This window comes from Camelus bactrianus, chromosome 32, assembly GCF_048773025.1.
Source record: "Camelus bactrianus isolate YW-2024 breed Bactrian camel chromosome 32, ASM4877302v1, whole genome shotgun sequence".
NCBI lineage: Eukaryota > Metazoa > Chordata > Mammalia > Artiodactyla > Camelidae > Camelus > Camelus bactrianus.
In genome coordinates, this window is record NC_133570.1 from 15,531,888 (window position 1) to 15,673,590 (window position 141,703).

At 47.9% G+C, this 141,703-nt stretch overlaps 3 protein-coding genes and 2 long non-coding RNA genes across 7 annotated transcripts; 1 reads left to right on the top strand and 4 right to left on the bottom strand.

The window, feature by feature from the left end:
- Window positions 1-12,254: 12,254 nt before the first annotated feature.
- On the bottom strand, window positions 12,255-18,811 carry ISCU (iron-sulfur cluster assembly enzyme). The gene is made up of 5 exons (XM_010963542.3): window positions 18,653-18,811; window positions 16,821-16,934; window positions 15,845-15,955; window positions 14,307-14,385; window positions 12,255-12,759 (listed from the first exon to the last, which is right to left on the bottom strand). The coding sequence occupies exons 1-5, from the start codon at window positions 18,764-18,766 to the stop codon at window positions 12,674-12,676; spliced, it is 504 nt and encodes a 167-aa protein (XP_010961844.2). The 5' UTR covers window positions 18,767-18,811; the 3' UTR covers window positions 12,255-12,673.
- A 1,344-nt stretch (window positions 18,812-20,155) lies between these two features.
- SART3 (spliceosome associated factor 3, U4/U6 recycling protein) lies at window positions 20,156-51,516 on the top strand. 3 transcript variants are annotated; one of them, XM_010963543.3, is made up of 19 exons: window positions 20,156-20,502; window positions 28,139-28,265; window positions 29,363-29,467; window positions 31,953-32,137; window positions 33,275-33,380; window positions 34,599-34,723; window positions 38,276-38,431; window positions 39,144-39,282; window positions 39,764-39,871; window positions 40,567-40,644; window positions 40,768-40,826; window positions 41,757-41,866; window positions 44,392-44,504; window positions 45,575-45,651; window positions 46,192-46,360; window positions 47,840-48,282; window positions 48,796-48,948; window positions 49,765-49,955; window positions 50,576-51,516. In XM_010963543.3, the coding sequence occupies exons 1-19, from the start codon at window positions 20,188-20,190 to the stop codon at window positions 50,748-50,750; spliced, it is 2,934 nt and encodes a 977-aa protein (XP_010961845.2). In that variant the 5' UTR covers window positions 20,156-20,187; the 3' UTR covers window positions 50,751-51,516. The 3 variants fall into 3 exon arrangements, with proteins under 3 accessions (XP_010961845.2, XP_010961846.2, XP_045379010.2); XM_010963544.3 differs by having other exon boundaries at window positions 33,329-33,380; XM_045523054.2 differs by lacking the exon at window positions 40,567-40,644.
- Window positions 21,841-35,925, bottom strand: LOC123619311 (uncharacterized). Its single transcript, XR_006727867.2, has 4 exons — window positions 35,638-35,925; window positions 29,028-29,113; window positions 23,328-23,568; window positions 21,841-23,078 (listed from the first exon to the last, which is right to left on the bottom strand). It is a non-coding gene; the product is annotated as an uncharacterized LOC123619311 (long non-coding RNA).
- Window positions 51,517-52,253: 737 nt separating the features above from the next.
- Window positions 52,254-58,389, bottom strand: FICD (FIC domain protein adenylyltransferase). Its single transcript, XM_074356630.1, has 3 exons — window positions 58,254-58,389; window positions 56,444-56,803; window positions 52,254-55,641 (listed from the first exon to the last, which is right to left on the bottom strand). Exons 2-3 carry the CDS (start codon window positions 56,742-56,744, stop codon window positions 54,566-54,568), a joined length of 1,377 nt encoding a protein of 458 aa, XP_074212731.1. The 5' UTR covers window positions 56,745-56,803; window positions 58,254-58,389; the 3' UTR covers window positions 52,254-54,565.
- A 19,056-nt stretch (window positions 58,390-77,445) lies between these two features.
- LOC141575796 (uncharacterized) lies at window positions 77,446-129,135 on the bottom strand. The gene is made up of 4 exons (XR_012503642.1): window positions 128,760-129,135; window positions 82,464-82,671; window positions 81,595-81,654; window positions 77,446-80,645 (listed from the first exon to the last, which is right to left on the bottom strand). It is a non-coding gene; the product is annotated as an uncharacterized LOC141575796 (long non-coding RNA).
- Between the last annotated feature and the right edge of the window lie 12,568 nt (window positions 129,136-141,703).

Here is a 141,703-nt window from a genome sequence, read left to right on the forward strand (position 1 = left end):
TTCACCTGTGAAATCACAGGTCCTGCCCTGCTGTGAGGCTCCCATGAGAAAATGCTCGAGCACGTGGCCCACATGGGAAACCCCCTGAGCTCCCAAATCTCTCACCTCCGCCCTTCCTCCAGGTTTAATCCCACCAGGAGGGTCTGTTTCTATCACTTCTTCAGTCCCCTCTATGTGGCAAGCCCGGCACAAGCACTTTCTGGACATTGCGTCCTTACAAAGTCAGGGAGGCACGGATGTCAGCCGCCTTCTACAGAGGGAGGCCTGGAAGCTCAGAGAGGTAAAGTGACTTGCCCAAGGTCACACAGCCAGAAAGAGCATGAGCTGGGCTTGGAGTCTCCTGGGCTTGTTGGATCTCATAGCCAGGGCTCTAACTGCAGTGCCACGCTGCCTGCAAGCCTATTCATGAAAGAAAGAAAGAATGAATGAATGAATGCAGGATAACAGGGTTGGGGGAGGGGGCCCGAGGCCAATGTGTCCAAACTGCCACGTGGTCCCACAGCTCAGTGGGCGGCAGGGGCATCACTACAGCTGCGGGGTGCTGCATCCTTGTGGTTTGCGTGGGGTCAGGCCCCGCCCACTCACAAACTGCGCCTGCGCTCACCTTGCGCGGGGCGGGGAGGGAACTCCGCTGGGGGAGCGAGCATCCTGGCCCCTCGCGCCGCCACTGAGCAGGCGGCCAGGCTCCCTGGGGGTACAGAGCGCGCTCAGGGGGCCTGCGAGGTCTCCTGGCCCGTGAATGACCAAGCCCGTCTGTTGGACCCCAACGCTTCGCTCCTGCCCCAGATGCTTCATGGGGACGCCACGGCCGAAAGTCAAGCCCACAGCCCTGGGCTCTCTGGAGGCGAGAACTTGGAGGTGGCTCTGAGCCTGCAGTCCCCTCCCTGGCTGTGCCACCTGAGGAAAGTCGCTCACCCTCTCTGGGCCTCAGCCGCCTCTCCCACAAAAAAGGAGGGAGGCTTGCTCTGGATTCCAGCCAAGTGATAGGCCTCAGTCTCCGTGCCTGGGTGAGCAGCTGGGGAAAAGGGTGGCAGGGAGCCATTTTTCCTGAAGTAAAAAGAATCACTCAAGTCTTGGACAAAATGTCTTGAAAGAGCCTGGCTTCTTTTACCCCCTCGAATCCATCCCAGAGAATCACCTCCCGCCACATTGAAAGACCCCGGGAAGAATTCTCCCAGCTCCTTTGATTGTCTCTCCTGCATCTGAACCCACCCTCACTATTGGGAAGTCCTTCCTCCTGTCAAAGGTAAGTGGCCAGCCTGGGCCCAAGGGCCAATGTCCCCGCAGCCTGGCCTGCAGCACAGCTCTGGCTGGAAGGACTGGGCCAGCCTTTGGGGAGCCAGTTAGAACCAGTTTTGAATTTTTCCCATGACCTCTCCCAAGATAAGAACATTTTGTCTTTGTCTGGATCTGGTCCTCACACTGTCCGATTTTGAGCAGAACTGCAGTGAAGGAGGGAGGGCCCTTCTGGAGGGTGATAGGGCGGCATCTACCAAAGTTGTCCATGTCTTTGTCCTTTGTCCCAAAAATTCTTTTCTGGAACCTGCCCACCGAAAGACCTGTGTGTGGTCCCTGAGATGGGCCGGCAGGATGACTGTCCATGCCAGTGTTGTTTAAAATAAGTGAAAAAAAAAAGGAAATTTCTTACACACCCATCAGTGCGGGAGGTGGTTAAGGAGGCGATGGTTCTGTTAAGTGAGAGGATAATTCAGAGAGCTTTCGCTCTGGGGGAAGGGTCTGGGCAGAAATACTATCATCACTATTTCCCAATTTGCTTTTCGCATAAATGATTTCGTGTGAAAAATCAGTACGAAGTTGGTTCGATCCACTTCACTGAGCCGAGGAGGAAACCATCCCTGCTCAGTGAATTGTTGATGGATGCGGTCCCACAGATGCAAGGTGACTTGTCGCACAGCTGTTGAGTGGGACAGAAGGCTCAGGTCCTAGGTCTGGCCTGGCAGCTCAACCTCCCTGTGGTCTGTGGTCTGTGGTCTACCTGCCGTGGGGGGAAAGAGCTCTGAGCTCCGAGGGCAGCCCTGGCATGGTGGACTCACACCTGGGCGTCACCTGTTTGAGGTGTGAGCCCAGATGTCTGCTCACCCGGGCTTCAGGCGTCTCCAGAATGGAGCCGGTTCAGGGCTCCTCTGGGTCAGGTGTGGGGCCAAGTGGGCCCCGGGTGAGCTCAGGAATGGGGATCACAGGCGGCAGAGCTGGAGTGTCCTGGTGTCATCACATGTTTCCTAGGACAGCCTGCATTTATATGTCGTTGCAGACACATGGTGCGCTCCTGCCAGCCAGGTCCTCCCAGGGAGATTGCCACTGGCCAAGGGGACAAGCATAGCGTTTTCAGAGGTGCTGCCAAGTGACTTTTCCAAAATGCATCACCAATTTCCATTCCCATCTTGGTCTAAGAGTGGTTCCGTTTCCCCACATCCTTGACAGCATCACTACTTGTCAATCGAGTACATAAGTGGTGTTCCATTGTTGTTTTAATTGTGGATCTCTGATTACTGGTGAGAGGGGGGCTTTTAACCTTCTGGAGTTCCTCTCTGATGAACTGCTGGTTTCTATCCTTAGTTTACACATGTATTGGTTGGGGATCCACTGATGTCCAACTTTTTTCAGCCACAGCATCCTTGGTTCGAATAAACTCTTCCTAAGGATGTTAACATAAGTTGAAGGAAAGTAGAGCTTATCCTGGGAGGGGGGCTGGGATATCCAGAGGGTACCTGTTTGCCCCTCTTTCCTGACTTCAGGGGCCCCTTGGGCTCAGTGGAGTGTAGTTTGCAAATAATTGGTATAATCCTGCCCCTCCAGCTACAAATGGGGAAACTGAGACCCAAAGTCACCCAGAAAGGTAATGACTGAGGGAGGTCTCCATCCCAGGTCACCTGAATCTCAGTGCTCATTCAGGAAGGATCTCTAGGTAGAGATTTGAAGCATCCATAAGTGACTTGTTTTTCGGTGTGTCTTATTGCAGTGGCTGAGAATTCTAATTCAATATTCCTTTTTAGTGAAGTAGAGTTGATTTAGTTTCTGGTGTACAGCATAGTGATTCAGTGATACATATTTGTCAGTTATATATACTTTTTCATATTCTTTTTCATTATAGGTTATTACAATATATTGAATGCGTTCCCTGTATAGGACCTTGTTGTTTACTTTATATAGAGTAGTTCATATCTGCTAATTCCAAACTCCTAATTTATCTGCCCCCCTTCCCCTTTGGTAACCGTAAGTTTGTTTTCTGTGTCTGTGAGTCTGTTTCTGTTTTGTAAATAAGTTCGTTTGTCTCATTTTTTTTTTCAGATTGCACATGTAAGGGGTATCATATGATATTTGTCTTTCTCTGACTTCACTGAGTATGATCATCTCTTGTTCCATCCATGTTGCTGCAAATGGCATTATTTCATTCTTTTTTATGGCCAAGTAGTATTCCATTGTATAAATACATACATACATACATACCACATCTTCTTTATGTAGTCATCTGTTGATGAACACTTAGGTTATTTCCATATCTTGGCTATTGTAAATGAACATTGCGATGCATGTATATTTTCCATCAAATTCAATGTTGATTGGTAGAGGTGGTGGTGGTGGAGGTGCTGATGATAGAGGCAGTAATGATGGTGGAGGCAGAACTGGGGTGATGATGGTGGTGACAAGGTGGTCATGATGCTGGTGGTGGTGGAGGTGATGGTGGAGGTGGTGATGGTGGAAGTGATGGTGGAGGTGATGATGGAGGTGGTGGTAATGTTGGACATCCTTGCCTTTTTTCTGATCTTCGTGGGAGTGTTTCCAGCATTTTCCCGTGGGCATGAAGTTTGCTCTTGTTTTCTGGTAAGTGTCCTTTTTTTAGTTAAGGAAATTCCTTTCCGTTCTTAGATTGCCAAGATTTTGTGTCACAAATGAGTACTGAAGTTTATTAAATGCTTTCCAGTATCTACTAAGATGAGACAGTTCTTTTCCTCCCTGTGGGGCACTGGATGAAGACATCCCTTGGACAATCCAAATGAGAACTGATTTCTGTCTCAGACGTGGAACCTCTTTCTCTCTCTTGTCTACTTTCCCTGTCCCTACTTCCTCTCTCCCTAAAGTACAGACACTTTTCCAGGCCTGAGGAGCTGGACACTAGAGGCGGGTGAGGCATCAGAACAGAAATGATCTCTCCGTGCTGGGTCAGCGCCTTCTGCTTGCCTGACTTCTGCTGCTGTTTCCTGTACTAATCCCCGGAGGGGACCGGCTCCCCCCATCTCGTTCCAGACATAGCCCGAGACATTCTGAGGTTACGTGAAAATGCTGGTGGCAGACAGACGGGGGAGGATCTTGAAGCCTTGCATTCCTCTCTGGGATTCCGGGTGGTGTTGGGGTTTGGGGGAGAGGCTGGGTGGGTGTGTGGTGGGGGAGGAATTTTTCTTGGGGGTGGGGGGAGTTGGTCCGGGGTGTGGGGAGAAGGGCTGGTTGCTAGGTAAAATCGGCAGAGATGAGTCATGTTCTGGCATGAGCTGGTTATGGGCTAAAATGAGAAGTTATCCAAGGATGTGGAATCTTTTTGTTTGAGCTGGAAGGGAATAAGGATTCATCGAGTCCAGTCCCCTCGTTTTTGCAGACAGAAAAACTGCAAATACAGAGAGGAAGGAAGGTTTGCCCAGAGAGTAAGGAACGGGTCTCTTGCCTCCCAGCTTTTTTCCAGGGACTGTGGCCAGAACGAGCCTTTGGCACTATGTCCTGTATTGTACACAGTTACTGTTGTAGGCATCCGAGATTTCATGGTGAATCCTCAGACCCGCTCTCCCCGAAAAAGCTGCATCCGGAGGGTTATGTTCTGTGGAAAATATGAACAGCATGATGCCAGGGTGGATGGGGGAGGCCTGTCTGGGGAGATGGCATTTGAAGTGAGACCCGGATGCAGGAGGAAGCTCTGGGAAGCTCTGGGAAGAGGGCTGTAGGCAGAGGGGCCAGCAAGTGCAAAGGTCCTGTGGGAGGAGTGAGTTTCATGAGTTTGAGGGACGGCAGGGTAGCCAGTGGGCCTGGAGTGGGCTGAGTGAGGCAGAAGAGGGACAGGCAGGGCCTTGGAGGCCAGAGAGAGTTTTAATGGGAAGCTGTTGTTTGGCATTAATCAGAGGCCTGACCCCCCACCCCAACCCTCATGACTCTGTCTCCTGCTCTGTGGTGCCTGCTCAGGGCCTGTCCTGTGGACGAACGAGCATTTAGTAAGCGCCTGCTGTGTGCCCAGCTGTCCTGGGCACCTTGTCCACATGATCTCATTTCATGCTGCAACCATCGGAGGAGAACAAACGGGAGAGGTCCACGCTTGCCTGTGGCCGCTCCTTGCATGCGTCCCGAACCCAGGCTTTGTCCCTTGAGGCCCTCAGCTGGGTTAGCTTGACTAGAAAATGACTCGCCCGCACGAGCAGATTGTCCTTTGCTTGTGCTCCTTTGGAAAAAGAGTGGGAAAGGTTGAGAGGGGACGCAGATCCCTGCGGCCGCCCAAGAAGGCTTGCCGGGAAGCAGGGTCACACTGGTCCAAACCTTTGGGGTTGGGATGGATGAGCATCCACTCGAAAGGAGATGGTCCCCTGGGGCGCTGCTGTGGTGGGAAAGCAAAGGAGAATCTGGGGCCGAAGGGCAAACGGGACAGTGTGAGAAGCTCCCACAAACCTCCTTTGCCCCCGATAGTGAGCCCAGCAGATGCCTGGAATTCCACCACTGATGATTCACTCCTGGGTGGTAAACATTGCTCTTGGCTCCTCCTCTTGTAAAACGCAAATCTCCCTTGGGAAAAGAGTGAGACAATCAAGTCTCAGACCCACTATTATGATGCGTGTTAGAGACTGTAAGTGACTGGGGCTTGGAGGCTGGCCAGCTTTGAGGGGCCATCAGATGTAGAGCTCCCCACGGGGTCAGTGGAGATGTCTGTTGGGGCTACCCTGTGGCCCATCTTCTCCCTCTGCCCAGTCCTGCTTTCTTATGCAGTTTTCCACAGGTGTCGATCCCAGCAACACTCCTGAATGAACACCCTGCAGGCTAACTTCCATCTCAGAGTTGGCTTTCTGGGGAGTCTGACCCAGAACAGTGGAGGTGATGATGCTGATGATGGTGATGATGGTGGTGTTGATGATGGTGATGATAATGTAGATAGTGATGATGGTGATGATGGTGATAGTGATGATGCTGATGATGGTGGTGGTGGTGGTGTTGGATGTAGCAGTCTGCTCAGGCCATAACAAATACCACAGACTCCATGACTTAAACAACAGACATTTCTTTTCTCACAGTTCTAGAGGCTGGAAAGTCCAAGATCAAGATACCGACAGGGCTCAGTTTCCAGTGAGCCTCTCCTCCTGACTCGTATATGGCCGCTTTGTCCTCACATGGCCTTTCCTCTGAGCATGTGTGGGGAGACCTCTGCTTGTAAGGTTCCACCCATATGACTTCACTTAACTTTAATTACCTATCTTGAAAAATAGGAGACCCTGTCTTCAAATAGAGTCACACTGAGGGTTAGGGTTTCAGTATATGAATTTGGGGAGGGTAGTCCATAGCAATGACGATGGTCACAATGATGATGGCAGTGACTATGATGGTGACAGTATTGCTGCTGCTGATGTTGGTGATGATGATGTTGCTAATGATGGTGGTGGTGTGATAATGACAATGACAACCAAGATAGTATTGAGGATGATGGTGGTGATGGTGATGGAGGTGATGGTCATAATGACAGTGATGAGGGAGGTGATGATGATGATGATGATGATGATGGAGGTGATGGTGATAATGATGGTGATGATGGAGGTGATGATAATGATGATGGAGGTGATGATGATGATGATGATGGAGGTGATGGTGATAATGATGGTGATGATGGAGGTGATGATAATGATGATGGAGGTGATGATGATGATGATGATGGAGGTGATGGTGATAATGATGGTGATGATGGAAGTGATGATGGTGGTGATGGTAATAATGATGGGGATGACGATGGTGGTGATGATAGCTAACATTTATTGAGTGCTTATTATATGCCTGGCACCTTTTTTTTTTTTTTACTTTATGTGTGATAATTCTTTTAATCCTTACAACAAACCTATGACTTAGGAGCTAGTATTCTACTGGTTTTTCAGAAAGGGAAGCAAAGCTCAAAGAAGTTAAGTACGTGCTTAAAATCACATAGAGAGATCATGGCAGAGCTGGGATTAGAACCCAAGTCCCTAAGTCCCCATCTAAGGTTGTTCCCTCATATCCCGTGGGGCTGCTCAAAGGGGCTGTGTGGTGGGGAGGCATTTGGGGAGAGGGTGGTCCAGCCCAATTTCCCCACTGGGGCTTCATTTGATCCATCAGCCTGAGGCTTCAGGGGGCAGGATGGAGGCCCCTGAAATATCTTTTGCATTAACTTCTCCCGGGCAATAAGAGTTGTCCTCACCCGGGGGTACTTCTGGAGTTATTCTGGGAGCTGGGCTTCTCTGTTGTGAGGCCAGGGACTGGACTGTCTAACATGACAGTTCCAAAGATAGCTGGGTGGGGAGGGCAGCAGTGGCATTTGAGGCTGGGCTTGGGGAATAGCTGTGCCCTGTGGTTGACCAAGCACTGGGGAGTGAGCTTGCCCGTCAAGCCACGTGTGCCAGAAGTCACGTCTGTGTGTCCCCTGCACAGGCACAGCCAGACCACGGCTTTGTGTAATTTTGGAGGCCTTGCTGTGAAGACTCATCCCAAGGCAAAGACACCATTGGTTGGAAGCCTGGAGGTTTATGGTATTTTAAAAATAGTAATAGGAGGAGTAGTAGTAACAATAGTAGTAATAGTAACAGTTACTACGAGTCTTCGTAATAAGAAGCCCAGTGTTAATAGTAATAATGATCATAGTAGAGAGAACGAAGGAGAGGGGTAACAAGCTGAGAGCGTGGGCTGGAATCCTGCCTCGGCCACTCTCTGGCTGTGTGATCTTGGACACATCTCTTTACCTTTTAGTTCTTCATCTGGAAAATGGGATAATCCTAGAATTTTAGGATTTCTGCGTAGAGTAAATGAACTAGTCTGTATATGAAACACCCAGCAGCTGCGCATGGTATGGAGCCAGGGCTGAAGAGTCACACGGGATCCTAACAGTCACCGTAGCAATAATGAACATTTTTATGTGCCACGTGCTTTATTTACTACATGCTGCATTTAATTGTCATTTAAGGGTCACATCAACCCAACCAGATATGTACTGTTATCCCCATTTTGCAGATGAGTAAACAGAGACTTGTGATGTTTGAAGTCTCTTGTTCAGGGTCACAGGGTGGGAGCCAGTGTTTGAACCCACCCTGTCTGACTCCAGCCCTCGGAGCTCACTCTGCTCTGCCCTGTGGCTACCTGCCTGTGCAGAGATGGTCTCTGCGGAGGTGGCGGTTTGAGGGGTTGACTGATGTCATCTCGAGGAGAGGAGGAAGCAAACGGACAGGTCACAAAGAGCCACCTGTGAGAAGTGTGCTCCACATCCATCTTCTGGCTGGGGCTGGAGCTCATTGCAAGGTCCCCCTAACTCTCCCAAGATCAGTGGGAAGTCTTCTGTCCCATCACAAGGATGGACACAGAGTCTGCCCTCTTGTCTCAAGTTCAAGGAGCTGTCATCATCAACAGGCAGCCCTCATTTGCTTTTTAAGAAGATGCCAAGATCGAGACAGTTCATTGACAGGACCATGCTTAATGGGAAATTGTAGAAGTGTGCATTTTGATGTGGTCCCAAGTTGCCAGAATCCAGGAATAACATCTAGGAAAGGTTAAATTAGAGATGTGTTCATAGCCCTGGTGGGGTGCTTTGAAGGGGGTGGGAGGTGGGCAGGGGACCTCAGCTAGAGCTCTTCTTCACTGTGTCATCTGAGGCAAGTTGTTTCACCTCTCTGAGCCTGTGTTTCTCCGTCCATCCATCTACTCACCTACCCACTCATCCACTCACACACCCCTCCCTCCCTCCCTCCACCCATCCACCCACCCACCCAACCACCCACTCATCCACTTACACATCCATCCGTCTACCCCTTCACCCCTCCACCTCTCTATCCACCCATCCATCCATCCACCCACCCACTCACACACTCCTCCGTCCAGCCGTTCACCCTTCTACCCATCCACCCAGCCATCCATCCACCCAGCCATCTGACCATCCATCCATCCATCCACTCACCCACTCAATAAGCATTCATGGAGCCCCTAGTAAGTCAAGAGCTGTACCAGATACTGGGTCTCATAACTGACATTGCCGTCAAAACAACCTACATGGTCATCACTAGAAGAGTCAATTACAGACCATCGTGCATGGAATGCTGGGTAGCTGTTAATAAGAATGAGGCAGGTCTATAGGAATTGATGTGGAAAAGTATGGTAAAGAGGAAAATAAAAAGATACAGAAGTATGTGTAGTATGCTACCATTTGTGAAAAAAAAAAAGAAAAAAACACTCTATTTAAACACATATAGACTTGGATATGCCTAGAAAATTTCTGTGGCAAGGAACCTTATATATTAGTTTGTTCCTTTTCAGGCTGTTTGAATTAAAATTTTTTTTTATTGAAGTATAGTTGATTTACAGTGTTTTGTTAGTTTCAGGCATACAGCACAGTGATTCAGTTTTATATATATATTCTTTTTCAGATTCTTTTCCATTACAGGTTGTTACAAGATATTGAATATAGTCCCCTGTGCTATACAGTAGTGGGTCCTTGTTGTTTATTTTATATAGAGGAGTGTATACATATTAGTCCCAAACTCCTAATTTATCCCTCCCTGCTGTTTGAGGTTTTAAAAATAGTGTATTACTTGTTTAGAATTGAAAAAAATTATTAAAAAAAAACTCAGTCTCTGAGTAATGATACATACAGAAAGACAAGAAAAAATTACAAAACCATCCGTGATACGTATGTGATTAGGGAGGTACAGGGGACTGTGGGAGCCGAGCAGGGCACCTAGCTCAGCCTGGGGGAATCAAGGGAGGCTTCTCAGGGGAGGTGATGCCTGAGGTGAGGCTCCCAGGCTGAGTGGAGGTTAAATGGAGAAGCCTGGCAAGGGCTTTCCCGGCGGCAGGGAGCAGCATAGGGCCTGAAGGTAAGGTTCAGTGGGGCAGAGCAAAGAGATAGATCAGTGTGGTAGGGAAGGAGGAGTGTCAGGGTCAGAGTGGGGAATGGATCCCAATAGTGAGTCTGGAGGCAGGGAGGCCAGTGGGGAGGCCAGGAGAGAGATGATGGAGGCCTAGACTAGGGCAGATGCAGGGGGTGGGAGGGGCAGAGAGGGAGGCTGGAGATGGGAAGTGACACCTTCTCACAGGACCGTGAGCCTCCACGGAAGTAATTTTAGCAAACCGCTTTGCAAAGGGGAGAGAACCTCAGAGTGGTTCTCACTCCTGGCTGCACACTGGGAACCCCTCGGGGCTTTGAAAAACACTAGTGCCCGGGCCCCACCCACATGGCGTCTGATGTCATTGGGCATTGCGGTTAAATTGGGCCCCTGATGAGTAACAGGCATAGCCAGGGCCAGGGCCGTGGGGCTTGGTGGCGAGTTGGCCAATGAATGGACTGGGGCTCATCCTGTGTTGGGGTTCACCTTCCCGCTGGTGCTCAGGGCACGAGTGAGGCCCCGCCGTGTGGTAAGACTTCTTGGTGTCGAGTTCTGCCAGAGGGAAAGGAGGCAGGGAAGCGTGGGCCTTGGAGTCACCCATCCCAAGTCCAGGCTAGTGGCTTGGGAGTCAGCTGACCCCCACGCTGGTTTCCTTGTTTGAAATAATGCCCACCTCAGAGGGCTGCCCTGGGAACGAAGGGTATCACAGATGTCGGAGCCTGGCACGGGGCGCGGGTGCGCGATAGGCTGTTTTTAACTCGCGCATCTCCATCTCCTGGGGAAAAGCCCACGCAGGGATGCTGAGATCCGCCAGATACGAAGAGCTCACCAAAAGGTACACGGTGCCCTCATGTGGTTCAAACTGGTCGTATCTGGGAGAAGGAGAGTCTAGGGGACGTTAAAGTGAAATATTCTTTTCTTTTAGCTGCAAGACCATGTCTTTTGAGGTCTGGGCTATTCTGGGAACACTGCCGTGCTGTTTATGAGCAGTTTCTGATGTGTGGAATTTAGCCTCAGCTCTCAGAGGATGTCACTGGGACACAAATGTCTCATTTTCAAAACTCCCAAAGAAGAGTGGTGGTGTGGCCACGTATAAGAAAGGAAAAGGACACGCACAGCCAGAGAGACTGTGGATTAAACAGTAGAACATGCCCCCGGGGCCAGGGTGACATGGTTCCACTCGGCGACTCTAATTTGAGACTCTGATGAAGGCCTGCTCTGTGGCCTGCCCTGCAGGCTGCAGAGGGATGGCCTTTGAAGTTCTGTGCCCTTCCCCAGAACCCAGAGGAGTTTTTGTTTTGATTTTTTTTCTTTAAAACAAAGGAGGTATATTAAAGAGAAGAGGCAGCCAGCCTATGCCTGAGCATCAGGAAAAACAAAAGCATCTTCCTTTTGACGCTGGAGATTTGAGGCTCCTAGCTGGCATTTCGAGATCACATTTTCATTAGAAAATTGGGCCTCCTCTAGTGGGGCTTTTAGCTGGTGCCCAACCAAGGGCCGCTCTGCATGGGACACCCTGCCCGCCTCCCCGTCAGCCCTGGGGGCAGGTCGGGGGAGGGGGGACAGAGATTAGAGCGTCTGTTACCAGACGTGGATGTTTTTAAACTTTAGGTCACTGCTCGTGCACAGACAGTTCAGAAGACTACTTAAGTGTCACACTCCTGCAAGACAGCAAGTGGGCAAAGGAAGTTTCTCCCCGATGGCTGGGCTCAGCTGCCAGCGCACAAAACCTCCCCAGAGGCTCTCCGAAGTCAGGTATTGGAACTGCGGGCTCAGACCTACAGCAAGCAGGGTCCTGGGTCTAGAAATCAACATTTTAAACTCACCCCCCAGACCTCTTTGTGTGTTTGATCCACAGTTTTAGGGGAGCGTCCAAGGCAGCGTTCCTCAGATCTCAGGATTTCACAAACCAGTGAAATTACAAAAAGAAATTGCCTGGACTCATTTGCAACCTCTCCTTTCACCTTCCCTCCTGTTTCATAAAACATTACCGACATTCGGCTCTGTAAAAATCTCCGTGTGTGGTGTTTACTGCCCAGTTTGCTGGGAAAGGTGCAGGCATAGTCGTGGTCCAGAGTCTGCAAAACCCAAGGGGCTGTGGGCAGCACCTTCAGGTGAGTGAGGGACCCAAGAGACAAGGCTTACCAGAGAAAAACATCGTCTTCCATTCTTTTATTTATTATATATGCAAATCTATTTTATGTACAATACTTGGTTCTAGCAAATAATCTTACCAAGGCATTCTATCGGTAATCTTCCCCAAAATAGATTCAGGTAAAATCAGACATTTGTGCACTTCGTGCCTCCCCGAATGCGAGACTTCACCATCGATTTCAGTTTGGAGGCCACACACACAATTCAAACAGACATGAACTGGGTTAAGGCGATAAAAGCGAACTGAAAGAAACCACAGGATTCAGAACAATTCGACTGTATTTTGCTTGCATTGGAGTCACAACGTGAAGAGCAAATGTGCGGATCTCGTAGCTCTTTAATTGTAGTGCGAGGGCTTCTGCGTGACTGCACGGCGGGTGGGCAAGAAGCAGGTGTGACCTGTGGGCGGCTTCGCCGACGGCTCATTTCTTCTCGGCCTCTTCTTTCTTGGGTTCTTGTTTCAGTTTGTAATCAGCCAGGGCAGCCTTGATGGCATCCTCGGCCAGCACTGGAAGTAAGAGAAGGAAAGTGAGCCTAAGTGTCCAGAATCTGCAGAGATGGTCTTAGGCAGAGAATCTTTAAGAGTTGGAGGCAGTGGTGCTGGGACAGGCTTAAGAGAGTCCCCTGCCAGGGTGCTGGGGGTGAGGAACAAGCTCTCGGCCAGCCGACAGCTGCTTTCTGAGCAGGATTACTCCCGCAGGGTGGCTCTGAGGACAGACTTGGGGTCAGACACCCAGGATTTTAGGTGGGTTCCTTAGCCTCTTGGAATCTACACTCTCTTCTGTAAAACTGGGACAGTCATGCTTTTCCTGCTGGGATGGTGTCCTCGAGGACTTTATACACAGGAGGGACACAACGACCGTGAGTTCTCAGCTGCCCACACAGGAGTCAGGACAAATGCGGGGGATGCTGGTGACTGTGGCTGCTGTAACGTGGGTCATGCCAGTCTGTTGACGGCATGGTGTTTGCTGTCACTCTTCAGTGACCCTAAGTTTGAAACTTTTATTTTGGAGTTGATGTTAAAAGGGAAGCAATGGGGAAAATAAAAATGGAGAGAGCTGGGATGACAGCAGAGAGCACTGGCTAGAGGTTTCAGTACCCAGGACAGCCTAGTGAAAAGGCTGGGGTTTCTCTGAAACCATGTGAAAATGCTTACAAGCCAGGGCCTTTATTCACGGGTATCTGAAATTCCAGCTCAAGTGGAAAGAACTCGGGTCTTAGCAGACTTCCTGAAGACAGCGTTAGCTGGTCCCTGCCCTGGCGCTCACTTCTCCTGTGAGTCTTACCCTGGCAAGAGGCCTGCCTCTCTGCTGATTTTTAATGAATTTGGTCAGTAAATGTCTACCAGTAACTTAAGGCTGTTGTTTCCCATTCCCCCTTCCCCAGAAGCTTGAGAGAAGATGGAAAAGCTTTAGGTTTAAGACAGAGTCTGAACTGGAAAGCCAAGTGTAAATCTTAAGGCATCTGGGCTTTCTCTTAGGACAGTGAAGAGGGGGATATTGCACAACCCGGCTTAGTCATCCATATACGCAGATGCAGACCCCGGCAGTGGGCGCACCTGGAAAGGAAGTGATACAGCGCACAGCAAACAGGATTACGGTGAGCGCTGCGCTTTCTCCCTAAGTGACCTCACTTCACCACAGAGGGGTGGGAATGACACGGACTCTGGGATCAGTGACTGGGTTTGGATGCTGGCTCTCCTGCTCAGGGGCTGTGTGACGGGTGCTTTCAGCTGAGTCCTCGTTCCCTCATCCGTGCCGGGGGGAGGCAGTGACGCCTTCTGTGGACCAGAGGACGTTTCTGAGGTTCAGAAGTGAGGCCATGATGTGCTCAGCACAATGCCTGGCTCACCGCCCGCCTCCTGGAAGACCCTCCTGGAGAGGGTGGTGAGACCCTGGGCACTAACCTGGAGGTTACAAGCAGACCCCACGAGCTCCAACCCTCAGAGGGTTGTCAAGGTGGACTCCGGGACCAAAAAGGACTCGCCACTACTCTGTCACAAAAGTGATGCCCCGCTGTCCGGGCCCGCTGGCACTCTGGGGAGGGGAGACTCACTGGAGCAGTGCAGTTTCACAGGCGGCAGGCAGAGCTCCTTGGCGATGTCTGTGTTTTTGATGGTCAAGGCTTCCTCCACCTGGGAGGCAGACGGGAAAGACGGGCAGTTTTAGTGATGCTCTACGCAGTGGGACGGAAAATAAAAGGGGCCGAAGAGGCCCTTGCGACAGGGTGGTGGGGGATGGTTTCCACATAGTAACCTCAAACAAAGGACCCCCACTTCCAAGTCCAGGCTGCAGCTGGGATTCTCAGGGTGAAGTATACACCCCAGCACTGGATGGTTGGGGTGGGCAAGGCTGCCAGACACTGCTGCGAGTCAGGAGCAGAACCTGTAAGAAGTCTCTTAGGGATCTGCTTGAGGCCAGCAACTCAAGTCTTACCCAGTGTTCAGGATAAATCCCTTCAACTCTTAATGCTACGTGGCATCATGGAAGCGGGGGGTGAGGTGGCGCACAGACAGCTCTTGGGCTGAGAGCTCTTTGGGCTCGTCCCCTGCCTATGAGAGAATCTTTCTCCTCTAGATGGACTGGAAAGGACGCCTGGGGTTTGGTCGAGAGCCCGAGGGCATAATGTGTGGCAGCCCTATGTGGAAGAGAGCCCCGCTGCCTTTAGGAAAGCCAGATTTCCCCACCTGCCCCCCGATTTCCCAATCTCACTCAGTTACGGTTCAAATTCTGTTCCTGATCTAATGGGAGGATCTCAAGGTCAGAGAAAGCCCTCCCCACCCCCCTTTCTGGTCACACTCACAGCACCTACAGGGCCGGGTCCTGGGAGCACAGGTGCCCTGTCTCCTCACTTCCTTTCCCTGAGGATAGTTCTGGACAAATCACTCCAGAGCCACCTTCAGCCAGAACCGGTTAGGTCTCTAGTTCTGTGGCTCAGAGAGGCTTGCGAGCCAGAAGGCCCTGAGCTGCAGGAAGCAGCAGCACGGGGCCTGGCGGAGGGCTCTGCTCCAGGGCTTCCCAGCTCCCCCAGCACACGCCGCCAGCACTCAGCTCCCTGAACTCGGCCCCTTGGGGCTGCAAAGACACACACCTGCAGTTTGGCTTTTCTGAGAGGTTTTAATGACAGCAGGATTTTAGAAAGGCTAGTTTGTTATTTCACAAATCCTCATAAGCCACCTGCAGTCCTTCCTGAAACACGATGGGAGGAAATAAACTAAACAAACTGCTACCCGACAACAGCCGGAGCAGACTCAGACGTCTAAGAAATGATAACATCACCAGTGACCTTGGAGAAAGCCAAGGAGTTCTTTTCACTTCTTTTTTCTTCGAGGGGGAGGTGAGGATCTATTTTCTATATAATAAAAACCAAAATACCTCCAAAACCTCCAAACAAAAATGATCAACAACCCCCCGGCTTCAAACTAAAAAACACTTCACAGAATTATCCACAATTCCCAATGTGAAGAAGAATTTATTTAGGAAAAAAAAAATCATAGTTACTTTTTTTTTTTTCAATATAACTGGACCCTTCCCTTAACTGAGAGCCAGGTTTGTGGGGAATGATTCGATTTTGTCCAGTTGGCAGAAACGTACCGTCTTCCCTTTTACCCATTCCGTGGCCAACGAGCTGGAGGCAATTGCAGAACCACAGCCAAACGTTTTAAACCTGGCATCCACGATCTTGCCCTTTTCATCCACTTGAATCTAGAAAAGAGGCAGGAGTCAGCAGCGACTCTGGTGCCGCCCTGTAGAACCTGGCACTCACGGAGGGCCCCTGGGGCACTCCGAGAGCTCTGGTCCTGTTCTCCACGCTTAAGGTTTTGGCATTAGTTACAGAGTTGCCTTTGTTTCAAAGAGCTGGGTGATGAAAGGTGAATAGTAGGAACATCCCACACCGAATTATACAGGCCTAGCTGGTAAGATCAGCTGAAAAAAATACGCCTCCTCCTGTTTTCTTTCCCCCGAACCCTAGCCTGAGTTTTGGATGTGAACTTCTACTCCCAGCTGCTGGGTGGACCTGCATTTTTAAACACTGAGGGAGCCTGCAATAAATGCCTCTGGTGAATGCTTTTTTTCCTTCGGCACCAAATTGCATTTAGTGGTTCCCTCCTGCCTTGTTTCTGTTTCCCAAGATAGGCATGAAGCCACCTGGCGAGCTGCCCACCCACCATGATGAAGTAGATGTGGAGAGAGCTCCGGTTTACCCGAAAGTGCCAGGCAGCGCGCTGTCTCCCACTTGCGGGAGGTTTGATTTATTGCTAACTGAATGGCTGTGGTTTTCCTTTGATCGGTGAAAGTCACAACAGCTTTTACTTAGCTGAAGTTGGAATTTAAGCTGATACAGTAAGTACAAAAGTGAGGTCAGTTTACTGTGTCAGGAAGGGTCGGTGTAGTGGATAAGTAGGACCAGGATTCAGCCCTGGCTTGAATCACTTATAATGATGACGCATCCCGTGTCACAGGAATCAAGATGGGGACCAAAAGCATTGTGCTGTGCTCCATCAACTACGAAGCACTGTACAACAAAGGGATCACCATTACCACCAGGAAAGATGGAGACCAGAGCTACCTGTAATTTCATCACATCGCCACATGCTGGAGCCCCCACCAGTCCGGTTCCAACATTTTTAGATGTCTTGTCAAGGGACCCCACATTTCGAGGATTTTCATAATGATCAACAACCTGCAAAGAGACAGTTAAGAGAAATCACAATCACTCTTTTTTGGGGTATTGCTCTCCCTGACTTTGATGGCAAGCTCCGGGAAGTTAGCAACCCGAACCTGGCAGGCAATCACTCAGGACCAAATTTAACTCCGGGAGGAAGGCTTACGTTCATGTCAGTGAGAACCACTTGTGACCCAAAGTCTTTTTGTATCTCCTCTCTAGCCACCTTCAGAGATGCAAGATAGTGGAGAAAAATCAGCAAAATCATGTCTTAATTCCATAGGGTTTTGAGCCACAAATAATTACTTGACCTTTAACCATCCGTCACCAGATTTGGGCTCAAACATCATCTTTGTAATTTCCAAATAAAATACATTGTCAAAGGATAATGATTACTACTCAGAAATCTAAAAATAAGTAGAGTCCAGAAATGGAAGGATTTCCCAGAAGCCTCAAGGAGATTCTTACAGGAAGAACAATGCTGTGGCGTCTGTCCATTTGTGTGCGATTAATAAATGACAACGGTCCCGTTTCTGTGTTTCAGGGCCCTGAAATCTCGCTGGTGCAGCAGAGCACCCTGGTGGCTGAAAGGCTGCTTAGCGCCAAATTAATTCCGCGTGTACTGTCAACAACACACACCCCTGGATGGAGGAGGAGTGAAGTCCTTGGGCAAACGCACTGAAGCCAGAACAGATAAGCATTTATTTAAACTGGCACACTGAGAGCTTTAAAAGTCTTGAGGTTTGTTTACCAGTCAGCCCTTAAGTTTCCCAAACTTCCAGTCCCCTACCCCACCACCTATCAGACCACGGAATTTGACTTGTAAGCCCAGGACCTACAAAGTAATGTCCAATGTGGATTTTCTTTTTCTTTCTTTCTTTTTTAAATGGAAGTATTGAGGATTGAATCCAGGACCACTGAGCATACCTGTGCCCCCAGTATGGACTTTCTGCCCTGTGTTGACTGACTGCATTCTTTAGTTAACCATTTCCCAAGTGAGAGAATCTCGTTTAGGGACTTCACGCCCCAGGAAGGTCAGGGCTGCAAACTAGGCACCTATTTGTACTCGTAGCTGCCCCTCCCCCCGAGAAGAAACAAAAATAAAAACGTTATGACCGTTGGTTACGTGTCTGGCTCCACTTGAAGGCTCTGAGCTCCTACGACAATGACAGCAGCAGCACCCTAAGTGGCCTCCGTGTGTCAGGCACCGGGCCGAGGACCCCAAAGGCATGGTCTCAGGGAGGGGGACTGCTAAGACCCCACTAGACAAGTGGGGAAACAGGTTAAGCGCGGGGCAGTGACTTGCCCAAGGTCACTTGGCCAGGGCAGTGGCCTTGGCTGAAGCCGGAGCCCGCGCTGCTGTGTGTGTCTGTCCTTGGAGTCTGGCTGGCAGGTCAGAGCAGGACCCTCCTTCCTGGGCAGTTGGGAAGTTTAAAGGCTGGATGCGCGAGATCGCAGCCAGCGGCGGGGCCCACGGGCAATGGCCGCTAGAGGGGCTTGAGCTGTCATTCTTAGTGCCCCTGAACAGCGAGAAGAAAGTCAGTCGAGGAGGACTCGTGCGAGGGGCGGCCCCTCCATCCACGGCCGCGGACGGCCCTACCTGGGCAGCGCAGAGCCCGGCGGCCACTCCTCTTTGGGCCCGGCCTCCGCTAGGACGCCCAAGTCCTCTGAGCGGTCCTCGCACTCCTGCCCCCCTGCCCAGGACAGGCCCCGCGCACGCCCTCGCCCGCCCCTACCTTCTTGTGATAGAGCCGAGCCGGAGCTGACAGCTCCCGGGCGGGCAGACGGGGGGCCGGGAGCAGCAGAACCGACGCCGCCCGCCTCAGACGGCCAACTCCAGCCGCCGCCATCTTGCGGACTTGCGCCTGCGCAGCCGAGTGTGAGGCCGAGGGGCGGGGCGCGTGCGCCCTCTAACGTCCCGGCGACTTGGCGCCTGCGCCTTTCCGCTCCGTGCACGTGTCTGCGCTCTGGCCCCGATTTGACCACGCCCCTCCGCGGCGGGCGGGGCGCGGATCCCAGAGGTCTGAAGTCGCAGGAGAGTTTGTCCAGCGTGCTGGGTTCTGGATCTGGGGAACCTCAGGCTGAAGTGTGGGACCCAAGTGTACCTTGACAGGGCTCACAGCCAGAATGCGACGCAGAGGATCAACCAGTCTATCTTTCTTAGCCCCACTTTGCAGCTTAGGAAGTTGAGGATCAGAGCGGCTTAGTAACTTGTCCGAGGTTGCCCAGAGAGTTAGACGCAGTTGGGACTGATTAAAACTTGGAAAATCCTGAGTTAGAATTCCAGTTCTGCTCGTAATTGGCTGTGTGATCCTAGTTGAACCACATCGTCTTTCTAAACCTCGATCTTCTCTTTTATACTCATTCAAGGACAATTCTTTCATCCTTTGACCAAATATGTGTTGAGGTTTTGTCAGGGTGCTCCAACGGAAAGGAAAACAGACATAATTTCTGACATAATTAAGCTTGTTAATGAGGTAGAAAGGCAATAAATAAACAGACCAAGACTTTCCTTCCTCAGAAAATGGGAAGCTTAAAGAAGCGAATACTTCTCCCTGATTTTAAAAAATGTATGTTTAATGTCTCGATCTCTATTTTTAAAAGAGCAAATTGTCACAATTTATGTGGCAATGCCGGGCAATGAAGAGCTTCTAAGTAAACGTTTAGTAGTGTAATTTATTAACATTGGTTTGTAGAATATGATCCTATAAAACCAGAAAACTCACATGTGTATTTAACTACTAGGCACCAGGCATTACGTAAAGGGGAGGAATCTCTTTGGAAAACGACTTTTTCTCATGAATGGTGCAGTCGATTCTTCTTCGAGGACTTGGGCTTTTCTCTGCTTGTGAGGCTTAGTTGCTGGGGAGACTGAACCAAGCGCCAGGTCAGACTAGTAAGTAATACATTTATTGCAAGAATCATTACGACCTTCTCAAGATGGCGCCAAACCCTTAACGACAATCATCACGCTTACTCTATGACTTCCTCTATGGCTTCCACTTCCGGTCTAAGGACCCAACTTCTGTCCAAACTTGTGATGGAATACATGCCCTGTTAGTGAGCTTTTTTCTCCGACGAGAACTATTAAAAGTACATGAAGTAACATGAATTTCGTGTACTGCGAGATTTCTTCGCCATCTGAGGCTCGTAGTTTTTCCTTAGATGGCAAGAGAGCGGGGTTTTTGATCAGGCGCGTGCCGCGGGCAGCTCCTATTTCAGCGGGTCTTCGGCGGCCGACTGAGGACCCAAGAGTCGCTGGAAGCTTAAGATGGCGACGGCGGCCGCAGCATCGGCTTCAGAAGCGGAGGCTGAGTCCAAGGCCGGGCCCCAGGCCGAGGGAGAGGAAGATGAGGCTAAGGCGGCTAGGACCAGGAGGAAAGTATTATCGCGGGCTGTGGCCGCTGCAACGTACAAGACCATGGGGCCAGGGTGGGACCAGCAGGAGGAAGGCGTGAGTGAGAGCGATGGAGATGAGGAGTACGCCATGGCTTCCTCGGCGGAGAGCTCCCCCGGGGAGTACGAATGGGAGTACGACGAAGAGGAGGAGAAGAACCAGCTGGAGATAGAGCGGCTGGAGGAGCAGGTGGGTCCCGGGCGGGCAGCGGGATCCTTCCCTCAGGTTCCCAGGCCCCGGCCCGCCTCCCCGGGCCTCGGCGGCTTTATTACCGCCGAGGCCCGGTGCTTTTGTAACCATTATCCTATTGATAACGGTCCCTTGAATCCTCGCAAGGACCCAGTAAAGGAAAGAGTGTATTTCCCGCTTTAGGGGAGGAAACAGGCTCCCGGTGGAGGAAATACTCTTGCTCACGATTTACACTTCCTGCGAGTAGCGAGTCAGGCCTGGAACTTTGAACCGACTCCAGGCCTCCCGCTCTTAGCCACGCCATTGAACTGTGCCCAGCACTAGAAATTAAATTCTATTGGTAAGAGTTACTTGCCTGTAGGAATGACGGCGATGACGAGAAATGGAGTGGTTGGAAAAATACTGTATGATAATAGAAATACAGAGGTCAAGATTTCAGCGTCTGGAGGCTAAGTCCTCAGTTTTAGCTTTTCCACACCTGCTTGTGCTTGGGCGAGTTTCTTAACTTCTCTGAGCCTCGGCTTCCTCACCTGTAGATTGAGAAAAACAGTTCCCGCACGTGGAATTATCATAACGGTGATTAGAGCCTAGTGCCTGGCACTAATATTGTGATTTCTAATCTATAACCTTATGAGATACAGGTGGTGGTATCTCCCGTGTCATCAAGGATCCCAGCAGGAAATTTAGACACGTTTAAATTAGGCTAGTTTGAGAAAACGTAAGTAAAGGGACTACTGTGTCCAGGGCAGGGATAGCAGGAGTGAAGGTTCAGTATTCCAGGGCCAGTAACAGCAGGGTCTTGTGTCCACCTTTAGGCTTGAAGAGCTGAGAGGAGTGACCCGTTTTCTGAATAGTTTTTGTGGAGAGGGCATCTGAGAGGAGTGGAGAGCTTGGGTCAAGGGTGCAGCCCCAGGTTCCCATCAGGGATTGGGGTTGGGGAAGAAATACGCTCACCTACCTCTCTTCCTCCCTCCAAGCATCCTCTGGTGCCTTCTGTTGGGCAAACTACCGGAAGCAAGAGAACCAGAGACCCCATCCATGTGGTCCACACAGTGGGGCACAGGACAGCGGGGAGAGAGGGTGGAGTGGATTTAGAGGGGCAAACAGAAAACTTGAACATATTCTCATTTTACAGATGAGGAAACCGAGGCTCAGAATGAATGATGAAATGATTTGCTCCAAGTCACTCATAAGGAGTTAGGCACTTTTCCAGGTTTTGTCTGCGGACCAAACGCCACAGTGGATGTGAAGTCACTTAGTGATGTGAAGTTGTTAGCTGGGGGTTCTCACTTAACTTGCTGGGTGTGAGGTTCCTTGTAACGTCCTCTGCGGTGGGGATATTTTTACGTTGTGCAACAGTGATACCATCGATTGGTGTACCTGTCCCACCTGTCATCCCATCTGAGTGTCAGGGGAACCAGTTGGGGGTACAGAGGTGGTTAGATTTCTGCTTTTTATGAATAAGCGTGCTGAAGTTCAATCAGCAAATGCAGTGTAATTTGAGGTGCCAGGCTGACAGTGTCCCTGTCCTGAGGGAAATCTGTTCTTCAGACTTCTGGCCATGAACTTACTCTGTAGAGGAAATAGGATTACCTGTTTTTGTGGTAGAGGATGCTCGGAAGCAGAGAGGTCAAGTCCTTGATGAGGGTACCCAGCTTGCTAGAGAGGAGGGTGGGTCAGGGCAGAGGTCGGCTGGCTGTTCCCTGCCTCAGGCCATCGAAGGTGGGACCACATAGGATGGGGTGTGGCGAGTGGTGGTGAATTGAAGAGTGCCTGGCTTTATCCTCTTTGTCTTAGGGTCCAGAAATGGACTTTTCCAATTTCTCCAAAACTTCCTCCCACCTCATCCGAATCCCACAGCCTCTGGTCCCTGCTGTAACTTGTCTTACGGTGGAGCATGAGGATGGATAGCTTCCAGGTAGGCCTGTGCAAAGCTCGGCCTCATGGTGTTTTTGAGTTCCAGTTCTCACCCCTGAGTGTATTTTATGAAAGCTCGCAATTAGTTGTGGTATCTGCACGTGTACCAAAAGCAGAGATTTCCCACTATTTTGTATGTGTGGCCTGAAACCGAATGTGCCTTCCAGGTTATGTCCACGCTCTGAGCCTGGTGTCCCAGGTGGTAAAAGGAGGGTTGTGACAGTGCTTCCCTCCCAGGGCTGTTGTGGAGCTTAAGTGACACGATGTGTGTAAAGCTCTGGGCACAGTTCAGCGCATAGTAGGTCCTCTGTCAGGACCTGCTCCCTCCTCCCTCCCCCTCTTTCCCGTGATTGCAGCCCTGTGTCTTTTCCCCCAGGCCTCTCTACTGCTTTTCCACCCCCAGGCCAGGGCCACGTTGTGCTGTTACAGAGTTAGGAAATCAGTTCCCAGATCACTTTGCACACTGGCTGAGCTGCCTCTTTCTTGAAAACATTCTTTGTCGTTAACAATGCTCTGAGACCAGAATAGACCAGCGCGTGTTCTCATCTGTCAGCCCTGATCGACCTCTCTGGGAAGGTCCCTTAAGCACATCTCAGTGTGCATTCAGTGTCCATACTCTTGGAGCATCTCTCCATCTGTAATATCTTCATTATTTGGGCCTAAAAATCAGAAATTTAGACCAAAAACCATCTTAGAGACAGTTCCTGTACTCTGGTGACCTTCATACATATGGTGTTCACATGAAGGGCACTTGCACAGACATCACTCATGCTGGCTTGGAGGGACTCCCCCCACCCTCTTTGTGCTCAGAAAACACATTCGGACCCAGGTGAGTTGTGAGTGGTGGGGAGACGGGGGACCGAGCCTGTTCCTTCATGAGAAGAGGACACCTTACCGTCTTCACTTACCTCACTGTTGTTACTTGTGTGATGCACTTGATAGTCGATTTTGAGACATCAGTGCGTCACGGCAGGCCACTTGGGGTCCAGAGGAGAACTCCAGCGCCGGGTACAGACGGGGAAACAGAACCAGTGGACGTTGGAACACGCGTGTCCCGACCTGGTCCCGTCCTCTTCAGCCCATCATATAATCATGGTGGGCTCTGCCTTCATGTTTATAAATCATGAGCAGGACAACATTGCTGAAGGTCTTAAAATTAAAAAAAAAATTAACAGATCGTGGGCTTATCTGTTATCTCTTTGCATGTAATTTGACACATACAGAGCAGCTCACATCTGTCAGTTGTAAAGGCTGGTGATGAAAGGAACACCCCTTACTCTTCCGGCCGGTCCGAGAGTGAGAGCTGCATCACCTCTGTCGCTGTGCCCACGGCCTCTCCCCTGTTGCATGGCCCTGCCTTGACCCTCCCCCTGCCCCGACCCTCCCCCTGCCCCTCTCCTACAGCCCAGGTGACTGCTCCCTTGAATCGTGTGTGCTTCCTTCTGGATAACTGTATCACCTAAGTTTGCATCCCTCAGCACTATATTGTCCACTTTTTTTGGAGTGGGTAATTAGGTTTATTCATCTATTATTTTTTTTAATGAAGGCACTGGGTATTGAACCCAGGACCTCGTGCATGCTTTGCAGGCGCTCTACCACTAAGCTCTACCTACTCCCCGCCTTGAGCTTTTTTTTAAATTTAAATTTTATTTTTTATTGAAGTGTAATTGAATTATACTGTTAGTTTCAGGTGTACAGCAGAGCGATTCAGTTGTACATATACATACATATGTTTACATATATTTTCAGATTGTTTTCCGTTGTAGCTTATAAGAAATTGAATGTGGTTCGCTGTGCAATGCAGTAGGTCCTTGTTTACCTATTTCACATTTCTGAACCTTTTAAAAAAGCGTATCGTACGATATGTCATTTGCTGGTTCTGCTCACTCAGCAGTGTTTCCCCAAGATCCAGCCATGTCGCGTGCTGAATATTTGGAACCCCAGCGTGTGAGGAGCCCAGAGTCTGTCAGTTGTTCCAGGGTTTGAATTGTGTACAGTTTTTTTCCCTATTACAAACAAGCTACAAGGAACATTGTTCCTATTAAACTGCTGCCCTTGAACCTGTATGAGAGTTTCCCTCAGTCAGTGTTTTTCAAACTGGGGTCATGAATTCGATTCAGTGGATGTAACCGGCGCCACCTCTGTATTTGGTGGATGTATGTGTGCCCGCGCTGTATTTTCTGTGTGCAGGGGTCTGTTTCCGGGCACTCTGCATCGTTCTTGTGGTCCGTTTGTCTGTCCTGTGTCAGTTCCATGGTCTAACTCATTGCTGAGACTTGCGACCTGCAAAGATAAATCCTCCTGTGTGTGCTTCAGTGCGGCAGCTAGTGTCTAGAATACTGAGGGTCTGTTGTCAGGCGGCGGAGTGTTAATTGAGTGACGTACAGGCTCTCTGTCATCTCTGGAGAGGGAAATACTGCTGAAATGCCATGGCAGATGTTAGAAGAGTGGATACTGGTCTGATCTTGGTGTATAGACTTAATGTAACCTCCATACCCCCGTTTTTTTTTTTGAAAGTTTAAAAAAAAAGTTTCATTTTGAGATAATTGTAGATTTCCCTGCAGTTGTAAGAAATAATATAGACAGATCCTGTGTACCCTTTACCCAGTGTCCTCCAAAGGTAACCTTTTGTAAAACTGTAGTAGGTATTACAAACCACATGTTGATGTTAATATAGCCAACACAGATCAGTTCTGTCATCACAAGGGATCGTCCTCAAGTCCTTTCACAGTTCCTGACCTCTAGCAACCCCTAGTCTGTTCTCCACTTCCATGATTTTATCATTTCAAAAATGTTACGTAAATGGAATCATATGGCATGTAACCGTTTGGGATCAGCCTTCCTCATTCAGCATAATTCCCTCAAGATTCATCTGAGTCGTGTGCTTATTCAATGTTCCTTATCAGGGCTGAGGAGTATCTGTGGTGTGGGTGTCCCACGGTTAGTCCAACCATTCAGCCACGGAAGGAAGTCTGGTTAGTTACCAGGTTTGGCTGTCAGGAGCAGCTATTGCGCCCATTCCTGTAGAGGGGTTTGTGTGAACATAGGTTTTATTTCTCTGGAAAAATGCCCAAGGGTGCACTTGCTGGGTGACACGATGGTTGTGTGTTGAATTTTACAAGAAACTGCCAAACTGTCTTCCGGAGCTGCTGTACCATTTTGCGTTCTCATCAGCAATGTAGGAGCGATCCAGGTTTTCAGTATCATCTTCTCTGGCATTTGGTGGTGTCACTGTTTTTCATTTTGGCCACTCTGCGAGGTGTGTAATGATAACTCGTGGTCTTAGCTGGTATTTCCCTTGGAGCTACAGATGCAGAACGCTGTTCCTGTGCACTGAGCTTGCCGTCGGTGTCCTCTTTGAATGTACATGTTGGTTCTTGTCTTTTGCCTGCTTTTTAATTGGTTTGTTTTTTACTGTTGAGTTTGGAGTTACATCGTTTAGATATTAGTCCTTGGTCAGATATGTAGTTTGTCTTTGCAGCCTCTTGGCAGAATCTTTTACGGAGCAAAAAGTTGTAATTTTGGTAAAGTCCTAATTTGCTGAGAGTTTTACTGTGAATGGTCGTTGGATTTTGTCAGATGCACTTTATCTATCAATTGACAGCATGGTTTTTGTGCTTTAGTCTGTGATGCAGTGGAATATGGTGACTGATTTTCAGAGACTGAACTAGCCTTGCAGACCTGTAGGCGTGGGGTATCGTTCTTTCTGTGCATGAATTTCGTTCTGTAAGTTTTCCTCTCCACCCTGTGCTAGCTGCAGTCCACTTATTTTGATTTGCTGTATTTTCATTTTCATTCAGCTGTATGGATTTAAAATTGTCTTTGAGACTCTCTCTTTGACCCATACATTACTTACAAGTGTATTATTTAATTTCCAAGTGTTTCGAGATTTTCCTACTGTTACTGATTTCTGGGTTGATTCTCTTGTTATCAGAAAACATGCTCTGTGTGATTTAATTTCTTCTAAGTTTGTTGAGATTAGTTTTAGGGCTGAGGATATGGTCTCAGTGAGTGTTCTTTGGACACTCGAGAAAAATGTGTATTTTGTTACTGTCGGGTGGAGTTGTCTATGTACATCAATTAGACAATGCAGGTTAATGGTGTTGAATTCTTCTGTGTCCTGGATGATTATCTGGTAGTTCCTTTAGTTGCTGAAATGGGGGATGCCGTAATCCCCAGTATTATTGTGGATGAGTCTGTTTCTTCTTTTAGCTCCATCAGTTTTTGTTGCATCTATTTTGAGATTCTCTTGGCTGGTGCATACACAGTTAGGGTTGTTTTGTCTTCCTGGTGGGTTGATCCTTTTATCATTATGTCCTGTCCTGTCCCACCTTATCTCTGATAATTTTCTTTGCTGTGAAGTCTGCTTTATGTGATACTGATATAGGCACTAATGCTTCTTTGTGATGAATGTTTGCATGCTGTATCTTTCCTTATCCTTTCACTTTGAATCTGCGTACACCCTTGAATTTGAGTTTCTTGTAATCGGCATACAGCTGGGTTGTGTTTTTATGCACTCTGCCATTCTCTGCCTTTTAATTAGTATATTTAGACTGTATACTTTTAAGGTGATTATTATGTTAGGTCTAAAGCCTGACATTTTATTATTTTCTGTTTTCTGTATTTCTTGTTCTTCTGCTTCTCTTTTCCTTCCTTTCTATGGGTTACTTGAACATTCTTTAGGATTCCATCTTGATTTATTTATAGTGATTTTGAAGCGTTGCTTTATATAGTCGCTCAGTGGTCGCTTTGAGTGTTGCAGTATATTTGACTCACATGGTATCTATTTCTTACTGCTGAGTGAAGTGTGGAAATCTTTTCCCCATGGAGGCCCCTTTACCACTCCTCCTTTTAAATGCCCTTGTTTTGGGTATCAGATAGTCTCAGGACTTTTATTTCAGTTATCGCACACAATTTAGAAAACTCATGAAGGGAAGGATCATCTCCTGTACTTAACACATCTCTGCTCTCCCTTCTTTCCTTCCTGGTGCTCTAAGATTTCTGTTCTGTTTGAAGAAATTCCTCTAGCTGGTCTTTAAGAGTAAGTCTGCTAGTGACAGATTCTTTTAGTTTTCCTTTGTCTCAGATGTATGATAGCTTTTGAAGCAATTATCTTAGTTTATTAACTTTCAGTTTGAAAAATTTGCAATATAAAATTAAGCCTTTATGTAGCGATCTCAGCTTCGTCAGGTACCAGTCTGTTGCCATTCTTGTTTCTCCCAATAGGGATTTCCATTTTTTTGTTTGTTTAATAAAAGAAAAGTGCTCTCGTGTACCTGGCAGGTGCTAATGCGTGTTACTAAATTGACTTTCAAAATCTCTCAAGAGAACCTATGAGCTAGATGCTAGTAGTGTATCCCATTTTACAGATGAGGAAATGGAGGCTTAGAAAAGTTAATAACTTGCCTCAGGTCACACTTTGTGTTTATTTATGTTTCATTCGAACTGTCTCCTGTATCTCAGAGAGAGCCCAAGTGTGTTCTGACAGGAGCTGTAGCAGATTTGAGGGACCTTTATGTTTATGATAAGAAGCCTCTTTCATTGACTTTCCTCCCTCTTCCTGAGGGTACACGTTACACATTGCTGCTTTTGTGGCTCCCCCAGGCAGCACATGTTTTGTGTTGGTGGCAGACACGTGTGTCGTCACCAGCGGTGAAAAAAGCTGAATTATTTTGTTGATGGCGTTTTCCACGTCAGCTTCTGTTCCTTGTCCTTTTAGCTGTCCATCAACGTCTACGACTACAACTGCCACGTGGACCTGATCCGGCTGCTCCGGCTGGAGGGGGAGCTTGCCAAGGTGCGGACGGCCCGCCAGAAGATGAGCGAGATCTTCCCCCTGACCGAAGGTAACGTCCCGCGCGCGCGGCTGTCACGCATACGCAGAATCGAAGGGAGTACGTTTTGTTCAGTGCTGAGAGTGGGGCGCGCTCCTTCTAGAAAATGTGGAGCATATGAGTCTAGTGGAAGGAAGAAAATTCATCACCCAGAGTCAGCGATTCTTAGCTTATCATCTTGCAGTTTTTGGCAAAACATAGTTGCGATTGTGCAGTACTCTGAGCCCTGATGTCTTTAACCCAACCTTTTATGATAAAGTGTCCCTGTGTGATTAAACTCCCCCTGTTCCCTTTCTGTTTCCCATTCTGGTACTTATGTATTTAATCCATTCTCTCAGGAACAGATCATTGTAAATGTGTTATAACTAAACTTTGATAGACAGCTTTTAAGTGTTTTCTACCTTATTTGTTCCACAGTAGTTGGACATTGAGGTTACGCCTACTTACTTGCTTATTTGAAACACAGTTACACTGGGCATCTTTGTGGCTGACTCTCCGTGAATGTCCCTGATTGATCTTCTGGGAACAAGTTGGGAAGCACAGGTCCTAGGTTCAGCTCTGGCCCTGCTCCTTCTCATGAGGACTCCAGAATGTAACTCTGAATGTAGAAGTGGAAATCTGATTGCCTCGCTCTATGTCTTTCTAGCTGTGTGATAGAAAGCAAATTATATAAACATGCTAAGGCTCAGTTTTCCTAGCAGTAAAGTGGGGCTAACAGTAGTTTCTGCCTCGTAGCACATGGGTTGGACGAGGCTTCCTGTGTGCAACACTTACCACGCACTTGGCATGTTGTAAATTCTTTGATTGATGCCACTGTTACTGATGTTACTGTCACCCACCACGCAGGATCTAGACAAAGACTGAAAGAGAAAATATATCTATAAGTACTTTGCAAAATAGAAGATGCCCAGCAGGTATAGACTATTATGACTTTAGAGATTTGATCTTACTTGGAAGCATAAACCTCCTGTGTGCTGGGTGTGGGTTTTAGGGATGGGATTCCTGTGGACTGTGCCCGGCTGTGTAAGTGGATGGAGCGTCTGCGTGAGGAGGCCTCCCAGTCCGCCCTCTGGCACGGGGCGCTCACGCCGGGGCCCGTTGTCTTGCAGAGCTCTGGCTGGAGTGGCTGCAGGACGAGGTCAGCATGGCCCTGGACGGCCTGGACAGGGAGCGCGTGTACGACCTCTTCGAGCGAGCGGTGCAGGACTACATCTGTGAGTCCCCATGGGCTTCTCTGGGGGAGTCTGGGGGCATCACTGGGCCACCCTTCTCTGCTGTCGTGGGCATCTCTGTGTTGTGAGATGTTGCCACCCAGAAAAGAGCCTCCGTCCAGCGGTGAGAAAGATGTGGACTTGGTTCTTATTATCCCTGTCTGTGGTTTTCAGTTGAGGGTATTTGGTTTTAAAATACAAGTAGAAGACACACTTGGAGGAAGTGGGTAAGTATAGCTGCCCCTGGCATTTATCTGGCCAGGAACGCTTACATGGTATTTCCAGGTGGCTAAGGGTTCCCTTTTACACATTGAGTGGATTTTTAGAAGTTATGGACAGAATGCTTTTTTCCCCCCAATGTTAAAAAACTTTAAACTTTATAGTTTGAAATAATTGTAGATTTACAGGTACCTGCAGACATAGTACAGAGAAGTCCTGTATATTTACTTCATTCAGTTTCCTCCAGTATCTTATAACTATAGTACAAAACCAGCACCAGGAAGGGGACCCTGGTGCCGTGTGTGTGGTTCTGTGACGTTTTATCCCACTGCTGCATCGAGGCACGGAGTCTGCATCACCACGGAGATCCCCTTGGCCGCTGGCCTTGGTATTTAACCAGGGCGAGTGAAGTGTGGACGACTTACTCCGTTAAATCCCGTCACCCTCTCCTGTTGATGGTATAAGTCTCTAAATAGTTTCTCCACATTACATTGCAGACTACATCAGACAGTGCTATGGGTGAAATGTTTTTAAGAATATTAAAAAAATTTCCCTTCTTTAAGTCTCTTTCCCTGACTTTCCTCACTCCCGCTGTGGGCATGTCCCTTGGGAGAAGCAGCGACAGGGTCTCTGACAGAGTTCTGAGTGCTGTTCTCGGGTTTCTGATGATCCCGTCACCCCTTCCTGATGTCACAGAGCCATCGTTAACAGCACCAGTTCTCTGTGTCCAAGGACCTTTTGTCCCTCCCTGGACAGCGATGTTTCTCCATCCTTAATGGTCCTGCAGTCACCTCTGCTGATCAGGCCTCCGCTGTCACTTAGTGTTACTGTCAGTGTCCCATCACCTTCCCCTAGGGCCTCGGGGCTGCTTGGGCCAGGAAGCCAGATAACCCCGCCTCTTAGATCGTGTAGTTGTGGATGGGGGCCTGAGGGGTGGTGGTGTTACTGTTGGAACTTTAGTGTATGGGAGTGGTGTCACTTGTTTTGCTTGCTTCTGTCTTTAACTATGTTCTGCACGTGTGAAGATGCCAAGTATAGACCTCCTTTATTCCTCAGCGCGCACTCAGTGATTTCAGGCCACCTGGGGGGCGAAAAATACACCATTGATAAGTTCTGGTTGTGGCCCTTTGGCTCTTTAAAGATTTTGAAAGTCAGGTTCCTTCGTCTCTGGGGCAGCCTCGTGCAGGGGCTTCGTGCCAGTTCTGGAACCTGGGACCTGGTGACACATTCTGTTGTTTACCTCTCAAAGTCATTGTGGACTCTGCACCCTTGGGTTTTCTGAATTATAATACTGTTCATAGTATTTGCCCCTCTGTAGATAATTTAAATATAGGGAGGAGCCATGATGTAATCTGTCAGGAGGAGCTGTTTCACAGACCCTCCGTGAACTTGGCTAACCCTCACCAAGGGCTTCAAGCTAGTTCATTTCCATTTTTATTTTGCAGCCCATACGGCAGTTTTTAGACTGCTGAGCGAAAACAAAGTAGCTAACTTTAGTTTCGTTCTTTGAAAGAGAATTATTTTATTGAAAAACAAGCCTCAGGAAAACAGTAATTCTCACATTGGTTTTGTCTTTTTAGTATTTTTATTTGAGCAAGGTTAGTGTATGGGCATCTGAAATTATTTTCAGGTCTCTGAAAAGTGACTTAGGCAAAATATGTACAGTAAGCATAATCGATGCATTCACAGAGAGTTTAGTTCACTAGTCTGATCTAAAGCCGCGGGAGTGAGTATGTAAAAAGTTTGAAAAGAAAGTGAAAAAAACAAGGCAACCAGGTCTTTGTTGTTGTTGAAGTTTTAAAATACAGATTTCTAGTAACAGGATTGGTGCTTTAAATTTTGTTGTTTCATTTTGGCCAGAAGACTTAGAAATGAATCAAGATTCAAAAGTTGAAAAATCCTAGGCTTTAAAATCTTTCTGGAGGTTGACTCAGATTCATAACTAGTTTCATTGAACTCTGTCACTGATTTCCTTCAATTTTAATGAATAAGCTTTGTAATCACAGCCATATTACATACTACCGCCTGGCATGTACTGTCTGTGCAGTCACATCTCACCGATGATCCCTGGTAGGGATGCGGGTTAAGACAGACGTTCTCTCCAGGCTGCGGTGTGGGTGCAGGTAAACTGGGCTGCTCGTTGGTCGTGCTCTTCCCTTTCTGCACGAATGAGTGTTTTCTCGATGGGCTTGTTTCTTTTGTTATGCATCAGATGTTTTGCTGTTGGGGTGTCTCATACCCTGAACTAATAGAACACCTCTCATTTAAGGTCCTAACATTTGGCTGGAGTACGGCCAGTACTCAGTTGGCGGGATCGGTCAGAAAGGCGGCCTTGAGAAAGTCCGCTCTGTGTTTGAAAGGGCTCTCTCGTCCGTCGGATTGCACATGACCAAAGGGCTCGCCATCTGGGAGGCTTACCGGGAGTTCGAAAGCGCCATCGTGGAAGCCGCCCGGGTGAGTGCCCGTCTCTGTGGCCCGTGCTCACCTTTGTCTGGTCGGGGCTGTCTGTAAGTGGCCTCGGAAGAACGTGGTTAACAAAGAGGTCTTTGCCGGTCCCTTCGTGGGTGGGCGGTAACGTCGGTCAAACCATGTGTCTTTGTGGAGTGGCAGGAAAGACCTCTTTGACTAAAAAGCAGATGACCGTACAGTTTTTTCCTGATACTTAAAAATACTCCTGTTGTTGGTTACTGGTTCCAGGTGAGGATAACCAAGTCACTAAGAGAGAAAATCTTACTTGTGTATGTACATGTGTATATGTGTGTATGTATATCTATGTGTGTGTATATATGTACAGATACCATGTCCCTTAGTAACTGTGAGAGATTTGACCCTGCTATAATTGCATTTTTTACACTAGACTATGATTTGTAGAATTTTACAGTCCCCTCCCCAGTGTCCCTCCTCCTCTGCGCGTGACCGCACAGTTGTTGGTATGAGGCGGGCCCTCTGCTGGTGAGGTCATTGTTATTAACGTAGCCCAGTCCCTTCTTGACTGTGTCCCTGTTGGACAGTGGGTGGCAGTGCCCTCCCCGCACCCTGACGGAGGCATCGGGCTGAGCCAGGGCCGACATGCGAGGCGCTCTCTGTCAGGCGTGGACCCCCGTGTCCTCTGCCCCCGAGCTCCGCTCAGCATTCTTGCACTTCCTGCCGCTGCGCTTTTACTCATGCTGTTCCTCCGACCCGGAGTTCCTTCTCTCACTAGCCGGGGAGCCTGCAGGTGCATCCCAGATGCCAGCTCCTCCAGGAGTGTTTTCTGAGTCCCTCCTTCCGTAATGGTAACTGAGCCCTTAGAACCCACCCACGCAAGCCACGATACTTCAATACTTGGAATGCTTTGCTTTCCTGATGCTCTGGTTCTACCTGGTGCTAGTCTTTTGGCTATGTTTCTTAGACTGTGTCTTGCTTTCCCCTCTTCATCAACAGTTAGTAGAGTGATGAAATTTACTTTTGAACCCCTTGCGGCATTTGGCACAACATCTTATGCATAAGAGGTCCTTTGAGTTTTTTTATTGTGAACTAAATATTTGTTGAAATGTTTTTTGAAGTAGGAAGAACCAAAGTTTGTCATTTACTCCGAATTTGCTTCTTTAGCCCATAGCTGGCTTCCTTTCCCCTTTTGACCGGGAACAAACCTTTGATTCACAGCTGGAGAAAGTGCACAGTCTTTTCCGGCGACAGCTGGCGATCCCACTCTACGGTAAGAGACGCTGACCCGGCACCAGCCCCTCGTGGCTCCCACACGCGCTGGGGCACGTCAGGGGCTGGGCTTTCCCCTGCATCTCAGGAGGCCGATGGGGCTGCTTTCCTTGTCCTCGCTGGGCAGTGCCACCCTGGACAAGGCGTATCTTGAATTGTTAACGCTCCGGAGGGTTGTGAGGGTCAGAGGCAGGACTGGAAGCCGACTCCCTGACTTCCAGTTTCCTGTGTTAAGATGTTGTGGGGGAGGCAGAGATGAGGTCTTGGGAAGCAAACTGACCCCTGTATTTTCTGGGGAAACGTGATTGAACAAGAGTTCCATTAGGAGCATCTTCTCTCACGGAGAGTGACCTCCCTAGTAGAGTGGGGGTTTTACGTGGGCTCTCGCCAGTCGTCCGTGGGTGATTTGGTTCAGGAGCCTGGGCGATCGGAGTATTCCTGTCTGAGTTTCTTGAGCTTGGGGAGGGATTCTCCTTTGGGGTGAACATATTTTGGCAAGCCCAGCCTTTGAGCGTCAGCATAAGCAGCGCCAGGAGGGTTTTCTGGGCCCAGGAGGAGGTGGGTGCCGCTGTCTGGCTTGGTCCCCGGGCAGGGTCATGCATCACATGCCCTCTGAACCTCTGGGCAACTTTACCTGAGCCCAGGTATTATTTCTCTTTTTACTTTATGGTTTACTTGGATTTGATGCAGTCAGTTATAAAGTGGCTCTCCAGTTGCATCCTTGGGTGACACACGAAACAGGCTAGAACTGAGCTGGCCTGTAGCTCTCACCTCACACAGCAGTGTGAGGCGCTACCGCATGGTGAGTGGAGCGTGAACTCGAGCAGACTGCCTGGGTTCAAAGCCTTGCTCTGCCGTTAATTGTGGATGCTGCTGTGTTTCCTCAACTGTAAAACCTCCGTCATAGAGTTGTTAGGAGCGAATGAGTTAATGGACGTGAAGTGTTAGAACATAGGAAACAGTAGGTGAGTTTGTTAGTGCGTGGCTGTTAGTTTCACTTACTCTGATTGATTGATCAGTTGCAAGGTGGCCTGGGACGGTGCTTTGAGGCAGTCTAAGGCAAGTCAGGCTCAGCAGAGAGCTCAGGGTGCGGTTAGTAAGAGCTCTGCAGTCACAGATGTGGGAGGGGCCAGCAGCACCTGCGTCTCAGGGTTTATCTGTGTTTGGGGGGATAAAACCCAGGGGCAAGACCCACGGGGCTGAATCCGTCTTTCAATAGATATGGAGGCAACGTTTGCAGAGTATGAAGAATGGTCGGAAGACCCAATACCAGAGTCAGTAATTCAGAGCTATAACAAAGCACTGCAGCAGCTGGAGAAATACAAGCCCTACGAGGAAGCGCTGGTAAGTGTTGGCCTCTCCTACCGTAAACGTCTCTGCGAGCTTTTCCCTGATCGATAGTTGCAAGTAAAACCACGTCTTTAACATTTGCTGTATTTTGAAATCTGTAGCGTGTGTAAATGTGTGCATCCAGTTTACATGCTAATAATAAAGTGAGCGTCTGTGAACCCACCACGCAGGTGAAGGAACAGAGGTTGCCGGTACTTAGTCTCCTGCGTGCCCCTCTCCCATTGCCTCCCCTTCCCTCTCCCAAGAGGGAATCGCTTTCCTGACACTGAGATGAACGTATCCTTAATTGACGTACCATTTAGTTTAGCTGGGTTTTGAACTTTCCTGTAATGGAATTGCGCTGCATGTCTCCCTTCATGCAGCGTGTTTGTGGGCTTTCCTCGTGCTGATAAGTGTAGTTCCAGTCCGCTTGTTTTCCCTGCTGTGAGGTTGCCTGTGTGGAAACAGCTCGTGTGGCCGTGTTCTCGGACAGCTGGGTTGTTCCCAGCGTTTTGCTGGGAGGGCTGGTGTCGCTCCGACCGTTCTCATCCGAACCCCTCGGTGCACGTGAAAGGGAGTTTGTGTAGGTGCACCCCTGGGAGTGGAATTCTGGCTCACAGGGCGGTGCCGAACTGCCTTCCAGCTTATCACGTGCCCCTTACCACGTGCCCCTCCTGCCAACGCTGCCTGAGAGTTCTCTTAGCTCTTGCCAACCTGGGATGTTGACGTACTTACGTTTTAGCCAGTCTGATGGATCTGAAATTGTAGTTTCAGTTTGCATTTCCCTGATTACTAATGAAATTGAGCATCTTTTCACATCTATTGGCCATTCAGATCCCCCCACCCCTTTTTTTTAAGTGCCTATTAAGTCTTAGACTCATTTTTCTTTTGGTTTGTCTTTTTTCTAACTGATTTGTGGGAATCCTTACCTTTGGTTGTGTGTATTGCAGACTTTTCCTCCCAAGCTTGTGGTGTTTCAGTTTTTTCAGTCGTATCTTTTGATGGCCAGTTCTTGATTTTAATCTAATTGGATTTATCACATTCTTTCCCTTACAGTTTATGCTTAAGAAATCTCTCCATACTCCAAGGTCACTAACATACTTGGCTCTATTTTTCTTCTGAAAGTTGATGTTTTGTAGTTCCTCCTTAGGTTTTCATCTGGAATTGATCTTTGGGTCTGGGCTGAGGCAGGGTCCAGTTTCCTTTCTGCACATGGAGAAGCAGTTGCTCCAGCACTGGTTTTGACAGTTCCCTCCTCCCCGCACTTGTGTGCTGTCCCACACCTGTCATGGATTAGCTGTCCCATTTCTGTGTGGGACTGTTTCTGGGCTCTCTGTCCTGCCCCACTGGTTTATATCACACTGTCGTAACGATGGTGGTTGTATAATTAAGTTTTGATCTTTCCTCTTCAAGAGGGTCCTGGCTTTCTTTAGCTCTTAATATTGCCATGACATTTAGAATCAGCTTTTCAGATTCTACTGAAATTGTTGAATTTTTGATTAGAATTGCATTGAATCTGTAGATCAGTTTGGGGAAGAATTTACGTCTTTGAAATATTGAATCTTCCAACCCATGAACATGGTATAGACCTCTGCTATTTAGGTCTTATTTTTCTGTAAAGTTTTATAAATTTATAACTTTATCCAGTGTTTTCAACACATTTTTAGATGTATTTTTAAGTATTTTGGTGCTGTTGTAAGTGATATATTTTTAAAGATTTTCTTTTCTAGTTTGTTTCTGGTATACAAAATGCAATTTTTAAATAATTTTTAAATCAAACTTGCTAAATCCTTATTACTATTAGTACTTTTTATTAATAACAGATTTGGGGGATTTTGTGTTGACAATAATGTACACACACACACACACACACACAATGTTATTTGTAAATGGCATTTATTTCCCTCTTTTGGTCTTAGAATACTTTTCACTTACTACTCCTCAGACTTAAGCTTTTGTTTTCTCCCCATCCCCACCAGGTGTCACTGTGGGTGCTGCATTCTCCTGTCCCACTCTGGTAACATTTACTGCGTCTATTTCTCTCTTTTCTTTCCTGTCCTTCTTTCTCACATCCTAGATCTTTCTTCTGGAATTCACTTTTCTTTTGCTCACAGTTCACCCTTTAGGGTCTCCTGCACTGGATATTTGCTGGTAACAGATTTTCTCAGCTTTTGTTTGTTTGAAAAGGTCTTTATTTTGCTCTCCTTCTTGAGAGTTAATTTCTCAGGATATGGAGCTCTAGACTTGACAGTTCTGTTCTCTTAGAGGTTAAATGTGTCTTTCTGTCTTGCGGCTTCTGTTGTTGCTGCTGAGGAGTTAGCTGTCTGTCTAATGGTTGCTTCTTTGAAGGTAATCCTTGTTTTTTCTCTGGTCAGTTTTAAGATCTCGTTGGTTTGGTTTGATGACCTGCAGTTTCATTCCAGTAAGTCCAGTTGTGGACATCTTTGTATTTATCCTACTCGAGGTTTGTTTGGCTTCTCGGCTCTGTTTTTGGTATCTTTCACGGCATTGTGAGTGAGAACACAGACTTTGAGAGCCAGGCTGCCTCAAGTCTGAATTTTAGCCCTGGGCTAGCGCTTAGCCTCCTTGTGACTCAGTTATCTCGAATGAAAGATGGGGATAAAAATGACATCTGCCTCCTAGGATTGTTGTGAAGATTGAATTCTTAATATCTCTTAAGCCAGTAAAAGCTTAACCTTCCCTTAACTTAGCTACCTCCACTTAGATTTTGTCTGAAGTGTTTATTTGCCGGTTGTTGATTTGCAAGAAGATTTTTAAAAAAATTTAATTTAGCAGTTTTAGTTGTTTTCAGTGGCACAGTGTGTCTGGGTACCTGATTTGTCATTATCACTAGAAGCAGCCTCTGCGGCATCATCATTGAGTTCAGAGCACTGTCTTGCTGGCCTGTGTGTGCTCACGCTCCTTTCACGTGTGAATGATTGGTATTTCGTTTTACTTCACAAAGCCTTATTAGTGAACTCCTCAGTCAGTTGAATTTTGTTTTGGCCATCGGCAGAGTGGCTGAGGAGGATACCAGTTGAATAACAGGATTTTGTCTAAAGAGAGTTTTGATTGTCTTTGGATCGGTAAACATTCAGTCTAGCCTCTTCCATCCCCTCCATGTACCTGTACTCGGGCAGGAGCTGATACTTGGAATGACAAACCCGAAATGGCACAAGGCACTGAGTTGCTCCCGTGTGGTTGTGGCCCACTCAGTAGGTCAAGAAAGTGACATCTGTTTTGGACGGATGGTAATGGTGGTCATTGGCAAAGATGTTTCTCCTTCATTCAGGTTCCTGATTGATGGGAGATTTAAATTCCCTGTGGACTAGGGATGGATTTAGAAAAGGGTTTATGGAGCCTTTGTAACTATTGCCATGAAGACGCACTTTGGATTCTCATTCTGCCCCTCAAATTCATAGAGCTGGTGTGCAGAGGTCTGAGAGTGGGGATGGGCAATTCTCACCTGGGTGTATCCATTCTCGCCAGCATTTAATGTGAAGGTGTGTGCTTTCCGCAGTGTCACATAGCTCATTTCAACTTCTTTGCGATTCTCCTCTGCCCCAGCTGCAAGCAGAAGCGCCCAGGCTGGCCGAGTATCAAGCATACATCGACTTTGAGATGAAAGTAGGCGATCCCGCCCGTATTCAGCTCATCTTCGAGCGCGCGCTGGTGGAGAACTGCCTCGTCCCAGACTTGTGGACCCGCTACAGTCAGTACCTAGTAAGATCACCTGCCTGTTCTGATCTCATTTTATTTTTACCAATTTAGGTTCTTATTAAGGAAAAAATCAGGAGTGCCAGGAGTTAGCTGCATGCTGCTCCTCTGCTTGACTCACTTAGGAAGTCTCCTAGTGTTTTAACTTATTTTAAACTGATAACCAACTGTTAAAAAAAAAAAAAGGGCACAATCTTACTATTGATGGCTTTATAACAGATTAATTTTTTCTTGTAACTTTTTATTACAGAAAAATGTAAACACATAAATGTAGACAGGTTTGTGAAATGAAACGATACGTAATTAATCACCCAGCTTCAAGTGACGAATGGCACTAGTCTAGTTTCATCTATATCTTACTAGTTTCATCTGTTTCCTTACCTAGTCCCCTCCTTCCATGTTATTGTGAAGCAAATCCAGAGATCCCATTTCGATGGTAAATATTTCAGTACATATGTATAAAAGATTTGAATTGGGATCTGAACAAGATCTGGACTTCAGGATTGGCTGATAGCTCTTCGATCTGTAGGTCCCCTCTCCTTCTCTCTTCCTCTTCTCCCCCCAGGCTCCCTTGCGATTTCTTTGTTGAAGAAACCAGTCACAGGAGACATCATTAAGGACATCTCTTTCATCAGTTGGCTGTGCTGGAAATGTCTTGTAGATGGTGAAGTCTTAACAATAAAATTTTATCTCCTGACCCTGGCATTCTCTATCATAGGATCGGCAGCTGAAAGTGAAGGATTTGGTTTTATCTGTGCACAGTCGCGCTGTTAGAAACTGCCCCTGGACAGTTGCCCTGTGGAGTCGGTACCTGTTGGCCATGGAAAGACACGGAGTTGATCATCGAGTGATTTCAGGTGCGAATGTTTTTGTGGGAACACATCTAAACTTTCTGTCCGAGTCAGAAACACTGAGCTGTGACAGTCATTAAATCAGTGTCCCCAGGGGCTACTCTGGAATATTGAATATTAGTGACGGAAGGGGCTGTAAGTGGGAGGTAAACCGGTGGTCCTTTTGGCTTCTTAGGAATTTTTGTGTCTTAATATGCATTGTGATAATCCAGGAAGTCCCGGTCTTTTCTCCAGCTAACTCGACTTGGAGCAGTCGAATGCAGGACACCTCGTGGGCTGTGCCCTTTCTAGAACCCAGTTTGTGCCCCACTGTAGCAGCCTTTCTTTTGAACATTTTTCTCTGGCTCGTTTCACTTTGTTGCATCCTGTTGTTATTAACACCATACGGTATTTTATAGTCAGTAGTGGTTTCTGCAGTAATCTTGGTAACTTTGTATTAGCTTCTTTTTGAATTGGCAACATATCCTGGCTTCTTCTCTAACTCCAGTGACCTTCGAGAAAGCTCTGAGTGCTGGCTTCATTCAAGCCACTGATTATGTGGAGATCTGGCAGGCGTACCTTGATTACCTGAGGAGAAGGGTTGATTTCAAACAAGGTATTGAAATTCATGTGAAATTTCATGTCAGAACTGAGCTTTTTCTTAACGTGTCTTTCGGTGGGATGTCCCAGTTGCCCAAATACCACCTGATGGGGCAAATGATGGAGACCAGCCATGGGTAACTTGTTTTCTCAGAATCTGTAGCGATTTAAGTCTAACAGGTAGATTGTAAAGGAAGAGAGTGGTCCTTACATTCTACACGGGCTCTTGCCAGCCTCCATAGTCTCATTTCTCTCTTCTCTCCCTTCTGTATGTCATAAATAGTTCCGAACATAGGAGTGCTGTGTTCTTTTACATCTTTGAGCCTCCATAGGATCCCCTGCCTGCCTCCCTCAAAAAAAGAAAAAAAAAAAACCCCAGAACAGCCAAAATCCCTAGTCAGGTATTTGCCCACTCGTGCAGGTGGCCGTCAGCCATTCTGCTGGCTTGAGGGGCCCCCTCTGCAGCGGTCCCACCCTCGGCGCCCTTGCCACCTTGTCCTTACATTACCATGTGCTCTGGGTCTTCTTCCCCTGCTGTGTGATGAGGGCGGGGTAGGGGTGGGGGAGACTGGCAGTTTTCTTTCTGTGTCCCCAGCATGGTGCCAGGTGCATCTCAGGCTCCTGGGAGTTTCAGTGTAGGGTAAAAAAAAAAAAAAACAAAGGACATAGCATATGGTTTCACCGAGCTCTGCCTCCTGCATCTTCTCGCAGACTCCAGTAAAGAGCTGGAAGAGCTGCGGGCCGCGTTCGCCCGCGCTCTGGAGTACCTGAAACAGGAGGTGGACGAGCGTAAGTGCGGCCCCCCGCCTTGTCCAGTCGTGTTGCCTCTTTGCCTCTTTGCTGTGCCTTTTCAGCCCAGGGCTGTTCATCTCTTGAGGTACCTTCTGATTTTGTCTCCTCCTGTTCTTTAAGGTTTCAACGAGAGCGGGGATCCAAGCTGCCTGATTATGCAGAACTGGGCTCGGATTGAGGTGCGTGTTTCTGACATATCTGTCAGTTTTATGCACCTTTGAAGGACCTTTGTCCAAGGTGATGGTCTATGCTCTGCACGGACTCATGTTATTTCCCTAGCTTGAGGCACACTCGTCTGTGTCTGAGGGAGGACACTGGCTCCCAGTTTGAAGTTGTGCAGCAGGTGTCTGAACGCCAGGCACACCCTCTATTCGTCCCCTCCTGCTCAGAGCCTCACTGATGAGCGCGTACCCGGGAGAGCTGTTTGTCAGACGATCCGCTGTGTGCTGGGGACGTGAGATAGACCCTGTCCCTGTGCCGGTGAGGCTTTAGTGTAGTCTAGAAGACAGATGATTAGGGGATATAATGAGTTCAGGGTTATTCCCGGACCAAGGACCTCACGGTGAGTAAGACATGGACACTGCCCTTGATCAGCTCATAGGATTGTCAGATTCTAGTATTTTCTTCTTGAGACAAAGTTGGGTCACGGAGACACATACCAGGTAGTTTGGGGATGGGATGTTTGTGAGCTCAGAGAGGATGAGAGCTGGCGTCTGCTCCTGGATCAGTCTGTCTTTCTCTGCCTTGCCCTTCAGATTAAACCCTCATTGTTAAGCATGATGGAAAAAACAAAACAAAAAACGCCTAAACAAAAACAAAAACAAACGCCTGGCCAGTACTGTCATAAGTGCCTGTGGGCTCCTGTGCTCGTGTCTCGGGGCGAATGTGGGCAGCCAGCTTGAGGCTTGTCGCTGCAGGAAGGGTCACGTGCTTGGGCTGGGCCTGTCACCACACGGGGCGGCCTGGGAGCGTCAGAGAGCTGTCTGACGCTGATAGTTTTTGGGTGGGAGGGTTTTAGCCGTGATCGTTGCAGGCGTCTTTGGTCATGGGCGTGACGTCTGGGGGTCTGTCTGAGCTCTGTCCCGACTCCGCCTGCTGCTGCCTTGTAGGCTCGACTGTGCAACAACATGCAGAAAGCCCGGGAGCTCTGGGACAGCATCATGACCAAAGGGAACGCCAAGTACGCCAACATGTGGCTCGAGTACTACAACCTGGAAAGGTGAGCGGCGGGGGCCACTGTGGGCAGGCTTCTGTCCTGACTGCGGGCCTGGGCATGCTCGTCACAGCACGCCGCTTCCCTGCACCTCCCGCCGCTCCGCTGGTGGCTGGGGCTTTACCGGGCGGGGCCGCAGAGAGCCAGAGGTGCTCTGCCTGGGCTCTTCTTACACCCTTGCTTTACTTTAATTTATGACTCTGGTTGGTTTTGGTTTTTGGACACGAATGTTTTATTTGACTTTTGGGGGAAGCTGTTTATTTTTTATATTTGCTCTGTCAGTAAAAGTAGAAAACACTAAAAAGCAGAGGAAGAAAACCCCAACTTATCTGCAGCAGCAAACCTACTTAAAACCACCACCGTTAATGGCTTGGGTATATTCTTGGAGACTTTCCTGCTTCACGTAAAGGGGAAATGGCAGTGCGGTATCACAGTGCACACGTTACAAAGGCGTGTTTTCAATAGTGTTTATGACGTGGGGAAGGTACAAAGAATATGACCAGCTTTTTAATTCAGTGTATCTTGGACATTGCATGTCAATAAATACATTTCTTTTTCTGTTTTGAATATTTCCCCCCGATTTAAAAAATAATGTGTACTCGACTTAAAATAGCTGGAAGATTTACAAAAATGTGAGATAGAAAATGAAAGTTTCTTTAAAACTCCCACTCCCAGAGCTGACCGCCATCAAAGCTCGTTGACTATTCCTCTGGATCGGCAGTTCTCAAACGTTTTGGTCTCAGGCCCTCTTTATACTCGTAAAATTTGAGGACCCCTCAAAAGCTTTGTTTGTGTGAAGTGTACCTATTAAGATTTACCATATTAGAAAATAAACCTGATTAAGAAATTATTCACTTAAAATTCACAACAGTAGATCCATTACACTGAACACAAATAACATTTTTATGAAAAATGACTGCTTTCCAAACCCCAAAATAATGAAGTGAGGAAGCGGCATGACTTTATACTTCGGCAAGTGTCTTTAGCCTGGCTTAGTAGCAGACTTCTGGATTCTCACGTCTGCTTCTGTATTCCTACTGTTGTGATGTTTTCACTGAAGAAAATGAAGGAAAATTCAGCCTCACACATAGAGGAGGTTAGAAGAGAGAAGAGGGTATTTTTCAGATAATTGTGGATATTCTTTCATGGTACAGCAGAATTCAGCGCGTTGTAGTCGGTTGCACTGTGAAATCTGAAACCACATCAGTGAACTTTTCAGTCTGTTACGTTAATATCCATTGGTCTGTTTTGCTCTCTGTGACATGCACGTGTGTGTGGGACATGCGGACATTCAGTCCCGCAGCGCTTCCAAATATTATCCGGTATAAAGACACGGCATTTGTTCCTGTCTGTACTGATCTTAGCAGAAGAGTCTTCCAAGTAGGAAGCTCTCAGACTCACAGCAGCAGATTCAAGTTTTCCAAAGTTCTCATTTTCACTTGAAAGCTCCACTTTTATCACTAGCAACAAAACACGTCGGTGGTCTTCTTTAAAGTGACAGCCTTACGTCATTAATTTCTGAAAACGTCTGCGATACACCCAGATCTGCATAACCATAGTTTTTATCACATAGCTGTTCTCTCAAGTGAAAATGATCTTCCATGAAGAAAGGAAGTAGTGCAGCTTGCAGCTCAGACAGGAAGGGATTATTTCTTTGCCCCAGCCCTCGTACTTAGGTGCGTGTGAGGAGCTGCTTTGTGTGCGTCCCGTTTGTCACGCGGAACAGTAACAAGATGTGCACTGTCTTGATTTGCGCTGAGAGCCGCTGTAGCTTTTGCACCGCATCAGTGCAAGTGTCAACACGGTGAAAAAGTCAAGTAAATGTTTCGGTGTCGTTGTGAAAGCACTTTTGACCTTGCAGACCTCCTGCAAGGGTCTTGGAGACCCTCTGGGGTCTGCGGATCACGCTTGGGGAACCACCGCTCTTTCACATTTTTCTTACTGTCCTAGTACATATTTACAGTGTTCGAGTATATTTATAGAATTTCTTAAAAACAGAAACGAGAAAGTAGTGTTTCATAACTGTTGCGATTAAAAGAATTTTTTTTATAACTATTGTGATAAGCAGTGTATCTTTCCGTGTTGGAGCAGATAGATGTGGCTCAAAATGTGACAGTCCCCTGTAACAGTGAGACTAGAATTTCTCTAGGGGCTTTATCAAGTTACCTCCAGCTCTTGGCACCCCCGACACGTGCTGCACACGTGACTGCAGTGAGGGCAGAACAGCTGCTCGCTGACCACTGTCCCAGGTGCCTTTTCCACTGGCACCTGCTTGCTAAGGGCAGGAGTAGTTTAGGAGAAAGCCTTCATTTTTGAGTAGGGGCCTCTCTGGAAAAAAGGAGGAAACACTGAAAGTGGTAACGTGAATAGCCGTGGCTGTTTCTGAGAGCTCGCATCTTGTCGGGAGCTAGGGGGTGGTGGGGCCGAGCTCCGGGCCGTGGCGTTCATGGTGAGAAGACTGCCCCCCCCCCACCTCCGCGTGCCTTCCACCTGGTATCCTGGTGGCCCCATCTGTGTGTTTTCTGCCCTAGGGCCCACGGTGACACCCAGCACTGCAGGAAGGCTCTGCACAGGGCCGTCCAGTGCACCAGTGACTACCCAGAGCACGTCTGTGAGGTGTTGCTCACCATGGAGAGGACAGAAGGTGGGGACCCTCAGCTCTCTGCCCCTGGCTTGGGGTCTGTCCTGGGGGCCATTTGGTCTCAAGACTCTAGGCTTAAGGACAGTCTGTGTTCATGGCTCCGCCCCCCAAGTGGTGCTCCCAGTGGAGGGGTCGTCCTGCAGCTTTTGTCCACGTGCGAGGATGCTCTGTGGCGATGCTCCAGCACAGACCCCTCGTGACGCTGGTGGGGCCATCATGCGCCTTGTGGGGCCTTTAGCCGCATCCCTGGCCTCCCTCTCCCCGCTGGGTATCAGTAGCACTCCTTGTCCCCGGTCCTGACAGCTGGAACCGTCTCTGGACATTGCTGGAGGGTCCCTGGAGGTCAGGAGAACCCGTGTGCTCACCCAGCATCATGCACACCGAAGCAGTGCCTAGAGGCAAACGGTGAAACGTGGTCTTTGGCCATGTGTACTTCCCTTTTGAATTTCAGAGCCTCAGTGTTGGTTTCCCAAGGAAATAGTAAGTTTATCCATGGCGTTAGTCTGGATTTTGGGTATGAACCCTTCAGAACTGGAAACAAACACCCAGACAGCAACTACAAGTAAGAAAGAAAAACACCTCAACATTTATCATTTGAAGCCGGGAGGGTATAGCTCAAGTGGTAGAGCGCATGCTTAGCATACACAAGGTTCTGGGTTCAATCCCTAGTACCTCCTCTAAAGTAAGTGAGTAAACCCAATTACCACCCTCCTCCCCTCAAAAAACTATCATTTGAGGAGTCCTTGAAATCTTTCGGTCTTAGTCCAGGTGTCTTGTACGTTTAGCTTTAGAATGTTCTCATAATCTTTGCCATAGAGAGCCCATAATAGATTGTATTCTGGTTTCCAGATCTCTCTTCTGAAAGAGAAGGGGTGTTCTCGGCGCACCTGGGAGGACTGTTTAAGTTCTGAAACTTGAAACCTGCACTAACGAAATCTTCTGAAAGTGGGGAGCTGATTCTGTAGTTCTGTTTGTTGGGACAGATCTCTTCTGGAGGTGCGGGGAAATTAAGAGCATTTTATCTTATATCCTTTGAAATCCTAAAAAGTGAAAGTGTTTCTCTTTCTCTGAAGGTACGTTAGAAGACTGGGACGTAGCTGTTCAGAAAACGGAAACTCGGTTAGCTCGTGTTAATGAGCAGAGACTTAAGGTAATGGTGCTCTTGATTTCAAGTATCTGGAGCCTCTGGCAGCTGTTTTGACTGGCATGACTGATGCTTGTCAGAGCCTTTGAGGTCTTCCTTAGAAGTGTCTTTTACCCACAGTATTACTTATGAGATGTTGGAATCCATATTTAAGCCCATCATCTTTCCAGATTGTCTTAAAATTTAAGCCCCAACAGTAAATACTTTACGTAGTGAGGGAATTTTGGCTCTAAAGTCTATTAAAATAGATGAAAAAGATTTAAAAAAAAAAAAAGAGCCTTGTTTAGCCTAGTGATTGCGACACGAACATGCCTGAATGAGTCAGGGCCCCGGTTTTATAGGTTTTTCCTTTTGGTAATTCCCGGGGATCTTGTGAGACTCCTTGCAGACTTGAGATGCAGCTCCTGGGAAGCCTGAGGAGCCCTGACCAGGGGAGGGCAGGCCCCCTCCTCGCCGTCCTCCTGGTCCCCTCCCTCCTCCCCTCATCACCAGCCAGACTTCACCTCTTCGCTGCATCCACTGAGGTGTCACATCCCGGTTTTCCAGGCTGCGGAGAAGGAAGCAGCCCTCCTCCAGCAAGAAGAAGAAAAGGCTGAACAGCGGAAGAGGGCTCGGGCCGAGAAGAAATCTCTGAGAAAGAAGAAAAAGACCAGAGGCGCGGACAAGCATGAAGTGGACGAGGATGACGAGAAAGAGTGGGGAGACGATGAGGAAGGTAAAGTCGGGGGGACTCTGCCTGGGGACGCCCCAGCCCTGCAGACAATGCAGAGCAGCGCGGGGAGCGTTCTGCTCGAGCCATTGGAGAAAAAGTTGCTTGCGAGGTGCCACCGGCCTCCCCATCCCTGCCTACCCTCTATGTGGGTGCCCGGCGCCTCCCCGCACAGACACCCCCGCCCAGGGCCACTCGCGCTCCACTCCCAGCAGTGTGCGGGACACCGCCACCCTCCTCCTGTGGGTGCCCCTTCCCCACCTCCAGCCCCCACACCCACCCTGTCCCATCACTGCCCGTGCGTGGACACCCCTCATCCACCACTGCGGCAGCCTACCTGCCCCATCCACTGGTTTTGACTTGTAGAATTTTCTAGCCAGTGTTTCTGTCACCATTGCCATTTCAGGTGTGGGCAGGTGTGGGTCAGATTTATTTCAGCAAAGTCAGTCAAGGTAAAAAATTGTGTAGATGCTGAAGGATGTGAAACATCTAGTACAAAGTTGTCAGCCAGAGGGAAGTAGTAACATCATCCAGTTGACCTTTCTTGCACATCTTTTTGGGGCCTTCAGGAGTGCTGGTGGGTAGCTCACTGCCCTTTAGGGCTCCCGGGGGAGCAGCGTAAGGCAGACGGGACCTGTGACCGCAGTGGTGCATAATCGGGCCTGGGGGAGACGTAGGTGCGTACAGTGGAGGAGGCCAAGGAAGGCACTAGGGGTCCGCTGCCTGCGGGAGACTTGGTGCGGGAGTAACATGTGCACCTTGGGGACTGTCAAATGGAAAAGAAGGGAAGGGACTGGCTGCTTGGCCAGCGTCAGCCAAGCACAGGGCACAGAATAGTCTGGCATTTTCTCTGAGCAGCAAAGAACTGAGTTTGGGCCCTGATGCGCAACAGAGGGCCAGGTGCCGGGGTCAGTGAGGCTGGAGCAGCAGGTGGCCCGGCCGCCCCATCAGGGACACCAGCAGTGGTTGACTCTGCCAGGAGAGTGGTAGGGAATTGATGGAAAAGTCTGGAAGCAGAGGGCCCAAAACCAGTTGGGTGTCAGTACTGTCCCCCTGGAGGCAGTGGGGAGAATGGGGTGGAGTGAAATGTTGTTAAACTCTGTTGAAGGACACAGACAAGACTGGATGTTTTTAGGAACCATAGCACTTCGACTTTCCCAACGTGTGGCCAGGGAGTGCGACTCCAGCGTCACCTGGGGTGCTGGTCTCCATGCTCCAGCCCTGCACTTGGAATTTGCCAGCCCGACTTGAGACCCTCTGACCTTTCCTATAATTAAGAGTGGACGATGAGAACTTGTCTTACCGCTTCCACCTGAGTTAGTCCGCTTACACCCTGGGATCTGGGACCCAGGAAGGAGCAGGATTATCGGGTGGGCCGGGAGGGCGGGGTGTGTGCGCGGGTGTGTCCCGGCCAGCCCTTAGTGCTGGGAGGGGCTGACCCTGGACAGCTCCTCAGCCGCTGCCGCTGTCCTCCCGACACTGCAGAGCAGCCTTCCAAGCGCAGGAGGGTGGAGAACAGCGTCCCTCCTGCCGCCGGGAAAGTCGGACTTGACCTGGAAGAAGACACGGGCCCTGTGGACGTGGAGCCCCCCTCCAAGCAGAAGGCGCGGGCGGCCGCCCCGAAGAGGGACATGCCCAAGGTGCTTCACGACAGCAGCAAGGACGGGGTCACCGTCTTCGTCAGCAACCTGCCCTACAGCCTGGGGGCGCCAGAAGCTGCGCTCCGGCCGCTCTTCGAGGCCTGCGGGGACGTGGTCGAGATCCGCCCCATCTTCAGCAACCGCGGCGATTTCCGGGGCTACTGCTACGTGGAGTTCAAAGAAGAGGCGGCGGCCCTGCGGGCACTGGAGCTGGACCGCAAGAGTGTGGAGGGGAGGCCGATGTTTGTCTCCCCCTGCGTGGACAAGAGCAAGCACCCCGACTTCAAGGTTTGTCGTGGGGGAGGCAGTGCCTCTACGCGGGGTCGCTGTAGCACGGACGGCGGTGGGGATGCGGAGCAAATGTGGACCGTCCGTCTTCTGTTTAGAGCGAAACTTCCGGGGTCCGTTCTGAGCTGGTAACTGAGGTCTCACTTAGGCCTGGGGTACTTTGAGCTTGCACTGTTCACAAATGACAGTAAAATTAGGAACTGTATGCTGGGTACTTGCTGCTGAATGGTTAGGAGTGCCCGGGGGCTGCACGAAGTGTCACATATTACCTCAGTGGACCCTCATCCAAACTCTTAAGAATAGCGACTTTCATGCTGGCCATTTTATAGAGGAGGAAGTGGAGGCTTCGAGAATTTGAGTGACTTGAGCAGGGTAACTGGATTAACAATTCCAGCACCTGGGGCCGACCCTGGGCTCTGGCGGGGTGAGCGAGCCCCGTGGACGAGGCCATGGCCTACAGCATGGGGAGCTGGGTTGGGCCCGAGTCACGGTTCCCTCTCCCTCCTCCCACAGGTGTTCAGGTACAGCACCGCCCTGGAGAAGCACAAGCTGTTTGTCTCGGGCCTGCCGTTCTCCTGCACGAAAGAGGAGCTCGAGGAGATCTGTAAGGCTCACGGCACTGTGAAGGACATCCGGCTGGTGACCAACCGGGCCGGCAAGCCCAAGGTCAGCGTCTCTGCGGACGGCGTGCATCTCCTGGCGCCCAGGAGCCCCATTCTCCATCTTCAAAGATGGTTTGGTTCCATAGCGGGTTCTGGTTTGTCTGCTAAGGAGCAGATGAGAAGTTCACGCGAGGCTAGGTGCGCTAGGCTCTACTTACATTCAGAGTCGGGTTCACCCATTTGTGACTCATTGTACTAAAAAGAATAAGGCGTTTGAAGAAAAACTCCCACGAATTAGCAGGGGCTCCAGTGTGGCCCCCAGGCTGTGGGCCTTGGGGTGAGGCGCCCCCTCTGTGGTCTCCTCTCTCCTGCCCAAACCCCTCTAGTCACGAGTCTCCCGCTGCTGGTGTTCCCCTCATCTGGCCCCCTGTGGTCCCCTCAACCTCTCGTGAAAGCTTTGACCACATTTTGAGTAGCTGTTTAAGAGCTTGGTTGACCTCTCACCCCAGCTCCCGTGTATCCAGGCTAATCGGGAGTTGAGGACTATGAAGTAAGGGCGGCCCGAGGGGACAGAGACATCGGGGCTCGTTTGTGTTCCGGCCACCTTGTCCATGTGCTAGGTTTATGCTGGCCTCTCTCCTTTTTTTTTCACTGGAGCCAGCATAAGATGCACTGACCTTAAAAAGTTCTGTGGATTACAGTCAGTTGCAGAAAAAGGGAGGAAGACTAGGGCAGGGGCACGAACCTACAGACAAGGGTGCCGGTGGTGGGGGCGGGAACCCGAGGGTGGGGTGTCTGCCCCGACAGCCTGCGGACGGGAGGGAGGAAGCCGTGTCCTGGCTCTGCAGCACCGACCGGGCTCGGGCTCATGCACTTCCAGGGCCTGGCCTACGTGGAGTACGAAAACGAATCCCAGGCGTCGCAGGCCGTCATGAAGATGGACGGCATGACCATCAAAGAGAACATCATCAAAGTGGCCATCAGCAATCCTCCTCAGAGGAGAGTTCCGGAGAAGCCAGAGGCTAGGAAAGCCCCAGGGGGCCCCCTGGTGCCGCGGCAGATATACGGAGCGTAAGTGTGGCGAGCGCGCGGGCGCAGGCTGGGTCCCGGCCGGTGCCCCGGTGAACGCGGTTCCCGTTAGTGCCGCGACTTCAGGCACAAGGCCAGGGCCTGCCGTTCCTGGCGGTGCTCACAGTCGTTCCCCGGGGGACCGGGGTCTGCAGCCAGTCTACACCGAGTGCCAGCCTGGAAGTGGGGCCCTCCCTGGTGTTTGCCACTGTATGCTGGTGACTTATTTAAGGTCAGGTTTTTCTAAGACAGTGATTAAAGCCCCTTTAGCGAGAACCCATCTGTGTGGGCCGATCCACAGCCCCAGCTGTGATGTGGACAGAAGGTATGTCCTCACCTGACAGAGCTGAGGCAGCAAAACTGCGTTCATTTGGTGAGGTCTGTAAGGTCACAGCCATTTTTATCCACCACACGTGACTGCGTTGCAAAGGCGTTGGCCCTTGCCAAAACTGTGGAAAAGGCAGCTTGTTACAGTGATTTTTACCTACAAGCCAAAGTCAGGGAGACAGGGCTTGTCTCATCCTTCTCGATGTTTTGTGTTTCACCTTTTATTTGGGGGTAATTTAAGACTGTCCTGGCTTATTTTCATGAACGGAAGGTACATTCAGTGTTTGCTCTTCCAGGCGGGGGAAGGGGAGGACCCAGCTCTCTCTGCTGCCTCGTGCCCTGCAACTCCCCAGCGCCGCGGGGACCCAGGCCGAGAATGGCCCCGCCCCGCCGCCAGCTGGTGTCACCCCAGCGGCTGAGGCACCCAAGATGTCGAATGCCGATTTCGCCAAGTTGCTCCTGAGAAAGTGAGTGGACTGAGAGGAGGGAAATGCCTTACTTCATGCTGGCCAGGAGGACGCCCGGCTGTGCCCTGGGTGTGCGGGGCCCAGTGCTGCCCACTCCCACACCCTTCCTCTGGTTTAGGTGGGATGGGAGAGGGTGTCCAAGGAGAGAGGCTTTAGTGCTCCCTCACATTGAGGGCTAGAGGACGTAGCGGTCACCCACAGGCTGGGCACAGGGTCTAGTCTGCCGAGATCTTTTTGTGTTTCAAGAGTGAGAAGCAGAAGTGAAACTCGAACACACAGTTTTGAGACCCACTTGTCCAAATATTTTCGGCCAACTCTGGTCCCTTTTTATAAGACACTCTCTTACACCTGGCACAGCACATGTGCCCATCACTCTTTTAATTTTTAGAAGACAAAATGGCAGATGCTAGTAACTCACCAGAATGGCCTATTTTAGTAAAGGGGTGGGGAGAGGGGACGTCACATGAAGAACATCTGATGGATTTTTGTTCCAGGGGGCTGTGCGTTTTTCTATTACATATTTGTAAACGACACGTCAACCCCATTGTTTTGTTTCCTAAAAGCCGAATATTTGTGACATTTGTTTTGTGTAGGAGTTCTGTGCGCCGTCCGCTACGGACCACTTTCTTTGCCTAGTGATTAGTGACCTGTGTTCTTTGTCTAAGTATTGAGTTTCAGCCCTTTGGTTTTGTTTAAATACCATGTCAAGTGCAAACTTAAATTCTCCCCATTTAGCTTTGTTTATTAAACTGAAGTTCTCTTAAAAACTCGCCGGATGGTACTCAGATGTGGATTCAAATATGTATTTTGAAATGAGTGTCCCTTGCTTTACCTACTAGGTGTGTAAATAGAACTTTTGTAAGTCAAATCCGATTGTCACTTTGAAATCCTTTCAGCTGTGGTATCTTTAGTTTTCAGCCTCAGTTTACAGCAATTTGACGCTTAACAGCTTCTGACCTGTCTGCCCCTTATCTTTCATCAAATATTTACTGCTTTGAGGGTGACATTTCCAGGAGGGTCAGTAGGGAAGCTGACTTTGTAAAGGCACTCTGGGGGAAAAAAAATCGGGATTCTTTCCTGTGATGGGAATCAGCTCATTTATCTGTTTCTTATACATCAATCAGGCTTTACTATTTTTTTAAACCTTAAAAATTATTTATTTTTAGTTGGAGGCAGTGGGGATTGAACCCAGGACCTTGTGCATGCTAAGCATGCACTCTACCACTGAGCTATACCCTCCACCTAATTTTTTTTTTTTTTTAACATTTTTAATGGAAAACGTGAAACAAGTAAGTAGAAGAGTCAACCAAACACCCACGTGCCTGGCCTTGAGCTTTTGTGTTTGTCCGCTTGTAGCCCACCTCCTTCCCCTCTGAGGTCCCCTGTAAGGAGGGCCATCCCAGACGACACAGCGTTCACCCGATGGTACTGTAGCACGTGTCTCTAAGGACTTGAGACCGTGGCCTTGATCATTATTTCTACAAACATTAGCAGTAATACCTTAATGTCATCAACTATCCAGGCAAACTTCCAGTTTCCTGGGTAAGTCTTTTAATCTGTAGGTTCCTTCTACCTCGTCTTTCTCTCTTGCACAGAACACTTTTTTGTTAGGTGTTACTTTTGAATTCAAGCAGCAGCTGTGACTCAGTCATAGGAACCTGTGCTCACTGCAGTGGCCATCCACTTCCCTGTCCCGGGGGTGTGGGTCAGTCGGGGACCCAAGAGCCGCAGGCATCTCCTTACTGGTCCAGGTCGCTGTGGCGCTGGGCCGCGCCGCGCCGTGTCCAGGTGAGCCATTTTGTCCTCTTGCTGTTTGTTGCCAGTCCTCCAACCTCACGTCATCTGCTCAGATGTCCACAGGGGCTCATTAACAGCAGTGGACCTTTCGGACTTGAGTGGGACCTGATTTAGGTTCAGGGAGTTGACTGTTCTAGAAATGGATTTTTGGGGACATAGAAGTGGGTCTGTTTCCCCGTAAACAGATACATGAAGAGCCATTTCAGTTGCCTGCTCCTTAGTGCAAGACCACTAATTCATCCCTGTCAACCTCGGCAGACAGCTTATCCAGCCAGCTCTGTCTCGTTTTCTTGTTGAATTACATCACCTTGCACCTGTTTTTCTCCTAGAACAATTTAAATAGGGCAAAAGGTTCTGAAAGCATCCCTCCTTAGGATAAATAGGAACAGCTCCTGAACAAGACAGCAGAGTCTCAGGCACTTATGTAACAAAATACTTTATTATCAGTAATCTGTTAAAATAATATCTTTCACGTTTGCTAATAAAGTGCAAATCTCTCCCCATGGTACAGAGCAAACACGTCTGTCAGGCTTCCGCAGTGCACTTACAAAAGCAAGATGAGAGGAGTTAAGGTTTAAGAAATACCTCGCGGCAGCACACACATACAAAAGTACTTTTTATAAAGGTTTGAGTACCATTTGGGGCCATCTCATCCATCGTCTCACTTAACCTTTCAGAACTACTCTGTGCTTAGTATACTGTCAGCTGACCACTTGCTACGTCAGAACAGTGACCTCATCCCTGTGAGGCTGTGACTTCTCAAGTCAGACGGCCCTTGGTGGACAGTCACCATCATTCAGACGCAAAGTGCGCACAGCGTCAGACAGCACTGGCTTGGTGCCCGCATAAGGGGCCCCTCGTTTCCAGCCCTGCAGACTCTGGATAGCAGCAGTCGTGTTGGCACTTGGGCCACGTGTGATTGGACAGTCTCCTTCCATGATGACAATTTGGGACCTTGGCTGTGTGACACGTAATGTTTCCTCTTTTTACAAGTTGCTAGGGAAGTAAGGCCACTCCTCTGAGGCACTCTAGTCTGCCTCCCCGAGGGGATGCCGGGCCGTACACTGGCCGTGGGGCAGGTGAGTAAGTGGATTAAAGCGGACACGTCGGGGCTGTGGTCAGCTTTTTCTTAGTTCCTAAGAACAGGCACACTTATCACAGACGCTTGTTTGGCACTGACATGGCATCTGTCTTCTAATACTTGATTTGCAGCAGGATTTAATTGTTGGGTGACAAACCCAGAGAACTTCTAGACTCAAACATCTGATCTGAGTTGCTGCCAGCATGAGAAACACTGATTGATAGAAAGAAACCAGGTGAGCCCCGTCCCTGTTCTTAAATAGAAAAACAGTCTTGATGTGGAAAAATGCCAGCCTCTGGGCCTGGAGTTTGCCAACCATGGCTCAAAAGAATCCTCGAAACAAGGTACCAGACCAGCAGTATCGTCAGCATTCCTGTCTTACCTCGCACTTGCTCTAGCAGCGAGGGCTGGCCACAGCACTCACCGCTGGGTGGGGGAGCCGACACCTGAAAGGATGGCAATCAGGTTCTCCTCAGACGAGCCGACTTTCCAGGGAGTCCCAGACCCTCAGCCAGTTTCAGAAAGGCTGGGAGTTCTTCCTCTGGCTCTGTACCTCATCCCACAGCTTCCCCACCTCTCCTCCCCTTAGTGCAAATTCTGCTCCAGAACCTGTGTTCTGGTCACACCATGGACACTGTTGCCCCCCAAGCCTGCTGGCACCCTCCCCCTACCAGACTGGGGGCCACCAGCACAGACAGCTGATACCACACAGTTACCAGCTCCAAAGGAAATAAATAACTTGGCTGAATTATAAGTTATCTTAGGGACAAGGCTTAATAATTTAGTTTTCTTCTATAAAGAAACATCTGGAGGTCAAGAATGTTTTAAGTTCCTTATCCATCTCCTTTTGCTCAAGGAGATGAGGAGGTTTCTAAGAATGCTAAATTTGATTTTTATCCCCTCTGGGGACATCCTTTGTCATCAGGGGGGTACTGACAGCATTAGGGCTTCACGGGCAGCGTCTCCTTGAACCCAGAGTGGTTGGGTGTGGCCTCTGGCAGTGCCACCGGGTACTCTGTGGTGGCGAAGAGCAGGGTGTCTAGGGTGGTCTCTGTGCACTTGGCAATGAAGCGGATGAACGGCCTCACGTCGCCCTCGTTGGCGACCTCCAGGACGTGGTAGTACTCGGACCTCTGCTCCTTGCGGACGGTGATGGGCGGGTAGCCCGCCTGCATCAGGATGAGGTTCATCAGCAGGCGCGAGGTCCTGCCATTGCCGTCGATGAAGGGGTGGATGTACACGAGTTTGTAGTGCGCCAGGGCCGCGAACTCCACCGGGTGCAGGCTCATGGCGTCCTCGGAGTTGAGCCACTGAGTGAACTCCTGCATCTGCTTCTCCACATCCTGAGGGTGGGGCGGGACGTGGTGGCCCACGAGGACCTGTGTTGTGCGGAAGCGGCCGGCTTCCACCGGGTCCACGTAGCCCAGCACCCGCCGGTGGATCTCAAGCACGTCGCTGATGCTGACGGAGCCGAGGCGGGAGACCAGCGTGGCGTTGACGTACTTCATGGCCGCGTGCATGCCGATGACCTCATTCTGCTCCTCCAGGCTCTTCCCCGGCACGGCGTAGCGGGTCTCCAGGATGTGCCGGATCTCCGAGAGCGTGAGGGTGTTGCCCTCAATGGCGACCGTGTGGTAGATGTGGTGGTAGTATGTTTCCTCCATGACCCTGCGCAGTGCTGAGTTGCCCTTGGGGATGGACATGACCTTCTTCACTTTGCTGTCAATGATGCTGAAATACCTCTGATCGATCTCCTCCACCAGTGGCAGCGTCCGGTCCCGGTTGACCAGCGCCTTCTTGTGGTGGGGCGCGATGGTCAGCGCTCTGGTGTACAGGTAGTCTGCCTGGATGATGTCCTTGTCCTCCTCCGAGAAGATGCCCAGCTCATTGAGTGCGTCCACGAAGCCCGGGTCCATCATGAGCGCGTGCAGGAAGAGCCGGTGGGCCTTCTCCCGCTTGCCCTGGCGTTTCATCTCCAGGGCTTGGTTCAGAGCGGCTTTGGCTTCCAACTTACCGGCTAGAGAAGAGCCCAAGAAGCACGGTCAGGGAGGGCACGGAGGGGCAGAGGATGGCCGGGGGGCTGCTGGGTTTTGCCAGGGCCTCAGGGGCTCGATCCAGCCCACTGTACATGTGGGTGCATCATTCCCGCAGCCCAGTGGGGCTGGGTGCTGTGCACTGTCCATCTGGCCCAGGGCCGTTCTCTGTACTGTGGGGACGATACCTGGGCCCCCCGGCCCCCTCCTCTGACCAGCCATCCTCAGTGGCTGTTCCTCTGCAGCTCCCTCACCCCACCCCCTGCATCTTTTCCAGCTCCCAGCCATTGTCAGTTTCTGGAGGTGCTCGTTCCTGCCTCTGCCCCTTTAAGGCCCAGGCTGTGAAGGGCTCCTCCTATCCCTGGGCCTTTTAAAAAATTCCTAAACCTAGTGGGCTCCAGCTAGACCACCCTGCTCTACAGCTGGCCTTTTCCCACTGGCCGTCCCACCCCCAGTGCCGGCCACACCTGCCTTTTAGTTCCTTAAGTGCCCAGGGCTCTGTTAATTACCTTCTGGCCTCAGCCTGGAACACTTTCCACTCATGCTTTGTCCCTTGGGTCACCTCTCCTTGCACTCACATCTCAGCCCAGGTATCCCCTCCTCCAGAGAGCCTTCCTGGCGTGCTCCTATGGCTCCCTCTGCTTCCCCATCACCACACTGATGGCGCCGCATCTCAGCCACCTCTCACCTTGTCTGGCTGGGAGCTCAGAGCTGACCCTGCGCCCTGCACACAGGCCACAGTAATACCCACGGGGTGAATGAGCATTGAGAGACGGCCACTCTTACCTGGAGAGGCCTTGGTCTTGCTCACCAGCAGCGCTGCATCCCGGGAGGTGACACTGAGCTCCGTGGAGGGGCTGGTGCACTTGGTGCTGGCATGCTGCCCCCTGTCCAGCTTGGTCCTGAGCAGGTAGAAGCCTTTGAGCACAGCCAGACACTGCTCCTCCACGGCCCCCAGCGGCAGCAGCAGGGCCAGCAGGGACCCCAGCACCATGCTCAGCAGCGCCACCCACAGGAAGCGGCTCCAGACTGACACCCATTTGGGTTCAGTCACCGCCATCACTGAAGCCATCGGCGTGAGTGTCATCTGGACTCAGGGGGGACCCCCCCTGCACATATCCACAGTTACTCAGAGAGAAGCAGGATCTGCATGGAGACAGGAGTTGTAGGCGATAAAGCAGGGGAGCCAACACCTTCAGGATATGTTTCTGGCTACAGCTGAGGCTTGGAGACCTACGTGCCTCTGAAGTTACTATGATGAGAGGGTGGGGACAAGACAAGGAGGAGTAATAGGATGGGGGGGTCAACCTGGGAGGATTGGTGCTTCCTCCAAGGTGGTGTGGCTCTGCAGAAAGTAATGCCACAGCCCAGTATTTATTAAGCACTTAATGTAGGCCAGGCCCTTTGCTAAATCCTAAGGACCTCAAGTATACTGTATCCTACCATCTTCATCATCACCTCACTCTACAGCTGGGACAGGCTCAGAGAGGTCATGTCCCTTCGCCAGTGAGTGAGTGATGGCCTTAGGACTTGAGTTCAGAAACCCACAGCTCTTAAAGTCTCCCCCTTAACCACAAATCTGTAGCCTTGGACCCCAAGCACTGGGGGTCCTGGACACCACACACACATCTCGATTGGCTAAGGCAGTGCTGAGGCCCATTTGTTGATGAGCACAACCGTTTGGAGGCCTGATTTATTGCCACCCAGGTGTCCGATACCAACTCAATGCTGTTTCCCCCTCCGGCCTTTCTTTCCTGGTCTGTTCAGCTGGGATCCCACCTAGAGTTTGGGCAGTCTGAGCATCTCAGAAAAAAAAAAAAAAAAAAAAAAAAAATTCAGGCTGTGGGCCAGACTGGGTGACTGCTTGCCTTCTGGGACAAGGAGCAGGTGCTTGGGGCTGGCAGGGGCAGTGGTGAGGTCAGGGATGCAAGCACCATCATGCAAACAATAAGCATTTATTAGGCAACTGTGGTGTGCTGGGCATTGATCTGAGTGCTGGCCATGCTTTATCTCACTTAATCCTCACTACCCCACAAAGGAAAGCCGTAGGCTCCACTTTACTAATGAGGAAACTAAGGCCCAGAGTAAGTCAATTCCCAGAGGGCCCACATGTAAACAGAGGAATGGGGAAGGACTCGCCAGTGCATCTGGGGACAGAGGGCCCAGATCTTCACCTCACTCTACCTTATTCATAACCAGGGCCCAAGCACCTGCTCTTGGTTCTGGACCAAGACTCAGAAATGACTGATAAGGGTTCCGAACGCTCAAGGTTACAGTCTAATGAGGGTGCTGGCTCGTTGATAACAGAACATCTCAGGAGGCTTGGTACGCGCTCTAACGGGGGTACAGAAGAGGGTGTGGGTCACTGCTTCCTCCAAGTGGTGGGGACGGGCTCCTCGGCGGGGCTGACGTTGGCCAGGGAGGATCTGTGTTCCCTGAGGCTCGAATCTCACCCATTACTAGCTAGGAAGGGGGAAATTGAGGCCAGGAGAGGCGAGGAGCCTGGACTAAGGTCATTCTGAGGAGCCACCCCTTCCCGAACCCCACCCAAGGCTTGCTGCCCCGCCGCACCCTCCCGGGCTGGCTTCCTCCTCACCGCGCGCCGCTGCCGGACCCCGCCGCGGTCTGACCGGCGCTGGAAGTCTCCCTGGTCGCGGGCTCCCGGGGCCCACCTCCACTGCCGGCCCGTGACCCCGCCCTCGGCGACTCGCCATTGGCCAGCCCACCATCCTCGCCGCTGCAGATTGGCTTTCTCAATTTGTCTATCGCTCGCATTTCCGGGTTCCCGCGCCCACCTCCCCTTTCCCGGGAAAGACGCGCCGTGGGCCACTCCCATTGGTTCCTTTCTGTGTTGGTCTCGTGCCCGCAGGAGCCAATAAGCAGCGGGAGGGGCGGGGCCTGGGCGTCAAGCGGGAGCAGCCGGTGCTAAAAACTCCCAGAGATGTTTTGGGGCGCGCTGAGTGCGGGCCTGGAATTGGAGGTTCCACTCCCCTTTCCCTTAGATTTCCTTGTCCACGTGGCCCCTCTCCTGGCCTTAGTTTCCTTAAGTTTAAAATGTGGATGCTGATGGTTTACCCCTCTCCACCACGTTAGTCTGACTTCACAGCCTCTGCTGTCAGCCGCGGCTCTGTGCGACCAGTGTCGCCCTGTTTCCCGTCACTCACCTCTTTCACTCTTCGTAATCTGCACCCTCTCGACAAGGGCCAGGCTGGTTCTCTTGCTTCCAAGTGTGGATAAAGAATGTTAACCTGCCATTCCCGTAAACAAATAATGGCCTGCCCTCAGCCATGCCAGCAGCATAGTTGGTGTGCCCTTAGGGGAATTCAGGATGGGGCTAAAGCCCTAGATAAGATGCATATCAAAAGGAATACTTTCAATAAGGCTAGATTCTTGCATCTTCTCATACATAGAAAAGCACTTAAAAATCGTTAACCTGAGATGTCTGTTTTTGGGATTAGTGGGAATCCTTGTTTATTTTTCCCCACCAGCAAAAACTCATATCCTGGCTCCTCTCTTACCTCTTTGGAACAATTCTTCAGAGCTGAGAGACTGGATCCCAGGCTACATAGTCCTCCGTAATTTGTAATGTCCCTGAATAAGACCGTTCTCAACTTTAAGACTGTGCATTTTCCCTCCCAGTTGGCAAAAGTTTTTTCCTTCAAGCAGAGAGCTGAAGCTTTCATCTTAATCCACAAATATTGAAAGTGCCCCAGGGTGCTGACATTAAGATGTTAGCAGTACAGACTCTGGAGTCAGGGAGACCTTGGCTTAAATTCAAACTTTGTCACCTTCACTCTGTGTGACCTGGGCAAAATCTCAGTTTCCCCATCTGTAAAATGGGGGCAAACAGCCTACCTCACTTTTGCCCTCAAGATTGGGATTTGCAGAAGGCCTGACTCCAAGTCAAGTTTCTCTTACCTGATACACAGCAAGCCAAAAAGCTGAGAAACTGAGGTTTTCAACACAGAGGATTTATTCGCAAGGCAGCCAAGCCAGGAAATGGGAGAACAAATCTCAAATCCACCTCCCTGAAGGCAAAGGGCTTGGGCTATTTGTGGAATGAAGGATAAAGCTGCAGGGCGTCCTATATGGGGACATCCCGTCCTATGTGTGTCTCATCTGAAGTGAAGATGAGACAGGAGGGAAGGGGTCAGAGCACAACCATTCAAAGAATGACACAGCAATTAACACCAAAATGATGGAGGATTCAACTCCCAGTTGGCTTTCAGGCTCAAGGTGGCGGGAGATTTGACTTCTAGTAGACCTTGAGCTTCATTATACGCTCATTGTAATATTAACATGGTAAATGACACTCCCACAGGTGCCATGAAAGCTTCCAGACTGACCATAGAAGGTCAAAGTGGGCGGTGGCCCAGTTCCTGGGAAACCCAGCCCCTTCCCCAGGGTAGTTGGAATGGTTCTCCACTTGTTGGCATGTGAAGCTACTGAGCCCATAAAAACTGGCAACACCATGCCTCGTGGCCTCTCTCATGCCCTCGAGATGGCCCGTACTCTGTCTATGGAGTGTGTACCTACTTTCACTTTAACCTGAGCACTCAACTCCCAACCTCATGGCCTTTCTCTCACCTGAAACAGCCTATACGCTATGTAGTATGTATCTCTCTAAATAAATCTATCTTTGCTCAACTGTGGCTCACTCTTGAATTCTTTACTGAGCGAAGCCAAGGACCCACACTTGGTGGGGCACGTCCCAGGAACCAGCCGAGAACTGGGACATGGCCCTCCTCTCACCCTACATTCGTTTTTCCTGTATCAAGGAGGGTGTCTAGTAAGCTTGGAACATCTGCCCAGGCTGGGTTGTGGGTTGCAAAGATTGATAGAAAAATCCTCTCCATTCTCCCTGGGTCATCTCTGTAAGTTGGCATATGGTCCTGATATAGGAAAAGGGCAGGGCACGAGAGGATGTCCATGTCCCAAGTCCCAGGTGAGTCCCTGGGATGCGCCCCCGCCAAGTGAGGGTCCTTGGCTTTGTGCAGGAAAGAATTCAACAGTGAGCCATAGTTGAGTAAAAGTGGTTTATTCAGAGAAAAGCACACTCCACAGATGGAGTGAAGGCCATCTCAAAAGGCAAGAGAAAAGGCCAGGAGGAGCAGGGTTTCTAGTTTTTATGGGCCTGGTAACTTTCATATGCTGACAAATGGGAGGATTATTCCAACTACTTTGGGAAAGGGGCTGGGATTCCTAGAAATTGGGCTATCCCCCACTTTTTGACCTTTTACGGTCAGCCTTCAAAGTGTCATGGCGCCTGTGGGTGTCATTTAGCTGCTAATGGGTTACAATGAGCCTGTGATGAAGCTCAAGTTCTCCTGGGATCTGAGTCTGCCGCTATCTTGGTGCTAATTGCTGTATCTTTCTTTTAATGGTTGTGCTCTGCCCTCTTCCCTCCTCTCCTGTCTCAGTAGGAAAATGAGCCTCCTAGACCTTCCTTGATTTCCAAAGGGCGGATTCAAGCAATTACTAATTAGAGGAGTGAGGGGAGGCAGAAACAAAGGAGGAACAGTCAAGAAAACAATAGTGAAGCCACTAACGGAGTCCTAGTTCTGGAAAAAGAGCAGGACCCTGTGGGTCCCTCCCTGGTACAAGTCCCTTCTGTGATCCCCATTTCTTTTATTGTAAGGAAATAGGCTTCATTCAGCCTCCTTGACCTTCCCTGAGTTCCAAAGGGCAGATTCAAACAGGGAAGGGAAGGGGGGCAGAGACAAGGGAATGCAGCCTTGGGACAGGGTCCTGGTTCCTTCTTAAGGAGAAGACATAACAGTGTTTTGAGTTCTTCTGCCAGAACTAAGGCCCCCACCCAGGTGGAGGATAGTAATTTCAGGCTGAGCACAGATTCCTGGAGCCCCTCCCCATTCCCTCAGTCCCCACCCCATCCATCAGAAGAAAATCATACACCCTGCAACCCTCACCCCAAATTTTGCCTTTAAGAACTTCTTCCCCAAAACCCTCCGGGAGTTCGAGTCACTGGTTCTCCTCGCCTGGCCCTGCAATGCACCTTTCCGATATATATGAGTTTTCCTATGGGAACTAAGGTGAAACCCCCCCACCCCACCAGGTGGAGGAGGGGGGACTTCAGACTGAGCCCAAGATTCGTGGAACACTCACCCTCCCCCGTTACCTTACCATCCACCCATCAGAAGGAAGTCGTGCACCCTGCAGCCCTCACCCCAAAAGTTACCTTTAAAACTTAAAAAACAAAACAACAAAAACCTCTTGCCTGAAAACCCTCGAGGAGTCCTGGTCTTTCGAGGTTGCCTGTTTCCCTGGCACAGCCCCGCAATAAAATTTTCTCTGCTCCAAATTTCGACGTCTCTGTTTGGCCTCACCTTGTATCAGGCACACGAACTTGGGTTCCACAACATCTTGCAAGGCAGCCGAGCAAGGAGACTGGAGAACAAATCTTAAGGTCTCCTCTCCAAAGGCCCAGGGTGTTTGTGGGATGAAGAACAAAGCAGTGGGGCAATAGGAGGCAGGGAGAGGGTGGGGACGGTGATTGGGAAAAGGTGTGAGAATTTAGCACAGATGTAAATGAACCATAGCCCTCTGCACCTTCCAAAAGGGCGCCCAGGGGTCCTTGCGCATGTCCAGTTTAAGCATGGGTGGTTCTAGCCAATCTTCACCCGCTTAGCTCAAACCAGACACAGCTGACTCCAAGTTTCTAGAAAACAATACGGGCAAATATCTTCCTGTTTAAGCTCCGTGCTGCCCGGAGGACGTGCAAGTCTTAAAACAACCTTGATTAGTGGAGGCAGGTGGAATGGATTTAGCCCTCGGTTTCAGCCAGGGCCGCTCTCCCCGGCCTCAGTTTCCTTGGGTGTCAAATGGGGATGCTGATGCCTTCCTGTCTCCAGCCTGTGGGTCTGACTTCACAGCCCGTGTTCTCAGCCTCCTCTCTGTGCTGCCAGGTGGCCCTCCCTGCCCTGTCTCTCACCTCTCTCTATTCCTCCTGCCTTTGTAATTTGCATCCTTTCAAGAAGAGCCTGGCTGGTCCCCTTGCTTCCCACAGAGTTTTTTTTTTTTTTTCCCTTGAAGCAGAGAGCTGAAGCTTCCCTCTTAATTCACAAAGATTGAAATTAAACATCCAGGACGTGCCCAGAAATGCTGACATTAGGTTGGGAGCAGTCCAGATGCCGGAGACTGGGAGACCAGGTTCCAATTCAGACTTTGTCACCTTTGCTCTGTGTGCCCTTGACTCGCCAGTGACTCCGAGCCTCAGTTTCTCTGTCTGTAAAATGGGGGCCAACAGCCTTCCTAACTTTCACCCTCTCATTTGGGATTTGCAGGACTGGCCCTTGCAGGTCTGACCTCCGTCCTCTGTGACACCCGTCCCCACTGGGAGCCACTACCAGGTGGTGGTTGTAGGGGTCACCGATGGAGTTCAAATCCCAGCTCTGCTACCTGTGCGCTGAGTTACAGGCAGCAAGTGACTTGGCCTCGCTGACCCTCCCTTTGCTTTTCTGTAAGATGAGGATAATGCGATGACAGCACCTGCTCACGGGGGCATGCGTGAGGGCATCTGGCATAGAGCAAACACTTGCCAACGATCCACTGTTGCCATTATTCCTAGACAAGATGCCAAGTCATCACTGCAGTTATCTGCGGGAGAAACTTTCAAAGCTGCAGGCTGCTCCAACCACTGGAAAGAGAACCCAGTGTCCTGTCATGGTCTCAGTCTGATTCGGGTTTAGGGAAGTCATTGACCCAGAGCAGGAAGGGAAGCGCCCAGGCCAGAGAAGGGGACGTGGCAAGGTGAGGGACCCCACAGCTCTGGCCCTTGCCCGCTGGGCCCCCGTTTATACCTCATCACTGGCCCCATTCCCCCACAACCCTCAGCTCTTGGCACAGAGTGCGGCCCTTAGCAGATGCTTGAGAAATTTTGTCGAGTTGAATAAGAAAGATTAGAAGCAGGACCAAACATGGAGTTTGAGCTGGGCACTTACTGTCCGTCGCCAAGCTGGGTATCAAGGAGCTTGTGGACCTCTGCCCTCTCCCAGGCAATAAGGTGATGTGATCATCTGCTTTAAAAGGCACCATCCTCTGTCCAGTCCTTCTTGGAACGCCAAGTATAAATTCTCTCACGAGCTTAGACCCTGGTAGCCAATCCAGAAGCGATACAAGAACCCTTAATGAGAAAGACTGCCTGGGTGTGAGACACTGGGGAGAGGTGGGGAGTGTGGAGAAAGGGGGAACCCTTGTTCAGAGTGGGCAGCAGCTTCTCTGCTCCAGCCTACCTTTATTATGCCCGGGTGCAGCCCAAAAGTTGACAGATTTTTCCAGTTTTTCACCAGAAACGTCAGGCCTAGATTTTAAAGCAGTTGGCATGTCTGCCCACTGGTTACAGAGGGCTGCCAGGTTGCCATCCCTATTGAAGTCTTTTAAAATGTGCGGGAGATGGTGGTAGGGAACACGGGGAAATAACACACAGAAGACCATCTCGGCAAATGACTGCACTACCATCTGGGGACACCAGGGGGCAGCACTTCACCTCCCATCACTTCCTTCAATCCCCTTGTCAGGAGATTCCACTCAATTTTCTTACCTCTGCTTGGTCTGCATTCAGCTGTGTTGAATGCACAAAATATGTCCCCGAAGTGATATTCAAAAGTTGGCTTTTTCCATCTTAAGCATTCTGTATTGGGTAGAAATTGCCTCCCCTGCGGTCCACGGAAGAGTTTTCGAAAAGCTTACCTTGACACTTGACAAAGACCCTGGAAAGTGGCTGCGTGGGAAATGTGTCCATTATGCAAAACAAAACAAAATAAAAAAAACCCTTATGCATCTTTAAGAAACAGCAGTCAAGTGCCTTCTCCTGGCTGAGTCGAATTCTATTGCTACGGAAACACAAAACTCCCCAACGTGAGGCTACATTGAGACGGCTTCAGAATGACTCAACGGCATTTAAAAGCAAATATACCCATACCAGGTCTCTCTCCCCTCACTCACAGGTTCTTCCTATTTCTTTGCCTGGATTTTTTTTCCTTCTCCCTGACGGCTGATTAATCCTTCCCATGCAGGCCCAGTAGGGGCAGGCTCAGTTTGTGGTGTCCCCAAGAGACAGAGTTTGGAGACCGTATGTAGGTGTCCCTGGGCTGATGATGTCTCATGCGCTGGATTCAGGATGTGTCTCATGTCAATCTGTGTAAAACTGATTTTCACCATTGAATGGATCTCAGCCATGCAAATAAGTGCTCTCAGAACAGTCACAGGGGAAGCCCTATATCTTACTTAAAAAAAAAAGTTAACTGCTTTTTTTCATGTTCGATAACCAATGACTTTATTTCCAAAAAGTGAGACAGGATTATTACCGATGTAACAGAAGGCACAAATAAACAAGAAGGAAAAAAACAAAAACAAAACCACCTGTGCGCAATTGTGCTGAGTTTCTAACCCCTAAAGAAGGGAGAGCCCGTTATTTATTTAGGTTTTCTTTAATTTTTTTCAGTAGCAGTTTTGTAGTTTTCTGTGCGGAGGTCTTATGTTTTGATGTTTTGGAGATCATAAAAAACACTGAAACTTAAAAAAAATTTTGCTATGTTATTTCTTCAACGAGGTAGCAGGCACACAGGTACCCATGGTATTATCTGTGCCCTCTGGATGCCTGAAATATTTCATAATTTAAAACTAGATGTGCATAGAAAAATAGCTAAGAAATACCAGTCACCAGCAGCCTTTCCCCCTAGCTGTTGAATGAAAGCTTTCGAGCCGTGTTACTCTCTTGGGCTGAAGAAGCTGCCTACACCTGCCTGAAAATATGGTCATGTTGACGTGGAGACTGGCTTAAGGGCTCGAGCTGCTGGTTTAGATCGCAGCCTCTGAGAGATGTGACCAACACCCTCTCCTCTTCCTGCGTGGTGCTGGTGACTCAGGGTGGCCAGCAGACCAGCAGGGAGTGTGAACCCTGATGTGCCTCAGATTTCCCGGATTCACCTGATTCCAGGCTGCCCTTCCTCCAGCGTCCGTCAGCGAGGCAGCCAGTGCCTGGGGTGTGCTGGGTAGAAGGCTGGAGACCCCCAGGACCCAGGTTTCAGGCCCCTTGGATGCACCCCAAAAGCGCTCAGTGAAAGCTTTCTGTTGCCATAGTAACACAGAGACATGGATGTTAATATGGGTGCCTAGCTAGCCAGGAAAGCCAAGCTTTTAATATGCAGTCCTCTCTTTAAAATAGGTTAGAATTCCTAGGACGGCTTTGGCTGGACATCAAAGGGTCCTTTTCAGGTACTGAGGAAACGCTCCTTAAAAATGATCGTGAAGTGAGTTCAGCCCTAATCAGGGAGATGCCGGCGGCTTTGGAGTTCTTAGAGGAACTGGAGAAATCGGTTTAGAGCCGAGGTAACTTTAAAAAAAGAAAAAAACAGCTTTATTAAGATACAATTCACACAGCAGACAATTTGCCCCTTTAAAGTGTACAGTTCAATTTTTTTTTTTAGTATATTTACAGAGTTGGAAAACCATCATCCCCACAATCAATTTTAGAACTTTTCATCACCCCCAAAAGTACCTCCCTAATTCCTTTTAGCAGTCACCCCCATTTCTCCCCCCCCACCCCGTGGTCCTCCCTCAGCCCCTGGTGATCTATCTTCTGTCTGAATAAATTTCTCTCTTCTGGACACATTTCCTAAAAATGGAGTCATGTGATATGTGGCCTCTTGTGACTGGCTTCTTTCAGCGTTTTTATTCGTTGCCTCCTTAAGGTTTTCCACAGTTTCTCTGACAAAGGTGTCTCCATCCTCTTTAAGAACAATTCGTGGTTTGGGGGTGCAGCTACTAAATTAACACCTGCCCCATCCCCAGGCTGGAGATGAACAGGAGGGAGTGGATTCCTCCACCAACCCTCCTGTTCTTGCTTGAGCCTCCCTGGCTGCTCTGAGACTGTGGTGGGGAAAGTGGTCCCTTTGGAGCTCGGCTGGCCAGGTGTCAAGCCGGCCTGAGCTGCCAGGCTTCCCATGACTCCCTCTTTAGGGGAGTTATAATTACAACCAGCATGTGCTGACTAGGGGCATCAGTGTGGTAAGTCCATCTCATTGCTACAGATCTTTTTTTTTTTTTTTTCTTTTTATGGAATTCTCCTAAAAGCCCCCTCTTTTACTTAATCCAGATATTTTGCTGAGCCTACAACCAGGGTCAGTTTTTTCTTTTTCAGCCATTAAAAATGAGTAAGAAATAACCTCACTTTTCACCTTCTGCTAGTCTAGACACTTCACGTGTTTATTAATTATTATTATTATTATTGCAGTAAAATGCATAGACATAGACTTCCAACTCCTCTGGGTAAATACCAAGAAGCTTGATGGCTGGGTCATACGGTAAGAGCATGTTTAGTTTTGTAAGAAATCACCAAACTGTCTTCCAAAGTGGCTGTACCATTTTGCATCTCCACAAGCAATGAATGAGCGTTCCTGTTGCTCCACAGCCTCTCCAGCGTTTGATGCTGTCAGTGTTCCAGACTGTGGCTCTTCTAATGGGTGTGGTGGGATCTCACCGTTATTTTAATTTGCATTTCTCTGAGGACATATGACGTGGAGCCCAATGCCCTTTTCCCATTGACAGGTTTTTGTGGCTTAGTTGAAAAAGTTGGTTAAAGCAGAGAAATAGAGAGTTTTATATCCTAGAATATGTTATCTTATATTTTATTTTAACTTACACATACAAGTTTTCTGTACCTTAATTTTCCATTATTAAATTGGGTTGTTAATTAAGTCATTAATATTGGGTGAATTGATTATTGATAATGAGTTAATTGATTGATGTTTCATATCATCTTTCCTGCACTCATCAGTGTATTTTGGTGTATTTTATTTATTTATTTTTTTTGCAGGGGAGGTAATTAGGTTTTTTTTTTTTTTTTTTTTTTTTTTTGTAAGAGGCAGTTCTGGGGTTTGAACCCAGGACCTTGTGCATCCTAAGCATGTGCTCTACCACTTAAGTTATACCCTCCCCACTTGGTGTATTTTAAATATAATGAGAATTTCAAGACACTTGCAAAACAGACTACAAAACTCTCCCAGACTTTTGTCATCTCTCCCCACCTCCATGTTTGATAGCTGCCTGCAATTAATTTTTCATCAATTTCTATTTAGGAATTTGACTTTCTCAGGGTTTTCCAAAGATACTCAACTTAGTTTTCATAGAAACAATTTTCTTTTCCCCTTATATTTTATCCTACCTGCTACATACTATTTACCTAAAATATGTAATTGCAATAGTGAGTGTAACTGGCAGAAGGAGATTTGGGGGCAAACAGCTAGTTTTGGTAAGCAGACAGCTCAACCAGTGGCTGACTGGGTGTGCAATGGTTCAGTCTAGTTACAAGACAAAATCAGACCAACCCAAATTGAACAAAATTCTACAAACTATCAAAAGTGTCCAGATCATAAAAGGCAAGGAAAGACTCTGGAACTATTACATATAGAAATACATTGAAGAAAAATGACAATTAAATCTGTGGCGGGGGGTGGTGGGAAGGGTTAAATTGGGAGTTTGAGATTTGAAGATACTACTATATACAAAATGGATAAATAACAAGTTCCAACATCTTGTACCGATCTATAAGAAAAAGAATATGAAAAGGAATATATATGTGTGTATGACTGAAACATTACGCTGTACGCCAGAAACTGAGATAACATTGTAAACTCTTCTTCAGTTAAAAAAATATAAATTTTGTTTGTTGTTTTTTTAAATTGTTTTTTTTTTTTTTGATGGGGAGAATTAGGTTTAGTTATTTTTTAAATGGAGGTAGTGGGGATGGAACCCAGGAATTCATGCACGCTAAGCATGTGCTCTACCACTGAGCCATACCCTCCCCCCTACACTGAGCTACACCCTCCCTTAAGGAAAGATGCGAAACAGGCTGCCCTAAATCCTCCCCAACCCGAAAACATGAGTGAGGGGAAATTGCATAACCTCCTGGCAGGATTTTTGTAGAAGGGATGTAAGTCACGTGCAAAGTGATTTTTGGGAGCTGGCGGAAGAGAGCCGAGTGTGAGAGTGACGCAGTCCACCTGATGTGTCGCCTCGGCTCAGCCTGGTGATGAAAACACTGGCTCAGTGGTAGAGCACGTGCTTAGCATGCAGGAGGTCCTGGGTTCCATTCCCAGCACCTCCATTAAGATAAATAAATAAAAACCTAACTACCCACCCCCTCCCCCCAAAAAATACTGGCTCTGAAGACTGACCTGGGTTCAAATCTGGACTCCACTATGCCCCAGATAGGTGACCTCACGCAAATGCCCCCGCCTCCCTGAGCCTCAGTTTCCCTATTGTTAGTGGGACTAACAATAATACCTCTATCAGGATTATTTGGGAAAAGAAACCCCGTCATGCTTTTCGGCCATCTGTGAATCACCTGTTTCATTCTTAACATTTTTCTTTAAATCAACTTGTAAACACAGAGCTTCATGCTAAGGCAGTAATGCTGGTGATATCATGGGTGCAAAGTGTTTTTTTCCTACCACACATCGTAACTGTACTCAAAAAATATTTGTCCCACCAGAAATTCAGCTTCTGAACAAAGCCAGAAATCTGTGTGTATTTTGCTTGCTGCTATAACTCCAGCACAGTGCCTGACACATCACAGGTGCTTAATAAACGTTTGTTCAATGAATGCATGAACAAATGACCTCAAATCATCCTCTGCACTTTGAGATAATGCCGAGAAGGCATGCTTGGCTCCTGGCTCATCGTGAGCCTTTGATAAATGTTGGCTATCATGATTATTAGCTTGCGTGGCCAGAGGAACTGGAGGTTGGAAGGCCACCTGCCCTGCCCTGACCCAGCAGACATGTTCCTGCCTCTTTAGTTCCAGGTCGGGGGACTCAAACCCAGTGAACCTGAGACATCCTTTGGCTCCTTCTGATTACTTGGTCCAGATGGCTGGACTGAGCAGAACCTTGACAATGGGGAAGAAGCTGCGGCATCTAGATGGAGATGTTCACGGTCCACGAGGGCTCAGGGTACACGATGGCTCAGTCCTTAGCCATCATTTATTATGGCTGCAAGCATTTTTGTGAAGGAGATGGCAGGCGTTTGGGCATGTAGCTGCTTCCAGATGTCCATCATAAATGCTCCGCACTTGCTTAGTTTCCAGGAACATAAAACCTGCTGTCAGTGGACTTGCCCAGAGCCTGTATTTGCTGCGTTTTTGTTCCTGTTTAGTTATTACATTAAGTCTCCTGTGATTACAGAGCCGACAGCTGGTAAGGATTTGCATATGGCATGAAATTAAGTTAGTTCATTTTAATGTCTAAACTGAGCAGGGCGCGAATTTGTCTGGTGAAAACTCTGTCTCCCTTATCTGTGTTTGCACATCTGCTTTAGGCATTAGCCTCTCATGTCTCAAAGTTTCATTTCTCCTCACTTCACCCAGGGAGGACCGGGGATTGATCGTCTGCTTTCTCTAGAATTTCAGAAGGGGTTTTTACACTTGGGGCTTGGAATGTTCTCCTCTAGGTTTGGGGAGGAATTAAGACTCAAGAGCTGCTGTGAAGAGAACAGCATTCCATTCCCCAGCTTTGTGTCTTTTTTTTTTTTTTTTTTTGCTGTGCTTCCTTGGGGAAGTCACTTTCCCTCTCTGGACCTCAATTTTTTCATCTGTCAAATGGGGATTGGAAGTAAATAAGTGTTCATCTATGGGGGTGCTTTTGACATTTGGGGTGGGGTGATTTTTTAAAAAATTGAAGTGTAGTTGATTTACAGTGTTGTGTTAGTTTCTGATGTACAGCATGGTGATTCAGTTACACACATACATATTCTTTTTCATTATAGGTTATTATAAGCTATCAAATATTCCCTGTGCTATACAGTAGGTCCTTGTTGTTTATCTATTTTATGCATAGTAGTATGTATCTGCTAATCCCAAACTCCTAATTTATACCTCCCCCATTTCCCCTTTGGTAACCATAAGTTTGTTTCCTGTGTCTGTGTGTCTGTTTCTATTTCGTAAATAAGTTCATTTGTGTCATTTTTTAGATTCCACATGTAAGTGGTATCATATGATATTTATCTTTCTCTGTCTGATTTACTTCACTTAGTATGATCATCTCTGGGTCCATCCATGTTGCTGCAAATGGCATTATTTCATTCTTCTTTATGGCTGAGTAGTATTCCATCATATATATACATATAATATATATATTACAGTATTACATCTCAGACCTGTTCTGAACTGTGGAAAAGAATGGTCAACAAGATAGACACACTTCCTGCCTTCATATCCTTGGAAAATCTCTGACCTTTCACTCACGGTGAAGCAAAATCAATAAAATCAAGATTGGGTTTAAGATCCCCAAATGCAGTGTTTGAAATCAGAGTTGCTACACCCAAGCCTACAAATGTGGTCTCCCTCCTGGCTGTATTTTTGGGGGAGGGGAGGGGCCCAGAATATGCTTAAAAATTTAAAAAATAGTGGCTAATTTGAAAATATGATTTCACTTAAAAATGCCTAGTTCCAACTTTTCTCGAAGTAACTAGATGAGCTGGCAGCCCTTGCCCTGCATTCCTCGGGGGGCCTTTGTTGGCCTGAGTGGCAGGGGATGACCCTAGGGAGCCAGGGGAGTGGTTTTTGGTTCACCCTGTTTCCTGCCTGGTCCAGCTCAGTACTCAGCACCTGCCTGTCCCCTGCTAACCACAAGTTTGTTTTCTGTGTCTGTGAGTCAGTTTCTGTTTTGTAAATAAGTTCATTTATCTCATTTTTTTACATTCCACCTATGAGTGATCTCATATGGTATTTTTCTTTCTCTTTCTGACTTGCTTCACTCAGTGTGACAATCTCCAGGTCCATCCATGTTGCTGCAAATGGCATTATTTTATTCTTTTTTCCCCCCCATTTTGATTGTTCCCTCAGCCACTGCAAAGGCCACCACTGGTGGGAACAGCTCTTCCCAGTAATTGAAATCCTTTCAAAACAATGTGTTCAACCAGGATGTTCTTAAGCAATTTATGTAAAGAGTGAGCAATTTTTTGAATGTTTTTGTTAGGTAGGGAGAGTTTTATGTACTGTAAAGTATGATGTGTTGTGATAAATGATTCTTTGGCCCGAGGTCTACGCAGACAGGCACCGCATTTCTCTGAGTTCTAGGAAATATACTGTAAATAAAAGTGATGGTTTATTTCTTGGCGGGGCATTTTTTTTCTAATAACGTAAAGAGATGTCAACACCCATTTGTTAAGGGCGAAATATCAGGTTCTCCTCCCTTCTCACCACCGAGAAAGAGTGACTAGGGCTTGCTGAGTTCTTCAGACTCTTCAAGGAGATGGGGGTCTGGTCCAGAGCCTGTGTCTGACTGTGGTCCTCACCTTTCTAGGTGGCCCACTGAGTTCAGGGCAAACTGGGGAAGTTGGCACCCTCTGACTCCTGGCTCTTCCTACCACCTTCTTCCCTTTGGGTGTCGTTCCCAGACACGTCAGCTCTGCCTTCATCCCTCTGTGGAAGTGGAAAGGAGAGTCCTGATCCTACTGCTGGTCTCAGTTTCCCCATCTGTAAAGCTACCCAACAACAGTTCACCGCCTCACTCGCTGTATCTACAAGTAAGCCCAGCCATAATTCCTTCCCTGGGTTTATGCATTTTTTTAAGATGCAGCTTGAAGACAGAAGACAGTGAGAAATGGGTTTCTGGTGGCATTTCAGGCAGCGTGATGGGAAGTTCGAGGTCATTTTGATTTGGCCTGTGCTAGGGGAATGACCTTTTACCCTCCTCAAATGTTTCATGTGGCTGGATGCCTTCACCGCCGGCAGGTAAAGGAGGGAACTCTGAACCAGGTATGCGTCCTGGTTTGCTCACTGCATTGTGTGGCCTTGGGAGGGTTAAGTCCACCCTCTTGACCTCCATTTCTTCCTCTGTATAATGAGGTGGCTCTTCCAGCTCCAACATTCTGGAATTTATTGAAGCCAGTAATGTCCTTGCCTGTGTGACTGAGTGTGAGAGGGGACTTTCCTCCAATTCCTTGTCTTCGTCTTGGGGATAGAATCCACAGTCTGCAAATCAGGATTCTTTTGACTGAAAGACTCAGTTCAATTTGGCTGAAGCAAAGCTCAAGGGACTGAAAAATCCAATCTGGCTTCAGGCATGGCTGGATCCAGGTGTCCACCAGAAGGTATTGTGACTCAGTCTCCGTATCTCTCATCTCTGCTTTCCCCTAGGTTAGTCTGTGCTCTTAGGCAGGCTCTCCCCACACAGTGGTGAAGATGACTGCCATTATCATTAAACCTTTATCTTAGAGTTTAATAACCCAGTTAGAAGAGGAAGCCATTTCTTCAGATGTTCTAACAAAAGTCTCATGGCTGGGTTTCATTGGCTTAGCTTGAGTCACATGCCCACCACCAAACCATCCTGATTGGCCAGATCTGGGTCATGAGCTCACCTTGGAGCTGAGGTCAGGGTCAACTCCATCTAAACACTACCAAGTGAGAGAGGCAGGGGCTCCCCTTAGGAAATTGGGGTCTTAAAGCTGGAAGACTGGGGAATGGGTGCTGAGCAGACCTGAACAATGGATGACAAGGTCCAGGGACAGGCTGGGATCTTACAGATGGAACTTTAGAAGCTTCTGTGCATTTTCCATTCCAGGAGTTCTGGGATGTCAGAGCTGGATGAAAGCTCAGCTCAACCCCTTTCCTCCCATTTACATTTCACAGATGGGAAAACTGAGGCTCGAGGAGACAGGTCTGTTTCCCAAAAGTGCGTGTGAGACACCCAAGTCCTCTGTCTCAGAGGGCGTGTGGCCAGTGTGCGAGTTATTCTGTCTCTGAGTGGCCCACACCCCATGCCCCATGGGATGGATCCTTACCCAACAACGACCCTTCCAGGCCTGCAGCATCCTAGCACAGGTCCCCCACCACCTATCACTCAAATGTGGCCCAGAGATCAGCAGCACCAGCATCTCCCAGAGCTGGGTAGAGATGCAGAACGTCAGGCTTTCCCCCAAACCTTCTTAATTGGGATCTGCATGTGAACAAGGTCCCTGGATGATTATAAGGGCTGGTCTACACCAGGGACAGCAGGTTTCCCAGTGCCTGCGAGATGCATCTGGCCAGGATGCCAGCTGACCATGCAGAAGTCTCTTTTCTTACAACCTTGCAGAAGAGGACCCTGAAGGCAGTTGCATGCATGGGACGCTCTTGGTCAGGAAGGTCTTCCTTGAACCTGACCTGCCTCCTTCCTGATGCTGTTTCGCACAGTCACCATGGTACTATCCTTCCCACCATCGCCACCAGTGGCGTGAGAGGGTCCTGGCACCCCGTGTTGGGTCCCCGGGCTTTTATGAGCTGTGTGAGTTGGGAAAGTCCCCTTTCTGGGTGTCACTTTCCATTAGGCGGAGTCAGCAATTCTTGCTTTGTTCTTTTCAGAGACCCACCGCAGGGGGCAGGTGAGATAGATGAAGAGGATGTAGGCTGGAAGCCTGAGGGGCCATAAAACCCACAGTCACGCTCCTTGACCTGGTGATGTCTGCAGTTGTTCCTGGCTTAGTCAGCTGGGGGACTGTCACTGTTACTGATTTGGCCACAAAGAGCCCAGGCCACTGAGAAGAGCTCTACCAAATGTTAATCAAACATTCAGGTCACATCTAGCAGGGGCCGAATGTGGCTTCTTCCCTGGGCCCAGAAGCCACTTCCGGGAAACAGGCAGCCGCATGGTGTTTGATCAAACGCTTATGGCTATTGGCTTGGGTGGTGGGGGAGGTTTTTTTGGAGGGGGGATGGCTGACAAAGCCCTGTAGGCTGAGAGCCGGGAAATTAAATTTCTCGCATTTTGACTTCTGTCCTAATCAGGCCGCCAGCCATGGAATTTATGAGGCTGTAAGGTCTGAAGCATGTTGCAGGCTGGAGGCCTTTCAGATGGCTTCCGGCCTGTGTCCTTGACAAGAAGCATCCTCCAGGAGCTGGGGCTGTGGCCCATTGGTTCAACAAACCCCTGGCAGGTGCCTCCTGGGTGCTGGGTGCTGGGGGCTGGTGGTGGGCAGCACAGATTGTGGAAGCCGCCCTCTTGTTGCCTGCAGCTTCCTAAGCAGACAGGCAGGGCCCAGTGATTTCACAAATAAATACAGAAGTGCGAAGCGTGGTTAAGGGAGGGGGGAGAGGGTCCAGATGAGATGGAGAGGCAGAGTGGGTTGAAGGCTGGTGCCTCCAGAGACATGTCCAGGAAGCTGTGGAGGTGACCTTGTTTGGAAAAAAGGGTCTTTGCAGATGGAATTAAGTTAAAGATCTTGAGACAAGATTGTTCGGAATCATCCAGGTGAGCCCTAAATCCCACAACAAGTGTCCTTACAAGAGACAAGGGGAGAAGGACAGGTGAGGCTAGGGACAGACAGTGGAGTGAGGCAGGCGCAGGCCAAAGGACACTGGGAGCCACCAGAAGCTGGAACAGGCAAGGAAGAGTCTTTCCTAGAGGCTCCAGAGGGACCAGGGCCCTACTGACACCTTGATCACAGACTTCTTCCCTCCTGAATGGTGAGTGCATTTCTGTTGTTTGAAGCCACCAATTTGTGGTGACTTGTGATGGTAGCCCATGCAAACTAATACAGTGTAATGACAGATGAGGACCTCATTTTGGAAATCAAGGAAGGCTTCTGCGTGGAGGTGACTTTACAGCTGGCCAATGTAGCCCAAGTAGGAGTTCAGCTGGCCAAAAGGGTTGGGCTGGAGGTGAGGGTGGAGACAGAGAGGGGAGAAGTGTTTTATGAAGAAACGGCATGTGCGAAGGCACTGAGGCAGGAGGTGGGAGGAACTGACTTTGCTCTGCCGACAGCCTCTCTCAGCCACTCTCCTGTCAATTCTTCAGAAGCATCAAGTTCGTCCCACCTCAGGACCTTTGCACTTGCTGTGCCCCCTTTCCTCCAGGTTTTCCACCCATCTGCTTCTTCTCATCCTTCAGGTTTCAGCTGAAAGGAAATTTTTGGTAAAGCCTTTCATGACCACCCTAACTACATCCCCTCCCCTCTTCTTTATCCCTTCATCAGTTTGTTCCCATTATGGCATTTAAAACAATGGTGACGAGAATAGCTAAGACTGATACAGCCCTGTGTCCCAGGCACTCTGATAGCTTTACATGTATTAGCTCATTTAATTTTCATAACACTCCTATGGGAAAAATGCTATTTTTTTTAGTTGTTGTTAAGTTTCCATTTTACAGACGGGAAAACTGAGGCACAGAAAGGTCATGTGATAATAAGAGGTAGAGCTGGGGTTTGAACCCAAGTGAATACTCTTGAAAATGATGCTGTTCCTGCCAAAATCTGTAACTGGATGTTTATTTGCTGTCTGCTTGCTTGTTGTTACTCTTCCCCACTAGACTATAAGCTCCAGGAGGGGTGGTTCCAGCCCTGTCTTGCTCATCACTGCGTCTGAGAGCCCAACATGACACCCGGCACACGTGGCTGCCTCCTGCCTTCTGGACTTGGAGAACCTTGAGCCCTCCTGAGAGCAGTGTCCCCACATCCTCCCTCTCGGGCTTAGCAGGTCCACAGCGCTGGGTCCTGGGAAGCACTGATCCTCCACTCCAGTTCCTCCCTGACCCCTTCTCAGCCTCCTGTCCACTCCTTCCCAGCAGGTGCAGGAGGAGACCCCACTGCAACGTTGCCAAGATGCACAGGGGGTCACTGCTGCCCCAGAAACGTGCCCTCACCACACCGGGTGGACCGCAGGGTGTTAGCAACGGGCAGAACTGCAGCCCAGAGATCACTCCTGCTGCTCCAGCTCCCGAGGCCAGAGTTTGGACGTCCAGGTTGAAGGCCTCCATCTTCCGGAAGCCTGGATGTGTCGCTGCAGGTGCCTCGAAGCATCAGTCAGCGATACCCACAGCAACGCTGCGTGAGCAACCACGCTGGAGGGCAGTGGTCACTGCCCCACCGTGCACATCTCACGCATGCCGGTCGTCGTGTGACCAGTCAGTTGTGACCTGGATGGGCTCCAGGCTGCAGCGTAGGGACCAGTAGGCTGTCTGGGGCATTCGCTTCTTGTGCCGAAGGCTGAAGCATATTTTAGGGCTTTGCGTGGGCCACGTTCACTAGCATCCTGTTGGCACCAAAGTCACACGACCAAGCCTACCATCAGCGGGGCGTGGGGGGGCCCATTGGCTGTCTCTAGTGGGAGGACCCTGGCAGAGGGCTCCTTTCTCAGCACTTCCGCCTGCTGAGTGTGGACCAGAGGCCCCTGAGCCAAAGAAACTCCGGCTGATGATGGCAGCTGGAAGCGGGGTCTTGGACCACCATCAGTTAAGGACAAGGGTTAGTACTGATTCCGGGCTGGGCCAGTCAGAGTCTGTCTTCCTGGGATTTGGAGCTTGAACGCAAAGACCAAAAAAACCAACTGGAGTTCATTCATCTCCAGGCAGATGTCCCAAAGCTATCCCATTAGTTTCTGCCACTTTTTAAAATTGAAGTATAGTTAGTTTATAATTTTGTGTCAGTTTCTGGTATACAGCAGAATGTTTCAGTCATACATGTACATACATATATTCCTTTTCATTATAGGTTACTACAAGATACTGAGTATAGTTCCCTGTGCTACGCAGTAGGACCTTGTTGTTTACCTATTTTATATATAGTAATTAGTATCTGCAAATCCTGAACTCCCAGTTTATCCCTCCACCCCACCCTCTCCCCACTGGTAACCATGAGCTTGTCTTCTATGTCTGTGAGTCTGTTTCTGTTTTATAAATAAGTTCATTTGTGTCTTCTTCTTTTTTGTTTTTTTTTAGATTCCACATATGAGTGATATCATATGGCATTTTTCTCTCTCTTTCTGGCTTACTTAGAATGATGATCTCCAGGTCCATCTATGTTGCTGCAAATGGCATTATTTTATTCTTTTTTATGGCCAAGTAGTGTTTCATTGTGTATATGTACACCCCACACCTTCTTTATCCAGTCATCCGTTGATGGACAGTTAGGCTGTTTCCATGTCTTAGTTTCTGCCATTCTGACTCCTCCCTTTCCCCTCCCCGGGCTGCCCTGTTGCTGCCCTTCTGGAGACTGGAGTTTCTGCTTTTCCTTCCGTTCTGTTTTTATTCATTCGTCAGCATTTACTGAGCACCTACTATGTTCCCTGCCAAGCCACTACCAGCAACCAAAGGATGCTGATGGGTGCAATGTGATCTTCCCCTGCTCCGGCACCCCAACACCCTCTTTCACCCCAGAGGGGAATGTGATTCACTCAAACTTTGGAAATGAGAATGGACTTGCCCTGTGACACTAGGGTACACAAAATGTCTCATTTCTTCATTTTCGCAAATCAAGGGAAAGCTGGCTCGGCCCTGCCCTGTCTGGCTGGTGAGATGTTCTAAGGGACCTTCCCCTATTCTAGGTATTAAGAGATCAGAGAGCTCATGTGTGTCCCCAGATAAGCCTTTTGGACTCCGGAGGCCACTGTGTAGTTTTTCCTTGGTTTGACCCGTGTGTCTTTGGAAGAACGCCTGAGAGTTGGCATGTGACCCTTGGCAAAAATGATGACATTGTTTTGATAAGCAGGGTTCTCTGCAGAAGCACTCAGGAAAGTTCTGTGCAATGCTGTAACACTGTGTCTATGTGCAGCATCTATCCCAAGGGGCTAAAATGGACCATTTACTTATCTGCCTCCCTGGCTTGGCTGGGAGCTTGGTGAGAGTAGGGATTACGTCCATCTCCCTCATTTCCGTCTGTCCAGCAGTGCTCAACATGTAGTAGGTTGTTCATAAGTATTTAATGATGGATGAGACAACCCTGGATTTGGAGCAGAAGGTCCCTGTCTGCTTTAGCCTGCCCTGCAATTGTGGATAACTCACTTCTCCTCTCTGTGCCTCACTTTCCCCACTTAGGGAACAAGCAGATTGAACGTGATGATGTCCAGGATGCCGCCCAGTGCTACATTCTCTGCACAGGATAGGGCTTCACTTTCCACCCCCTCGGCACTGGGCAGGGTCATGTGACCAGTTCTGGCCAATGGGTTGCCAGCGGAAATGACAGATGTCAGCTCTGGGCTGGAGCATTTGATTGCTGGTGGCTGATGCCTCAGGGCTCTTTCCCTCTGCCCTGGGCCATGACACCCAGCAACATCTGAGGTGGTGGCTGAATCCTGCAAGTGAGGACGTGGAGCCGAGGTCTTAGCTGAATGGGTCACCAACAAGAAATAAATCCTGGTGGTTATAAGTAACTAACTTTGGGGGATTGCTTGTTACTGCAGTGTAACGTGGCGTGTCCTGCCTGCTACGGTTACTCTGGCTGGTGTGGGAGGGAGCTGTTAGGGGGCAGAATGCAAGCAAGGAGACTTTTGAGAAGGCTATTTCATTCCTGGAGGTGAGAGCCGGTGGAGTAGCGGTGTGCGGTGCGGGGAGAGAAATGGAGTCTGTTACATGTTGGAACTAAAGAGACCATGACTTGCAAAGGTATATTAGGAATAAAGGAAAGACTTACTTCTGCTAGGCTTACTTGCGTCTCTGCTTGAAGAGTTTTCCAGACCATGAATTGGGCTGAAAGTACCTCCTACAATTTCATTTTAGAGAATAAATTCTGCTTATCTTTCAAGAAATGGGTCCCTTTTCACTTTTCATAAAAGACAAAAGAAAGTTCACTCCAGAGGAGCGAGGGACCTAGGCCTGCCTCTCACACGGCCAAGATGCCGTCTGCTGGAAGCATCACCAATTACGACAGGACACGGCAGGTGCCGGGCAGTTGGCCTCGCAGTGGGCGTTAGGGAAATGGACTTCGGCTTGATTATATCATCTGGCTGTCCCCAAAGAGGTGAGAAAATAGGGCTAAATCCCTCTGGCTTTGTGTCTCTCGCTCTCCACCCTCCCCACCTTGCCTAAGACACGGCGCCATCAGATGATGGCTTTTTAAAACAGCTGCTGAGAAAATGGGTTTGCTGGGGAAAATCTTATTAGAGGGAGAATTGTGTCAGAAGACGAGAAAGAGAGAGATGCAATTTAGCACTGTATGCTCTTATTAAAATGGCTGGGCATCTTTGCAAAGGAGCATCACTGTTTTGACAGGATGAAGGAGAGAGAAGCCCTGGGGGTGATCTTGGGGACCAGAGGGCAAGGGTCACGTTGTCAGGGTCAGGTCAGCCTTGGGTGTGTGGTTTGCTGGTCCCACTGGCTGCCCTTCTCTGGAGAGTTCTGAAGCTGTCTGAGGGCGTCCATTCCAGCGGTATGTTCCCTAGCGTTTGTCCCAGTGTGTAGAGCCATAGGTGGCTATGTGCATTCAAATCAGTTACAATAAAATCAAATGAAAAATGGAGTCCCTCATCTTTTGAGCCTCAGTTTCCTCACCTACAAAATGGGAATCAACTAGAAATCATTTGCTAAGATGATTTGTAAGGTGGAAACAGTTGTGAAAAGTGCATAGCACTGTAGGTGCTCAAATTGGCAGTTACTCCTATAAAAAACTTGCAAGTCCAATACAAGGAACTTTTTTTTTTCTCTGAGCCATTTGAAAGAAAGCTGCCAAGCCTGCTGCCTCATTACCGCTGAAGAGGCTATTTCCCTAAAACAGGAAGGCTCCCAGATAATCACAAGAAAACTATTCGGGTCAGGACATTAACCTTGACCCATCACTACCACCTAATCCTTAGACCCCCTTCAGGGTCCACAGTTTATCCCAACAGGGTCTTTCATAGTAAAGGACCCAGGTCAGGATCGCCTGCTTCACGTAGTTGTCCTGTCTCCCGAGTCTCCTTCAGTCTGGGACACTCTTTAATCTCTCTTTGACTCTCATGACCTGGATACTTTTGAAGGGACTGTCCCATCATTTTGTAGAATGTCCCTCAGTTTGGGTTTTTCTGTTGATCTCTCGGGACTAGATTCAGGTCATGGGTCTTTGGCAGGAATGGCACAGGAGCGATGCTGTGTCTCTGAATCCCACCTGGTGGCGCGTGACTTCCGTGTGTCCCGTCACCGGTGAGGTCCACCGTGGCCATGTGACGAACGGGGCTTCTGTCCAGCTTCTCTGCTGCGATGTCACTCTTCCCCTCTTTGCTGTTAGGATGTATTTTTGTGGGAAGTTTCTTTGAAACGACATAAATATTGTCATCAAATACTTCATTCACTCACTCATTCCTATTAGTATGAACAAAATCTTTGCTATTTGATTTAGTGGGGTAAAATCCATCCCTGTTGTCATTTATTTTGATGCTCAAATGGCCTCATTTTGGCCCGAGAGAGCCCCTTCCAGCTGCCTTCCGTTTCACTTTGAGCAATTCTTTGCTTTCTGGCAAAACAACATTCCAAGTTCCTTTTGTTCTTTCCCTGAGGCAACCCTGGAATCAACCATTTCTCAAAGGAGCCCTGATTTATCTTAGTGGAGAATATATAGAAATAACCATCTTGGTGTTAATGTGTCTACTGCTGTTGGAATGTCAGCTCTGAGGGCCTCTCAGTGGACATGTGCGTACGTGTACACACGTGTGTGCACATGCATGCGCGTGTATGTCTATGTGTGTGTTTACATTTATATTTATGTCTAGATATTTCTTCTATGTATTGAAAACCGTGAAGTCACATCGATACCTCTGATTCTAGTGCTTCACCATAGAGCTCATTCTGGTTTTCTCTCTTTCCATATCTGTAACTTCCTTCTCTGATGGTGAGAAATCTGACCGCCATTATCCTCAATACATTTGATGATTTGATCAATGAAACAGTCGTCCTGTGACGGCTGCTGCCCCGACTTTGCATGGACGCCCTTGTCACCCTCCCTCTGTGCGGTACCCTCCTCATCCCGCTTGGCCTGTGGTGATCGTTATCATTACGGTTGTTTTGCAATGCTCATCCTTGCTAGGTTGGTGGGGCAGTGGAATGGGCGGGGTGCTTCTCTCAGTTCGACCATCTGCTTTTATCTGGACAAAGGAGCCCGTCTTAGAGGCTCATGGGTGCCTGAGTTTTTAATATTCATAAGGTGCTTCTCCCCCAGCCCCCTCTGAGAGGTCAAAGTAATTAAAAATCCTTCATAATTACCCAATGTTCAGAAACTGACGGCTGGTTCCGAGTGCCGGGTCTTTCCTCCCCCGCAGAAATCTAAGGGGGAAAAATAAGGAGCGGCTGTGATGATTCCCCCACTCATTTTCCATAAAGAGGAAAATCAGCTGCTCTAATAATCATGAATATTAATGCATAGCCAATTTCACTCAATTACAATGATGATCTATAATTTTTGCCTCGGAGCTTTATGGAGGCCATCTCAATGACTACTGAGTGGAGTGGGGGTACTTCTCAGAGTTCAGGAGTTTAGCTTAACTCTCTCGCGTCCATTGCACGCTTCCACGTGGGAGGAATCCCACACTCATCCCTGACCAAAACCCCTCAACCCTTAGAGTACATATTGTCTTTGTTTTTAGGGTCCAGGATGTATTATTGCAAGTGTGAGATTCTGCATATATCACCAATTCCCTTTTTCCTGAAAACTACTCCCCCGCTGCTCCTCTGATGCCCAGGGTCCCTGGGATGCGTATCCACTGGCCATATTTGCTCAGTGAAGTTCTGACCAGCCAAAGGGGGAGCCCCTAGCTCCCAATGGGCCAGTTAGAGCCTCCTCCCTGGGATTCTGGGATTGGGACTAAGAAAATCTAGTGTCAGAGGGAGGCCTTGGAGCAAAACTATAAAACTCAGGAGATGTAGGCAGCTGTCTTATCTCCTATCACATAAACTGTGTGGCCCAGGTGCCGAGAGAGAAGCAGCCCGAGGGCTGGACATCCTGAGGGCCTTCTCCCTCTCCGTCAGTCTCTCCTGAGTCCCGGCAGGTCCCGCCCTGGGTTCCTTGAAACACTTCTGTGTCCTTATCCTAAAGCCCCTTTATTCCACTGTTAGATCTAGAAGGCTTCTGTCACCTGCATCCAGAGAGCCCCAGCTCACACAGCTGTCAGTGCACAGGCGTCTGTTCTTATTTCTGAGCCCTGAGCGGGCCTTCCCGCCAGTCCTCACTGTTCACAGCGGTGCTGCCTCCTCCAGAAAAAAGCCTCAGGCTGGGCCAGGGAACGGAGCATCCGCCGTCGCCTCCAGCGCGCCAGTTCTATTTCTATCACTCCGTGGACAATTCTGTTAAAAGAGAAAAAAAAAAAAAAAAAAAAGACAACATAAGATCAGTCCGGGGGAGAAGATCACTCAGAAGGTCTGGTCGTTTCGATGCCAAACAGTGGGGTTGCCTGACATGTTATTTTTCAGCTGGTTGCTTGGGGTTCCTGCGGACACAGCTGCTGTGTGTCAGTAGCTCTCTTTGCTGTTTCCCTACACGCCCTATCGCTCTCCGTCCCCTTGCCTGGCTGTGTTCTCCTTAGCACTCATCACTGCCTGATATTACAATACCTATTTGTTAGTTCATTGTGATGATTATGTCTCTTAATGAGAGCAGGGACCTGGTCTATCCTGCTCACTTCTGTACCAGTACCTAGAACAGAGCCTGGCACATACTAAGTGACTAAAAAAATCTGCAGAATGAAGAGATGAATGAATGAATGAATGAATGAATGAATGAATTTAACCCCTCTTTGGTAAACCCCAAGCAGAGACTCTGGCTAGTGACCAAACACATCAGAGAAGCCTGAATGTTCTTATGTTTAACCTTCTTCCCGGTATCCTGGGGCCCCTCACAAGGACAAGTGCCTTTTCCTGGGTGCGTCCAGAGAATGTGGCTTGGAATTCAAGACTTTGGACTCAGACTACCTGGGTTTGAATCCGCACTCTGCTATGTGCCCTTTGGGTGAACTACTCAACTTCTCCAAGCTGCATTTCTTCATCTTTGAATAATAGTTTCTTTGATTATTATTATTTTTTTTATTTTGGCAGAGGTGGAGGTAAATTAGGTTTATTTATTTTTGGAGGAGGTACTGGGTATGGAACCCAGGACCTTGTGCATGCTAAGCATGCACTCTACCACTTGAGCTATACCCTCCCTGCCAATAGTTTCTATCTCATCGGGTTATTGTGCAAACTCAGTGAGCCAATGAACATCAGTTTCTTGGCCCTGTAACTGACGTACAGGATTGCTCAGTAAATGTGAGTTATTATTATAGCTCCATTAAGAGACATCAACCTCCGTTGCTGAGCAGCACTGGTTCATTTGTTCATTAGTCCGTGAATTGATTAGTTAATTCATCAACATGTATCGAATATTTGTGTGTGTTAGGATCCAAGGATGTGAATATGGTACTGAGAGGATTTGCCTCGCACAGGGAGTTTGCATCACAGATGAGAACTCTCCGAGAGAGAGAGTGTGTGTGGCTATCTTACAGGCTCTCCAGGGCTACAACACAGGTCCTTAGGGCAGGGTTTGGGGTAGGACCCAAAGCAGGGCTGGGAGTTGGGGGACATGGATTTGGTTCTGGTTCCAACTTGCCGTTTAAACTTGGGACATGTACATCACCTTGACTAATCCATTTCCCCACCTGAAAAATGTGGGACTGGCACTTGAACACTTGGCCTCAAGCCTAATATACATCAGAATTATTTGGGGTTATGTTAAAATACACAACATAAGGCTCTGCTCTGCAGAGACTGATTCCAATGTTGGAAGGAAAGGTGCTCCAGGTGATTCTGATGCAGCCGTCGAAACACACTTTGAGGAACTGTGAAATAAATGATAAAGTTTCCTCTCTGTGGTTTGGCACACTTAAACAGAGGATAGTCATCACCTCTAAGAAGACTTTATCTTCTGTGGAAGTTGAGGATAGGGTAAGCTGTTCACCTGATTTTTTTCTCCTCCCACTCAATCTTTAACTCCCCAGGGAGCTTTCCGTGGTCCTGAAGTTAGTCTGGGGCTCTGCATTAATTTCCGCGGTTGGCATCTTCTGGGTGGCTGTTCCTTCACAAAAGGAGATCCAATCAACGGAAAGGTCTCCTCCTCCTGCCCTGAAGTTGTCGCAGCCTTTCCTCTGCGTGGTGAAAGAAGAAAACCGTGTTCTTGTTTCCACACCAAGTTGCCAGGGTGCTGGTTTCCATGACAGCAGAGAAGGGGAAATGAAAGCCAGGCTCTCACTACAGAGGAATTAAAAGCCACCCTCTTGGAGAACAAATAACGATTGCAGGAGGATCCTGGAAATTGGAGAGTGTTGGGTTTTGATTCATCGAGCCACACAGTGTGGGGCTCTCAGGAACTGAAGGTGTGGGGAGCACTGAAGGAGGGGTGGTTTTGTAGGGACCTTCATGGGGAGAAGGATACATGATAATGATAAAGGCAATAGAATGATAATGTCTCACAAGTCTGTCACACTTTAAGATTTGTGGCAGTCAATTTAGACCCTCAATATGTACATCTCATGGATTTTACTCAGGAGGAAACGGGGATCTCACATGGAGAAGCGATACATACGCTACCGTCATGCTATCTCTTTAGTGCCCATCTCCCTCCTGCATCTAAATCTACTAGTCCCCCATCCCGCTTTCTCTCATCACTGATGACAATGACATATCTGAGAAGCCAATCTTAGCTAGAGAGCATCAACAAATTGAAGGGCTGTTCTCTCAGGTCAAGTTTATTTCTAGAGGCAGTATCCTAATCTAAACTGATGACTCCAAGGGCAAAAGAACTGCCCCTTTGCCAGATGGCGGAGGAAAAGAATTTTCGTATACGAAGGGCTGCTCTTATTCACATACCCTTGGAGAACTAGTTTTGTGTTCTATATGTCCTCAGGACAACCCTACGAGGTAGGTACTATTATTATCCACATTTTACAGCTGAGGAACATGAGATCCAGAGAGGCTAAGTAACTTGTCAGAGTTCACACTGCTAGCAAATGCTGTAACTGGGATTTGAACCCAGGTCACAGACACTCCAGTTGGACATGAGTGTCCAGTTTATCTGAACAAGAAGCCAGGATAAACCCTTCAAGAAATGCAGCTTCTTGTAGCTCTTTGAGTGCTCTACTGTGATTAATTTCAAAGTGGTTTCCATAGTCAGGAGGATTTTGGATCATAGAAAGGCATCTGGAAAGAGGGGGCTTGGGTTGGGTTCATTTTGGAACAGTTACCCAACACAGGGTGACATGTAGTTGGCCGAGTCCTCATGTGGTAACAGAAAGAAAGAAAAACAATAAACAAACCTCAAGAGTCATGCTTTGTCATTCTGGGAGGGCCTAATGGCATCTTTAAACTTATCTACTCAGATTCCAGAGGTTGGGTAGCTATGTCAGAATGAGGTTTTTATCTTTGCAGAGACTCCAGCGGTGTGACCTGGTGGGGGAAGAATTAGGGTCATGTCATCATAAAAGGTAGCATCTTCAAGGATCAGAGATGAACAGGACCTTAGAAATAGTCAAGTCCAGTGTATCCCAAAGTGTTTTTGTGTCTATCAGCAGGGATATATAAGATGATTTTGGTGTTGCACTAGTCAGGATAAGCTCACTAATGCTGCAGTAACAAGCAAAGCTAGACACTTTGGTGGCTTAACACAACAACGTTTTATTTTTCCTACATAAATTCTGATGAGGGTCTGCTGATCCTCCAGGATGGTGGTCCTCCATGCCATGGCTCAAGCACTCAGGCTGCTTTGATTTTTGTGATGCTGCCATTTCATTGTACAGCTCCCAGTTCATTCAGGCAGGGGAAGAGAGAACCAAAGGATTGTACATGCTGCAAAAATGACTCTAGACTCAGAATTTAAACATCTTTGCTCTAAACATCAACTGATTTACAGGAAGGAAGGAAGAGGATATTCACCAGCTAGGGGCTTGGGACCATCCAGCCCCTTTTCTTAGCATATTGCAACCATAGGTTTTCATTTATCCCTGAATATAACCCAAGACCACCTCCACGATTTGCTCCTTGGCTAGCAGGGGAGACGGTGCCTTGACGTACAGGAAGGGAAGAGGTGGTTTCATGACGTTAAGTAGGGGAGGGGACTGTGGACCTTGTAGCAAACTCCCCAAAACAATATTCGTGTCATATATTTGAAAAATGGAGTCAAAGACAGAAACACAAATGCATGATGCATAACCAAAGATACACGAACACACTGAGGCTGACACACAAAGACAAACAGTTCACACACACCTCCAGGCACACACAAGCACACTCACACCCACAACAATACACCCACATTCGCCTCCTCTCTGTGTAATTAATCTTCCCAAGGCTAGGAGGAGAGACCGAAAGGTCCCTGAGGTCCCGTGGGGAGAAGTGAACTAAGTCTGGAGTGTATAAATTTGAGTTTGGCAGAAGAATGAGCTAAACCACCCCTATTTCTCTTCCACTGGCATCCCATAAATCTCTCTGTGTCCCTGCCCCGCCCTCCCAGCAAAAATCTTCCCTGCCACCTCTCCCAGGTTTATTAGATTTAGGGGCTGGAGTGGTTTGTTTGTTCCCCTGCCTGGCAGAGCCTGCCTGCCAGGGGCAAATTTACCATTCCTGGAGCCTGAGGAATCAATATTGCTTTCTCTTTGCTTGAGGGATAAAGTGGGATTTTGGAGAATCAGCCATGGTTGGTTTGACTTGGGTCTTCGCTCCTTGCAGAGGAGGGGGAAGAGGTTTCTGACACAGGGCAGACTGACCCTCTCTCCCCAGCGCACTGTGATACAGCCACCTGTGTACCCCAGAACCTAAGGCCCTGGGGTCAAGACAATTAAGGCAGAACCCAGCTGATGAGATGCGAGTGAGTGACTGGGAGGGATTTTACATGAATCAAGGAGGGCCTCTTGGAGGAGGTGGCATCTGAATTGCAACCTGAAGAGGGAGAAAGAGCCAGATGTGTGGACGCCTGGGGGCCAAGAATTCCAGGGAGAAGGAAGGGCAAGTGCAAATACCATGGGGTGAGGTGGGGGAGAGCTGGAGGTTCCCAGCAACAGTGAGAAGCACAGGGTTAGCGAGGGGAGTACTGCAGGAGACGGTCCAATGTGCAGACAGATCGGGTCCTACCTTGCAGCCCAGGGTGAGAATTGAGGGTTTTAAGTATGGCCAGAAGTCTTTTGCTGGAGACCCCTAGCTAGGGAGAGACACGCATGATCCAATTTATATCTTAAATGGATGACTCTGGCTGCTGTGTGGGACTTGAAGGAATGGTCTGGGGAGGAGCAAGGGAGGGAGCTGGGAGACCAGGGAGGAGGTGGCTGCAGAAATCCCGGTGCATCTGGGTGGCCTCGGTCAAAAGGAAGAGCTGGATCCCCAATATATTTTGAAGGAAGAGCCAACAAGACTTGCTGACAGGTGGATTGGATTGGGGTAACAGTGATAGATTTGAACTTGTCTGTCTTAATTTAGGCCCGATTCTATTTTAACATTAGCCCTTCCATCAGGATTAATATTATTGTGCTGCGGATTCCTGGGAGGGCAGGAGGAAAGGGCTGTAGTGGAGGCTCGGAGTGAAGTGATGACAGAGGTCTAGGTTGTCGCCCTGTCTCTGCTACCTACTTGTTGAAGGATGTTGGCTCCATCACAACCTCTTCCCCTGCCTCAGCCCCCCGAGTCTTCCTTGTGAGATATGCATGCTCATGGCAGAGGGAGGCTTTGAGTTCAGGCACCATGAACTTCCAGAGTGTAGAAAGCACCAGAAAAGAAGTGCACGTGGTTGGATTGTATCAGGAAGTGTGCACCCCTGTGCTGGCTGGCCCTTCCTTTCCTTCTGATTTCCCACTGTGGTTCTGAGGACACTTTTCTCCCCTGTCAGGTGTCAAAATGCGGCAATGGGTGAAAACATGCAGAAGCATTCTGCCCACTTCCCATCTCCAGACTCAAAGACTGGCTGAGGACACGGGGAAGAACAGGATTGTTCTGAGCACAAAGGACTGCATGGGGGCCACTGGAAGGGAGGAGGGTTTCCACCATGATGACCAGGGAGAGGAGGGCCAGGGACTGAGTAGTCAGCGGTCCTGGGGGCATGGAACTGACCTGCCCCATCCTTCATGACTAATTTGCCATACAATTATTCTGGCAACTCTCCAGCCCCCAAAGAGAGGGCAGGGGGCTTGGAAACCTTGTGGGGATAAGGAGAGAAGGGTAATCTTGTTCCCAACTAGGGGGAATTGACCAGAGCCCCTGGGAAATTTACCATGAGTTGAGGTAATGAGGGACTTTCTGTCACTGTTAAATGTGTACATCTGGGACTTGGCTGTCCCAGATGGGAATCCATGATTATGTCCAAGGATGTTTAATGAATCTTCTCATTTGGAGACATTCTAACTGCCTCACAGTCTGGAGTTGTCCAATAAATGATATCACATCCGCACTATGGAATACTATACAGTTAAGAAAAAGGACAACGTCAATCTCTGTGTCACCCCAATGGAATGTCCTTAATACGTAATGAAGTGAAAAATGCAAGTTGTACAATTATGTGTGTAGTGTGTGATCCTTTTTTTTTTTTTTTTTTTTTTTTTTTTGGTGAGGGAAACAGGCATGGAGAAGGGAAGTCTACAATAATCTGCTAACATGGTAACTTTATGGAAGTGGGCTTGGAGAATGGAGCTGAGAGGGGGGACTATCGAATTTTTCTTTAAACTTTTAGCAGCATTACAATGAGCATGTGTTAACAGTCACAATGAAAAAATCTAATGCATGTTCTTGAAAGTTCAAGATGTTCTCAGGTATGTCAAAGCATGAAGGAATTTTGTATCTGAACTCCAGTCCCTGGTCTCTGAGTAAGAGATTGGGAAAAGGTACTGGATGCATGATTGAAAAAGGAAGAGTGAAATTTCTAGCTCAATCTCTCCTTTCTTGGATGGTTTGTAAAAGTTTAAAAAAAAATAGGAGCCTTGATGCAGTCAGTCATTAATGAGTATCTCATTATCGGAGGTTTGTATTGATTATAAAATAGTCTGACCAACCACCTTGTCCCAACACGTTAGCGTGTCCTTGCTCCAGGGGGTCTGGGTCAAGGCTCTCACTGTAGCTGAGAGCTTGAGGGGAGTGGTCATCGAGTTTCCTCACCCATCCTCCGGTTGACAATCACCCCCACTGCAGTGAGAGAGATGGGGGAGTGCGTGCTTTGGGTGCCATAACAGGGGACACTGATCTTACTACCAGACAGAACTTCTGAAATTTGGGCAGAGCTGTTCACTACGGACAGACAAGCCCTCTTACAAATAGGTTTCCTTTTCCTTCAGCAAACAGGTTGTTCATCAGCTCTGCCTTGGCCTCCGGAATGACAGTCAGGTGTTGAGAGGATGCGGGTAGTTGGAGGGGTGTGGGTGGGGTCTCGCCTCTTCCCACCACTTGTCCAGTCGCCTCCTTCCCCGTCAGCCCTTGTTCACCACTGGGATCCCACACTGGTCTAGGCCATCCCGTCACCTGCCCTGTCTGTCCGCAACTCACTGAGCCAGGGAGGACCCCCCGCTCTCCAAAACAACAGCTCATTTTTAGGTTCCATTTCATGTTTCCATTTCACAGAGGATGAGAAACCAGTGTGTTATCCTCCCAAGTATTTTAACAGGAGCCTCTGCGAACACAACATTAAATCGAACGAGTAACTAACTCTAATAAAGAAATTACAGGTATTCTAATTAAACCAAGAGATAGAAGACCTTAGGGATAGGTAGCGGTTCCCATGGGTAAATAATATTTCCCCCATTTATAAAAAGTGTGTGCTCAACGCATAACACTTGGAAAACACAGAAGGGCAAAAAGAAAATTAAATACAAAATTCCTCTATAATTTCTCCAGTCAAAAATTGCACGAACAACACACACACACACACATACTATATGTATATATTTATCAAAAATAGCAGACTTTGCAAATTCTTCTGTAGTTTGTCCCTTTCCTGTAATGATATATTGTGAGCATACGTCCACAGCTGTATTATTTCAAACCATAATTTTTTTCCAAATGGAAATATTTTAAATAACACAAAATATTTTTTAAAAATCTGCTAATATTACAATCCTCTGGATAACCATTTTCACTTTAAAAATATTGTTTTTGGCTTTTTTTCTATGCACATGTACACTAGAATGTGATCCCAGTAGAATCTTGGTTTCTTTCTTCCACCCCGACGTCCTTAGCATCTTGAAGAATGTCCGGCATGTAGTAGGTACTCAGTAAATATTGTTGAATAAATGAAAAATATAAGCGCATATTTAATAGGGATTCTGAAGTAAAGTCAACTCGCACATTTTCTTAAATCAAAGCTCGGAGAACCCTCACTTAATATATTATATGCATTTTCTGCTTTCTGGGAAAGAGACTGGAGTCTACCTTTGAGAAAGATCATCTATTTTTAAGAAAGCATTTATTTATTTATCTGATTTACAATGTTGTGTTAGTTTCTGGTTTGAACTCCCGCCCCCACCTGACGCTGGAGGTGAAAGGTCAAGAATGGTAAGGGGGACCCTGTGATACTGTGATTTACAGAAGACGACACATATATTTGGTTTTTATCCTCGTTTCTGGCACAGAGCACCTAAAATAGAACCCTTGGGATTTCTTAAGTGATGAAGGTGTCTTTTGTTATGTTAATGGGGTGCCTTTCAGATGTGGCTTCTGTTCTTTAGAACTGGGACAGGGGACACTTCCTTAACAATAGTTACGATTTAATTTGCACGTTACGAATGTCTCTCCTTTTATCTTGCTGTCTGTAGCAGTAGTTCACAGACTGAGGATCTATCAGCACTGGAAATACAGGTTCCCTCTGGCCCAGAAATGCTGCTTCTAGGAATCTCTCTTGAAGAAACACTAGGGTGATCAACAAACAGGCATGCATCGATGTTCTCTGCAGCATCGGAAGGGATTTGACATTTGTTGCAGCATCAAACAAAAAGGATTGCTTGTAATAGCCTAAAACTGGAAATCAGCCAAGTGCCCACCGAGTGGGGACTGTTAGATCAACCATGGTACACGCATGTGAGTGAGGGAAATCTAAACACACTGACGCGAACGTTTCTCTGACACATATTATTGGGGAATGGTACAGAAAGATCCCCTGCGCGCAAAAAAACCCAAATTAATGCAAAAATGTTCCTCTGAGGATGTAAATGCACAGAAAAACTCTGTAAGTGTGCCTGTTTCAACAATAATTGGGGCTCTTCCACGGGGGAGGGGAGCAGTGGGATTATGTGTGTGGACTTTACGCGGATAATACACATGCCGATCGCAACACTAGGCGACGTCAGTTGGGTGCTCGTGCTGGGCTGGGACACTGTTAAAAAGCTTTACCTGAATGAATTAACGTGTTCACTATCATCCTAATAATGGCCCTCTGAGTTTTGATGACAATCCCTACTTTACACATGAGGAAACAGAGGCACAACTCCAGGGGGCGCTATATACATGGAAAATGATAGGAACGGTGACCCTGGAATGGTGCAGTGCAGGGGGCAGTGAAGAAATGAGGCAAAGCTGCTGATTTAAGCAAGAGGTGGAGTCAGGATTTGAGCCACTATGCTCTGTTGCCTCCACTCCCCTACCCTTACTTGCAATTAATTTTTACAGCGAGATTATTTTCATGTACTACTTTACGTGTATGGGGGTAAAAAAACCCACAGCCTGGTTTCACTTGGATATTTTGGAGGGGGGCATGTGGTGGACTTGGACAGGAAAGCAGCATCCTGCCTCCTGGGCTAGGGGTGGGAGTTGTCCCAGCAGAACACAATGATGCCAAGATCAGAAGGACCAGCGGGCTCGCTCCTGAACTCAGGTCAACCGATTCCTGGGGAACACTTAGAAACAGCTGAGACTAATTCCAAGCAATTCAGCTGCTGTAGGCTTGCAACTTAATCATTGGGAGTAAAAAGAACTTCTTTTTTTTTGGTTAAGGAATGAAAGACTTTATTATTATGTATTCACAGGTTAGCGAACCCTGGGGCATGAGAGCTTATATAATAATTCTGCATGTAAACCAAAAAATAGGATTATGCCGTGCAGAGTATATGTTAACTACTCTTTCATTCAACATGTGGTAGAATACTGGGTGGCCTTTGCAAAGAGATAAGGCAGCTGTGTACTCTGCATCACGGTCCATCCTGGGGGTGGACTATAATTTGCTTCCTAACTCTGTAGGGAGCATCAATGCCACTGCTGCAGGAACATCCCTGGGCTGCCGTGGCTTTGACTCGAGCGTGCATCTAATTTACTGGAGAAGGGGCTTTAAAAAATCTAGATTCCTGGGCTCACTCTGTACAAATAACTGTCTACTGCAGTAGATGACACATTTCCCTGGAACTTAGTGGCTTAAAACAACAATGAATTTTGGCCTCACATAGTTTTTGAGGGTAAGGAAGTAGAGGGTGTCTTAGCTGGTTGGTTCTGGCTGGGGTTCTCCCATGAGGTGCAGTCAAGGGGTGGGTCAGAGTTTGGCTGGGGTTGGAGGACCCATTTCCACGGCCGGCCGGCAAATCTCTGCTGGCTCTTGGCAGAACTCAGTTTCTCAGTGTGCAGAAGTCCCCATGAGGCTGCTTGAGTGTCCTTATGACATGAAGGCTGACTTCCCCCAGGACAAGGGATCCAAGAGAGAGCAAGGCAGGAGATGCCACGTCTTTTATGATCTAGCCTCAGAAGCCACTCCATCCCTTCCACAATAGCCTGCTGGTTACACAGACGTTATGGACTGAATGTTTGTGTCCCCCCAGATTCATATGTTGAAACTCTAATCCCCAATGTGGTGGTATTAGCAGGTGGGGGCCTTTGGGAGGTGATTAGGGAATGAGGGTGGGGCCCTCATGAATGAGATTAGTGCCCTTATGAAAGGGACCCGCTTGTGCTAGCTGGTGGGATTGCAAGCAAGGAGTGTCTCTCAGTCGTTTGGTTATGCTGGGGTGAACACCTCCTCAAAATAACAAATAGAAAAGAACCAAGTCTTGACACTCGTCTTCTGAGTGCTTGGATCAAGCCACACTTGAACTTCTAAGTTATACCAGCCAGTAAATTCCCCTTTAGGCTCTATCACTTTGAGTTGGGCTTCTGACACTTGCAGTCTTGCATAATGTAGCAACTGAAGCGAAACCATTTTGAAATGCTAAAAGCGCCCAATAGATGCAAATTATCTTATTAAATTTTCATGCATTCGATGCCTTTGATGGGGATGAGGTAAGGCGGTCTTTTTCTAGATCACTCTCCCATTCCCTTGGGAAAAGAAATTATTTTTTTTTGTTTGTTTTGAGAAGCCACGCATCTGGCCGCTCCCAGATAAATAACCCAACTCTGTTTCCCAAAGTGTGGACGTGTCTTTAGAATGGCCTATCTCCTCTGCAGGGCCAAACATGTATGAGCACTTACTGTATACCAGACACTCACCTCTATAAAAATTAACTTATTTCCAATTCACTGGGAAAAAAACCCAATCATAACCAGAATGTTTTGGCTTTTTCTTCCACCCTTTTCTCATTAGATCACTGGTTCTTGTTACTGGCTTCTATTAGAATTTTGTATGAGATGATAGTTGATTCAGCACAAAATTTTAGGAGGCAGGATAATTCATTGAGATATTAATTTGTGTTTTGTTTTGCTACAGGAAAAGGATCATGAGAGTTATTTGTAAATTCTTCTCTGTGCCGGATGCTGTTAGGAAAGGGGAAAGGAGAACGGGCGTTAGGTAGGCAGACATGCAATGTTCGCTGCTATTGGTGCTCAATAAAGGTTTATTTCCTTCACCCCTCCCCTTCCGACAAACTGGAAGGGCAGGCATCTGTGAGCAGAACTGTCTCAGAGCAGCAAAACCCACTCCGTCGACAATGACCTACATTCAAGGTCTGAGAATCCACCTCAGGCAGAGGACTGGGTGGATGAGAGCTTTCAGGGAAGCCGCAGGAGAGCCCAGGGCTCCGATTCCATTGCCTGTCACAGACCTTCGCCACGTAAAGGTCGAGGATGGGCAGCTCGGATGATGCTGGAAGCCCAGACTCTGCAGAACCCTGTTCCAAGAAGGTACTTGTTATCTCCGGGAGGGAGCTTGGTCCATGCTGTTCATCCCTCAGTTGGCAGCTCTTGGCTGATGTCTCAGAAAGGGAGATAAGGAGATGAGTAACTCTGAGGTGTGGGGAAAAGGCAGAAGCAGTGAGAGTGGGTGGGGGATTCCTCAACACCAGACGGGGGTTGGTTGGAGTTCTGCAGGTGCCGTGATCCCACAGAGGGTCCTGGGGAGACGGCTGGAGCCCTACTGGTGGCTGGGATGGAGAGGTGTGGAACAGCTGGGGTACCTGAAGGAAGATGGGCCCTGGATCTTGGGGCTGTTCATTCCTTTAGCCACGCTTAAGTGATTCTGGAAGAGTCAGATGACAGCCCATCAGTGACACGTGGGGGACTGAAGACCAGAGGTCTGTCCTTTGTTTCCTGAGCCTTAAGCATGTTAAGCATCTCAGATTCCAGTGTGACCTTAGGAGGGGGTGGAAGGACCACTCCAATATACGGAGGCTGAATTTCCTGCCAGCTTCACAGGATGAGGCTCAGAGTTGATTGCAAAATGAGCATGGCATTCACTGTACATTTGATTTTGCAGGCTGGGTCTTTTAAACATAGCTGCCTCTTACTGAACTGTTCACTAGTGCCAGGCGCTGTGCTGAATATTTCTACGTGCAGTATTGTCTTTACCCCTCAAAGCAAGCCCGTGATATTAGATACTGTGTTACATTTTACAGATGAGGAAACTGAGTGTCAGAGAGGTTGGGTGGCTTGCTGTAGCATATCCTGCTGGTGCCCCTCCACACTTTCCCTGTTGGGTCTTGCTAGGATTCATGGACTGGTCTTTCAACCTCCAGCATCTGCAGCTCTTTGCCTGAAGGATCTCGCTGGACCACCCAGAGTCCCCAGGCACAGCAGCCCTCTCGCTCCTTGGTTGAGCTACCTTCATGGCTTCCTTGATACACACCCTGCACTGGCGCCTTCTCTTCCCCAGCAACCCCACCACCACCACCACCGTGTTTCACGAGACCACCTTCCAAATCAGCTACTTGCATTCGAACCCTTGTCTCACAGGGAGTTTCTGAGGGATCCCAAGGTGAGACACTTGTTCATGATAAGTAGTAAACTGAGGAGCTGGGATTTGAACCCAGAGTGGTCTCTCTCTGATGCCTGTGGTCTTGGTTGTAGTTCTAGAGCTTTCTCCTAAGCTTGGTATACCAGCATTCCGGGTGTCTGCAAGGGAGCCACGATGGACAAGTTCTCTGCCACTCAACAAGCTTGAAGGCAGTGAGCTCGCTGGACACGTGTGTGTAAGGTGAGCGTTCACTACGCGGACTCCCAGTCTTCTTTACGGTGGAAATAGCTGGGAGAGCAGCTCCCACGGGCCAGTCCCAGCGGGGAGTGCTTCTGCTTTTTGTCGGGAAGGAGGAAGAGGGGATTCTGTTGCTCTGAGGAAAGGCCTGGAGGCTGCTGCTGACTCTATTAGCATGCTGCCCGAGTACATCTTCTCCAGGCTGGCCATCTCTCAGCTGAGCGATAAAGTAATTTAACTAGGGCTGTCTTCCAGGCTACAGCTCCCGGAGATTGCTCCTCATTTATCACAGAGGAAAAAGCAGAATCCGCAGCCCCTGGGCTGCCGGCACCATTGGGGCTGCACGCCGTTGATCTTTGAATGGTGAAGTTCTGGGATGGGTAATGGAGTCAGAACCCTTACGCTCCAGCAGCCGGCAAAGCTCTTCTCAACCCAGTCCCGTGCCTGATGTGAATTCACCAGCTTCTGCATTTAGTCATTGGCAATGGGGTGTGAGTTGATGGATCCTGGGAGGGTTCTCCTGCCTACAAATGCCTGATCTGCTGGTTTGTCATGATGTCTCTCAATAGAGGAGCGTTGAGGGCAGTAAAAGGAACCTTTTTTTGAGGACTATTGCAGTGGAAATCGTATGTTTGCTTATACACAGGGGTCTGAACATTTTTTTTGTAAGGGCCCTGATACGATACATTGTAGGCTTTGCAAGGCCGTATAGTGTCTGTGGCAATTGCACATTAAGAGTTGTGTTGTAACCCAAAAGCAGCCAGACAATATGTAGATCAATGACTCTGGTTGTGTTCCAATAAAACTTTATTTGCAAAAACAGGCAGTGGGCTGACCTTGGTCTACAGTGTCTTGTTTTCTTTCACCCTCTTTCCTACAGGACCTGATTTTCATTCTATCTCCCTTATGTTCCTGGGAGACTGACTCCACCTCCAACCTTCAGGGGTGGATTTTGATTGGCTTAAGCCAATCAGCACATTCCATTTGACTGGACATTGGCTGTGACCTGAGTCAGTCCAGTCAAAGTGAATGTCAGAGCTCTTGCTTGCAATGTTGGGGGGAAGACATTCTTCCTTTGTGGACTGTGTGGGTTTCAAAGATGAGGGCCGGAACTGCTGCAACTATTTTGCTTTCATGAGGAAAGTCTTCTTGTGGATGATGTCAACCAAGGGCTGAGAGAATTGGAAATTAAGAGTGGGCCCTGAGACCTTCCACTTACATATTACTCTTTAAAAATGCCAGTATGAGATGAATTTTATGTATTTGTGGCAGTAAGGATCTCAATAGACTTTCATGTGGCTAAACATTATGCTTTACAGATATCACCTATTTTAATAGTCATAACAACTCAACGCAGAAGGCCTTCTAATTCCTGTTTAACAAAAACTAAGACGTAAATAGATTAAGAGACTTGTTTAGAGTCATGCAGTATAGATACCATCATGTGTGACCATCTGGGGCCCCTTGTCCACTTCCTTTTTTAGCCAGTCCCTGCCCCCTGACCACTGTGATTGATGGCTCTTGAGAGGGGCATGTGATGCAAGCTGAGCCAGAGTCCTTCCCCGGGGATTTTTCTCTCTGGAGCTGGAGGAAATGGGCCCTTTCTTCTCTGGTTGTGCAGCTTCCCTTTTTAGAAATGTCTTTTCTACCCACGTCCAAAAAAGATTGTGGAGGGAGCAGTCGTGTTATGACATGACCCTGCCTCCGATCACGGTTGATGAAACTGGGTGAAAACTTGACCCAAGAAGGACAAATTGTGTGGTTAGTTTAAACGTACATCCACAGGTTCTTTGATACGTCTTCTTTTAAAAGGTGAAGGATTTCCCTCCCCTTGAATGTGAGCTGGACTTAGTGCCTTGCTGTTAAGGGACAGAATGATTGTATATGACTTCTGAGACTGTCATAAAAAGGAAAGTTTCTGCCTGATGTTCTGTCTTGGATCATTTACTTTAGGGGAAGCCAACAGCCATGTTGTCAGGACGCCCAAGCAGCCCAAAGAGAGGCCCCCCCATGGTGAGGATCTGCAACAAACAGCACGAACTTGTCAGCCATTAGAGTGAACTATTTCAGAAATGGATTCTCCAAACCTCAGTCAAGTCTGCAGATGATTTCTGGCATATGTGAGACCCTGGGCCATCCCCACCCAGCTAAGCTGCCCCTAAATCCCTGACCTACAGAAACCACGTGAGATAATAAATGTTGTTTTAAGCCACTCAGCTTTGGGCTAGTTTGTTATGCAGCAGTAGATAACTGATACAAGACCCTTCACTGGGACTTTTGGGTTTGAAATCGAGTCAGGCCAAGTGGATTTGGGACCTGTTGGCTGCCATATTTACCAACATGAAGATCAGAGTGTTTGAAGAAGCCAGTCTTCAGAGCAAGGGAGAGTGAGGCTAGAGAGAGTAAGAGATAGAGGAGAACGAGGAGAGAGATGGGATGTGGTCAGTGTGTGTTATTTCTTCTTACTTAGTATCCCTTTCACCTCTTTTGGTGATAACACACTGAACTGTCTTGGCAGGAAACACCTGTTTCCCATTCTCAGTTCCTGTGGGTTGGGTAGGACTGATTCCACACTAGCTTCCAGGGTGAGCGTATAACTTACATAGTTTTTGTACCTACATGAAGGAGTTTTTAAAGCCACTGTTTTATGAACCAATAGGTCACCCCCTTACCACACACACATACACACATACCCTACTTTTTTTTGTGCTAAAGCTGGTTGTCTTAGGTTTCACGTACAAGTGAAAGAGACTCTAATGAATCAGAAGCAGAGATGAGCAACGGACAAAGAAATTTCTGATGTTGTACCAGTTCCTGGATCTAGCTGTTCCTGAAACCCAGCCAAGTCCTGCCTTTAATAACAACAGCAGGGGCAGCAGCAACAGCAACACTTTACTGAAGGCTTGTAATAAATTCCATCTTTGGCTAATTTCATTTCTCTTACTTGCAACTAAGAACATCTTAAAGGGTACAATGTCTATTGCAAAAATATTTGGGAGGGGAGAGAATGTGCCAAGGGAAACAAAATTTAAATCAAGGTTTACAAAAAGACACAAGTGGGAAATTGTGTAAGACTGTGACTGCCTCATTTGTAAATTCTGCCTAGACTTTCTCTGTGTTTAGAGCTCCTGTGGTGAAGACCACAGCCCCACAAGGAGGCCTTAATGGCTTGCAGACCAGGCAGATGCTGGCTTGGGGAGTGGGCAGAGAAGACAAAGCAAGGTATATGTTTGAAAGCCTTCCAAATATTTCAAACTAGCACCTAAGTCTACCTTTTTATTATGGGATATAGTGTTGGAAGGGAAAAGTGTTTCATTTGATAAACTTTTTTCCTTTCTTATTTCTATATTTTTTTCTCTTAAATCTTGCTCTTTTTTTAAAAATAGAACTTGGCTGGGTTTCAGGAGCAGCTTGATCCAGGAACTGGTACACCATCAGAAATTTCTTTATCTCTGTCCATTGCTCATGCAGAGTACAAGTCCTTCCTCCCCTCTTTCCAGTGGTATCCACTTTTTTAGAACTGTTTTCATATTTATTTTATTTTAAATAGAGTTTCTTCCTTCCTCCCTCTCTCCCCCTCCCTCCTTTCTCCCCCTCCCCCCTTCCTCTTTCTTTTCTAATGGAGGCACTGGGGATTGAACCCAGGACCTCGTGTATGTTAAGGATGTGCTCTACCACTGAGCAATTGCATCTCCCCACCCAACTTTATTTTCTAGAGTAGTTTTAGGTTCACAGCAAAACTGAGAAGAAAGTACAGAGATTTCCCATATTTTCCCTGCCCCGACACATGCAGAGCCTCCCCCACTATCAACGTCCCCCACCAGAGGGGGACATTTGTTACAATGGATGGACCTACACTGACACATCATCACCCAAAGTTCATAGTTTACATCCCCGTGCACTCCTGGTGTTCGGACAAGTGTATAATGACGTGTGTCCACCACTGTAGTGTCATACAGGATAGTTTCACTGCCCTAAAAATCCTCTGTGCTCCTGCCTATTCCTTCATTGGTACCCACTTTTTAACAGTTTGGAGTGCACCCTTGCAGGGTTTTTCTCTGCACTTGCAAACCTGAGTATGTGTGTGTACCTATAAGCAGTCTTGCATTTCTTTCCTTGGTAATCATCCTTGTCATGATACACTTACAGATCTACGACTTGCTTTGGGTCACTTATAAGCAGGGCTTGTGAGCACAAGGAGATCTGGCTCATTTTCTCAGGAGATTCTTGATATTCTAATGAAATAGGACCCATTTCCCTGTTGATGGACAGTTAATTGTCTCCAGCTTTGTGTGTGTGTGTGTGTGTGTGTGTGTGTGTGTTTCATGCACATGCTTGTCCATATGTATTTGTGAACACGTGTTTCTGTAGAAAAGATACAAATAGAGTTGGGAGGGGAGGAGGTTACGTGAGTTCTGAATTTTGATGGAGTCTGCTGTTGCATGGGAAGGGCAGGCTGGTTCATCACACTGAGTTCCAGCCTTCGGTACCCACTGCCCTGTTGATGGAGGACAGTTTCCATTGCTTTGTTTTTGCTGATCTGATTGGCAGAAAGGATATCTTTTTTGGTTTTCATTTGAATTTCCTTTGTTTTTGTAAATAGTCAATTTCCTTTTCCTTGGCTCCACCCACTTTCTCACTCCCTCTGACTCTCAACACCGCAGTCCTTTTTATTCTGGGGTGAGCTTGGCTGAAAGAATTCCTTTCATGCTCTGAGAACTCAGGGCTGGGTTCCCCAGGGGTGTAATAAACACCGCCTAATCTGTGGCTTTAACCCAATAGTCCTCCTTTCGGGGCTGTATTTCAGGAAATTAGGAAGATGGCTTTGATCACTTTTCGGAGGGGTAGTGTTTTATTTTATGGAAGTATAGTTGATTTACAATATTGTATTAGTTTCAGGTGTACAGCAAAGTGATTCAGATCTATATTCCCATTATTTCCCATCATAGGTTATTATGAGACATTGCACATTATTCCCTGTGTTAAACAGTAAATCCTTGTTGCTTATCTATTTTATATAAAGTAGTGGGCATCTCTTTATCCCATACTCCTGATTCATCCCTCCCTCCCACCCTTTCCCCTTTGGTAACCCTAAGTTTGTTTTCTATTTCTATGAGTCTGTTTCTGTTTTGTAAATTGATTCATTCAGACAGAGAAAGACAAACAATATGATATCACGTATATGTGAAATCTAAAAAATAATACAAATGGTCTTCACCTTTGTGATTCCCCTGGGGTGTTGGCTGCCTAGAGAATGAAGAAAAAATGTTGAGGGATTGGGAAGGTTTCCTGGAACCCTAGGGACATGCCAAGTTGACTGTGGTTTTGCAATCAGAGGCCAAAGAATGGTGTGTAGGTCTGAAACAGAGCAGGATCCTCTGGGGCACTCCCTGGTACAAATTCTTTACAGGCCCACCCCCCCTCCTGTTTCTTGTTTGTAGGAAATAGGCTTCATTCAGCCTCCTGGACCCTCCCTGAGTTCCAAAGGGCAGATTGAAACAATTGCTAATCAGGGAAGGGAGGGGATGCAGCCTTGAGGCAGGGTCCTGGTTCCCTCTCAAGGAATATATGGGAACAATATCTCTGAGTTCTTCTGCAGGAACTAAGGCCCCCACCCAGGTGGAGGATGGCAACTTCAGGCTGAGCACAGATTCCTGGAGCCCCTCCCTGTTCCCTCCCCGCCAACCAATCAGAAGACAGTCACACACCCTGCAGCCCTCACCCCAAGGTTTGCCTTAAAAACTTCTCCCCAAAAACCATCGAGGAGTTTGGGTTTTTAAGTATGAGCCACTCCTCCCTGCTTGGCCCTGTAATCAAACTTTCTCTGCTCCAAACTCTGACACTTCAGTTAGCTTGGCCTCAAGGTGCGTCAGGCACTGAGCTTTTGCTCGGTAACAAAGTTCATATCTGAGTAGCCCTGCGTAGCCTGACAATGCACTTGGACCTACGTTACTTTATTTTGCATAGACCGCCTGTGATCTATGTTTACTAAACCCATTTTACAGTGGAAGAAACTGAGGCTCAGGAAAGGAAGTGGTGGAATTAGGGCTTGATCCCAGACTTCAATTTCCAGCTCAGTTATTGAAATCGAGTGGGGCCCTCCCGGGTACAGAAGCCTTTCTGTGTCCTCTGTTTCTTTGTAAGAAAAAGGCTTCAGCCTCCTAGACCTTCCTTGAGTTGCAAAGGACAGATTCAAACGGTTACTAATTAGGGAAGGGAGGGGACGCAGAAACAAAGGAGGAGCAGCCAAGAAACAACAGTGCATTTCTCTAGTAATCATTATTAATAATTATTATTAGAGAAATGCAAACCAAAACTACAACGTGATATCACCTCACACCAGTCAGGATGGCCATGATCAAAAAATCTACAAATAATAAATGCTGGAAAGGGTGTGGAGAATATAATTTGGTGCAGCCACTATGGAGAACAGTCTGGAGGTTTCTTAAAAAACTGAAAATAGAGTTACCATCTGATCCAGCAATCCCACTCCTGGGCATATATATCTGGAGAAGATGAAAACTCTAATTTGAAAAGACACACGCATCTCAGTGTTCATAGTAGCACTATTTACAATAGCCAGGACACGGAAGCAACCTAAATATCCATCAACAGATGACTGGATAAAGAAAATGTGGTTTGTACACACACACACACACACACACACACACACACACACACACACACACACACACACACCGGAATACTACTCAGCCATAAAAAAGAATGAAATAGTGCCATTTGTAGCAACATGGATGGACCTAGAGATTATCACACTAAGTGAAGTAAATCAGACAGAGAAAGACAAATATATCACTTACATGTGGAATCTAGAAAAGTGATACAAATGAACTTATTTACAAAGCAGAAATAGACTCACAGACATAGAAAACTAACTATTGGTTACCAAAGGGGAAAGGGGCAGAGAGCGATAAATTAGGAGGTTGGGATTAACAGATATACACTATTATATATAAAATAAACAAGAACCTACTGTATAGCACAGAGAACTATATTCAATATCTTGTAATAACCTTTAACAGAAAAGAGCCTGAAAAAGAATATATATATGTGTATGTATATGTGTGTGTGTGTGTATATATATATATATATATACACATATATATATATGACTGAATCACTTTACCTGAGACATTGTAAGTTGACTTCAATTTCAAAATAGAAACAACAGTGCAGCAATAGCAGGGTCCCCGTTCCTCCTCAAGGACTATACATAGCAGTATCTCTGAGTTCTTCTGCAGGAACCAAGGCCCCCCACCCAGGTGGAGGATGGTAACTTCAGGCTGAGCACAAGAGTCTGGGAGCCCTGCCCTGTTCCCTCCCCACCAGCCAATCAGAAGACAGTCACACACTGCAGCCCTGGCCCCATGTTTTGCCTGTGAAAACTCTTCCCCGAAAACCATCAGGGAGTTTGGGTTTTTTGAGCACGAGCCACTGGCTCTCCTTGCTCAGCCCTGCAATTCCACTTTCTCTGCTCCAAACTCCAACGTTTTGGTTTGTTTGGGCTCACTCTACATCGGGCACATGAACTTGGCATTCGGCAACATTGTTTTGACCCCTTCACATCTGAATAAAACAAAATCCCTAACGGTCAACATTTTTCTCGTTGAACATTTCTCCTAGCCTTGCAGATAAGCACAGACCCCTTATTTACTTGGCCGCATCGTCACACACTGGTAGATAAGAAAAAACATTTTAAAGAAATAGAATAACCTTTTTTTTTTTTTAATTACCAAAGAAGAAAGGGGGTGGGGAGGGATAAATTGGGAGGTTGGGATTAACAGATACACACTACTATATATAGAATAGATAAACAACAAAGTCCTACTGTAGAGCACAGGGAATTGCATTCAATACCCTGCAATGGCCTATGATGAAAAAGAATACGAAAAAGAATATATATATAAAAATATATTAAAAAAACTGGGTCACTATGCTGTACACCAGAAACTAACACAACATTGTAAATCGACTCTACTTCAATTTAAAAAAAGGAGGTAATGTATGTCCATCACTGGAAAATCAGAAAACGGAAACAACCAAAAATATATTAAAATGATCCAGGATCCTACTATCCAGAGTTAAGATAATTTTCTACCCTTTTGGGAATAAATTATTCCAGTCTTTTTCTGCCCATATTTCCCTGCCTCTTGCTTTTTTTTCTATTTAACAACATATAATGACTATTATTTTGATAATTAACTTTCTTCCCAATTTGCCAGGAATAAGTTCACTTATGTGTTGAAGTCATATGTATTGTGAATCCTAAACGCTTTGGGTTCTAAACATGAGACACAGGGGCCTTGCCGTGTGATGCTGATGGCCTGTGGAGAAAAACTATTGAAACAATTACACAAAAATTACTTACTTATGCTTGTGAAAAGTGTTACAAAGCCAAAAAAAAAAAAAAAAAAAAAAAAAAAAAAAAAGAGAGAGAGAGAAAAGAAAAGAGTCTTTGAGAATATAAGTTCACCAACCTTAGCTGGGTGAACTTACAAGCTGATTCTTAGTGGGATCAGAGGAGAGTATTCTGAGGAGGGGACAATGAAGGAGAGACCCAAGGAGGAATAGGACTTAGTAAGTGGAAGTGTGGCAGGAAGGGCTTTCCAGGGAGGGGGAACAGCAGGTGCAAAGGCTCTGAGGGAGGAAGGAGCTCTCTGAGAAACAGAAAGAAGGCCAGTGTGGCTGCAGTGCAGTGAGCAAGTTGTGTGCGTGTCCTTGAGCATCGGGGGAGTGCGGGGAGGATGGGATTCCGGAACAACGCAAGGTGGGGAAGATGGGCAGGGGCCAGACCTCTCTGTACTTTATAGAAAGTGTAAAGAATTTGTCCTTAACCCCAAATCATTGGAAAGCCACTGAAGTGCTTTAGAACAGGCAAGCGACATAATCGGCTATGAGGTTTAGGAAGATCCCTTGGGCTGGGGGACGGGGCCAAGAATGGAGGTGGGAGAGCCAGTGGAGGGATACAGGAGCTGGCATCCCAGTAGGGTGGTGCTAAAGGAGATGGGGCGAGGTGGATAGAACGCAGAGGTATTTAGGGAGGAGAGTGGAGATGGGGACCTGGCTGTGGACTGGTTGCAGAGGGAGGCAGGGGAATTGTTCAGCTCCATGGATAGATGGCTACATGGATACAGGAAGGGAAACACATAGGTGGGGGTGGGGGAGTCTGGAGTGAGGATGCACATGATCAGTTTAGGTTTGTGCAGGATGTGTTCCAGGCATCTTTGAAACATGCAAACATCCAGGCACTGTCATCGACTGACAGGTTGCCTCACCCTGCAGGGTGGGCAACTTACAATTGCTAAAGCTGACTTTCTCACTGAAGTCGAGAAGCAAAGCTGTGGAGGGAGGAAATAAAGTAAACAGCCCAAACTGCATTGTGGACACTCAACATCAGTTTTGTTCAACGCCTGCAAAGAACTGTCAGGCAAGGCAAGTGTGTAGGCGGACAGAAAAAAAAAGGGGTTCTGCTTTATTTCCATTCTTCAAAGATTCCAAGATAGCCATCACTCGGTTCATTGCAATTCAAATGAAATCCACATTTGTTGCGTACCTCTTCTATGGTGGGCGAACATAGGAATTCTGTCTTTTTTCTCAGCGCCTCCCTGGAGGAGACTCAGAAACCATCCCTATGTGGTCTGGAGCAGAGAGACCAAAAAAAATTAATCAGGACAAGTAATCAAAACTCAATTCGATCCACACGCTAAGTAGAAGCTCAGTCAGCTGTGCCAAGTGATTAAGATTAAAAAGAAATATGTTTTCTTTGGCCCCTCTCTTCAACATTTTCCTAATTTTTTTTTCCCTCTAAAACTAAAGAGAAAAAAAAAAAAGCCAAAAAAAAAAAAAAAGCAAAGAGAAGACTTAACAAGCACCTCAGTGAATGATGTGGAGTTCTCCTGGAGTTTTCAATTTGTCTGTATTGATTCATAAGGTCTTTTCAATTACTGAATTCTTCTTGGTGGCAGTGCGTGGGGCCCGGGTACGTGAGAATCATGCTCTGTTTATCCCAGGTGCTTAGAAAGGGGGCATTTATGAGCCTGCTTTAGAGGGATGAAGTTGCAAATAATGAAGCTTCCCACGCAACATTTATTAAATGAAATCTAGAATTCATTAACCAAAGAACTTGTCTTGTATTAGAAAGGAAGGGGGGGGGGCCTTGAGAAAAATAGAGACTACAGCAGTTATCATGAACATAATATATGAAGCAATTTGAATCCAAGGGAAGGCAATTTGGAATCTTATTAAATTTTCATCTCTCCTTTCCTTGCGTGAGCAGCGTTGGGTAGCTTCTGGGGAGTCATCAATCAAAGCACAGGTACACGAGGAGGTGCGGGCTGAAAAAGACCCAAGTCCCAAATCCCTGCTCTGCTTAAAATGGGATTGCCTAGTATCTGGCCCGACCCAGGAACTCAGTAAATATGAATGATAAATGATGAATGACACCTTACTGAATATGCATCGTTGATTCATTAACATTGAACTCATGGCCAACGGCACTATAGCTCACGCCTGAATGAAGTTTATCTAAACCACGTATTTTCTTCCTAAGGCACATCTTGCGCTTAGGAACCCTGGACAAGGCTTCCCCGTTGCGCTTGGGGCCATTTTAAATGGGAAATCGCCAAAGAGAAAGTGCAAAATACAAAAGCATCTCATTAAGCAGACTGCAAAAAAAAAAAAAAAAAAAAAAAGACACTTGTTTCCAGTATGAGAGCTGAAATAAGAGGACAGGGCATCGCCTTGTTTAACCTCGGCTGGGAACTTGCAAGTCGGCTGACTCTACTTCTTTGCTGCTATGTGCATGCCCACGGAGGTGCTGCAAATATTGATTTCTGGGGTTACAAACACATTTTAGCAAGAAGGCGAATTCTCAAATCCATGAATAACGAGGATCACCTATACTGAGCTAGTGCTCGGCAATATAGTAAGTACTCAAGGAAGGTTTCTTACGATGATTAAGAACTGGAAAGTAGGTGGCTTATGGGATTCATGTCTTTGTGGGAAAAGAAAAGGCAAAAATGAAGAAAAACCTCACCACAGACTCCCTGACGCCCAGAGGGAGCGGTTCCCAAGGCTTATAGTAGAGTTACCTATATATTTAACCTCCAGAAATTCAACTCTGGGTGTGTGTTGCAGCTGGGGGCATCTTAATTCCACCTGGCATCCTGGGCTGGGGGTGATTCCCTTCCTGGTGGTGGTGGGAGGGTGGGGAGGGAGAGGGCGGGCACTGTCAGTGGGTTAGAGCAGTGGTTCTCAAAATGTGGTCCCTGGACCACCAGCAGCATGAGCACCACCTGGGAACTGGAAATGTGACCTCCTGGGTCTCACCTGGGACATCCTGGACGGACACCCTATGAGGGCATCGTAGCAAGTCCTGCAGGCGATTCTGGTACTCAGGTTTGGGACCCCTTGCTTAAAGGGCCGGTGTTTGCTGCCTGGTGGCAAGCATCAGCTGTTCGTCATCCTCTGCATTATTTATGAGGTTTTGTTAAAATACAAATTTCCGCCAGTTGATTGGCTTGCCTGGCATGGTTCCCTGCATCTCATAAATCAGAGGCTGCTGGGCTTTCTTGTTTAGTAATTCTCCAACTGTGAACTGTTCGGGAGTTGCAATGAGATCAGAAAACCCTCCACTCAGAGGGAGGTGAGCCAGGCTGGCTCCCATAGGCCCAGAGTTCCCTCTGCCCCGAAGCCCCGCTAGGGCCCATGGAATTGCAAAGGGGCGCCCGGAACCTCGGGCTCTGGACGTCAAAGGACTGAGGTGTACATTTCAGCTATGCCAGTTACCGGCTCTGAGATGACAGCAAGCCCATTTCCTCATCTGTGTGATGGAGGAGGGAGCATCTTAGGACTTCACTAATATAACAATGATTGGTTCTTGCTTTTCCCCAGTCTTGGCCTCTGAGGAGTGCAGTGACATGCCCCAGGTCACACAGCTCTTTTGTGGTGGAATCAGGCTAGAAGCCAGGTGTCTTGGGTCCTTGCCTAGCTTTTTTTTCTCCCATACAAGGACTCCTGGACCTTCATAGATGCATCTGGGGTCTGGTGTTGTATGCAGCGTTGCCAAATCAGTTGTTCTGCTGTTGCTGCTGACTGAGCAGAGGGGTCAGTTTTAGGAGTCTGGACACGTGGCCCCTGGCCTGGCCCTCTTTGGAGACTGAGAGGCAGGAGACAAACTCAGCTGATGAAGGCAGTTACTGCCCCCACTTTGAAATACAAGCTCTGGGTATCTGCCTTGTTCTCTACTTGTCTGTAAGCTGCCTGGTTGGAGGGGGGAGTCAAGCCCCCCTCCTTTGTATTCCCTGTCTGTCCAGGGAGCTATTTCCCAGCTGGTGAACTGGTGGTTAACAGCACACATGTTGGAGTCAGAACAGAATGTCATAGGTGTCTGTGCGTCCTTGAGAAAATTGCTTAACCTCTCTGAGACTCAGCTTCCTCATCTGCAAAGTGGGACTAATCATAGCAACCACCTTACAGGGTAATGATCAGAATCGACTGAGACAATCCTTGGCACAGGGCCCCGCACGGAGCGCCCACTCAGAGGTAGTCATGTGTAAGTCTCAGATGGGTGCCCACCCTCTCAGTAATTCCCCAAGGGCAGAGTATGCACCACGGGGTGGCGGGGAAACTAGAGGAGACAAAAAAAAAATATTTGGTTACGTAGAGTATCTGTTGGACTGCAGAAGCAGAATCAGTGGGGGGGTCTATACTAAGAGATTTATGGCAAGGAATTGGTTGCGTGATTGTGGGGGCGAGTCTGAAGTCTACAGAGCAGGTTGTGGGGAAGGACAGGCTGGAACTCTCGGGAATAGGCTGAAGCTACCATCCACGGGCAGAACTTCTTTTTCTGGGAAACCTCAGTTCTCCTCTTAAAGCCTTTCAATGGATGGAATCAGGCCCATCCAAATGATGAAGGATGGATCCTAATTCGTTAACTAGTCCCCTATGGGTGGACTTCAAGGTTGCTTCTACTTTTTGCTACATATCTGTAATCCCTTATCCACATTTTCTGGGGCCACTTCTGTTCTGGGACTCAGTGTTCTTTGATTTTAGAGAGGTTTTGGGTACATACATCACATACTATGTAAATACCACTTGGGGAGTTTGGGGCAGCACCCCATATTCAAACACACTAATAAATTCTTCAATGAAACACACAAATATTCCCACAAGTTGGACAAATGTAGTTTATAAACAGCCTCATGTCCGTACAGGACCGGTCTTGCTGCCAAGCGGGATTGTTGACTCCTAACATACAAAAACATGTTCAGTTTTCAAAGCCTCTTGGATTTTCAAATTACAGGTAAATATACGACTCTGAACTTAGGCAAGTATTTCTGGAAGATAGATTTCTCAGAAAGGCGTTGCTGGGTTGAGGAACGTGTACGTCGTAAAACTTTAGAACTTGTTTGTAAATTTCCATCCCCAATTGTCCTCTGAGCACGTTAGTTCTGAGCGGGGATTGCCATGGAAGTGGAAGCCAGGCTCCAGCATCCCAGGGTGAGGGAGGTCTGCAGGAGCTGGGGGGTGGCTGTGGGGTCTTGAGGAGAGAGTGGGGTCTGCTCTGTGCACCTGCCTAGGAGACAAGAGCTCTGCCAGTAGAAGGAAGAGCCGAGCTCAGAGCAAGCAGAGCTCAAGTAGGTAGAATCTGAGCTTCCAGCAGCCTGCAGAGTGGCAGGGGAAGTCTCTGGGGAGCTTGGCCTCAGAGCCTGGAGCCCACGCGAGGCAGCTGGTGTCCGAATTAGCTCTGGCCCTCTTCCCATCCCAGAGCCGTGAGCTCCAGGACAGGGGTGGGGCTCTGTTTCCCTCCAAGTCTCTCCATCTGTCTTCATCAGAGGGGAAAATGATCCTGAGTAGCGATGAAGGCCTGCTGTGGCCCCAGCTGTCGGAGTGGCTGGCCCAGGGCGGGCGTTGGGTGGGAGCCCTGGGTGAGTTTGGCAGGTGCTGGGTACCCCCTGAATTCACAGCAAGATGCAGGGGTTTGAAAAAAGCAGGAGATGGTTCCTGGTCTTCCACATGGTGAGGTTGGAACCTGCCCAGAGCCTAGCGCTTGGTGGGAAATTAATATGTGATTGGATGGAAGGAAGTTCAGAAAGAAAAAAAAAAAAAAAGAGGTAGAGAAAAAGAAAACAATTTTAGCAGGTCAGAGATAAGACGAACTTTGGCGATCACCCTATGTCCCCATTCTACAGATGGAGAAGCAGAGGTACAGAGGGGTCAAGGAGCTGGCCCAAGGTCACCCAGCTCTTCTGTCAAATGTGTGTCCTGCTTCTGACCTGCTGTTTCTACTGGGTGGGGTAAGAATCAAAGTTCATCACATCCATCCTCTGCATAAAATCTTCTGTAGCTCCCCATTGCCCTCAAAATAAAGATGTGTCCCTGATGTGACTGACACGTCCTGCATGGTCTGGCCCCCACTCTCCTCCTAGTATCAGCCTGGACCCCACCTCCTCCATCTCTGCCTCCAGCTCCCCTGCCTGTGGGCAGTTCCTCTACCACTCACCGTCCTTCCCTCCACAGGGCCTTTGCACGGCCTCTGCCTGCTGGATAGGCACCTGGGTGCTAGGGCTGGAGCACCTGCTTCAATCCCAGTTTCTATAGCTTCTCTGCTGGGTGACCTTGGGAGAGTCACTTCCCTTCTCTAGGCCTCAGTTTTCTCATCCGCAAGATGGAACTGACAATAATAAAGCCTGCCGGGTTGGGTGGTTGCAATGATTAAATGAGTTATATAAGTGTGGGGGAAACACTCAGTTATTACTCCTTCTCGTGGCCCTGGGAGCTCTCCCTCACTGGTCGGATGTGATGGTTATTTCTCCTCCTGTGTGACCATTTGGCTAATGGCTGTCACTCTGCTCGAGTGTAATCTCCAGGAGGGCAGGGACAAGTCAGCCTCACTCATGGCTGTGTCCCCAGTGAGCAGCACAGTGCCTGGCCCACGGTAGGAGCTCTGGAAATGACCAATTCATCTCGGTGAACTGGCATGACTTCACGACTGTGTCCATGCAAATCTGATTTCTCCAGCTTACATGTGTCCAACAAGCCTCAGCCACACTCTCCCCTCTGCCCTGACCCTGATCTCTTTTAAGAAAGACAATTACCTCAACAGAGACTGCTCTGCCTCGTGCCTGGGTCCCCAGGCATCTGGCAGTGGCCTCGGTCTGCCAGGCCAGTCCATTTAGCCCCATCACTGCTCATCTAATTAGATCCATCAAGACGAACACAGAGCAGCAGCTCATCCTGAGTGCTCCCGATTAACCCAGGAGCACCCTCAGCGACCACCTCTGGATCTCCCCAGTCTGGGCTGGCTCCCTTAAGGAGCCAGGAAAATGCAGTTATTTCCCAGTGATACGGCTGAAGGGAGAGGGGGCATGACTTGGGCCAGCCTATCCCCTGGGTTATCCCGGCAGAGCCCTGGGTTGGAGGGGGCGGGTGGCACAAGAAATGAACATAAGCCCAAAGTCTCCAAACAGACTTGCAGACATAGTAAACAATCTTATGGTTACTGGGGAAAGGGCGTGGGAGGGGATAAATTTGGGAGTTTGAGATTTGCAAATGTTAGCCACTATATATAAAAAGAGATAAAAAACAGATTTCTTCTGTATAGCACAGGGAACTATATTCAATATCGTGTAACAATCTTAAATGAAAAAGACTCTGAAAAGGAATATATGTATATACACGCAGGACTAGGACAACAGGCTGTGCACCAGAAACTGACACATTGTAACTGATGACACTTCAATTATTAAAAGAAAGAGGTCAAAGTTTCCAGCACCAATCTCCCCTATGCTTTAGTTTATACAATGATGACCATGAATTTCATTGATTCTCCCTTGCCTGGCTGCTGAAGGTGGGATCCTCTGTCCACCTTTCCAGCGCTTCACCACTCTAAGCTCATCATCGCTGACTGGTCCTGCTGTCTGCGCTGTGGCCCCCTGCAATTCATACTCCACCCTGCAGGCGGGGTGATTTTCCTAAGGTGCACATCCATCCCTCCTCTGTTTATATTCTTCCATGACTCCCCATTGCCCTGGATAAGAGCCTTCTGATAAAGGTCTACAAGACTGTTGGTGATCTGCACCCAGCTCAATTCTTGCCCTTTTCCCATATTTGCTCCAGCTTCTTATGTTTTAAGATTCAGGCAAATAGGATGTCTTCACTTTCTTGATTAAGCTCTGTCCACTGCCACTTCCAGGTTTTTGCACCTGCTGTTCCCTTCGCCAGGAACACTGTGCCCCCTGTTTGCCCGGATGAAATCAATTCACCCGAAAGTTTTCCTGATGTCCCCAGGGTCCCTCTCATCATATCACACATTACTGGATCACTTACTTGTTCAATGCCCTGTCCCCTCTTTCTGACTTTAACTTTACAGGGTCAAGGACCAAGTCTGTCTTACTCATTCATAGATCCTCAGTGCCTGGCACTAAGTGGGTGATCAATAAACATTAGTAAAATGAATCTGAAAAATGGATGTTTTGGATTGTATGGCCCTAAAGGGTCGTGATGATGATGGTGATGATGACAGCAATGATGATGGTGATGGTGGTGATGATGATGGTGATGGTGGTGATGATGATGGTGATGATGATGGTGATGGTGGTGATGATGATGGTGATGTTGGTGATGATGATGGTGGTGATGATGGTGATGTTGGTGATGATGATGGTGATGATGGTGGTGATGGTGGTGATGATGGTGGTGATGATGATGGTGATGGTGGTGATGATGGTGGTGATGATGATGGTGATGGTGGTGATGATGATGGTGGTGATGATGGTGATGTTGGTGATGATGGTGGTGATGGTGGTGATGATGGTGGTGATGATGATGGTGGTGATGATGATGGTGATGGTGGTGATGATGATGGTGGTGATGATGATGGTGATGTTGGTGATGATGATGGTGATGATGATGGTGATGATGGTGATGATGATGATGGTGGTGGTGGTGATGATGGTGATGATGATGATTATGATGGGAAGCTAGGGTGGGTATTATCAGCCCCATTTTACAGTCAAGGGAATGAGGCTTAGAAAAGTGGAGTGACCCAGTGCAGGGACCTCACAGGGGTACGGAAAGGCAGGAAATTCACAGAGCCAGCCCCGCCCCGCCTTGTACATATTAATCACCACTATGATGCACTCTACTTGGTGCTGGCACATTCCAGGCTAGGAACCTTCTCTACTTACAACAGTTCTTTCCCATCTCACTGTCCCAGTCCGGGCCCTGTGTCTCATGTGGTTGATTGGAACAGCCTCCTAAGAGTTCTATAACAGATCTCCCTGCTGGAATCCATCCCCTGCCCACTGCGGGGGAGTCAGAAACCTTAGCTGCTCTCACATTTCCAATCTTAACAGCCCTCAGTGGCTGCTTTCTGCCAACAGGATGAAGTCCAGACACTCCTTGAGACTGGCACCAAAGAGTCTGCCCGATCTGGCTCCAGCCCCCCACAAGCTGGCTCCTACTCCCCATCCAACCTTCTTTCTCACTCTTTATTTACTTCACCCTCCAGCCTAACCAATCCACTCTTTGTTTGCCCCTTTCCCCGCTCCCCCAATTTCCCACCCCTATGTTTTTTCTCATGCTGATACTTTGCCTAGAATGCTTTTCTCTCTTATTTCAACATGGGAAACTCCTCTTCATTCTTTAGGGCCCAGCCCAGATACCACCTCCTCCAGGAAGTCTGTCCAGATTTGCCCCAATAAACGTGATCTTTCAACTCATAAAGTACATTCTCTGGTCTCTTTCGGTGTCTGCCTCCCTAACCATCTATTTCATCTCGTGTCCTTGCTTCCCTACCCCTGTCACGTGGGAGGCCCCCCAGAAGGCGTGTCCAAGGAGGAGGCACAAAGTGGACACTGTACAAATGGGCAGTTGTCTAATCAACTAATTAATGAGTTAGTTAATGGAAGGATGAATGAATGAAAGACCACAGGGTAAGGTTGAAAAAGTCCAGACAGACCTGAGTTGAAATCTACTTCTGGCACTGACCAGCTGTGTGACTTTGGACAAGTCCTTTCACCTCTCTGAGTCTCAGTATTTCTGTGTGACTTTTTTAGGGCTGTTCAGAAGATTGGAAATAACACAAGTAAAATGGCCAACACATAGTAGGTGCTCAATAGACTGATGCCTTTTTTGAATGAATGGATGAACATACGGGGCAGTTGAAAGATCCTGGGTTTCAACACCAGTTGGACCTGGTTTGAACCTACTTCAGGTACTTTGTGGTTGTGATGACTCTGGGGATGTTTCTTTACCTGGTTCTCAGTCTCCTCCTCAGTAAAATGGCAGCAGTTGTCCTTGGAGGCCGGGTTGTGGCAGGGGGTAGAAATACTTTAAAGTGTCAAGCCCATAAAAGTGACCAATAACTGCAATAATGATGATGGTGGTGATGGTGGTGGTGCTGGATTATTCAGGTAAATTCTAGTATGATCCTTGTGATGGTTCCTTTTTTGTGTCAACCTGACTGGGCCAAGGGATGCCCAGGTAACTGGTTAAGCATCATTTCTGGATGTGTCTCTGAGTGTTTCTGGAAGAGATTAGCATTTAACTGGGTGGACTGAGCAAAGGAGGTCGCCCTCACCCATGTGAGTGGGCATTATCCAATCCACTGTGGGCTGAATAGAACAAAACGGTGGAGGCAGAGTGAATGCTCTCTGTCTCTCTCTGTCTCTACCTACATATCTCTGTCTGTATTCTTTTTATTTTATTGGTGCTGTTTCTCCTCAGAACCCTGCCTAATCCAATCCCTATTTTATAGCTGAGACTCAGAGAGGTAATATGATCTGCCAAGCCCACACATCTTGAAAGTGGCATTCCTTCCTTTCCCAAAGTCTCTTTTAGGAATTGATTTCCTTCCAGGGGATCTGTTAGTAATCATGAGAGAGGCTGGGAAGCCGTCAGTGGGAGATGCAGAGAGGGTGGGGCTGTTCCTGGGACACTTTCAAAGCCATCCTGAAGGCATTGCCACTCTTCAGTGGGGGCGTGATGGCTACAAGGGAGTGGGTCCGGCTCCTGGCTGTGGGCACCCGTGAGATTCCCTGCACCCGAGTAATGCCGCAGCCTCTAAACAATTCCCATCTGCAGACAGTCTTCATGGACCACTATCCATCAGCTAGTGATTTCCAAACAAACAGAAACCCTCGGGCATAAATGATTCCTGCAAAACCAGCAGATGTGACGGCACCCCTGCCACCACTACCGAGTGTCACATGATCAGAGGACTGTGGCCTGGGGCCTCCATTTCCGGATACACTAAACCCCATATCATGCCAAGGGACTAGCGGGATCACGGACATTCTATGGGATTTGCCTGAGTTTGAACTTGAGATCTTCTGTTTGCTGCCTGTCTTAGCTTATCTAAGCCTCCACTTCTTATCTGGAAAACAGGACAACCAGACCCTCATGTGAGTTTTAGGTCAGATACACAAAGACTCTTTTTATATTGCCTGGGACATAGTAGGTACTCAGTAAATATTCCTTTATATTCTCCCCTCGCTTCCTCCTTGTCTCCCTCCCTCCACTTTCCCTTTCTCCCTTCCCTGTGAAGGAATGTTCATGCATCTGTACTGAATGCTACTGGGGTCCTGTCCATACTCCTCCAGCATTAGAAGACCCCGAACCTGCTCACAGCCTCCCACAGCTAGCACCCTGCCCATGTCCCCTCCACTGGGAGAGTCCTTCCCACTTCTCATTCTTCCTCTGTGCTTAAGTCATCTTGGCTCCTACTTCTGTGCCCCTTCAGGCTTGAGGACAGTGAGGAGGAGAGCTTCTCTCTGTTCTAGACGTCTTTGCAGACCTTCTTACCATCTCATTGACTGTGATGGAGATATATTGTTATGGATTGAACGTTTGCGTCCTCCCCAGATTTGTATGTTGGAACTCTACCTGCAGTGTGGTGGTCTTGGGGGTGGGGCCTTTGCATCCCATGTGGTCATGAACGTGGAGCCCTTATGAGCAGGATTGTTTATCTTATAAAGGTCACAAGAAAGCATCCTTTCTCTCTTTGCTCTCTGACAAGTTGGCGATCGGCAATCCAGAAGAGCACTCTTAGACCAGAACCCAACCATGATGCTGGCACCCTGACCTTGGCCTTCCCAGCCTCCAGAAGTGTGAGAAATAAATTTCTGTTGTTTGTAAGCTGCCTGTCTATGGTATTCTGCTATAGCAACCCAAACTAAGACACGTATGTTCCCATCCTGCACCAACACCGTGGCCAGAGGGATGCAGGAATGCAGAATGGCCAAGTATGAGCACCGGGACTCCTTCAGATACACATATTAGCACCTCTGGATTGACAGCAGGAGCGGGAGTTCGAGATGGCCAAACCTTACCAACAAATGTCCCCTATGTGGTTTCAGTGACTGTATTTTCTATTTCAAGAAACTAAATTTAAAAGGTGACTTTCATTGATTTAAAAAATTTGAAGTGGGGAGGGTAGAGCTCAGTGGTAGAGCACATGCTTAGCGTGCTCAAGGTCCTGGGCTCAACCCCCAGTAACTTCATTAAAAAAATTAAAACAAATAAACCTAATTACAGCCCCCACCTCCACCAAAACAACAAAAAAGTATACCATTAAAAAAATTTGAGGGGAGGAGGGTATAGCTCAAGTGGCAGAGCACAGGCTTAGCATGCACAAGGTCCTGGGTTCGATCCCCAGTACCTCCTCTAAAAATAAATAAATCTAATACCCCCCCCCCAAATTTGAGTCAAATATCTATTCCTATCTAGACAAATGTCTGCTCATGTGCCAATGATCTGGCTATTTATTACTCAACATATATGAGCTAAGTGGCTGAAAGTTACAGGAATCAGGATCTCCACGGGGTGGAATGCAGGCAGCTGCATTTTGAAAGATTCCTCTGGGGATTCTGGCGTCTCTCTCAGACTGTGACCCACATGTCTCAGTCTGAAGGTGGGTGGGGGCATTTCTGGGCATCTGGATAGTAATACTGTTCCAGGATGGGGTTCCTTCCTAATTTCTTGCTCCTGGAATTTGGGGGGAATAATAAAATTTCAGCCTTAGATTCTTTACATTTGGTTTCTTCATGATGACCTTCCTCCTGCCACCTGAGAACTGATGGGAGGGGACATTAAAGGAAGTCACCCAGATCTGCAGGTGAGAAGCAGAAATCTGGATGCGTTCAACCCCACCTTCAGCTTAAGCCTTTTCTCCTCTCTCAAATATCACCCCCAAATATCTTTGTTTACTCGTCTTGAGTTTGTTCTAGCCTTGTATTGTTCAAGGGCAAAGCCTTTCTATTAATAATAGTATTTTCTATTAAATAATAGTATTTACATACTATTTATTAAGTCTTAGTTTGTTCCAAGAAATGGTTTATATGCTCTGGGAAATCTGTATTAGTTATCTATTGCTCTCAATGACTTATTCCAACACTTAATAGCTTAAGGTGGCAACAATAAACATTTATTCTCTCACAGTATCTGTGGGTCAGGAACGTAAGAGAGCTTAGCAGGTGGTTCTGGACTGGAGTCTCTCGCAAGGTTGCAGCCATGGTGTTGGCTGGTGCTGCAGTCATCTGAAGACTTGACTGGGGCTGGAGGACCTACATGCAAGATACCTCATTCATGTTCCTGGCAAGTTGGTGCTGGCTTCAGTATCCTCACATCAGGGTGGCTGGCTTCCCTCAAGAATGACCCAGGAGAGAGCAACAGAGGGACCGGCATGGGACAACTGCTATAGATGACTTGTGTTCAGACGAGGTTGGGGTGGGCAGAGAAGGAGGCACAGAAAGGTTACTGGTCCAGAGCAATTGTGAAATACATCAGGGCACAAGTTTGCAATTTAAAAAATTAGGACCCAAGATCTGGGAATAAATCTCAACAGCTCTTGGCTTCACCCTTTGAACTCTTGATTCTACCCTCTGACTCATCCTTCCTTCTGCATGAAACACTTGCAGATGACGTATTTTCTCAGCTGACTTTCTTTCTGTAGAAATGTTGGGATGGGGTCCAAAGTCTTCTTTTAAATCTGTGCAGTTTTCCGTCTCTTTCAATCCAAACTGGCTGTGTTGCCAATACATTTCTCCTACAAGTTTTGTGGGTTTCTTGAGAATCTCACTGGGGATTCACTCCATTAGGAAAAAAGCCACCACAGCTGAGAGTCTCACTGAACTGAACTCTTCTCTACCCTGAGCTTCTGAAAGCCTCAGGGTATCTGAGGCACAGTGTCCTTAAGGTTATTAAAAGCTGCATGGTCTGACTGATTGGTTATTTGTGGCAATTAGATATTTTTGAGGCTGTAATAAAGCATTTTATGGTCCCAACTTCAACTTCATCTCTATGCCTTTTTTCCTGACAGTGCCCTGGATTTGATCTCTGTCTGAAGACATTTACTTTTAGCACCATTTGCCATCTGGAGACATGGGCAATTTTCAAAACCATCAAGTTTGTGGTCATTCCTTTAGCCTGTATCACTCCTCTTGCGTATCGCCACAGGCACTGAGAAGGACCAGGAGTCATCTTCGATATTCTGCCTGGAAATCTTATCTACATAAACTATATACATTATCCAATTTCCATGTTGTTGCAGGTGAAAATGTTGCTAAACTCTGTCTCTATGAAACAAGCACCCCCTACCTTCTGTTTTATCATTTATTCACATATGCGTTCACTCATCAAATCATTAGCTCAGCCAATAGTGACATGTACAAGACACAAGGATACAATGGTAACACAATTTTCAGGTTAGGACCATGGCCAGTTCTTAAAGCGCCGAAGTCATTGACTTGGAGAAAGAGACAATTCAGGCAGGAACACTAAATTACGTGGTCATAAATCCTCAGAAAAATTGCTATTTCCTCTCTCCTCCCCCACACCCTGCCACCTTACTAAGTCACAAGATGTCCTCAAAAGCTTAATAACACCATAGGATCTAGGGCAAGACATGCGCTTAAGGGAGAACAAACCCTGTTCCCTGGATGCTGTAAAATGTGCTGCATCGCCTTGATCTTGACCTTGGGCTAGAAAAATGGGAACCTTTCATAAATTGCAGGAAATCTGTGAGTTTTCTGAAAAGCAGAGGGCCAGTAAAAGCCTTGACAGTAGCCCAGCGGATACTGGCCTCACTTCCAGCTGCAGTTGGGGGACAAGCCTGCAACATTGGCGGCTGCCCATAGGGGAGAAAGCCTGAGGCTTATGCCTGCGAATTTTGAGGACACAGGAGGGGAATCTCTCCCTAGCACCTTCAGTTTTCTCCTAGGATTTAGTTTAAAATACAACCTGCTTGCCAAGACCCTGAATGATCAGACCCATGTCTCTTGTTCATGCCTCATCTGCCCTTCTCCCCATCTCTCACTCTGCTCCAGCCACACTGGCCTCTGTGTGATTCTTCCAGTATAACAGGTTCTTCCCACCATTGTCTTACAAGCGGTTTCTTCTCATCTTTTAGTTGTCAGTTCAACTGTCACCTCTTCAGAGAAGCCCTACGCAAGCACCTTGTTTAAGATGACCCATGTTCTCCTGTTATCTTTTTTTCTTGTGATAAGAGCTGTAAAGATCAACTCTCTTAACTATAGTCACCATGCTGCACATTACTTACCCATGACTTACTTATAACTGGAAGTTTGTAATTTTGGACCCTCTTCACTCAGTTCTCCTCTTCTCCCATCCCCCGCTTCTGGCAACCATCAACCTGTTCTCTGTATCAGTGAGCTTACGTTTGTTTGCTTTTTAGATTCCAAATATAAGTGAGATCCTATGCTATTTGTCTTTTTCCATTGGACTTATTTCACTTAGCATAACACCCTTGGGATCCATCCACGTTGTGGCAAATGGCAAGATTTCATTCTTTTTTTATGGCTGAATAATATTCCATTGTATGTATATATGCCACGTTTTCTTTACCCATTCATCCATCAATGGACATGTAGGTTGTTTCCATATCTTGGCTATTGTAGATAATGCTGCAATGAACACGGAAGTGCATATGTCTTTTTGAGTTAGTGTTTTTATTTTCTTTGGATAAGTACCCAGAAGTGAAATGACTAGACCATATGGTAGTTCTATTTTTAATTTTTTGAGGAACCTCTATACTGTTTCCCATAGTGGCTGCACCAGTTTATGTCCCCACCAAACAGTGCACGAGGATTCCCTTGTCTAGCGCACATGTTTTCCCATTATCTTTTTATCACACCCCATTTTATTTTCCCCCAGAACTTATTACAGTCCTTACTTCTTTTATTTATTTACTTTACTTGTTTAACTGTTTAATCTGTTCACTACTGCCTTCCAGAAGAGAGAAGACTAGAGACCTGCCCCTGGGCTCTTTAAGTCTGGAAGGATAATTTTAGGACTGGAACCATGAGGGTGACCTCATACGTGCACAACTCCAGGGAGTGCTATTCACTTTGATCCATGGTTCTCAAGTGGAGAGAGCTGGCAATGTCTGGAGGTATTTTTGATTGTTATGACTTGGGAGTGGGGTGGGGTGGGGTGGGTAGAGCCCAGAGATGCTTCTAAACATCCTACAATACACAGAAAAGCCCTTCACAACAATTATCTGTCCCTGAATGTCAACAGTGCTGAAGTTGAAAAACACTGATTTAGACTACAGTGTGAATGTTACTCTTATGTGTACCTGGGCCTTCACACAGTTTCAAGCAGTTTCCTCCCCAGAAACCCAGCAGCTTGGCGCTGTCTGTGGTGCTGAAGAAGACCCACCCCCTTCACTCAGTCCCTACTGCTTGTCCAAACCCCTTTCTTTATCCCATTTGGAACCCTGTTCCCAATTTCCGAGTGCTGTACATAGAATTATACATCAGAACTGGAAGATTCTTAAAGATCAGGTAATCTAACTGCCCTCTTTTGTACAAAAAGGAAACCAAGACCCAGAGCCCAGATTTGCCATTGCAACAGAAGATGGTGTTGCAATGGAATATCATTTACCTGCAGCTTATGAGATGCACGTGTCATTTACCTGGGGCCCTCCCTGCCCAGGACAATATGGACAATGACATTTTGCCAACTGAGGATTGTTAATGGAAGTGTCTCCTGACTGAGAAGCTCTGTGAAGCTTCTCCCTTAATCAGGTGGGAAACTAGAAAACAACTTGGAAGACTTGCTCCCTTGGGGCTCAGATGAAGAGACTGGGACTCAGAGGAATCTGCTTGTCCAGGTTCCTGCAGCTGGCAAGTGGCAGGGCTGGGGACCAAACCAAGCTCACTCATGCCCAAGTCAGCTCTTGATTCCCTTGTAACTGACTGTCTCATCCTGTTTCACAGCCAAGGCAGTGGAAGTGAAGGACCCTGCTCTACTTGAACACTGGGAAGTGGCAGACACAGGATGTGAAGCCAGGTCTTTCTTTTGAAAGCAAGGTCTGTTTGGCCCGTAGAACTTGGGACTTGGTGTCAATGGCTCCATAAGGGGAGCCTAGGTGGATCTGAGGATGGGCAGTGTCCTTAGAGTAAATGTGTGTGGCCTTGGGCAAGCCATTTACCTCACTCTCTATTTCCCCATTTGCAGTTACAGAATGCCCATCAACCTCACATGTTGGCTGTTATACTCAAGCAAGATATTGACCCTGAAAGACATCTTAATAACAGCAGCAGTGGCTATGTTTTATTGAGCACCTACTGTGTGCCAGGCATACTGTCCAGAGATCTGTAAGCTCTATTTCCTTTCAACCTCACCCTATGAGACAGGTGCTTTGATTACTTGGGGGTGAGCTGTGGGCCTCAGTTCTTTCATCTGTGTAATGAGGAGGATGTTGTAAGTACTACATAGGATTATTTGAGTATTAAATGAGTTAATATAAGTAATTATAACAGGATCTGGCACACAGTAAGCACTAGGTAAGTGTCCTATCACCATGCCCAGCTCACAGCTGGGGAAACTGAGGCTCAAAAGTAAATGACTAGCTCAAGATCACACAGCTGAGAAGTGGCCAACCAGGTCTTAAACCAGTATCTTGGAACTCCAATGCCCATTCTCTTCCTGTTTGGAGGTTCCTTGTCCTGCTCCAGACATCAGGGTGGGACATCTCAGCCTCTGTGACTTTGGCCTGTCCTATCTTGGCCCATGGAAGCCCCATGCCCACTCTCTGAGACTCCAGGGGCATGGAAATAAACTGCAGAGCCCAAGAAATAAATAAAAAATTAGCTTCATGCTCCCAGTGTCCGGAGGCTGTAGCGGGTGTTGAATTATTCAGGCTGTTTGGGTGTGAGCTGTTAGTTTTCTGCTGTTCTCATCTTGACGGCTGGCCTGACAGATTGATGGATGAGCCAGTAAAACACTCGGAGGCCAGGAGGAAAATTCTTAATCATAACTCACTGACGGGAGCAAGTGTTTTTTTCTGCACCAGCAGCTCGAGGCTCAGCCCGGCCTGGACTCTCCCTCATTTCCCTCTAATGAGGCTGGAGATGCCAACTGCAGAGTCATCCTTGGTGACCAGGTGAGCACCCAAGGAAGGGCTTTTAAGAATGGAGCTCTTTTTTCACTTATGTTTTTATTTTTCAAAAAAGAAGTGCCTTAATTTACATAAAAGGTACAAAAATCTTAAGTGTTTAGCTCTATGAATTTTTAGCTTTGTGAATATGCTGTAATCAACCAGTCAGGTCAAGATATGAAACATTCCTATCCTTCTAGAAGTTTCTTTCATTCTCCTTTTCCAGCCAATACACCTCTGTTCCCAGACAAGGCTAACCCTGCTCTCCAGCATCATAAATTAGTTTTGTCTTCTCTAGAGTTTCATACAAATAGAATCACATAGTTGGTGTCCAGCTTCTTTCATGAGCTTTTGGTTTGTTTTTGAGATTCATCCACGTTGTTGCATATGCATCAGTCATCTGTTCATTTTCAGTGTTGACTAGCATTATATTGTATGAATATACCGCCATGTCTTTATCCGTTGCTGGACATCTGGGATTCTCCAGGCTTTGTCTATCGTAAATAAAGCTGCTATAAACATTTGTGTACCAGCCTTTGTGTGAACATGTGTTTTTATTTCTCTTGGGTGTATACCTGGGAGAGAGATGCCTGTGCCTTGAGAAAGTGTTTAGTTTTACAAGATAAACAGGCAGACAATTTTCCAAAGTGGTGGTACCATTTTACAGTTCCCATCAGGAGTATATGAGACTTTCGGTTGTTCCACATCTTCAGCACTTGGTATTGTCAGCCTTTTCAATTTCAGCCATTCTGATGGGTATGTAAGTGTTAATCTCCTTGTGGTTTTCTCTGTGTTACTCAGGCTGGCGAACCTCCTTTCATGCCCTTGGGGGTTATTTGCATATCATTTGCATATCGTTTCAACTCCACCTGGAGCCCACGCAACTCTGCTTCTCTTCATGAGGTCTTCTTCTTGGACTTGGGAGCCTGCGGGTACAGTCTGGAGATGCGAGACTTAACACCCAGGGGCCACCTTCCAACAGTGGAGACGGAATTTAGTAGACAATAGACACAGCTTCTCATCCCTCCAGCAGGTTGACGCTGAGGCATGTTTCCCAATGATTCTTAGAAGGACCCCATTGGGACTGAGCCCAGTCGTCCATCAAAGTCACAGCCCTTTAGTAGCTTTTCTCCCTTTCCCATCACACTTCCCCAACTCCCTTCCTTGTTCTTTCTGGGGTTGCCTCCCAAAAAAACTGCACGTACTCAAGTCTTTGTTACAGGATCTGCTTTAGGTGAACACAAACTAAGATGGCAGACACCCCAGAGATTAGCAAGAGCAAGAAGCTGCCCCCTCCGCAGGGGCTGGAGGAACAGAGTCGGGGTGGTGTTACTGGTACCCAGGGGCTGGGGACACCTGACAAAAGCTGGAACAGTGTGCTCATTCAGGGGAAACTTATGCCTCTAAGGAGTCCAGCACTGTCAGACACGCCCCCCCGAACTGGTGAAGGAAGGGGAGAAAGGCCCTGGCTCCTCCCTTGTCCCCATCCTTGAGTCACCTGCCTGAGCTTCCCATTGGTGGAGTCCAGACAGAATCCAGATGATCCAGGAGCCTAGGAAATGCAACTCACAGGGTCAGGCCTCTGAGATTCAGAGTGGAGCCAAGGAAGGACAGGCCCAGACCCGGTGGGAAGCAAGTGGGCAGGGGGTCCTCCCAGGTGCCGAGGGATGCCCCACTCCCTTTTCCAGTGGGCACCCACACCAGAACCAAGAACCGCCTCTTTTGCCACTGCTCCTTCCCCCAAGGCTCTGTGTGGGGTGTTCTGTTGGTCCCTTGGCTCCTAAGCATGACAGCTGCCCCTTTTGCCAAGACATAGGGCATGGCCTGGAGCCCCTTCTTCCTGGGCGCTTGGAGCTTTTGCTTCCTCCAGGGTGGTGGGCTGCTTAGGTATCTGTTGTCTGCAAGATTAAAACCTACCCAGGTGGAAAATGGCACACAGGTTGCCAAGCAAAAGGATTCCTTCCCTCCGCAGCGAGAAGGCAGTCCTTTGAGCCAGCGCCAGGGACACCGGATGCCTCCGCTGGCAAGGCCCGCCCTAGCAGATGGAAATTACAGACCTCAGTGCCCTGCAAAGGAACACTTTGACAGAGAGAAAAAAAACCCAGACCGGGGCCAGCGTGTTCACCCAGCCCATGCATTAACAGATCAGCTCAACTCCCCCAGCCTCTGCTTTGCCATCTATAAAATGGGATCAAAATCCTTATTGCTTTTCTCCTGGGCCGTTGAGTCGATTTATGTACAAAGAAGGCACCTGTTAACAGGATAAAGGTAAAGAACTGAACTTGGCCCCTGAGCATTCTCCAGTGCAGAGAAGGTGACCTTGAGTAGATGTACCAGAAATTCCAGTGTCTCTTTAGCACAGTCACGTGGTGGGAAAACAAATGTGGCCCCCGGTGATTAATGACCAGTTAAGTTGGTGCTTAATAAATGCTTGTTAAATGCATGAGTACATCAACCCCAGCCCCATACCACTTATTAAATCAGATCTAAATTAATATCTGGTAGTCAGAGCCCAATGTCTTGCTCCAGCCCCTTCGACCTAACCTCTTTTCCCACTGCCCCCAGTATGCAGCTTGCATCCTCCTGATGGCCATCATCTCATCGTCGTGCTGGCTTGTGGCTTGGCTACGTCCCTCTCCAGAAGGCCACGGCTTCTGTTACAGAGTGGTGCTGAGTTCTGTACCACTTCCCCGACGCGTCCTACTTTTTGTGGCCTTGTCCAGGCCAACTCAGGCTTCTGGACTCCTCTATCCCATCCTTGGTGCCTGACAGTCGGGAAGGATTTGGTGAAGTGGAAGGACTGAGGGGAACACAGCATAAGCGAGGGCCCAGGGGTGGGAGCGAGTGGGGCCTAAACTGAGAGCAGGGAAGAGATGGACCGGATTAAAGGGATGGGGTGAGTTACCGAGCACCTGTTCTGTGCCAGGCACGATGCCAAGCTTATTACACACGTTCTCATTTAAGCTGCTTAGATGTTTTATGATGAAACCTGCTTATGGAGCTGAATCCCGGCTCTGCAGTCAGACAGCCTGGACTCAGATCACAGCTCCTCCATGTCCTGGTAAAGTGAACTTGTAAGAACTTGACCTCACTGCCCCTCAGTTTCTCCAGAGCGAACATTGCGCATGTAGTACCTATTCCCGGGGTTCTTGTGAGGATGAGGAGTAAATTATGGGAAGTGCTTAGAACAGGGCCTGCCATGTGGTCACTGCTCAGTGGGTGTTAGCTATCCTCAGGGTCTCCAGACTTGTGCTGTCCAGTATAGCAGCCACTAGCCACCTGCTGCTAACATAAATGAATTAAAATCCAATAAAATTCAGAATTTAGTTCGTCACATTAACCACATTTCAAGCGCTCAATAGCCAGTGTTCTGACGAGCACAGCGGCATGTCACCATCGCTGGTTGCCTCTATTAGATGGAGCTGCCGCAGAGGATGCTGGTACTAGTGGCCACATCCGGGGAGGAGAGCCTGGGGGATGGTGAGGACAGGGGTGGGAGAAAGACTTTCCTCTTTTGTACATTTGGAACTTTTGAAAATCATGAACACTTATTACTTAGCAAGATACAAAAACACACCTTACAAAGCAACCAATTTTTTTTTTACAGAGGAGAAACTAAGGTTCAGAGATGGTCCAAAGCCACAGCGCTGGAAAGTGGAGGGTCTGAGGCTGGAAACTTCTATCTGACCTAGAGCTTGAGCCCTGGCCCAGCAGGCAGCTGGGATGTAGATTTGAATGGAAATTGAGTGTCCCAAAGACAGGAGATGTTTCAAATGGCCCAGCCCTGGGGACTCCCAGGACCTACTTCCTTCATTTAGTCCTGACCAGTGACCTCCACCGTGTCATGCCCCTTAGGGAAGAATGAGTTGGATTCTTGGAGCCCACATTACACGACCTCTGGTAAGAGCTCTGGCTCTGGTGTCAGGAAGTGCTAGTTCAAGTTCAGGCTCCTCTACTAAACTGCTGTGTGATCTTGTGCCTCGGTCTTCTCATCTGCAAAATGGGGATTAATCACTGTTCCATGCTCATAGGGCTGTTGCCAAGATCAAGTGAGACCATGTGAAGAACTTGGCTCATAGCAAGCCCACAATATGGATGAGTTAATGCATTATTATTTTGTTAATCATTTAAAGCTGGCCTCTGGAGGAATACATGAAGGGGGAACCATTGGTGGTCCCCCCAAAGCGTATTCTCTTCTCACAGCCCTCGGAAGGGCAAAGAGAGAGGGTAAGAACGAGGAGGAGGCTTGAAACTCTCTCAGTTACAACCATGCCCATTCCCTGCCATGTTCCCCTTAACCTTGCAAAGCGTGGGCAGAAAAACACCACCTTCTGATAACACAAGGTGGGGCAGAAGGCAGGAATGGCCTTGAGGAATATTTATGGGGCTGTTGCCTGGGTGTTCTCCAGATTTCCTTGAAAGTCCCAAGGTGAAGCAACAATTTCGTATCTGCCATTAATCTTGCAAATAAATGCATGAAGTGGCCCCAGCTGGGAGCTTTCCTATTAATTGATTGTGGTTTCAGAGCTGAGGTCAGAGCTCATTAGGCAGGGCTGGGAGCGGTGGGCCCACTGAGCTCCTATTCCAGAAGGTGGCTGCCATGCGGCACGTGGAGCCTGCTACAGCCCTGGCTTATGAGTGAGTGATGCTCGGGGCTCCCCACCAGCACCAGGACTGGTATCCAGAAGCCCAAGGGGAGGGAGAAGGGGCTGCGGAGGACCCAAGGTGGTGTCACTGAGTGATCTTGGGGCTGAGTGTGGACTTGGGAGACAGGGTACAAGTCTGGGCCCTCTACTCTGCACCCACCAGAACTCAGTCACTGCCTCCCCGACTCTGATTCTTCATCTTGCAACTGGAGATTATTCCAACACTTAGTACAGAAGGTTACTGCGAGGGTTACGTGAGCGCTACCATCATCTTCAGGTCAGAGGAAGTGCTCTCGTGGGATGTGACTCCTGGGGTCCCAGTCGTCTTTCCTTCAAACCCTGATCCCATCTCCTATGGGATGGCTGAAATACCCCCATTCATGTTCCATCTCTCAAAAATAAATAAATGAATAAATTGGGAGTTCGAGATTTGCAGATACTAACTGCTGTGTATAAAATAAATGAACAAGTTCATACTGCAGAGCACAGGGAACTACATCCAACATCTTGCAGTAACCTATGGTGAAAAAGAATGTGAAAACGAGTATCTGTATGTTCATGTACACCAGAAATCGACAACATTGTAAACTGACTATATTTCAATTAAAAAAATATATATATACAAAAAATAAATACATGCAAACACATTGAGCTGTGATCCATCACTGACAGCCCGGGGTGGGTAAGGGATTGAAGATCAGGGTTGTTTGGGGGAAGGGATGGAAGAAACCAGGGGGCATTGGGAGCCTGGGGGGAGTAGGAGGGGACCCTCAACGTGTGTAATGGACTTTACAGTTTCTACAGGACACACATTCATCCGCCCACCTGCTTATCACCCACCCCCCAAGTCAGGAAGCGGACAAACAGGCTCTAACAACTTTGCTAGTTTTCCTACCTCCACTATTTCTGAAATCTCTGAGTCCATGTCACTTCTCCCCCCAACATCTCAGGCCATCTGCTTGGTGCCTCTTTCCTCCAACGTCCACTTCACGTCTCAGAGCCTTCTCCAAAGCCCTACCATATGAAACCACCAACTCAACCAGTCACTCATTTGTTCAGCCAGCCAATGAACCAGCCAACCACCTAATCAATCAGCTAACCAGTCAGTGAACTGACTATCTAACCAGCTAACCACTCAGCCAAGTAAAAGAACAACCAACCAGCCAGCCACCAACCGATTAACCAATCAACGAATCAACCAATTATCCAACTAATCAGTGAACGAGTCAACCAGCCAACCAACTACTCAACCATTCAATAAGCAACTAATAAATCATCCAACCAACCCCACCGACCAAACCCACCAACCAACCCTCCAACCAACCCACCAAATAAATACTAACCAACCAATCAACCCAAATTTACTCATTCGGGGCAAATTCGTACAAGCAGACTGAGCTGGCCCAGGGAAAGGGCTATTTCCTGTTGGGGCTTTTAGCAGCCCATGGAAAGGGGCCTCATCTTTGCACTACCTCCCTGTGTCACCCTGGGCCAGGTGTTATCCCCTCGGAGCCTGATTAGACTAGAGGTTTGCAAACTGGGTTCCTGGGGCCCCGGGTTCCGTGGCAGGGCCCTGGGGCTCCCTTGCGAGGCAGGAGGCAGCCAGGTGGGCGGGGGCTGGGAGTGCCTTCTCTACTTTCTCCTTTCATCTGTTTTGTATGTTGGGATTTTGAGTAAGACTTTGAAGAAAGTCTTTGATGTCTTAAACATTTTTTAAACATTCAAAAACCATTGCATTGGGTCACATTTTTCAGCTCTAAGGGGAACCAATTGGGTCTTTGAGGTTGTTGGGGAAGTGTGAAGGAGACCCTGGACTCCGGACCTGGAGCTTCCAGTGGGCATAATGGAGTGAAGGCGCAGAGGCAGCCGTGATGTGGGAGTGCCGAGTTCTAGGGCGGAACAGTTGGGAGCCCAATGTGCTTCGGCGCTCTCAGGGACCACACTGTCAGTGAAGGGCTATCACCAGCCCCTAATTGCATTTCCTCACCTGTTTCCAAGCAGAGCTGCTTCCCGTGATCCAGGGTCCTCTGGAATTCCCAAGCAGCTCTTGGCAGGGCGTGGGGGTGTACTTGAACACGGCATCCACCAGGAACTGACTCCAAGGCTCTGGATCCACGGCTGCCCACCTGCCTGTTTCTCAGAGCCAACGTGGGGGGACGAGCACGGAGCCAGGACGTGTAGGGAGACCGTGTGCATCACAGCCGCCCATGGCAACTGGCCCACCGAGGCCCCCGGGTGGGGTGTGCAGCTGGGGCTCCAGCCCCCAAAGCGAAAAAGCAGCCAAACTGTACCCAGGGCTCCCACGGTGGGGGTAAGTAGCCCCGCACTGGGGGCTCAGGCATTGGATTGAATCCCGAACTGCCGTAAGACCTGGGGCAAGTAACTTCCCCTTTCTGAGCCTGTTTCCTCTTCCGCGTGAAATGGGGGCGGTCAGTGGTTACACGGAGAAGTGCAAGGTCAAGCGTGGGACGCGTCTTCATTTCCCGGGATCCCTGCTGTACAGATGAACAAACCAGCCAAGCAGGGGATTTTTACAGGAGCTGCGATTGCCATCGAGGATTCTAAGTTGATGTCTCTTTCCATAACCCTATATATACATTACGCTCCGCCCGCCCGCGAGCCTTGTCGTTAGTTGCCCAGCTTTGAGACTGAAGAACGAGCCCAGAAACAGCGAGAGACATCAGTGGTTTGTTGGACGCGGCAGGGGATCGCCCACGACTGAAGAAAAGCCCTGGAGCACGAGTCCACCACGCGCAACAGACGGAGAGCAGGACATAGCAGCAGCCTTCACTCCTCGGGGGAGAAGGAGGCGGCCACGAAGGGGGGAATTGACATCAGCTGGGCTCATCCGTTACCAGGGCAACCAGAGCTGGGGCACGCCCCTCACAGCCCCTCAGGTTAACCAGCATCCCAAGGGCAGATGTTTCTCTCTAATAAACTAGCCGGTGGAGCCGTTCTGGCCCAAGGATCAGAACAATCTCTAGTAGGGGCAGGGGGCAAGCACGTTCGCCTGAGTAGGGTGTAGGTAAGTCAGGGGCTGGTTGAGCCCAGGATGGACAGAGAGCAAGACAGCTGCCACCTTGAATGGCCTGACCCTATACCCTGGGACATTTTGTCTTCTCTCTGGGGGATGTTTTTCTTGCAGGGAAGGTCAAGCCAGCCGTGACTGGGAAAGCTTGGGTCTGGTTCCGTCCAAACATGCGGGAATGACTCTGGGGTCTCTTGGTCTCCTCACCACCATCCCTGTCTTCTTAGCAATGCCTCCCACCCCAGCAGCGCACGGGTTAGATCTCTCTCCCAAGCTACATTAAACATCCCCAGCTCGCCTGCTCACTGATCCGAGAGGCTATCATTTATTCAGAAGCATCGCTGGGTGTTTCTGATTTATTGGTGATGGGTCAGCTCTGTTCTTTAGGCAGCTTATGGTCGAGCCATTAAATTTTCAGAGATTAAGAGCATGATGGGGAAGATAAATTGAGTGATTCTGGGGATCCTGGATGAGCAGTTCCTAGGAGGCGGTCCCCACACGCCTCCATGCTCACTTCATGAGTCCTTGTCTGCTGCTTTCGGGATGAAAGCTATCCCGTAAGGATGAAATTTGCTCCCAGAACAGGAGGATGTCCATTCCTGGAGTCACAGGGTATCCTCATGCTAGAATCGTAGAATATCTGAATCGGAGAGTCACAGATCATCAGAGTAAGGCAAGCTCTTAAAATCATGCATTCCAGCCCTCCCATTTCACTGATGAAGAAACTGAGGGTCAGGATGGGGAAGTGACCTAATCAGGAGAACAAACCAGAAGGCTGCATCCTGACCCTCCTTCCAGGGCTGCTTTTAGGGCATCAGGATTCCCTCCTCCGATACTTCCCTTGTGTTCGGAAAGTCATCCAGCCACGTTCTCCTGCTCTCAGCCCCCGATACTGGCCCCACCCACGGGGCATTTCATTCCCAGGTAATTCCTTCAGTCCAGCCTGTTTCAGAGGTGACATGTTGGCAGTCTGCACGCCCACAGGTGGCTTTCAGACATATTTTGATGGGTGGTGTGGTGTTCGAAAACAATCTGAGCCAACTTCTCTAAGCCAGGAGATTTCAGTGTTCAAGAAACCGTATTTCCAGATTATTTTCAACAGCAAAAAAGGAAGCTATAGCACATTGTCCAGAAATGCAGAAACAGGTCTATATTTCTGCTTGGCAATGGAACTGAGTAGCTGCCAATCTGTTGGGTGAAGGTACTGTCTCCACTTGACCCCAGTCCCCAGGGCTGCGTCTACTGTCCATGGGTTCCTGTGAACAGCCTGGCCTCTGCAAGCATTCCTGTCCCTTGATCCATCCTTTCTGGCCCTGCTGAATGGGTCACAGCTGACCCCATTGTCTGCTCCCCAAGAGTTCACTGCCCTGAGCGTCAGCTCCAAAGACCTCTGGCTTCAACTTCCACCCCATCCCTTGTCCTTGGAGTACCCATTTTAAAACAGGCTCAATTGACTTGCCAAGGATGGTGATTAATTAGAAACAAAAACCCGCTGCAGGAGAGCCTCAGAGGCCGTTTTGATCTCTGATGCCTCTTGAAATCTCCTTCTTTGTTCTGGCTCCTGATGGGGGACTCCATAGGCAGTGGGGGGGCTGCTGCTGTACAGATGGTTTACTATTTATGACAACCAGCAACCCATTCCCCCACCTCCACCTCCTCCCCGTCTCTTTCTTCCTGAGATCCACCCCATGCTCTGGGGATGTGTGTGGTGGGGAGTGGTCGGGGGCCATCACGGGTCCACTCCCGTCAGGCCGTGAGGGTGCGTTTTGTTCTTTCCCTCTAGTTCGTTTGCCCCCAGGTGACGCTCAGGACTGTCAAAGTGGTGGAAAAACGATGGGGAGAAGCTGAAATCTGAGAGGTTAACTTCAGAACCTGAAACTCACCTCTGGTTCTTGGCTGGGCGGTAACAAAAGGATGCTCTTTAGAAATGCAGACTCTTCAGAACCCACTCAGACTTGCTGAATCAGAACCTGCATTTTCATCAGATCCCCCAGGCCAGTCATGAGACCAGAGCACGTTTCATCTTTACCTAGGCTCCCACGTGTTCACTGAGGGTGGGCGCAGCCTGACACAGTGATCCTTACATGACTGGGGGATCTGATTCTCACCAGCCTCTACCCTTACCCTTGCCCGGAGCCTGGTGCACAGTAGGTACTCAGTACGTTTTTGTAGGTTTGAATCCTTCATAAGGCTAGGTTCCTGCGGTTCTCAGCCTCAACCACATATTGGACTCCTCGGAGGAGCTTTAAACTTTACTGGGCACCAGGCCCCATCCTCAGGAAGTCTAACTTAATGGCTTGGGCGTGGCCTGGCTGTGCCTGGGCGTGGTTTGGCTGTTCCTGGGCGTGGCCTGGTTGTGCCTGGGCGTGGCTTGGTTCTTCCTGGGCGTGGCCTGGGCTTGGAGCCTTGAAAACTTTCCAGAGTTCCAAGTGCAGCGCCAGCTAAGAACAGCTATGTTGATGCCTCAAAGTTCTGAGTGGTCAAAATCACCCTTTCAAATTCCACAGGGAAGCAGATGTTGGAGACTTACCATCTCTCAGTTTTCCTCAGTGTTGGGCTTGGATCGCCATTTTTCCCTGAAGAACAGATACCCTTGTTAGTTTGCATTTAGGGGACAAGACATATGACGTATGAATCCAAGGATCACACTTGGGTAATGGCACCAGGGTGAGATGCTCACTGTGCGGGGGGTGCGTGGGACAGGAAATCTCATCCACATACATGAGCATACCCACGCTTTTACCCCTCTCTTCTCCCATCTCCCTTAGTTAATTCCTAGTCTTTAGATTGCAACCTGATGGTCACCTCCTCCAGGAAGCCTTCCCTGAGGACCCACAGGGTAGGCAAATTCCTCTGTTAGGTGTTTTCAAAGAATGGTGCTCTTTTCAGAGCCTCATTGGCAGTTAGGCACTCAGGCATGTGAAGTTGGGCCTGATGTCTGGTGCCCCCTTCTGGACTGGAGGCTCAGGGGAGTCCTTCATTGTATTTCCAATGCGTACCACAGGGGCTGGGTAATCATTGCAATGTTGAATGACAGAATGAGTGAATGAATGAATAAATGTAATTCCACAGACACAGGTGGTTGAGGGGACCACAGCTGGGGGAAGGGTGCTTCCTTTCCACACAGCTTCCTTGTAGACGTGGTTTATCCAATTACCATGAGGTATTCGGTCAAGCCTGTGTGTGCAGTGAGGCATAGCTGTGTTACTGAGGCCTATAATTTTCCAATAATTAGACTTTCAGGCACGTAGGTCTAGTGGTTTGAATATGGTTCTGTTATATCTCTGTTGCTACAGAAACTGCATACGTAAGCCCTCAAAAATCTGCTTGAATAGTGATGGGCTGCTGTGAACTTGTGCTATTTAGGCAACTTGCAGTATACTTTCAGGACAATATAATTACATGGCCGGGTTATTTTTAATTTCATGGGGCAGTGTTTCTCAAGCCTCAGTCGTTCCAATGGTACCTTTTTTATTTTTGTCCTGTTTGCATACCACCTCTATAGTGTCGTGAATTTAAAATTTTTCTTTACAGCTATGTATTAAAAAATGTGAGTAAATGTACTCATTAAAAAAAATCATTAAGTGTAGTTCAAGAGGAAAATGCATAGGACCACAGTAAATAGAAAGCCAGCTATCACTTTCCTCAAATAGAATGTAACCACAAAATATCCCCCACCCAGAAACGATGAAACAAAGATATTAAATGTTGGCTGGATATTACTGCCTGCCTGAGCCTGAAGCCGCTTTTTCCTTTGTTATAGAGGGAAACTGACAAGTGTTGGAGAAGGTATTGAAGACCCATTAGCTCCAAATGGAGACTTTTTCCTAGGTGTAATCAGAAGGGTGAAAGAGAATTGGGAAGAGAGCAGTTTTCTCATGTTGTGATTCCATACTTATTTCGTGTCTTGTCCATAGTAGAGGCTGTTGTTTTATCATGTCAATTCATTCGTACAAGCTCAGAGTTCGCGCTTGGAAAGTCAGGGGCAAGTTTGATGTTTCACTCATTTTGTTTTTCTCTAGTTCTTTCTCACTGCCAAGGTCCAGACTGGATGGATCTTGAGGTCTGTTGTTCTTCCTAAACTGTAAAGTTAAGAACCGTCGACAAATCACAGGGACCTTGGAGGTATAACTGACTAGGGTTGGAGCCTTGGACAAAGCACTCTGTGACCTTGGGCAAAGCACTTCACTCCCCTGGGCGTCAATTGTCTGAGCTGTAAAATGTGAATGGTAGTATCAGCCTCAAAGGGCTGATGTGAGGCTGATAAAAAAAAGTACTGTATGTGAATCTGCCTCTGGAACAGGACAAGTGGTCTGTAACTGGTGACAGCATTGATCATAGAAGCTTCAAGAGAGCAGGACCGTGTGTCTGACTCACTGCCACAGCATCAGTGCCTGGTACCCAGCTGATCCTCAAGAAATACTTTCGCGCAGGTGTGACCAGGTTCAGGGCGAGGATGCCATTTGCTTACACCGCCTTCTTCAGAAAGTCTTCTCCAGTTAGGTGGACTGAAAAGTATCACTCAATTTAGAGATTGCCTTTGGAGACAGAACGGCCCTGGAGATTCTGGGGACAGGGGCAGTGCTGAGCAGCCAGTGTGAAAAGCTTCACACTGTTTGTTACGTGGATGATGGAAAGAAAGACTGCAGATGTGAGACCACGGAACCACAAACCATCCGAACCAGAAGGACCCAGTAACCTTATCTAACAGAGTGGGAAACTGAAACCTGAAGAGAGATGGTAACTTACTTGACTAAGGTCATCTGGCGGGTCAGAAGCCAAGCAGAGGCTGGAACTCACATCTGTCTTCTGATTCCAACCAGGTTTCGAGCTCTGTCCCTGACATCACATCCGGTCCTTATTTGCCTCCTCCAGCTGTGGTCATTATAATGATGATCTTGCTTGTCTTCATTCCCAGGACTTTGCAAAGCCTTTGGTCTCATTTCTCCGCTGAGAATAAACGTACATTCTCTGCCAGCACCTGCAGAAAGCAAGGGATGCTGGGAGCCTCCACGAGTGCACGTGTCACTCAGGGCCCAGCTGTAATCCCGGGGGGGAGATGGGAGCCTGCGCGCAGCAGAGGGAGGGCGGGGCCAAGCCATCTCCAGAAAAACAGTGCCTGGTGTCTTCCCTCCCCGGTCTCATCTCTTGGACTAAAAAATTGTTTATTCTTTAATATTATGCAACATCCATTATGAATATGGGAAAGGAAAGAAAAGTGTCAGGAAGTTAAAAGAAATTGCAATTCCACAACCTGGAGACAACCACTGCTCATATCTTGGTATATGTCCTTCCAGTCTTTTTTTCTCTCCATAGATTTGTATTTCCCTTTCCCTCACCCCCTAGGACACTCCCATCCTGTACACAGAGTTTTATACCTGCGTTCCCCCGCTTATGTTATGACCAACTCCCTATGTTACTACATACTTTTTCTTTTTTCCTAGAACATCAGTTTTATTCATGGATTTGGAGAAAATGATTTTTATAGTAAAATTAACATGCCCGTATCTTGAAGTGAAAGGCAAAATGTTCTGGAATTTTGCAATTAAAATATGAGGCTTCTGAGAAAAATATTCCAGTGGTTTATGCTGTACCCTAGACCCTCAGAGCTGTGCATTCATTCTTCTTGGCTATTTGATGGGTAGGTCTGAGAAGTACTGGTCTATTTCAAGAGTGTTTTTATATCCTAGTCACCAAGCATCATTTACTTAATATATATTTACATATAACATATATACATTAAATCTATATTTGCAATTTATATTATATAGACAATATATAGCATTTATTATGTAATAATTTATATCAAATAGCTTTATTGAGCTGTAATTCACATACCACACCATTCACCCAAAGTGCATACATATTTCAGTGGTTTTTTAGTACGTTCACAAAACTGGGCATCTATGACCCTATGACTACAGTCATTTTGAGAACATTTTCACCACATCAAAAAGAAACACTGGGGGTGAGGGTGGGTGGGTATATTTTAGTGGGAGAGCACATGCTTAGCATGCACGAGGTCCTGGGTTCAATCCCCAGTACCTCCATTAAGAAAAGAAACAGTGCACGCACCTGCAGTCACTGTCCATTTTCCTTCAACCCCTGACGGTCACTAACCCACTTTCTGTCTCTAGATTTGCCTGTTCTTGGTATTTCGTATCAGTGGAATCATACAATCCGTGGCCTTTTGTGTCTGGCTTCTTTCAAGTAGCATAAGGCTTTCGAGGTTCATCCTCATTGTATATAACACATCTCGGTACTTCTTTTCCTTTTTATGGCTGAATAATAGTCCATTGTATGGATAGACCACATTTTGTTCATTCTCCTTTTCAGCGATCATGAATAGTGCTGCTATGAACATGTGTGTCTAAGTTTTTGTGTGGACTTAACATTTTCATTTCTGTTAGGTGTATACCTCAGAGTGGAATTGCTGGGCCATGGGGTAACTTTGTTTCCCCTTTTTAGGAACCGCTGAACGGTTTTCCCAAAGCAGTTGTATCATTTTGGGTTCCCATCAGCAGTGTATGAAGGTTCCGGTTTCCCCACTTCCTCTGCAACTCTTGTTCTTACAGACATCCTAGTGGGTGCGAAGTGGTGTTTCACTGTGGTTTTGATTTGCATTTCCTTAATGACTAATGATGTTGATCATCTATCTTGCTTATTGGCCATTTGTACATTTTTTTTGGAGAAGTAGCTATTGAAAACGCTTGCCCATCTTTCAACTGGGTTATTGGTCTGTTAGTCTTCTTACACTGAGTTATAACAGTTCTTTTTACATTCTAGAGACAAGTCCCTGATGAGAGAGATGATTTGCAAATAATTTTCTCCCGTTCTGTGGGTTGTCCTTGCTTTCTTGATGCTAAGCTTTGAAGGACAAAAGTTTTTAAAGTTTCATGAAGTTTCAAGAGTATTTTCAGGACACGAGTTTATGATTTAATGTTTGGGATTGATGCGGGAAAACAGATGTGGGGCGTGAGAAGGGCCGTGTCCCAGGCTTCGGCTGAGTCCCTGGGATGTGCTGCGCCAAGTGTGGTTCCTTGGCTTCGCGCAGGAAAGAATTTGAGAGCCAGCCACAGTTGAGTAAAGGTAGATTTATTCAGAGAGATACATTGAAAGGCAAGAGAAAGGCCACGAGGTGTAGGGGTTGGGTGCTCAGATTAAAACTAGGTACACACTCCATAGACAGAGTGAGGGCAGTCTCCCAGTGGTGGGGGAGGCTGCGCGAGGTGCCGGTGTTGCCAGTTTTTATGGGCTTGGTGGCTTCATATGCTAATAAGTGGAAGGACCAGTCTAATTAGCCTGGGGAAGGGGCTGGGATTCCCAGGAAGTTGGCCATTTCCCACTCTTTGACCTTTTGTGGCCAGCCTTGGGACTGCCATGGTGCCTGTGGGCGTGTTATTCACCATGTTAATATATTACAAGGAGTGTATAACGAAGCTCAAAATCTACTAGAAGTTAAATCTCTCATCATCCTGAGCCTCAAGGCCTCCTGGGGGTTGAATCTTTCACCACTTTGATGTTAACTGCGGTAGCATTCCTTGAATGGCTGTGCCCTGCCCCCTTCCTGTCTCGGTATGAGTGTGCCACAGTTTGTTTAACTAAACCCTGCTGTTGAAGACTTGCGTTGGTTTCAGTTTCTTTGCTGTTATTAATCACATTAAGCTATATGCATCTGCGAATAAGTCTTTGCCCTACGAAGGGCAAGAGAAATGTGCCCAAAGTCTGAGAAGGGCAACCACTCCGCCTAAGAGTAGGAATGCTTCATGCCTCTTACCGAATTGCTTTCCAAAACAGTCATGACCCTGTGTACCATTCTCTGCCCACCACCTATTCCTGTAGCACATTTGAGTGCCTAGTCAATGCATCCTCTGGTGCTATTATTTACGAGGGAAAACTTCTTCACTGAATTCACCGACTTTTAAGATGTGTGTTTTCTAGCTGGTCCGGGGAAAGAATTTGGAGGTTGATCAGAGGCAAGTCTAGGTAAAAGCGATGGCGAATTAGATCCCAGACTGTGTTTCAAGAGATACAGTTTCATTACTTTTCTGTGCAGACAACTGCCTGGGATAAGAAAACATCTTGGTACAGAAACAGACACACAGACACAGAAGACAAACTTATGGTTGCCAAAGCGGGAGGGAGGGAAGAGGGATAAATTAGGAGTTTGGGATTAGCAGATACACGCTACTATATATAAAATAGATAAACAAGATCCTCGGTATAGCACAGGGAACTACATTCAATATCTTAGAATAACCTATAAGGAAACAATAGATAGTTTGATATATATAAACTATATAAACTGAATCGCTATGCTGTACCCCAGAAATTAACACAACATTGTAAATCAACTATACTTCAATAAAAAGATTCAAAGCATCTTTGTAAAGTTCCTTGGGGAGGCTGCTTCGGTACTTAAAGCAGGAGACAGCAGCTCTGCTGGCTGGCAGTGGACATGCTTTGACGTCGGCTCCTGCTCATTCTTCTTAGCACCATTCATTTACCTCTTCCTGGTTACAAAAAAACAATCATTCAAGTTATCCCTGAATTGCAGATGAGTGGGGTTTGACCATCCAGGATATCTGATTATTAGGCGGTTTGGCAGTGTGTGGTTTTAAACAGTTACTCAGTGAATGATTTATCCAGTAAATATTTCTTGAGGACCTATCATGCACCGGCTGTAGTACTGGACATTAGGGACAGAAATATGCATTGCATTTGTGGCCTCATGTTTATTAGCATTTGAGGTCCTGGAATTCTTTTGAATATTTGATGAGAATGTTGGACCCACTCTCCAGAAAACCCTGTGCCCGCACACGTGATTTTATGTGTTTGTGGCCTCCTCAGAGAACATCAATGGATTTCCTAGAAGGGTCCTGGACCCTGAGTTCAGAATCATTGTTATATTCCCGTAAATGCATAAAAAAAAAAAGATGCCTTATCATATTTGTATCATTACAATGACATAACACTTTGAAGCTTGACTTCTAATCAAGGATTTCCTTCCCCCTCCTGTAGGATGTGTGGACTTTGCCGTCTGAATATCAGTGCCTAGGTTCAGTGCAGGGGCTGTTTGAGGTGCTGAAGCGCAAAGCTGATGGACATGGTCCCAGCCCTCATGAAGCCTGCTCTCTGGGGAGGAACTTCTGTCCTCTCCTGATCTGGGCTATCCGGGGGACATTTGCTGAATCTCAGCAAGGCATTTGTCCCCTGGCTCTCACCGACAGTGTGTCAGGAAGAGATGAGGGGCATAGGGCTGAAAAGGTGGAGCTGCAGGGGGCGCTAGTGTCAGGGGGCGTGCATTTCAGCAGGTTTGGTTGACCTTCAATCAAAACCGGGTCTACAGGTTGCTGAGTCCAGCCTGGTCTTTTAGGTGACGTCAGAACTCAGTTAGGGTTTTGGGAACCAACACGCCTCACACAGTAGAAACCAAAGTGTCCATCTGTGGGAATGGAACTAAAGCCAAGGAGCATGGCCACCAAGATCCTCAACATCTGGGAGGTCCACAGATTACGTTTTGTGCAGTTTTCCAACCACACAACCCAAATCACGTTAAACCAGCAGTGAGGAATGGCAGAGCCTCCCGTCGGCCTCCCAAAGGGGTAAATCCGATCAGACACGGGAAGACATCTTACTGGGGTGAATCACTCGCAGGTCTTTTTTGTTGAGTTCCACCTCAGCTCTGGAGCCCCATCATCGCCTTTCTCTTGCCCCTACATCACATAAAAGTGAAGAGTCCTGAACCAGGAGGCCACCAGCTGCTTCAGAACAGGCAATAAAGCAGCACAGAGAGAAATCTTATCTGTGAAGCCTCAATGTTTGGGTGTCCTGGAACGGGACTATCTGAGAACAGGGAAGCCCGGGAAAATGGAGGAGGGCACTGATTTAGACCTGGGCCAGCTCTTCAAATGCTCATGACTCTGTGATGGTGTCCATCTTTTGGGCCACGGACTTTGAGATGCCAACGAAAGCTACAGACGCTCCCTCCATCAGCCATGGGTTGCTAGGTGGTTCCCACAAGACAGTAAATACTGTAGACTTTGTGAGCCATATGGTCTCTTACTGCAACTGCTCAGCCCTGTGGTAGCATCACTGCAGCCAGGGACAACCCATAAATGAATGTGCGTGGCTGTGTTCCAATAAAGCTTTATTTACAAAAACAGGCAGCAGGCCAAATTTGGCTCATGGGGTATAGTTTTCTGACCCCTGATAATAATAACAACCAGTGTTTAGGAACACTCTCTGTAAGCCAGGATCTGAGTATGTTTTATTATATTATAATGATATAATAAATTATGGGGCTATTATCTGTATTTTACAGATGAGAAGTCAGTGTTAGAGAGGTTTTGTAACTTGCCCAGGGCCACTCAGCTGGTAATTGATGGGGCCTAGATTCTAATTTCACTGCTTTAGTCCTAAGAGATGGTCACAAAAAGTGTTGCGAAGGATAGGAGACAAGAGATCATGATATTAGTAATAAAATCATTTATCGAGAGTCTGCTATGTGTCAGGTACTATGCTAAGCATCTTATTTGGGTTAACATAAGTCATCCCCACCACAACTCATTGGCACTATTATTACCTCTGAGAGGGAACTGAGACATAGAGAGGTTAAGCCACTAGCCTTAGGTCACACAGCTCCTAAGTGTTAGGGTAGGATTCCAACTCACACTGTGCTCTCAACCTCCTTCAGCTACTGTCTTGAAGGCCTTATAGGCTGCAGTGATATGCCCTTCTCATCTGAGAGGAGGAAGGAGGATGTGGGTTCTGGTCAATTAGAAGGCAGCCCTGAATCAGGGTCCTGGGCCCCCTGGCTTGTCTGTTGTTACCCCTTTAGCTCCTGGATCAGAGAGTGGTCCTAGGAGAGGGTCCTGGGTAGCTGGGGTTTCCCAACCAGTCAGGATATATTTTGATATTTACAGAACTCGTTCAAGTTGTCCAGCTGTGTTCTTACAAGGTGGGCTGTTTTGAAGACACACCCCTGGGTGGGAGTGTGTGGATGAACACAGGGCGGGAGGCCCGGGTAGTGACCAGTCATGTCAGGGGCATCTGGGTGCCGGGAGGACATACCAGCTGAAGTGGACCTGAGACCTGGGCTCCCCGGCCATCACCAGGGCCCCCACAACTCCCGTCTCTCCCTGGAGGCGGCAGACTGAGTTCTGGGCTTGCCTCTGAGTCAGATGCCCCAGCAGGAAAATAAACTTTCTGTACTAAGAGGAGGAGGGAGCAGCTCACTTTTTAAAAATAGGAGAGGCAGCCCCGTTGCTATGACGAACTTCTCCTGTTGCTCCGTGTTTTTAAAAATTTATTATTTTTTTTATGACCCACATAAAAAGGTACATACAGCCTCCTTGTACAAATACATGGAAAAATCTTCATCTTTTGCCCAATTTGAATGAGGCTCAAGGGGCCAGGGCCAAGAGAGCTTGTTTTAAGGCTGTTGAAAGTTCCAGGATCTCTGATATTTTGGGAACCCCACCCCACCCCACAGCAAACTTCAAAACGTCCCTACAGATCCCATTACACATATGCATTTTTTTATAAAAATACCTGAAAAGATTTTAAAGTAATTCATATTACGGGGTTTTATGAAGAATAAATTATTTTCTTGTGATTTGTGCTTTTCTGTCTCTAAAGACATGAGTGCTGTTGGACAGCAACTGACTAACATGTTGTAGACATTTAATCAGACATTTATTAATGCTGAGTTTGTAGCTGCCTTTTGGTGTTCTAGGGGTCAATTTGCTTGTGAGTTCAGGTTTCAAATAACCTCTGGAGGCCCTTGACAAGTTTGTGGATTTCAGGTTCTGGGGGTAGGGGCCAGGAGCAACTCCTTGGGACTCAGTTTTCCCATAAGCAAAATGGGAGTGGTTGCAGAAAAGGTGCACAGAGAGAGAAGG

What these genes read in the sequence shown, in the direction of transcription:
- ISCU (XM_010963542.3), bottom strand. Translation starts at nt 18,766, where the DNA reads ATGGCGGCGGCTGGAGTTGGCCGTCTGAGGCGGGCGGCGTCGGTTCTG. An exon ending in AATGGGTAAAAGGGAAGACG is followed by an intron (nt 14,386 to 15,844) that starts GTACGTTTCTGC and finishes TCTGCCTCCCAG; the next exon opens with GTGGAGGAAGCCTTGACCAT. An exon ending in TGTGAAACTGCACTGCTCCA is followed by an intron (nt 12,760 to 14,306) that starts GTGAGTCTCCCC and finishes TCTTACTTCCAG; the next exon opens with TGCTGGCCGAGGATGCCATC.
- SART3 (XM_010963543.3), top strand. Translation starts at nt 20,188, where the DNA reads ATGGCGACGGCGGCCGCAGCATCGGCTTCAGAAGCGGAGGCTGAGTCC. An exon ending in AAGGGTTGATTTCAAACAAG is followed by an intron (nt 39,872 to 40,566) that starts GTATTGAAATTC and finishes ATCTTCTCGCAG; the next exon opens with ACTCCAGTAAAGAGCTGGAA. An exon ending in GAAACAGGAGGTGGACGAGC is followed by an intron (nt 40,645 to 40,767) that starts GTAAGTGCGGCC and finishes CTGTTCTTTAAG; the next exon opens with GTTTCAACGAGAGCGGGGAT.
- FICD (XM_074356630.1), bottom strand. Translation starts at nt 56,744, where the DNA reads ATGACACTCACGCCGATGGCTTCAGTGATGGCGGTGACTGAACCCAAA. An exon ending in CAAGACCAAGGCCTCTCCAG is followed by an intron (nt 55,642 to 56,443) that starts GTAAGAGTGGCC and finishes GCTCTTCTCTAG; the next exon opens with CCGGTAAGTTGGAAGCCAAA.